At 35.1% G+C, this 144,179-nt stretch overlaps 2 protein-coding genes across 2 annotated transcripts; both read right to left on the reverse strand.

Annotated features, from left to right (window-relative positions):
* Positions 1-14,023: 14,023 nt before the first annotated feature.
* Positions 14,024-105,308, reverse strand: LOC149562519 (defective in cullin neddylation protein). Its single transcript, XM_089825999.1, has 11 exons — positions 105,188-105,308; positions 87,141-87,202; positions 86,694-86,827; positions 86,022-86,080; positions 81,092-81,115; positions 77,341-77,423; positions 77,151-77,215; positions 76,872-76,921; positions 25,195-25,296; positions 23,787-23,846; positions 14,024-14,565 (listed from the first exon to the last, which is right to left on the reverse strand). Exons 1-11 carry the CDS (start codon positions 105,188-105,190, stop codon positions 14,455-14,457), a joined length of 753 nt encoding a protein of 250 aa, XP_089682125.1. The 5' UTR covers positions 105,191-105,308; the 3' UTR covers positions 14,024-14,454.
* On the reverse strand, positions 18,094-20,056 carry LOC149562520 (uncharacterized). The gene is made up of 2 exons (XM_089823893.1): positions 18,700-20,056; positions 18,094-18,593 (listed from the first exon to the last, which is right to left on the reverse strand). The coding sequence occupies exon 1, from the start codon at positions 19,405-19,407 to the stop codon at positions 18,736-18,738; it is 672 nt and encodes a 223-aa protein (XP_089680019.1). The 5' UTR covers positions 19,408-20,056; the 3' UTR covers positions 18,094-18,593; positions 18,700-18,735.
* Positions 105,309-144,179: the final 38,871 nt, after the last annotated feature.

A 144,179-nucleotide genomic window follows, 5' to 3' on the forward strand; every position in this document is an offset into this window, starting at 1 on the left:
TTTATATGCCCATCAATTATGGAGCATTTTAGGCTAGTCACAATTAGGCAAGATGTCAGTTGGGATGTTGAGTCAGGGGATAGAGTGTTGGTTAAATCTTTTCTTCAAGAATATCCTATTCATATTGATGATATGAACATCCTAGAAGATCTATGCATCAAACCTCTTGGTTCATATGGTATAGTACTTGTCATGGATTGGTTTTATCCCCATAGAACCAAGTTATATTGTTGGAAGAAGAGGTTCGAATGTTTAGATTATCATGACACCCCACAGTGATAGCCAAGATTCAGAGACCTCTATCCCTTTGTATGATCTCTGCTATGCATCTTAAGTGGGACATATAGAAAGGGTGTCATGTTTTTTCCATCACTATTAGTGATAGGGGAGAAGAATAAGAAAAGGAAGAATCACTTGATGATCATCCTATTCTTTAGGAATTTGCATGAGTTTTTCCTTTAAAGCTACTTGGTATTCCTCCTCCTAGCACAATGGATTGTTATATTGATATTATGCTTAGAGTTGTTCCAATCTCAAGGGGACCTTATAGAATGACCACTAATGAGCTTAATGAGATTAAGATTCAACTAGAGGATCTTCTTGAGAAGAGACACATTCATCTTAGTGTCTCTCCTTTGGGTCCACCAATTATCTTTGTAATGAAGGATCAATCTCTTGATTATACATATATTATAGGAAGTTGAATAAGTTGACCATTAAGAATAGATATCCCCTCCACAAGATTCATGACCTTTTTGGCCAGCTATAGGTTGCTTGTGTATTGTCCAAGATTTATTTAAAGTCAAGGGACCACCACTTGAGAATTGTGGAGAGAGATATCCACAAAATCACTTTTTGTACAAGGTATGGTCACTACGAGTTTATGATGGTGTCATTTGGCCTCACGAATGTCCCAACCGTGTTTATGAGTCTCATTAATGTGGTGTTCTACAAATTCCTTGATCAATTTTTGATAGTGTATTCCTTGATGATATTTTGGTTTACTCACAAGACGAGCAGGAGCATGAGAAGCACCTGAGGCAGGTTTTGCAGTGTCTTGAGGGAGAATAAGTTGTATGAAAGCTTTCCAAAATGTGTTTTCTTCAAATTGGAGATTAGATATTTAGGCCATGTCATGTTAGGTGATGGGATTTATGTGGATCCATCAATGATCCAAGCAATTTTAGATTAGCCAGCACTAACCACTTTGATCGAGGCTAGGATTTTCATGGCACTAGGGGGCTATTATAGGCACTTTGTTGAAGGTTTTTCTAAGGTGTCACACCCCATTACTTTTCTTCAAAGAAAAGATGAGAAGTTTGAGTGGACAAAAAAGTGTGATCCAGCCTTCTAGGAACTCAAAAAGGCACTCACAAGTGCACCCATCCTTGCAATAATAAATCCTTTTGAAAATTTTTTGATTTGTATAGTTTCTTCACTTGATGGCTTGGGAGAAATACTTGAGTGGCATGGTAGACCTATTGCATATAAGCCTATAAAACTTAAGACTTATGAACTTAATTATGCCACTCATGATCTTGAGCTTGCAGTAGTGGTATATTTACTAGTGAAGTGGAGACACTTACTCTTAAGTCATTGGTTTGAGTTACATACAGATCATCAAAGTTTGCACTACATATTCACTCGATCAAACCTTAATGCTCATTAGAGAATGTGGACGGAATTCCTTTATGAATATGACTTTGATGTCCACTACATTAAAGGGAAAGAGAATGTAGCTGCAAATGCACTCATTAGAAGTCATCATGAGGTATTTTCTATGATCGTAGATATAAGTTTTAGAAATTATATTTTGTTTCATTTGCATGAGGATGAGTTCTATGTAGAGTTTTGTTAGATGGTTCAGTTTTAGGGACCCCTATAATGTAAGTTTTTAGACTATTCATTAGAGTTCAATGTACTTTTTTGTCACAAGGGATGCATTTATGCACCTTCTTTCAGAGGATTGCATGAGTTGATTATGTTAGATGTACAAAGAGAACTATATGCAATGCATCTAAGGGTTAAGAAGATGCATTATGATTTGAGGCAACAATATCACTAATCAAACATGAGACAACACATAGAAGAACTAGTGGCCTAATGTTTGGAGTGTTAAAGGGTGAAGGCAAAGCACCGCAACCCAATTGGACTAATTTAGCCAGACGAGTTATCTGAGTCCAAGTGGGACATTATATCCATGAACATTATTATTATTCTTCCCATGTCTTCTCATCAACATGATTCCATAATGACGATGGTTGATATGCCAACCAAACTTGTCAAACTTTGACTCGTTTATAATACCTTTACAACCTCCATAGTTGCACAGGTATTCTTATGAGATATTTTTAGACTCCATGGAATACCTAAGAAGATCATATCTCATAGGGATTCTCTCTTCACATCCTCCATTTAGAGAGAACTTTAGGCTGCGGTGGGCACCTAGGCTCAATTTCACCCAACCTAGCATCCTAAGACAGATGGGAAGACAAAGAGGGTTAACCAAGTGTTAGATGATATGCTCCACATGTATGTTATGGATCACTAGACGAGATGGGAGGAATACCTACACTTGGTAGAGTTTTCCTATAATAATGGGCATCACTCAATTTTAGGGATGCCACTCTTTTAGGCATTGTATGAAAAACCTTGCAAAACTCCACTGAGTTGGGATCATATTGAGGATAGAGTTTCTATTTGAGTAAGATCTTGTTCAAGATATGGAGAAATACTTGATAATGATTAGATAGTATCTTAGAGAGGCAAGGGATAGGCGAAAGAAGTATGCAAACATGAAGAGGGTAGATTGGAGCTACATGGTTGGTGATAGGGTCTTCTTGAAAGTACAACCTCATAAGAGCCCAATCCATTATGGAAAGTGTTCTAAGCTTGCACCTCATTATTTTGGACCATTTGAAATATTGGAGGGGATAGGACTAGTTTATTACCGCTTAGCTTTTCCACCTAGCCTATTACCCATCCATGATGTGTTTCATGTATTATACGAACAACTAGTATTGGAGCCCAATCATGTCTTAGCATGTCAACCATTGGCACTTTGAGGTCGATATTTGGACTAGGTTAAAGTCTAGTGAGATTTTTATGACAAGGTTGCAACTTCATGGGAGGACACAACATAAATGAGAGCATAGTAACCCAACCTCTTTGATGAACTCTAGGAAGAGTTACATGCTTATGGGGAGGCTGTGAGGCCCCATCCTAAGCCTGTCATAACAATTGATACATATTGTTTTAGAATTAGTACTTGAGACATTGTGATTTGTTTTATAGGTTTAGACTATATTAACAGGGATTGATAACATAGCATGTGATGCCTTTGCGTTATGATTCTCTATTGGACTTATATTGACATTATTATGCATTCATCCTAATTAGATGACTTATTTGATGAATGGTAATTCACTTTATCTTTTAATGACACCAAGAATGGTTACCTTTGAACAAGGGAGAACTTCAATAAGGAATCCTTTATTTGGACTAGACATGCCTACTAAAAGTATTACTCACATGAAAACTCCTAATACGGCTAGTATGTTGAATCTTAACTATGATTAGGGTAGAGATAACTAAAGAAATCAAGAAAAAATAATCACCACTTTGATAGTTATGAGGATCCTATTGAAGAAGACTATCATAGATGTTAAACAAGTAAGACATTCCAAAAGTTACTAGATAGAACCTTAGATGACAGCAAGGAACAATACTTCTTGGACTTGGCATCCATGGGAGTTGAGCTCCCAAATTACTTTGAAGTTAAGCAAATAAAACAAAAAGAAGTTTGTACACCAATATTCATATTGACTAGACAATACCTTTCTATGCTAATAGAATTAAAATTACGAAAGAAAGAGAAGGACAATCCAACAAGACAATACTCATTGGAGAATATGCCCCTTTTTGTTTGATAAAGATCTTTACATGGTTATATTTCCTCCAAATATTTAGATACCTAAATAAGACAAGTCAAATGACAATTCAGACCCTCGCAATCAAGTAAGAGAAGTTTTCACTGACTTATCTTTTGATGACACCAAGAATGATTACCTTAGACCAAGGGGAAATTTCAATAAGGAATCCTTTATTTGGGCTAGACACACCTACTTAAAGTATTACTCACACAAAAACATGGCTAGCATATCAAATCTTAACTATGAATAAGATGGAGATAACTAAAGAAATCAAGCGAAAAATAACCATCACTCTGATAGTTATGAGGATCCTACGGAAGAAGACTATCACAAATTCCAAACAAGTAAGACGTTCCAAAAGTTACTAGAAAGAACCTTGATGACAACAAGGAACAATACTTCTTGACTATGGGGAGTCGAGCTCCCCAAATATTTTGAAGTTAAACAAATAAAACAAAGAGAAGTTTGCACACCAATATTCATATTGACTAGACAATACCTTTCAATGCAAACATAATTGAAATTACTAAAGAAAGAGGAGGACCAACCCGCAAGATAATACTCATTGGAATATGTGACCTTTTCAATTCAATAAAGATCTTTACATGGTAATATTTCCCCTAAATGTTTAAATACCTAAATAAGACAAGTTTAATGACAATTCAAACCCTCAAGATCAAGTAAGAGAAGTTTTCACTAAGTATGGATCTCATGTTAGCATGAATGTTGATGATACTACATTGGGGGAGTATCCTGAGCATTGGAGAGTATTGACTTGTTGCATTCATGACTATGTTTGTCATTGATGTCAACATAGCATGGTTTCTATAAAGACTAGCTAAGTAGCAGAAAGAGATCTTGATGGTACAAACAATGGTTTAATTGTCTGGTGACACACAGTTACAAACATGTTTGGCACAATGTCTTGATTATGTGATTATGTGTGTAGAGTCTAAGTTGAAGATGTATAGAAGATGTACCTGATTTAAAGAGAGCAGTCCAAAGACATAGTATTGGGAAAGTAGTTCTTGATGTTTGTTTTCTAGATTACATCTAAGATGCAGTAAGAAGATATGTAGTCAAGTAGTCACAGAAGACAGATCAGCGAGTGTGCAAGCCCTAGTATCACACATGTGAAGTTTTTTATAGACTGTGAGCCAACAGTGCTATTGTAATTGTAATTATTTATTTATCTATTTATAATTAATTGGGAAAGCCTAAAGTTGACTCAAGGAATTATTATCAAGATATGGTATAAAGGAAAGATGCTTTCCTTATTTGTAAGATATTGATGGGCATATCCATTGTTTTTTATTTGGAAAACAGGTTTTACAGGGATCCTGAAACCCAAAGTTTTACAACAATAAACAACTTAAAAGCATAAAAGTCAGAAAAAACAAAAAGAGCCTCAAAAGGCCAGAAACAAAAAGGCTCGAAACCAGGGAAGCAAAGGCCAGGAACAGAGCCTGGCGGGCAGACTAGTGCCCCTTCTTCTCCATTGCCTGCAGGATTTCTGCAGCGTCACTTTCCTTCTGGATGGCTTCCTCCTCCTGGGTCGCGGGGGGGAAATGCATCTGGTCCCACTGGCTTTCCTGGATTCCAGTCTCTTTCTGAGGATCCTCCCAACTGGTTTCGTTCTCTGTACTCTGCTCTATGTTCCCCACAAGACCGGCATTGGTCAGATAGTCCCCCAGATTAACAATGTTTTCATTCAAGGTATGGAGGGTATCCACAATCTATTTAGTCACAACTTGGTGTACGGAATCCAGTCTTTGGACCTTCTGCTCAAGCCGGGTGATTCTGTTCTCCTAATTGTCACTGGGGTCCTTGCTTTTGTCTTTTTTTTTGGCTGCCCACCTGGTCTTTACTGCCTCTGGCCTCATGATCCTTGACTCCCCCCCTGTTGTTGGTCTGGTTGGACCTGTCCTTCAGAGTCTCAATTTCCTAAAAAAGCCACTTAATGGAGCGGAAATTGTCAATCAGGTTGTTCTTTACATTGTTGAGGAAGTTGAAACATGTTTCACAGGCATTGTCAGAGAGAACCAGAAGGGTCGGGTCAAGGAGCTCGTCATAGTGGGTGCTACAGTTGAGATCCCCCAACACCTGGATTTTAGCAGGTTCTCTTACAATGCCCAAACTAACACTATCCATATTGAAATTTCGCCAAGCTCTTCTCTTATTTTTCCTGATGGCCTCCCCTCCCTTTTCAACCATAATTTCTATCATCTCTTTTGGGGGCGAAATGGGGATCTCCAAGGGGGAGGTGGGCGCAGTGGGGCTGGGGGGCAAATCAGCATTATCGCTGAGATGATCATGGGTAGGGGTTTGGTCCAATTTTCTTTTCTTGGGGTTATCCTAGGTTACCAAGGGGGTCGCCTCCTTCTTGTCATTATCTTTTTCCTTGTCATCTTCCAACTCACTTTCCTTCTCTGCCACTGAATCCGCTTCCTCCGACTCCGTATCCGACTCCTCACTAGACTCCTTAGGATGAGGGGTAGGGGGGTTAGGGGGAGGGCATCTAGGGCTCTTCCTGCTAGGGAAGCGGGGAGAGGGTTTGGCTTTTGGGGTTTCAGACTTGACAGATTTCACAACTCGCACTTCTCCTGATTCAGAGCTAGCAGTGTCCTCTGAAGAGCCACCCGAAGCCCCAATGGGCTTGACTCTTGTTTGGGCATATCCATTGTTGCAAGAAGTGTGAAGTGTGAAAAAAAGCAGAGTGCTTAGTGAATGCATGTAAGTGATCCAAGGGATTATTGGATGTGAGATTTGTGATCTGGTTACAAGATCAGAAGGAACAAAACTCTAGTTAATAGGACAGAGAAAGAGGAAGGAACAATACAGTACAAATCTATTATTCTGCAAGGAATAATACAGAGATCATTTGGACATGGGTTCATTAGTCTTTCCCTTGAAGTTGTTTGGGTAGTGGGTCAGGTTGGCACAACTCCTAACAGGGTTGGAATCTCCTAACAGGGACTCATATGTACTAAATGTATTCATAGACTCCTAATAGGGTAGATCATTTGGACAGTGGGTTCACTGGTCTTGCCCTTGAAGTTGTTTGGGTAGTGGGTCGGGTTGGCACAACTCGTAACAGGGTTGGAATCTCCTAACAAGGACTCATATGTATTGAATGTATTCATAGACTCCTAACAGGGTCCATCCACTAACAAGGAATATTTATATTAGTACATCATCTTGTGGGCACCATCCCCACTAGGGTTTTCCCTCTAATCAAGGGTTTCCCTAGTTAACATATCTGGTGTTATTGTGTATGAGTATCTTGTTGTGGTTTCAGTTTATATCACTTATATGGTTAAGTTTGTTTAAGGTTGATAATTGTGATAATAGTTGGATAACTGATTCACCCTCCCTCCCTCCCCCGCCCGCCCCCCCCCCCCCCCCCCCCCCAGTTATATCAGTGAACTATATATTCTAACATTTCATGCATGAGAAACCTATTTAATTAGATTATTTCCAAGAATCTTGGGTACAAAAGCTATGAAGTGGTTCTCTAAGTTACCTATTAGAATTAAAATATTTGAAGAGCTAGTCAAAAAGCTTATCCAACAATATTCTTACAATATAAAAGATAAAGTGAACATGCTTGATTTATGTAACACAAAACAACGAAGTGGAGAACCTTTCTTTTCATTATTACAAAGACAGAGGAAGATATTTGCAAGGTATCCACGAGAAACCCCTAAGAATGAAAAGATGAATTTCTTCATTAACAACCTAATTCCAAAATTTTGCTACTCAATCCAACTCCAAGGATACAAAATTATTGATGGTGTCATGATTAAAAAGGGTGAAATTATCATCTATAAAGACAACAAAGAAAAGTATAATTACAACTACAACAAAGACAAGTTTTGGAACAAGAACGAGAACGTGGTCAATTATGGAGTTGTAGATACTCCTAACATGAAGTCAAAACTAGAAGTGTTACCACAAGTTTAGAAGCTATCAAGAGTTCCAATAACACAACAATAGCTCCAAAAGATTACAATAACAACATATCAAACAATCAAAATGATCCTTAATTATCTAAACCAAAGCATATTTTTATACTTCAAATCAAAGTGGTCTTAAAATTAGTATTAGACAACAAGATCATCACACTTTCGGATGAAAAACCATGGGAACTAGAAGTATAGCCAAAATGGTGTAATGATTATGACTACTTTAATTTCCATAAAAAATAAAGGACACAAGACCCATAACTATATGAAGTTAAAACATGTCATCCCAGATCTAATTGAAGATGATAAAGAAAAATGGATGGGCATCATATCAACAACAATCACAAACCATTTCAACGAACATTGCCTAATTATGAGAAAGATGAATCATCCAATGCCAAAAGAAACAAGATTAACTATACTTATACAGAAAGGGATAACAAGGTCAATATGGTGGAACCACGTGAACAATATATCAACATGCTCACTCTCAAAGGAGTAAAAGAAAAATTAGAATCCTCTAATGTTGTGACATGGAGTCAAGCTAAGCTTTGCACTTAAAAGAGACTCCACATCAAAACAACTCCAAAAACAACTTCTAAATAACTAACATCGCCTTCAACATCCAAGCATGGTTTGGTGGATCAATTACAACATACCCCATCCAAAATTTCCATTTTTGGAATTGCTAAAAATATGTCATGTTCTACATGGAATAGAGTCAGGTGGGATAAGTGGTATTTTATTGGTAGAATAGTTGTCATATATGGGATTCCAAAAAAGTCCAAAATTAACCAAAAATAAAAATGAAACCTTGGATGAAAAGGAGAAGGAAGGAAGAGAGACCTACTCAGAAATTAAAAATTGCATTAATTGAGAGCACCATTACGACCCACAATCTAACTTAATAGATTTTAGCCAAGCTTATCCTAAGGACTCCAAACCACCCAAAAGGATGATAGTTCTGAAAAATGGATCTCCAGTGTAAATAGCAAGTGTAATTTACTTGTATAAACATTTTGTATTGAAAAAGCATTTTCCATAACTTTGTCAATATGGATTATAACGTGCATTCCCACGTATCCAATTTTCTCTTGCACTTTCTTTTATATCAACTATATTCAATACACTTATTTCTAGAAAATGTAATTTCCAAACCTTCAAATGTTTTTTCCATTTCCTAGACATAAATAATCTAACTATTGACATAACCATTACATCTTATTGGTGCAAATGCTAGTCTTTATCTTTCAAAGGAAAATGAAATGATACATCAACAGATTGAATTGTTAACATGACTCTTACGATTTATTCTTTTAACTATTGATATGTCCATATTCTCTTTTTTGCCTTCATCATGGCCAATATTTTTTGTTAGATTATGCTACTCCTTGGTATAATCTTCCACACTTTGATTTAATAACTACTTTTTTATATTTTATATTTCTAGACTTCAACACATTATGATAAATAGTTTTCATATAGTTAAAATATGCATTAAGCTTTGTTTTTTTTATATTAGAAAATTACACATTAGATTACTAGATCTATGTTATAAACAATATATTATAGTCTATCCTTGTTTGCTAATAGATAATCTAATATCAAACAGTAAACTCCTCAAATTAATGCTTGGCCCTATTGAAACTTTTGCTTGGACATTTATCTCATAGACTTTGTGCCACCAATAGGACAAGGTTCTCATGGCTTTAGCCTAAGTTATTAAGTTATAGATGGTGTCCATAATTTGTAATTGTGGTAGCTAAACATGTTAAAGCCAAAAGTTAGATATCAAATGTTATTTAATCAATTATTTATGTTTTGAGCATATAAACAACAAGCCCTTAAATATAGTACTTCCCAAAAAAAATCATCAATGTTTATAAATCTCAATAGCTTAGATAAGTTTTATTATTGTGTTGTGTTTATTAGCTATAAAGATTGCTTAAATATTTATAATCCACTAAACATGTCTTTTTTTAAATGTACCTATACAAATGTATTTGTATATGTAATGACATAAAGCTTTATATCAAAAGGATGGTTCAATTTTTAATGAAAATGATAGAAAGTGTAAAATTTGCAAAGCTTTAAATCTAGTTTGTAGTCTAGAGCTAGAGTATTATTATTAAGATCTATATCTTTGCTATAACTCTAAATAATCAAATTGAATTTAAAATATTATTTTTGAATCAAGGTAAAAATAGGGGACCTGAAGCCCAAAATTATCAAATTATAAAATATTTTCGATCAAGTCCATAATTAAAACTATGCTAGAAGGTGGATAAAATATTACAAACTCTAGCATCCAAAAAACCTATGACCGTAAACATAAATTTTAAATACTATTAAGAATTAGAATCCCTATAGTTTTATTATTAAAAATAAATAAAACATTTTAGAATATAGAACATTATAAATTACTTTGTTAAATACTTTCTAATTTTGACCTACCATTTGTTTGTGTAGAAAATAAATATCAAATATGAAAAGGATTGCACTATTTAGAAGAGAGTGTTTTTTTGCAATAACTAATACATTATTATAAAACAATAGTAAGAATCATGATGATCTCTATATTATTTTTTTAATGAATATGTACTGTAATGTACAACTGCTATCTATATTACTAAACTCAAAGCTTTAGCAATCATGTTTATTAAATACTCAGTGAATTTATAAAAAGATATCAAATTGCTCAAATCAAATATAAAATAGTTTATATTAGAAAATATTATAATATAAAATGGATATACTAAAAGGCCTTTTCAATGTTATTATTATTTCTATAAAATCTTGTTATTGTCTAAGGAATTCGGATTCTAGAGTTGGAGAAAGAACTTTTTTTATCGATCACATCATTTGAAATATCTATCACATCTCTACATAAAATCATTTGAATTTGAGAAGTATAATCAATTAAATATTTACAAGACAAAATATCTTTTATGAAAATTAATATATATATTGCTTGTAAAAGTTAACATAAACTATCATTCTATATCGTCATAATATTTTCATTAAAATATCTTATAATATTTATTATTTTCATATAAAATAAGAATTTATTTATAAAAATCAATGTTATTCCAAATTATATTAACTCTATTAGGAGTAATAGTTTAATGAAGAATAAAGATCTCTTAAATTCCATTTAGTTTGAAAGAAAAATAAATTTTTAAATATGTTTAAATCTAATTATTATAAAAAATGAATAGACAATGATAATTATTACTTCAAACAAAAATATAGATTGAAAATACAAAATAGAAAATAGATTGAAAGATGCAAGTTCAAAAGAAGGAAGTATAAAGTAAATGTAAGGGAGGTGTCATAAGTAAACTTCAGAAATTTGAGCATCCCAAATAAAAAATACTTTAAAAAAAATATAGATCGAAAATAGAAAATAAAAAATTGATTGAAAGATGTAAGTTCAAAAGAAGTACAAAGTTGATGTAAGAGAGGTGTCATAAGAAACCGTCGGAGGCATGAAAACAAAAGAGGTGATTATAAAATTATAGCCAAGGAAAATGCATCTTAAATAGCCTATGAAGTCATAAACACATTATTAATTACGAGTGATTTTTTTTTTTAAAAAGAGTTCAAAGCATCAAAACGCTCATTAATTATGAGTGACTTTTAAAAAAACAGGGTTCAAAGCATCAACGGGCTAGTGATTAAAAATATATAATTTAAAAATGTCATCAGTTATGGCACTTGGAAACATCAAAAGTGAATTCAATAATTTTATTAAATATTTCATCAAAAAACTAGTGATTGAAAATGTAAAATTTTAAAATGTCATCAATTATGGCCCTCGGAGATATCAAAAATGAGTTCAATAATTTATTAAATTTCTCAAAATTTACATAGAGTGATTTGAGTTATAACCTTTGAAGTCTTACTAGAACCACTATATACCTGAGTATACATTGTTTGTCAATGCATAGAAAAATTAAAGTTAATTAAAAAATAACAATATCAAACATGATTTAAAAATTAAATTTGCATTTAGTGATTTGAGTTATAATCTTTGAAGTCTTGCTAGAACTGTTGTATACTCGAGTATACATTGTTTGGCAATGCATAGAAAAATTAAAATTAATTAAAAAATAACATCAAATGTGGACTAAAAATTAAATATTAGTATTAATTAAAAATCTATTAAAAATTGATGTTATTTAAAATTAAGAAAATTGTCGTAATTAATTGAAGAATGGTTGGTACAACTGTTTTAGATAGTCCAAACATATTTATTTAAGAGCCGTTTTATATTTCATTAATTGTTTATTTGCATATATGTGCAACAATAAATAAATCAAATAATCACTATAATATTTTTTATTTTCTTTTTAAAGAGTAGTAAAGATGAAATGTGTTGCTCATTATTTAGACTGCAGGATATACTACTCCCATGGTAAACATATCCGAACATACAACTATCAAATAAGAATAAAAAATGCAAAATGATGATATAGCATTCATACAATTAATCTTATTACTTTTATAGGACAATTACATAAAGAAAATAAAAAATGATGCTTGCTTAGGATTCAGATTTGGGACTCTAAAGCGTGTCAGACTAAAGTAATCTAGAGAGTCGAGCACCAACTGATACTAATTATGGAGATAATAATTTAAAAAATTAATGCTATTAAATACTATATATAGTATTTTCTTATTCAACAGTCAAATTGAACTAATCTAGAGACACCATTTGGTGCCAGTATTAAATCATTTAATGTTAATCTTGTCTAAACCCATCATCTTTGAAATGCATAGAACTAAGCAATATTATTTGCTTATTGAACAAAGGCCCTCAGTCTACCCCACAATCCCAAAGCGTATCATTTTTCACAGATATCTAATAAAGAACTGAACTTATGAATTTATCCCGGGATTGTATTCTTACACAAACTTTATAAGTTTGAAGCTTGTATGACATTATACCAGCCCCAGTGAGAACTATTTGCAAGACCAAATCACTAGTAATTAGGTAGCACTCACAGAATTTTTTGAGTCTCTCATTAAGATGTAATTTTGGAAGGAATAACGTTATTTGCACATCAAAGCAATCTATGCTGTGAACGCGAGTTCATATTGTAATCAATAGATATCGACCAGAATTTACATAGCAGCCATTTTCAGATTAAAGAATACTGTGACAACATAGTAGTGACCACTCTCCTTATGTAGATACAGTCTAGTTGTCTCACATACTCGAATTCCAACCAATAAAACGTATTAAATGTGAAACTGAAAACAGTCTCTGAGATAGCATGACACGCTCAAATCTTTGTTTCTAACAAAAATCATGGCAACGTATACAGTGAAGCATAACAAGGTCCACAATGCCATGACAAATGAAGTTATACAAGTCACCTTTACACACTAAATTTTTATCTTTAACAAGAATCGTACCAGTTTATAATGTTTAAGAGCAGAAATGTCACAATGTTGTGAGAAATTAATCTACCCCACTTAAGTCACGATATTCTTAGATGTCTTTAGACTTCGTACACAGGCTAAGCTCTTTTGAGACTTGACACTAAGGAAACAATAAAACAATGGTGTTAGGAAGATGTCTTTTACAACGTGTTGCTTGGGAAAACTAACCTCCCCTTCACCAAAGCCTTTACGTACAGACTGATTGAATTTGAAAAAGCTAAATGTACCACACCTAGACCTAAAATATGGGTTCAGGTTGTAGAGTGCGATAAATTCTGTAAAACTTCTTTGCACCCTATCCCATTTCCTATTGTTCCTTCCACTCCTCCAAACCCCATGCCCTCTTTGATCAAATTAATTTTTCTATCCTACTTTTGAATTCTAACCTGACAAATCCAACCACCCTTCAAAGACCACTGCGGTATTCTTACTGAGATTAGAATTAATTGTCCTCTGCATACACAACATAAACTGCAATATATTATAAGGGCAAATGTCAGCGCTGCTATATTCAACATAAATAGCAATATATGATAGGACAAAGGTATCATATTCCAGACTGATTTCATCTTGTAAAACTTTTGTTCAATACCACCAAATAAACACATCATATTTATAGAGGTCCCACAATAAGTTATCTCCTGAAAACCAACAATTAACTCTCTTAAGCAATCCAAAGGATGAAACAATCAGTGGAATAAATATTGATCCTTCAGTAATCTCGGTCAATGGAAGCTTAAGCATATTGTGACAATTTCAGTTAAACTAAGATGCTCAAGTTGAATAGCAGAGATGATCATCAAAACCATCAATGGAAGCTTAAGCATATTGTGACAATTTTAGTTAAATTAAGATGCTCAAGTTGAATAGCAGAGATAATCATCAAAACCAACTAGAAATACACACCAATTGACGTAAACGTTAACTTTTTCACTGAATCATTGATTTCAGATAAACTGGAGAACAGAATCAACAAATATGTATACAAATGGCATTTCCAAGTGGAAAACTTTAAAGTGCACACGTAACTATTTAGTGCACTAGTATACAAGGCAACCCACACCTTAGATTTTATGTAGATGCACCATATTTATGAAACAGTAAATGTGTCAACTGCTTCTATGAATGAGGCCATTTTCGCTCAAGTACTCAACAAACTCATCGATTAGATATGGCCATGCACCCTCTGCATCATAATTGGACAATGAAGGGTCTACCATCTGCAAGGACATTTCAGCACAAAGTAAATATTTAATAACAACTCTAGCAAGTGTTCCTGTGTGAATAACAATAAAAATAATATAAGACAGCTTTGTTCTATTTACATGTCATGAACAGGTATGATTTGAAGTATGACCAAGACTCTTATAGGAAATGAATTTGCGAAGGGAGATAATTTTTTTGTTACTGTGTAAATAATAACAATTACTAGACAGAGATAGATGTCTTTACAAACAAATGGTCATTTAAACAGATAAGGCTCGAAAAAGATGTATCTTATAGATATAAATAGCGATGAAGGATAGGAATGATGATGAAAGTATAGGGAAATATAAATATCTTTGGAAGAGATGGGAATTAAAATATATATCTGGATACTCATCAATGGATCAGAGAATTGGAGCATATATAACAGGCAATCGACAAAAGAAAATAGAGTATCAGTTCATATATATTGTACTAATAGAAGGACTATATATATTAATAGAATTGGCACTCTGATCAATGGGAAGAAAGAGCACACAAAGTGGTAAGGAAATGGAGTATTTACAGTTCTGGTAAGCATTGTGTAACGGCAATAACTGCTGTAGCATTATTATGACTAATGTTGATTTACAGAATGTTATATTTGAGTTCTGGTAGGTCCAATAATTATTATTTAGTCTTGTGTGTATATATATATCTTAAGTATATATTTGAATAATATATCCAAATGTTTGTTACCTTGATATTTTTACCCAAGAAGTTAAAAGAAGGCTAATTCAGGAATGAGAGTAAATTGAAATGTGAAAACATTCTCTCTCCCCGAACTAAAGCCTTCTCTCTACACCAACGTTTCTCTCTCCACGTACTAAAACTTTTCTCTTCCCAAACCTTCACCTTTTGCCCTAATCCTAACCTGAATTTTTGATCCCAAACCCCAACTATGAATAACTACCATATTGAGTTCATCGAAGATGCAGGTGGTGGTGAGAATAGAAATTGCAAAGACCCTCTCCAATCTTCTCTTCAACGCAGCTGTGCAAAGCATATCCTATGTCACAGTTGATAATTCACAGAAATTGAAAACGATCATACCAGTAATAACGATTACTTTTGAGATCATTTGAAGCTGTGCTAACCGGCAGATAGAAAAGGTAGTCAAAATGGAAAAATTATTGCACATCCATCTTAAAAGAGTACTTACTCTGAGTGTGGTGAACACATATAATGTGTTGGCCAAAGATCAAATTTGGTATGGAATTCCTTGGCAAGGCTGCCAGAATAGTGCAAGGTGGCAGCTTGAGACTTCATCTACGAAGCCAGTAATCCCATGAGATGATGCATATTGATGCATTTCAAACTCTATATATCTGCATGAACATCGTTTTTATCACCTTTCATTCATTCAATCAAAGTCTTGTTCATAGACATTATGGAGAATAGTTCATGTGCAAGACATTCAGTCAAAAACTTCCCGCTCATCCTCTTCAAACTTAACTTCCTAAAGCTTATTCATATCTGCAACTTTGCTTACATCATGAGGTGGATAAGGCACACGAATGAGAATTCAGGTAGCGCAGTCTCATCTATGCACAGGCTGGAGGTGTAGCTAAGATCATCGCACATACTCTCCATGACTTCAAACTGCCCCGCCAAATGCTTTAGAGGAAGAGTTGGTCTGAGACCATGGGGGATGACAAAATCATCAGAGATCTGCAGTCCCATAAAATGTTATGATTGTGGAGAAGGTATGAAAACAAGAAAACATAGCATTGTCAAGACAGAACTGTGGCAGAGCCAAATTAAATACACATGGCAGATGTGAAAATGTGAAATCATATGTAGAGTGCCCACGATATGTTTGATCAAATGCCTCATGGATGTGCTGCCTTGCAGAGTACAATGATCAGGTGTGACTTGTGAACCATATGTGTAAACGATTGGTCATAAGTTGCACTCCACTAAATACCCATGGTTCTCATCTGCATATTCCAATATGGATAGCCTTTTCTCGAAAGCACTGGTGATAGGAATGAGTTGGATAACCAAATAGTGAGGCGATGCAAGTCATGGTAATTGAGATGTGTTGCAGTGAGACCAACGACCAGCTTGCCAACAAGCTTCCTATGTAACTCGCAATGCCTTAGTATAGATATCAGTGTGCCATCTCAAAGTGTAAAATCAAGGTACAACACAATGCAACAACCATATTATTTAAAGGGGGTGTGAGTCATCATTAAGCACGGGCAGCTCTCTTGTCAATATGTATGCCAAGCATGGGAGTATATAAGATGCAGCTCGACTATGCCATTGAAACATTTGACTAGATATCATTGTGCCATCTCAAAGTGTAAAATCGAGGTACAACATGATGCAACACCCATATTATTTAAAGGGGGTGTGAGTCATTGTTAAGCGCAAGGACCTCTCTTGTCAATATGTATGCCAAGCATGGGAGTATATAAGATGCAGCTCGACTAAGCCATTGAAACATCTGACTTCATGGAACACCATGATTATTGGAAAGGCATGATTCATCAACCGGACAGAAGAATTTATTTTTGTAATTCGTTGAGATTGGCAAGAAAGATGAAGGAATGGGACTGTGTGCCTAGTACAAGTTTTGTATCAGATAGTGCCAAGTGAGAATCAAAGAAATAAAGGCTTCTCTTTCAGTGGAATCGATAGTCTGAAAATCGTGGAGTTGGAGAGAAGGCACATGAGGTGGATGGATTGAGCATGGTAATCATTTTTAAAAATGCCTCCACATGATTGAGGGAGGATACAAGTATGGAATGTGAAGCCAGAACAAAGGGAACCCAAATTGTTTAACAGTTTGCTTTGAAGGAATGACGACTCATGGAATGCGATCCACAGGCTCTCTCTAAAAATGAGTGTATGAGAAGGTATATGTCTATGCTTTTCATTTTTAAATAATCTGGTAAAAGCAATTGGCTATAGTGAAACCTTACTCGGCCACCTTCACAACTTGATCTAGACAGACTTCATACAAGACAACCAAATGTTTGATTGAATGCTCAAGAAGATGCTTTTTACCATGTCGATCTTAAAAAGTTTTCAAAGATGTATGCACAATATGTGCAAACAAAGAAAGAACAGTGAGCAATTTGACAATATGCCTCAGTATGGGAAGCATGTGATCTACGCATAAGCGATTCATATAATTTTGTAATTCTCTGATCAATTTGTATGCAAGACATGGTAAAACACAAGCTTTCTTCGTATAGCCTAAGTTGCCGGTTCGTGGTTCGGTTCCGGGTTCGGGTTCGAGAACCGGTTCGCTGGTTCGACGAAATTTTGGAAAGGGGTTTGGGTTCGTTTGGGTTCGTTAGTACAAAAACATGTAAAAATTATAAATATATATATATATACATTTTTATGAAGCATGAGTTAAAATTAGAATGTAGCATAGTACCATAAACACATTTAAAACTTTAAAACAGCATAAACAATAACATATCAATGTATCATGGTGAGCATACCATCATATAGTAACATAATTCAATCAACTTCAACATCAAAGATGAAAGATTCAAAACATTTAAAATATCAAGTTCAAGTGTCATTGTTTCACGTTCAATGTTTAACAGTAACTAATAGAATGAAAATCTATTAAAATTCTGAATTTCTAGTTCTAAGTTCTTCATTCTTCATCTTCATCTTCTTCATATTCATCTTCTTCTTCTTCATCTTCTTCTTCATCTCCTCCTTCGCCTACGCTATTACTTGCACCAAGGCCAATGGGATCAGCAGCAGAATCAACAATGGTATTGGCATCAAAGTTATCAAAATCATCAATTGTAAGCGCAGCAGTGGAAGCATCCAAGTCCGCAATCTCTGCATCTACATCCCACTTCTTTGTCTCCCCTTCTTTGTATTCTTGACTCTTGTGTGAAAGAAGGCGCAAGTTGTTATGCACAAATACCAGGTTCTCGGCTTTTTTTTATTGCAACCTATTGCACTTCACCGAGTGGATGAAAGAATAGGTGCTCCAATTTCTTTCTGATGCAGAAGAACTAGCAACCTATAAAGACAACATAGGGTAGGCAATTAAAAAGGAATTAATTCAATCTTATTAAAAAATTCTTTTGAAGATAAAGTGAGCTAATTTAAAAAAAAATAAAACTTACTTGTGATATAACTTTGATTGCAAGGGGCTGCAATGTTCAGAATTTTTGGCCATGGAGGTACCACCAACCATGAGCATGCTTCTTGAACCGATGACGAAGAGCATCATTACTTAGACCTGTAGCATTGACAAATGCTATGAACTCATCCATGATTACATCTCTTATATCATCATCAGGAAATATTCTTCTAAATGTTGCCTGGTACCCGTCAGACACTTCCATATCTCTGTATGGTGGCAACCTTCCTCGTAGATCACAATATTGTGAGCTATAGTATTTGGGGGTCAAGGCATAGGCAAGCAAATATAATGGAGTGGTCATTTTGTTCCATCTTTCATCAATAATTTTTTGCACTTGTTTGAAAAAGGTCTCTCGCGGATCTTGCTCCTGCTCATTTATAACTTGCCTGATCTTCTCAATCATTGAGTCTATGCCATCGTAGATCTCTCCAAGGCAAGGCCTATCCATGTCAGTGTACCTAAGCATGCTCATAATGGGCTCAGTGATCTTAAGGAGATATTCCACACGTTCCCACCATGAGTCAGCCAATAGCCTATCCTTTATTTTGTTTGCCCTTTCAATGTTCTTTTGCTTCCATACACCCCAATTGTTGCTGATTACCATACCTTGAAGTGCATCTTTCACTTGCACAAGTCGTCTTAAGACGATTATATGTGATGCAAAACGGGTCTCAGCAACCTGTGACATAAATTAGAGCAAAAAACAACTATTAGATACATATTTTAGAAAACTAAGAAAAGTATACACATTGGCAATTGCACAAGTAAAATATGAAAAATCATAAATTGTCAAATATTAAAAATTAAATTACTAATTTGAGTTCAAGTTCATTTACCTTCAATAGCTCCAATTTTGAGTAGTTCCTGAAAAGAGATTGAGTCATGTGGTGGTTTGTGACAAACATTTGTATGTCCTCAACCTCTTCATACACTGTTTTGATCCACTCAATTTGGTTCCCAATCTTTTGTAGCATAAGATTGAGTGAATGGACTGCACAAGGTGTCCAAAAGATATGTGGATATCGTGATTCAACCAACAAACCTGCTGCTCTACAATTCTTTGCATTGTCCGTTATGACTTGGACAACGTTTCTTGCACCCACTTGTTCAATGGCCTCAATTAAGATATCAGCAATAAATGGCCCATCTTTTACTTTGCCCTCACAATCCACCGCTTTCAGAAACATTGCCCCTTTAGGGGACACCGCAAGGACATTGATCAAGGGACGGTTCCTAGAATCCTTCTAGCCATCTGAAACAATTGTCACCCCTGTCTCAACCCATGAGTCCCTTATGGGCTTCAATTGATTTTCAACCCGTTGGACCTCATCATCCAACAAGGTGGTGCGCACTTTCTCATAACCGGGGCCACAATACCCTTTTGGAGCTTCATTAGCACCCCTCAACATGTCCTTCCAAAACGAAGAGCGGACAACATTAAAAGACAACCCATTTGCATAGAGGCATCTTCCCACCTTAATGTCAGCAATATCCCGAGCCTTGTTTTGAAAAGAAGTTTCTATTGGCCCCTTTCTTTTGTGTACAATGGGGACAGATTCAATGTCAGTGTCCATTGTAGTATTGAAGAAGGGATGGTCTTGTACAATAACATTTGAGGGGGGCTGCATTCCCTTAGCTTTTTTACTTTTATTGCTACTACTACCGAGTTCTATTGCCCTGTGTCTTTCTCTCTCTTCTGCTGCCTCATGCTCTTCAATATATTTTAACACGGTGTGATTTGGTATAGGGACACCATTTTTGCCAGGGCATTTCTTGACTCCTCTTCCAGTATAACCACATAGATGGCCTACCACACGATAATAAGAACTATTTCTTTCTACATCACATCCTCGACATCTCCAACGGAATGCACCACCTCTTGGAATGGGTTTTATAATGTCTACATACTTCCATAGAGGAGAATCAGAGTTGGTTTCCATTCTTTGTTCGGTGTTGCCTATTGATGAAGAGGTAGATGGCATTACTTTCGAACCTTTCCCTATGACAATAAATTACTAATTAATCTATATGCAAGAAAATGACGAATTTTGAAATAATGGAAAAGATTCAAGAACTTAGAACATATGAAGATTGAAAGAGAAATGAAAAAAAAATGGAAAAACTAGAACAATACAATAGTAAATGGAATAAGATCTTACCTCTAGGTCCTTTTCCAGCCATTGCAAGTTTGCAAATGTGTATAAATGATGCACAAACACTTCAAGAACACCAACAAGTAAATCTTCGAACTCCTCCTTGCACAACCGGATGCTTGCTCAAAAACTTATGTGCTCTCCTTCAAGGCAAAACAACCTATTTAGAAACAACAAATGACTATGAGAGAGCAAAAAACCAATTCATAACACCTTTTTAGCACCTTTTTAGGGTACGTGGACCCCAAAAATTATTAAAAAATGCAAATAAATAACTTTAATTTCGCGTCCGTGGGCGAGTTCTTGGTTGGGTTTGAACCTGGTTCGATTTTCCCAGACTGGTCCGCCCGGGTTTGAACTAGGATTCGAAAATCGAACCCTGGGCGAACCGTGGTCGAACCGGACCCGAATCTCGAACCGGTTCGAACCAATTCAAGGTCCGGAGGGGGGGGAGGGGTACCCGTGTAACTTAGCGTATAGCAATAAGCTCATCCAACTTATCAATAGATTGCTTCATGGGAAATGTGAACTTGCGACATAGTAATAACAAGGTTAAGAGTTGATTCATCAACTTATCTAGTATTCTCCTGCCAGCTTGTAAAGTGAGAACCTCAAAAGGACATGTAGCTTATTGGATCGGTCCATGGTTGGAAGAGAAATCCATCAAATAAGTTGCCACTTCTTAAAGTCATTAGTGTTAACATTGCCACAGTGCCTCGTCCAAAAGTGACTGTATATAAACTTGCAAGACTATAGCCAACATGGATCTATTTGGTTAGCAATGGGAAATTACATTTCAAATGCTTATCATCTTATAAAGTGGATTGAACAGATTCTTATGAGAAGACTAGTGAAGGATATCATGATGATAATGATGAAGCTAGAGAGCATCTACCTAAATAGGTACGTTGATGGATTAACATTGCTCATATTGAGATAAGATGCGATGCATAATTTACCAAAAAAAATCCTTTATCTTTTGCTCACACCGTGTAGGTTTCATGTTATTCATTTCGTAAAAGTGACATACGTTATTGTTATTAGAGTTGGGATCTTAGCTTTCCTTTGGTTAAGGTTAGCTTTAGAAGTCAAATTTTGCATGAGTTAGAGTCAGTTTTCAAATGCATTCCAAATTCAAAACTCTTTAACTTTTTGAGTGGTTATGAACCCGAAAAGTTGATTATGCTAGAATGGCTATAAATTCTTGAATCTCAATTTAATAAGGGACTTTTTGGATTTCAGAATAAGGGAACACTTTATGTAGAATTTTGGTGATAAGACAATTTTTGGAAAGTGACTACAAATTTGGTCTTTGTAATCAAAAGTTCTTCTTATGTTCTTGGTGCAATAAATATAAAAGAATGCGCATTTTGAGTTCCTTTTCTTGAAAATCTGAATTGTTGAAGCGTTGATTCTTTTTACAATGGGTGTTTTCATGGTATTATGTACAATGTTCATGAATCTTGAATCAGCATTTTGCTAATGATTATCTTCAAGCATAGTTCTTGATTGTTCTTATTAGCAGTTTAAGTTGATTTAGGAAGGCTTAGAAGCTGTTTGGTGCATTCGTTTTCAGTAGCTTTGCTCATATCTTTTAAATTTGAATACATCTTTATTTGAAAATAAAAAATTACATCTTACGAGGGAACAGCCCCTCTAAAAGCAGAGGAAGGCCGTATACCAAGGGCCTATCCAACTGTTGGAGAAATTGATTTGCCACACATTCCATTGGACCAAATCACGTACTTCCAAGTGACAAAACTGTTTACCAACAATGTTATAATTTATATATCTGAATAATCTATATTATATTTCTGAATGATCTCATATTCAATTCTAAGATTGATTTAATATGTAGATATATTATATATATTTATTTGTAATCATGAAGTCGGCATTGTATAATAGTTCACATGTAACAAATTGTCATTCCCAAGTGCAACCCAAACGCTGATTGAGAATTTTAGAACAAATTAAGTTCAGTCCTAGTAGGGGAAATTAGATGCATTTTCTCAATTGTTTCATATGACCTTGACCAACAGTCACAGTTTGTTTTTATCCACAGGAGATGATCATGATGAATGGTCAGAAGCCAGCCATACTTGTGATACAATGTGATTGATAGATCTCTCAAGTCCTCACTCTTTAATTTGCTTCTGGACATGAAAACAAGTCTTCTTTGACCATGGACAAATCACTTTGTAGTAGGTGTTAATGTTGTAGCTTCAGTAGGATTGAATTAACGTAGAGACAATTCTTATATGGTTAATGGTCAATCACCAATTAGAAAAACCCTCTTATGTCTGCTTATACATTTATGATATATGTTATTATATATATATATATATATATATATAGACATATATTTATGATATATGTTATTTTATATATATATATATATATATATATATATATATATATATATATATTAATATTAATATTGTCTAATTAATAATTGATTAGTTTATTACCAAAGAGACATGTCTCTTCTATAGATATTTATATATCCTTCAAATCTGCATTTAAAACACACACAAATAAATGGTAGTGCTTAGTACATTTGCAGAGATCCTTAAACTTAACAGTAGGAAGTTCCTTTTGTTTCCAGCAATCTTTGTGATACAATGTGATTGATTGATCTCTCTATTCAAGTCCTCAAGTCCTTTCTTTGATTTTTCTATACACAAAGGATTGCTATGCACATGAAAACAAGCGTTGTTAACCATGGATGGGCTACAGACAAACCAAGGCAAAAGAATAGACTTCGTAGGAAGTTCCTTTTTGTTTAATTTCATGTTTTATCAAATTTTTGTTGAATGTATTCTGCTTCCTCTGTAATTGGTAGGCAAAAGGTGCTTTTGGCTCTAGCAACCAACATCTCAAGCCACTAAAATAAATTCCAAACACTTCATACCTTTGCAAATTCCAAAAGCTGCGACCAGGTGTCCTTTGAAATCGCTTTGTTATGCCGGGCCTGCAAAGCCAAGTAAAACAGTTCTTATAAAACCAATATTAAAAACTCACACTAAGTGGATATCTCATTAATGTGTTAGCTGTAAAGTTTCTAATCACAAGACTGGGGCGCTAGAGACACCATGCATTTAGGAATTTGATTTCTTTAAAAACTAGAGACAATAGTGACATGATAAATCGAGTCCAGATAGTAATTTGGAAAATAATAGAAAGAGGTACAGGCAGAACAATGGGGAATAAACAGCATTGCCCTTGTTTTCAGTCATAGCAATCATCAATCTCAGCTTGGGTGTGTGCGTACAGTTTGCACTCCATTGTATCATGGCGAAATTGTTAAGTATATAACCTGATAACCTTATATATTACGTATGGCCTTATAAATATTATTCCTAGCATGAAACAGCAACTTCCTAGACAGTTATGAGACACTAAAACTAAAATAATCACAATGTGTGTTAGCATTTAATTATAACCATAACTTGTAAGTCGCCGATTGAAGGAAGAGGCATATGTATTGACCTAGGTAAAAGACATGTCCTTTGGAATGTTATGACCTTTAGTCAGGTATATAGGAAGGTTAGTATTGCAGATTGAAGAACACACAATTACAAATAAGTCTGCTTCTTCGAGCAATACAATCCTATCGATTTATTGCAGATAAATATATATAATATTCAGATCAGAAATAAAGGCCACAACTTCTTCTATATTCAGATCAACAAGAAGATCATTCTCAGCACTCTAGAACAGAATTAAATCTTCAAGAAGGAAATATCTTAGGACAGAGTTTGCTGCATATTTTACTGAACATTTCCATCAGAATTTGCAGAAATTTTACAGAAATATCTATTATAATCAAGGGTAAAGATAGATGTGAAACAAGAGGCCAAGCAAGATCAAAACAGCCTGTTTCTAGTATTTGGAAACAAACAAAATCTAGGGCTAAAGAGTTTCGAAGGAAAAATCAGAGACAATATGACTTCCACTGGTGTCACTAAATGTATGAGAGATTATGTTCATGATTGGAAATTTCAAGCAGATGCCTATGAATCCATGCTTATATAGTATGCAGTCCGTCAATAAAATATAAAACAACTGTAAAAAGGGTTTAGCATTTATCACTTTGAAAATTCATTAAGAATTAAATTGTTAATAACTCTATAACTAATTTCTGACATATATGCTGGATTATGAAACAATCATGCACCCAGATTTGTCAATACAAGTCATTACAGTACACAACCATTAACAACCAACATATCATCACTAGCAAATAATTACAGAGTGTTACGACTTGTGAGAGATTGCTATGCATTGCAAAATAAGTTAGAACGATTCTGCTTGGATACCTGCAAGAACTGGCACCAATGATCAACCAATGGCCATTGCTTTTCTGCAAACAATAATTGCCACATGCCTATAGCTGTATCTAGTGCCAAAGACTTTTGACCCTGCACCAACACACAAAATAGAAAAAGAGTAACTTTTGAGTTGAAAAAGAAAAGGACCTGACAAAATTTATTTAAATAAAAAATGCAAGCCTATAGAGGATTCTCTCCTAAAAAATAATTATGTCATCCTAGACTTGTAACCTTAAAATAATAATCAAAGAGACCTTTATTGATCAGTTCAAAAATTTACTATCTAGCTACAGGAATACATTCAACAGTAACTCTTCCTAAATCAGTCACCAAATCAAGACATTAATCAACGATAGGTCATACATACCAAGATATAATTAAGGACAGCAAAAATGTTTTAATTGTCAATGTTGTAGCTTCAGTCGGACTGAATTGATCAAGAATTAATCTCTAATGTTTATTGGTTAAACATTATTGCATTTGATTAATCATTAATTTTATGTCTAATGATTATTAACTCACCATAACCAATATTGATTAACATAGAGACATGTCTTCTACTCCTATATATATGCATTTGGATCTGCACTTGGAACACACAGAAATATAGGCAGTGCTTAGTACATTTGCAGTGATCAGTTAACATGGTATCAGAGCCCAGGCTGCAGATGTATAGGAACAAGAGAGGAGAATAAACATATGATCATAAGGAAAGTAAAAACAATGTTTCTAACAAGGGATAACCTAAATCCTAATTATGGAATATATGTTAAAACACCAGAAAACGTAGATGGGAAACTACAATATCATCACAATTAATAATAGCAATTACTTCTCTTCCACTCATGGACAGATGAAGCATAATATCACTATAGTCTAGAGCAGAAAAGAATAAGGGACACGATGAAGTCTATGGAAGATTCAACCAATTCAATAGCTACCAATAGTATTGCAGACATTCTCCTTCAGATTTACAACTGCACAACAATCATTCGAAATTCTGATAGTCGTGAGCAGACAAAACAAAAGTGGGAGTAAAGTAATAATTGAAGAGCCAGTCAGCAAACATGCATTGGATGATCATATGCGGAGAGGTCTTTGAATCATGATGGATCAAATCATAGTTTGCAAACTCTCTGAGTACTCTCAAGTTTTTTTGCTGGGTGAGTCCTCTCAAATTTAATTCTCGCATATTTATGGATCTTAAAAAACGTAGGTAAAAATGTTGATGCAGGGAAAACATTGGATTAGATGCATTTTTTACATCATTTTAGCGTTATAAAACTATACATTTTCTCTATTGAAATGTCAATTAATAATTTAATACATTTTATAATTGTATTCTACAAAAAAATATATGTTTCTTTAAGAGATTTTAAATTTTAGTACTTTCTGAGTTGCCGAGCTTTCCCCCGAGTTTTTGTTGAGTATATGCCGAGTTTTTTCGGAGTTGAAAATTTTGGGCTTGCCAAGTACTCTCTGAGTTGAAGTCTGCAAACTATGGATCAAATCTTTGTCAGGGAAACATTTGTAGCAACCTCTCCTAGTGGCAATCACAGCAATAACATTTACCATTCCAAACATGCACCTAATTGATATCCTTTGAAAAGGTATTAAATTTGCATAGAACCAAATTCATAATTAGTAGGAAGTGGGTATCGTCTGAGATAGAGATAACATGACAGGAGATATAATGTATAGTTCAAACAACAAACAGACTTCTGGGTACATATTAACCAACAATCCATCTACTGTTTACACAAGGCAGTTTTTTAAGAATATTAAACTAATTACAAAACTAACAAAGGTTCAATCTGTAAAGCTGTGATGGAAAGCCTAGTATTAGGGTTGTATTAGGGTTGATGTTTGATGGCTTATATCGGATAAACATATATATAATTATATGAGATATAATTGAGATATAAACATATGAGAGAAATTAATATAATATATATATGATTAAATATATTATTATATTAATTATCTGATTAATGAATAGGCATGCCCCATGAAGGGACATGTCAATTCATGGCTTATAATCAATATGAATGTAAGTGATTGTTGCATTTGGAAAACACATACCAAATACATCTGGCAGTGCTTAGTACACTTGCAGCCATCCTACCTAGATAAATCAACATGGTATTAGAGCCAGATTCCCTTGAAGAAAGCTTTACCGCTTAAAGGAAAATCTTAAAGACCTGAATACTATAAGGACAGAAATTGCAGAGAGTTTTCTATGCAGATGTAATGAGCAAAGTATAGATGGATGCAATAAAAACTTACTTGATTTTATTTATATAATGTACAATCTGATACAAATGAAATAGCACGACTGGTTACGAAGATTAATATAAAATCTTGCAAGGCAATGGTGCTATGATTTTGATCTGACGAAGGTCCCTGTGACAAGCCTCTTAATAGAAGCATTGATACAAATGACATATAAATCTGAGAGAACAAATTCCTGAAACTTTGCATTGACCCACACCCACATCAAATGCCCGAATAACATACAGTATTCTCACTAAATATATATCTGTAGCCTGATTGACCGCTACTAGTCTCAATGTCTCCATTATTGTGAATGGCAAGTACCTAATACTGGTTGTGATATATCAAAGGGTGCCAAGCGATTATCTTTTCTTCTGTAATCCATTTTCAAATTCCTCTGTGTTTTCATTGTACATTATCTAGCTCATGCTTATACATTGTAAGAGTCACGACCATACTTTCCATGTTGCTGACAGTTCATTCTAATTCGTTATTAACAAAATCAATTATCATGAGCTGTTATTTGTGAGTCTAGTGCTGGTTTTTTATTATTGGCTATAACTAGTCTCGTGTATAATAATTCCGTCGATGGACTCGTTACTGTTGACTACAGTCAACAGAAATGACACTAGTTATATTTCATGGAAAGGGTTATATATGATTACTGCTCAATCCATTTTTACATCAATATGAAAACAATTACAACATCACAAGATGTGATGTGGAGTGGCAAACACATGTACTAAGGTGGTTGACCAAAGTCAACAAAAATTGAATGTGCAACATAAGGGCATACGTTCAACAGAAGTACAACGGGGGTTATTATGACCATAGTTATAAAAAAGGGCGAAATATTGCAGATCTCGCCATATTTCGCGAGCAGATTTCCTTGTTGAATTTAACGCAGCATTTATCAGTGCTGAAATAAATTAAAAAATCGGTGCTTTAATCTGAACATTTTGAAATAAATACAAAAAGTCGCTGGAAAAAACCGTTGAAAAGTCTTCGTTGGCTCTGCATCTAATCTGGACTCCGCATTCGATCTGACCCTGCATTCGATCTGGACTCCTCATAGTCGACCTGGAGTTTTCGTGCTTTCCATCTGACATTTCGTGCAGGCAACTTACCACGTTTGACTTCTACACGGCTGCATTCACAGTTGAAGTTGAATTTGCCAGAATGTTTTTTTCTTTTTTAATTATAATATATTTGATTTTAAATTCAAACTTAAATGTTATGCTTAGAACTTAATTTATTTTGTAAAAATTTAAATATAAAATTAACTATTTTATTGTGATAAAAAATATTAAAATACTACATGTTTACAATTTTAAAAATATACTAATTTTGTTTTTATATTTTATTGTTTAATATTTTTGTAATATTATAAATTTATAATATTTAGTATTAAATGTTTTAGTGTTTTGTTAAGAGATACTTGTAAAAAATGTAAAAAATGTTAATAGATCCCTGTTTGAGAATAAATCATACAATGAAATTTAAAAAAAACCAAGCTTGTGTGTGTTTTAAGAATATTTTAAGAAATTGTATATTTTCAAATGTTTGATAAAAGTGCTGATTTATTGCCAAAATTTTCGCCAAGTTATTTCCGATTTCGAGTTTTTCAAAAAATTTGGGTCGGCCGAGATATTGCCGATATCAAGTTTTTAAACTATGATTATGACAATTGTGAACGATATGGAGGAAGGCACCGAATATGAACAATCAGTTATCACTGCTAACAAAGATGAATTAACCATAGACCTCTCATATTCCAATCCCTATTGATCCATTTAAGTGTTAAGTGGTGGAGGTGACTTTGCAAGCCACATTATGAAGTGGTGCCCAATTCTTGAAAGGTAAGTATGATGTTTAATGTGTTATTAAAATATAATGATGTGATTTAAATTCATTTGATATTATCATCAAATAATATGTTTAAAATATATATATTGAGGATTGAATATATGCATATATATTAAAAGCATATATTTAAATTAGATATTTATCTATATTTTATTGAAATGGCCTTTATATAAATTATGCAAAACAATTTATTATCCTTCAGTATTATTGTAGTCTCTCTCTCTTATTTGTTATTTTTTCAATATGTGCTATAAGAGCTATTTGCCTCGATCTTTTCCTCCTAGATTATTCTTGCAGGAAAACGAGGGAGTCTGACTCTTGTTCTACGGTAAAGGACCTCAGAAGATTGAGATTCAGAGAGAGCTTAACATTTCATTAGAGGCAACCTTGAAAGAGGAGCAGATAGAGGATATGATTGAGTCAACCTTCGGTGATTTTAATCAAATTGATTTAGAGAGAGTAAACCATGTTAAGATAGATTCTCTAGTGATCAATAAATTGTAGCAATCAAGAGGACTGTAATTCATGAACATATCTTGTGACTATTTATGGGCCTATCCCCTGTGTACATCATGAGGAAGTAACGACTTCCAAATGATCATCAGTTGAAATTGTAGAAGTTATTGAAAGGTGACAATCTCATAATAACTTAATTTTCTACTATGATGGATATCTTCCGATGTCTATGCAAATCATGATAGATTATACTTTGCATAGTGGATGTTTATATGGTAATGCGTGTATAAACATTTTTTAGCACATGGTGAATGTTATTGGTATTTTGGAAGGCCATTACACAGAGTACTTGGTGAATATCACACGTCTTGATGTTCTGGGAGGCCATTACTCACAAAGTACTTGGCGTATATCACACGTCCTGATGTTATGGAAGGCCATTACTCACAATATTTGATGAATATCTTGCGTTCTAGAAGGCCATTACTCAAAAAGTAATTGGTGAATATCATTGATATTCTAAGAGGCCAATACTCATGATATCAAATGCGATATTTTATATTTTTGAGTAATTGATGAAAATCATGAATTTTGGGAGACCAATACTCATGATATCGGATGTGATATCAAACCTTATTGAGTACTTGGTGAATATCATATGTTGACATTCTAAGAGACCAATACTCTTGATATCAAATGTGATATCCAAATGATGGATATCTTCTTATCAAAGATATCCTTAATCTTGCTAACTTGATATAACTTTGAGGTAATACGTGTGTTTATCCTCTCTAGCTAAGAGGGGGTGTTGATGTTTGATAGCTTATATCGGACAAACATATATATAATTATATGAGATATAACTGAGATATAAACATATGAGAGAAATTAATATAGTATTATATATATGATTAAATATATTATTATATTAATTATCTGATTAACGAATAGACATGTCCCATGAAGAGACATGTCAATTCATGGCTTATAATCAATATAAATATTGTTGCATTTGGAAAACACATACCAAATACATCTGGCAGTGCTTAATACACTTGCAGCCATCCTCCCTTTATAAATGAACACATCAAATAAAATTACATAATTAGTTATTCATCACCATATCCCAGCATTGAACATTCTTTTCTTCTTTCCACATAGATCTAGATCATTTGGTGGAACAACAAAACACAGCACAAGCAATAAGCATCATATCAATGACAAAGATATAGAACTTCAGATTCTCAGACTAGCTATTCAGCAAAGTCAACACCTGAAGCAGAAAAACCAATGCATGCACAAGTAGATCAAAACAGTAATATTTGAATTGCACATTGCGACGATGACTATACTTCCCTGGAATCATATAAGACCATAGAGATATCAGAATTGATCAAATATTTTTTCATTTTGATCCAAATATGTCTCAGTATAATATATACATTAAATGATTGAAGACAAGTTCCATCCTATACCATTATCAACTAAGAATTAGATATATTGTTGGGCAACATATCCCTTACAAATTAGTTTTCATCAATAGAAAGAGGATGTAATAATCAAGATTCTGTATGTGGGCACAATATCGTTGCAGAGAAGGCAGTGGTGTGAGAAGTTTAAATGTACAGCAAGCAACGTTACAGTAATCTGAATATAATCAAATATCGTGTATGTATCCATAGGATATACAATGATGAGAGGTCCTGTGACAAAAGTTTGACAATAGAAGATACAATGATTAGAGGGATACTTAATATTAATATTGATTATATTAATTATATTTGGAAGTCACATTCCATTACTACCAACACATAAACAAAGCTGTATTATTTCATAATAGAGGGATCAGTTAGACAAATGGGATTACTATTTGAAATGAAAATAAGAAGTCCATTTAATTAGTAGGCTGATCTAGTGCCAACATTATTTGGTCTTAGTGGGAGATTAGGAATGTTCAAACACAAAAGACACCAACACCTTGTGAGAAGAGTATGCTTCTATGAATAAATATGATCTCTGATATCTATAGGAATTTGAGCCTTGATTAGACATACATTTATGGATAGCTTCAGAAGAGACAAATATCATTAAAACACTACTGGAATAAACATATATTTAAATTCTAAAGCATCTGCATGGTTGGAACAATATTCATAATAATATTAAAATTACAGATCAATCACACCGTATGGTAGAGGGGCTACAACTGTATTATGATGGGAAACAACCATCTACCTCAATACTTGTATCATAGATGGAGGCTATAATGGAGTTGGTGAGGTTTATTATCAATCTTGAATGACAGTTACACATTTTCCAGACTTGTTAATCTGAAATGACTTAACACCTCATATTGTTGTTGGAAGTAATTAAAAGTAGAGAAATACTACAGCCAACAAGAATGATTCAATTGGCATAAATTTCTACCATTTAATAATATCAAAAGTAGTAGATAGAAGGAAGGTAAGTACAACGAGGCATAGAGCCTATCATCGCCAAGAAAATTATCTCTCTTCATATTCAATAAGGAGGGAAGACAAATAATTAGAAAAATACGACTTCTCTCTATAAAAAATTGGAAAGAGATGAAGCATAACTATAAACATATTTCAAGTGACGCAAAGTTGTTCAATGATATAAGAGTGGGAATTTTACATTGTGGAGGGGAATAATAACCAGTGTTCCATTTCCATTGTTTGACAAATGATTATATAGTCATTTTCTGACTTGATCGATACGGACCTTCATTAAAGCAACTTGTATCAAGGATGCACATATAAGTATTCATTAACTTTAAGTATTACATTTATCTACTTACTATATTTTCTCTTAATTGTATTCGTACTATAAGTGTTATTTGACTTCATCTTGTTCATTATGTGTAGGGATGTTCTTGCAAGAAAAGGTTGGTACTTACACATGCTACCAAATATTGTTTGGTCTAGAATTCATCAGCCATCTAATGATCTAGCCAGATGAAGTAAGGCTAAAGAAGTGAATATCTTTTGATGATTGAGATTATGAGTATCCTTTCATATCAAGAGGGAGTCTAATACTTCATCAAAGACAACCTTATACGAGGAGCTCAAAAGATTGATATTTAGAGGGAATCTAAAAATACATGTGTATGAATGCATAATTTTGATGGGTAGGTTGATATTTAGAGGGGGTCTAAAAATACATGTGTATGAATGCATAATTTTGATGGGTAGGTTGATATTTAGAGGGGGTCTAAAAATACATGCGTATGAATGCATAATTTTGATGGGCCTACCCCTATGTACATCACGAGGAAATAATGACTTTAACTAGAAAGAAAGAAGATTGATATCAATTTCAGAGGGAGTTCAATAGGCATCCTTAGGCGAAAAGAGCTCTAAGGGAGTAACTAGAGGACGTGAATTCCCAAGATCATTGTTTTGAGGGAGAATTTTGAAGTGTGATCTCTTCTCTATATAAGGGAGAAGTTCGACGTGAAATTCTTTGTAATGTGCTCTCCTTTGTGAGAGAGAAGTCTGAGGTGAAGGCCATTATCAAATCAAGAATGCAATATGGGAACTTATAATGATGCAAATAGGGGAATGCCCCTAAATTATTCATGAACTATGTAAATGGATTAAGAACTCATTGATTAATTAGAGGAACCATGTAATTAATTAATTAAAGGTTTTCGCTTCAGCCTTTTACCAATCAAATTTCAGAACAAAATGTCAGCACTCTGTATCTGCAATCCTATTAAAAAATAAGATGTAAAAACCACATTCAGCTAAACCTTCATAAATAAACCATTGATAGTGGAGTCGAGATAGACAGAGAGAGATTATAGTAATGTCTAGGAATGGCAAAGGAAAGTTAAAGGGATTGGAACACACGTCTATTACAACAGCAATGAAGTGCAAAACAGGGAGATAACCAAAGGTGAACACAAAAAAGCAAGAAAGGACAAAAAGCGCAAAGAAATGCACACAAGGGGATTAACCTAAAATGGTAACACCAAAACAAGTACATGTTAAAATAGATATTTAGGACAACACAAAACAGTGGAAGCAGAAGGTGACCACATAAGCAAGAAAAAATTCTTTAAGTATCTCTATTCTGGGACATATTAGAGGAACCAATAATATTTGCATCAATCACTACAGGAGTACCAATGTAGAGCTTGAGAATGCTTGGAGAGGAAAGCATGGGGCTAAGAGGAGTAGGCTGGACCATTGTTGGAATGCCAAAGTCTAGCAAATTCTCGACAAGCCCAACAAAATGCAACTTGCAAAAACTCAGTAATTTAACAAAATTGCTTAAATTTCATTAGAAATCAATGTAAAACAGGGACGCGTCCCCCTCCTTTTTGCCCCACGTCTTGGAGACTTGGACACACCGGGGACTTGGGGACTCCGTCCTCCTATCCCTAGCAATACCACCAGATTTTGCCATCTCCACCAAGGATGAGGGATGTCCCAATGTTGACTATTTGCTGATTTGACTATTTATGTTCACTATTCGATGTTCCAATTCAATCCAATGTTCAAGTATTTACTCTTTTACATCTTTATATCTTATATTTCAATACATTTTTCATAACTAGCATTTAAAGTACCATATGTACACACACACACACACCCTCCTGTCCCCCACCATCGTCCCCCCACCGACCCCAAATTAAGGCCCCTTTATCCCCCCATCTCGAAAACTTGCCCCCCGTTCCGCCATCCCCCCATCCCCCAAGGTGGTGTAACTATGTTAGTAATGCATGTCGTCGGTAGAAATTGTGTACCGGTCGACGGGTCCCTTCGGGAAGGGAATTGTGTATCAGCAGATGGGTCCCTTCAGGAAGGAAATTGTGTATCAGCCGACGGATCCCTTCGGAAAGGTTTTTATGTAACGACATGTATGTGGCCGACGGACTCCTTCGGGAAAGTTCTTCGAAAAGTATTTATAACCCCTTCGGGAAGCATTGTATTGATCATTATCAGGATATCATATCTTATCATAAGAGCGTAATGTACTGTTGAGATATGCAAATAATAATAAGAGCTTCTGTTTGTTGTTTGGGTTCGTGTCTATTTCCTGTGTGCGTTGCTTAATTAATCCATACGGTAAACATTTGGCGCCGTTGCCCGGTGGATCTGGCACGCAGGCAGGCGGGTATGAATTAAATGCCGAATCAGTTGAACGTTGCGCAGGAAAATTTAATTTTAGCTCAGCAAATAGAGCGTCGAAGGAGGTTTCAGAAGATTTCCGACGGAAACAAGAGCGCGGAAGGATTGTTGAAGGAGACTCGACAACACCTTGATTTGGTGGAAGAAGCGAGGGAGGAGTTTCTGAACTTGTATACGCCACGAGAAGAGAATCCTAACGGAAGGAGATCGACTCGCACGGCTCGGAGTGCCGAAGGAGCATGAGCGTGGAGTGACCTCTTCGTCCGAGATATACTTCCGGAACGGACAGCTTCTGTTGACGAACCCTCTTTTTCACCAAACAGCGCAAAAATCCCAAACAACGCGGGTGTTGAAAACAACGCGGAAGCAGAAAACAGCGTGGGTGTTGAAAACAGCGCGGGTGTGCCGAACAATGCGAGTGTCCAGAACAGCGCGGGTGTTCAAAACAGCACAGGAGCTCAGAACAGCGCGGCTGCTCAAAACAGCGCAGGAGTGCAAAACAGCGCAAGTACATAACAACATCCTCAACATACAGTGATAATGGCTGGTCCGAAGGAAAAATTGCCTAACTTTGATGGTGATGAAGCAGCTGATCCCATTCGACATTGTAAAACATGTGAAACGATCTAGAGGGCAAATGGCATAACGGATACAAACGAATGGATCCGACAATTTCCTGCTACCCTACGGGGTGTTGCGATTGATTGGTTTATTGATGCTGATCCACAGAAATTAAATAGTTGGGATGATATTAAGGAGTTCATCGCGGGATTTCAACTTTTGCGTGATGATAATGAAATTGTCGCAGAGATATTCAATACCAAGCAAAAGAAGAATGAAACAATACGGGTCTTCACCAGGAGATTGAAGGACTTAATCAGTAAAATGGAGAATAAGCCGGTAGATGGACTCCAGAAAAGATGGTTCATTGAAGGCCTTCACCCAAAGCTGCGGAAGAAGATGAAGATCGTGCCACCATCCACATACAATGAAGCGTACAACCGGGCAATGAACCTCGAAAGTGACCAGAAGACAAAGAAGAAGAAGAAGACCAGCTCGTCCGATTCAGATGACGATGCATCCTCAGGAAATGATAGCAGCGATGACGAAGGAAGCAACAAGAAGGTTTGTGCCCTTCAGAAAGACATGATTCGGATGATGAAGGAATTCAAGAACATGAACAAGGAAACTAAGGGCAATGAACTATGGTGCACGAAGTGCAAGAAGGAAGGCCATACGAAGGGATCCTGCCCGAAAGAGCAATTTTGCGAGATCTGCCAGATTATGGGACACTCAGTAAAGGAATGCCCTTTCAATTTGAAAACAAGAACACCGCAGCAAGTGTTCTTGACACAGGAGGCCTCCCCGTCCGGAGGGAACGGGAACACCAGTACGGAAGGTGCCACATCGGGTGGATACAGAAACAATCGGCACGGTCAAAATAACAACAATACCAGCAACAACAATAATGGCAGAAGGAGTCGAATTCAATATGATGCAAATGGTCGGCCGATAGTTCAATGCCACGCATGCAATCTGTGGGGTCACTTTGCCCGAGAGTGTACAACAACGAACACACCGAAGTTGTTATGCAGATGGTGTGGACCTGGTGATCATGAAGATGCTAGGTGTCCGAAGTCGAGAGTAAACTTGATCACCGTCGGGACGAACGAAGAAGAGGTTTTGGCCATCACACGGAAGCAAGCAAAAGTGTACCCCGACCCAGCGGAAGAAAAGAAGAGACTGGAAGAAGCACGAGTAGAGATCCAGAAAGCAACACAAGCAGAAACGGCACACTTGAAGGACACGTCGAGTACTTCCGTACGGAACTGCGCAGAACAGAACATTGTACGGCAAATTTTGTGAGCTGAGATACCTGTCAGGATAAGTGATCTGTTGCTCACTATGCCTCAACTCCGATCGGCACTCACAAACATTGTTCCTGTTACTACCAGGAGAACATGGAAGGAAGCAAGAAACTGGAGCAAGTGCAGCGGACAAAAAGGAGAAGCAAAGTGGCGCAAGTGCAGAAGATCCGATGTTGTTAGCCCTCTCATCTGGACGCCATCCAACAGTCGTCGAAATGGGAATTCTCGAGACTATATTGACGGAAACAATTGTGGACGGAGGGTCTGGTGTCAATGTGTTGCCTGAAGACACTTGGAAAAAATTGGGACAGCAGACATTATGGCCGCCTACATTCCAGCTGCTAACGGCCGATCAACATGGAATCAAGCCATTGAGAGTCCTGACAGCACAACCAGTGATGATTGGAACACGGCCATTCTTGTTGGACTTTGTCGTAATCCCACTGAAGCGAAGAGGATATGATGCCATTCTAGGCCGGGGGTGGCTGATATAAGCCAAGGCAAAGCACGATTGGAAGAAAAATACTTTATCACTCGAAAGCAAAGGCCGGAAGTATGTCATCGATCTGCACACTCAGATGGTTGGAGAAGAAGCTCTATCATCGAATTTTGAAGGAGAAGACGATGACAGGAGGCAGATTATGGAACCCGATCAGGAGGGAGTCCTACGATTGGAAGGAGATGACGATCTGGATTCAGTAAATGGTCTTTACCACTGGCAGATAGAGGATTACGAGCTCTTTCCAAGTTGTAATATGCTAAGGATTGACGAAGGTAAGAAAGAAGCCGACGGAGGAAATGAATGTCTGAAGGAACACGGAGAAGTCGAAGGAAGAAATGAATGTTCGAAGCAACACAAAGAAGCCGAAGAAGGAAACGCAGATATGACTAAAGCTGAAGGACAGAACATACAGTACAAACCCAAAAGAAGGAAAGATTCTACTTTACGACTGCGTAGGAAGAAAGTATTATGTCAAACCACAAATATAGCAGAAAGGTACAGACGGCAAGGAAGACACACGATACGGTCTGCACTGGCAACAAAGAGGAAGGGTTCAATAGAAGTTGTAGCAGTACAGAGTGAAAGTGTTATTGACGGGCAGAAGGGGGAGCTGACGGAGTCCATGGTACGGAGCTTCGGGAACAAACTAGGCGATATGGAGATGACACAGAACAGGCGTAGTAGGTTTTAACCAGGACAGTTGGCGTTGAGGTATGACGGATGGAATGAGATCAACCCAGGCAAGTTCAGAGTTAAGTGGGTCGGACCATATCAAATTCGGGAAGTGGGTGACAATGGAGCAGTAAAACAATGGATGCTAGACGGAAAGGAAGTTGCCGACACAGTGAATAGGTCGAAGTTGAATGTCTGCCATGAAAGAAGTAACACACCTCCATGGACGAACAACTAAGAGAAGAAGACTGTAAGTACTGTACATAGTTCTTATAAAAAAATTTAAAAAAAAAACGACGACAGAATCAAGTTGCTCAGAATGAGTATCAGATGATGCCATAGGGAAGGGGAAGCATCAGCGATTGCCAGAAAAAGTGTAGAATCGGCAAAAAATGACAGAAATGGTGTGTTTCGTGCTTTTTTGTGTGGGTTGCGAAGTGCTAATTTGGTCTTGGCGGCGAGGGGCGTTGCCCCTTGGACCCCCAGTCGTTGCGGATATCAGTCGTGGGAGTCTGACCAGTTGCGAAGACTTGGAGCTACTGCAGGCATGGAGTGTCTGTGTATCAAAGGCACTGAGAGTAGGTGTTGGCCATGAGGCTGTCTTGGTGGATGCGTAGAGAGCTCGAGAGGAGCTGATCATCCAGTTGGAGGCAGTGCAGTGACACTTGGCTCAAGGTATCGAGGAGTTGGAAGCAGAGGAAGCAGCACAGGTGGCTATCAAGGTCAGCTTGAGGAGTCAGTATTGTGTTAGCAAAGGCTATAGATGCAACGGGATGAATGTGAAAGTAATATGGCAAATCAATATTGTTGTATTAGTTGTTTGAGTTTTGTTCTGCAGTCGTCGGGAGACGACTTTTCTTTTTTGGGGGGGATGATGTCGTCGGTAGAAATTGTGTATCGGCCGACGGGTCCCTTCGAGAAGGAAATTGTGTATCAGCCGATGGGTCCCTTCGGGAAGGAAATTGTGTATCAGCCGACGGATCCCTTCGGAAAGGTTTTTATGTAACGACATGTATGTGGCCGACAGACTCCTTCGGGAAAGTTCTTCGAAAAGTATTTATAACCCTTCGGGAAGCATTGTATTGATCATTATCAGGATATCATATCTTATCATAAGAGCGTAATGTACTGTTGGGATATGCGAATAATAATAAGAGCTTCTGTTTGCTCTTCGGGTTCGTGTCTATTTCCTGTGTGTGTTGCTTAATTAATCCATACGGTAAACAATATTTTTTTTTTTTGCAAAATTCACTAACAAGATCTATCCAAGAGTCCATAAATGAGTATAAAAGTGTTTTTTTATTATAGCTGATTCATTTGGGATGCAAATTATCTACAAAATCACATCCTCATGTGGAGCCTAATATAATAGTTAGCTGACAACTATTATGAATTTATGATTAGTGCTTTTGGATATTGATGGTATAATATTGCATCATTGATCAATGATATTATGATAGTAATTAGTTGTCCAAGTCCTTGATTTTTGGTCTCTACTCCCACTACCTAATCGTAATCAAATTTCTTAAATGACAAGAGATCCCAATAACTAGTGGCGGTTTGGGCGTGGAGACCCAAATGGGCTTGAGGGGGTAGCAATGGAAAGTTGCACAAGATGTTATATGTGAACAAAACTCATTGATAGAGGGGGGACCTTAGGCTTTTTTTTATTAAGCCGAGTTTTTGCCACAGAATCACCAAGCCAAAAACTAGAGATATGAGCTTCTCATGAAAGGTCTTCGTCCTCGAGAACAGATACAACTAATACCTTTAGAATACAAGTTGGACTGATGAGTAATGTCTCAGCAGTCTACCTCCCATCCTTACATAAATCTAAACTATTCAAAGGATATTTAATGTCAACAAGGAAGTAATCAATTTGTTGGATCTTGGACTTGCACAAAGAAATCTATCTATAATCTATGGGGATGCCTCCCTTGGACTTTTGAACCTACTCATGTCTCAAGCCCAGTATAGGGGCGAATTTTTGCTACCCCTAATCGCGTTTCAAAATGAGCCAATCTGGTATTGTTGTCAAAACACCACTTTGAGAGCAGTAGGGTACAAGGGTATGACAAGAAGTCCTTGAGATAGCTAGGGGAAGCCTAGAACTCCCCTACCAATCCCAAGGACTTTTGGTCATCTCCAATGGCCCAAGTCATTTTTTGATTGCCGGTGTTAAAAAATAATGGCATGTTTAAATTTGAAAAAAAGGTTGGCTGGCCCACAAAAAAACCCAAACCACATTTAACAATACCAAAACCTAATCCAAGCATAAAATAACCAAGAAAACATAAAAGAAATTCATTTTCACATTCATTTTTTTTATTAATGAAATTGGAAGAAACATAAAGGGTAAGGGAGAAGAAGATTTCTATTGAAATTAGTTGAATGAATCCACTCAAAACAATGGCACATTTGATCCTATAAAGTACAACCATCACTAACACAAATGGCACTGCCCATGTATGTTTAAAAATGATGCAAATTTAAATGATACTAAGATCTATCCCATTAGAAGTGAACATGTGAAGAGGAGATCTAGCATAACTATAAGTGAAGATGAGCAATTGGTCAATTCAAGTCCAATGCTACATATTAAGCTTATAAATGTCTGATGAATGCTTTATATTTGAAATTTCTCTCCATATACAAAGATTCCCCCTTTTTTAATAGTCATCCCCTTGCATGTCCCCTAAAAATTGGCCCTAAACCGTACCCATATCGAAAACATGTCCTTGTCCCCCACAACTCCATTCAACATGGGGATCTATGTCTAAAAGTGATGATCTCACAAAGAAAAAGGGACAAGTACCTCTAATTAAGATAAAGAAAATGGAAGATGAATCACAAGAATATTTGTATTAAGTTTGAAGAATGGTTTCCTGATTCTCTTCCAAGAATTTCTTAGTGAATGAAGCACTAAAAAATAAAATCTTTCTTGGTCTCCAATTCTAAGAGAAAACAAAAGCAATTCACCCTTTCCTTCGTAGGATAGGTGGTCAATCTCAACTTGAGTTTCAGTGAAGCACACATGCAACTAGCCAAGGACAATCCTCAAACCATGTGAGCAATACATTGAAGATAATTGGTCAAATAATAATCCCATCCACAAGGAGGTTCAAATGTAGGAAGATAAACTGGGGCTGAAAGAAATCAAATTTAAGGCCCAAGATAACCTAGAAATGTCAATGAATCATTTGTGCACCTCTTTCTTAAGAAGTTTGTAAGAGTTACATAAGTAACTAAAAACAAGTACACATCCATAGAGTAGACACAATAGATTACAAAGAACCAACGATGATGTCATCCAAAGTGATCCCAAAGGATATTAAAGTGCCAAAAAAGGTGCCTCGCCAATGGATCTAAGCTTCTATATAAATCAAGTCCAAATGTAGACTCAAAAAAAGGGGTTGGGCAGAAAATCTAGATTAAACAATACTATGACAAGATATCTACTTTCGATGTAGCGTCGCCTAAATCTTCTCAACCCAATTCCTTTAGAAGACCCTAAAGCTAAGGCCTTAAACTATGAAGCATCCTAAAAATTTACTTAAAAGCATTAGCATTCAAGGATAGTATCCACAAAGAAAGAAAATTGACAAGTGAACTAAACTACTAGATACGTATAAGAAGTGTTGACCCTCATCTGCCCCATTTGAAGGATAAATAGAACCTCAAAAGAGCATGCATGGTTGCTTTTGAAGTCCATAACTAGAGGTTTGCTAAATTTGGCCATAGGTTGCTGAAATCAACTACACTTGACAAAGTCATCAACATGTTTTTGTAGGTCATTATCAAAACAAGAGAGAAAGAAAATATCATTAGAGAGGAGCAATTTACAAATCAAAACATAGTAAAGCAAGCAATCATCATTTGTAAGAATATCTTATCCTATAAAATTCTCAAGTTCATTAATGTACAACCCAAAATGGATGGGGAGAGAGGGAAACCTTTCTTAACTCCAATAATACTCCCAATAAAATCAAAAAAGCCACAAGAAGTCCACAATAATCCAACAACTATCTAGTACTAATATCATCAAATGCCTTGGGATGAAGTCAAAAGTCTTCTTAAGTCCCAAAACAGAAAACTTTAGTAGACTAATGATGAGCCTCTTAGGGTCTGTTTGGCAACGGGAATATGAGTGGAATAGGCATACGTAAATTCTTAAAATTTCAAATTCTTTGTTTGGGTGCACCAAATCGGAATTGTGAATAGGAATACGTATTCCAATTTTGGCCTAAAAACGAGCATTTGCAATTGTGAATTGAAATACGTATTACTATTCCAGTTTTATTTATTTTAGAAAACATAAACTTTTTGGTCCGTGAATTCCCCATCCAATTCCAATTGAACCAAACAAGAATAGGAATACATATTCTTATTTTCTATTCTAGAATACATATTCCTATTAACATATTCTTATTCCCACAACCAAACTGACCCTTATTTAAGGCACAAAGCTTGACTATGGTTAATTATTACGAAACCTCTCCTAAAGTCAGCATTCTTGGTTCCTTTTGTCATCTAACATCTAAGTCACTGCACAAACTTCTTAACATATTGCTGCAATTGTGGCCAATAATAATGCTCACTAATCATAGACATCGTCTTATCTCAACTATGCTTCAATGTGATTAAGTTCACCCTAATGGAACTCTTTGGAATGCACAATTGGCTTCCTCTAAATAACATCCCATCTTGCAATATAAAATTTAACCATCTAATCCTACCTATGTAATAGGTCTTTGACAACATCTCTAGGCCTCACCAAAATTAATATCTTCTTGTATATGTTGTTCTAGGTCCATTTGTATCCTCATTCAGCCTCAAATTGCTGCTGCTCGATCTTGACTCCCAATCTTTGCAGTAGTAAACCCATTTTCTCACTATTTTACCCTTGTGTGTGTGTGTGCGTGTATATGTGCGTGTGCACATACATGAATGCGCGTGTGGGTGTGTGTGAGTGAGAGAGAGAGAGAGAGAGAGAGAGAGAGAGATTTTACGTTTTTTTGTACTTTGACATTAGATACCAAATATAACAATACCCCAATTGTAAGCAAGATTTAAAGAGGTTGTATACAAGCAATTATAAGACAATATACCAGGATGGATGGTTACTATTTCCTTTCACATCCATATTATTACCCATATATGTGGCATATTTTAATACAACTCATGGTAATACATAATAAATATCACTAATCCAAACCTTTCAATGGGATTCAAAAATTATATATCGCTAGGATTCAAACATTATATATCATTTCCTGACATGGTAAAAAGATATACAATCAAAGCGGTTGGATTTCCAATACTCTCAATCGCTTGCTAAATCTTCCATTGGGTTTCTTGACCTTATGATCATCTAATAGCATCTAAACTAGATTTGTTTTTCCTTCTTGAAGCCAGCTGCTTAATTCCTTTTGTCATTTGATACATTCTACAACTCCACATAAAATTCTTAACATCATGCTGCAATTGTGGCCAATGATAAAGCTCACTAACCAGAGAAACGGTCTTATCTCAACCAAAGCATCTAGCCAATCCTCCACTATGCTTCTCTTTGATTACGTTCTCCCTAATGAAACTCTTTGTAATGTATAAATAACTTCCTTTGCATAACACCCCAACTTGGATTATATAATTAAACCGTCTGGTCCTATCGAATGTAACCGGCTCCAAGCAGGCTCTCCAAACCTCACCAAAAGCAAGATCCTCTAGACCCATGTGTATCCTCATTCAGCCTCAAACTGCTGCTGCTCAGTTTTGACTCTCAATTTTCGTAGTAGGGAGCCCATTTTCCTCCAATTCTTTTTCTCACTACACTAACCTACTATATATATGGTAATGTGATTTTTGGCAAGCACCAATTCACAACTTTTTGTTCTTCCACATTAGATCCCAAAAATAACAGTACCCAACTTGTAAGCAAGGTTCTCACCATGTGCTGTTCCAAACTTTCTGTTATGCAATCTCAGACAAGGCTGTTTATAAACAATTATGTGGCAGTAACTGGGATGGATGGTTATTTTTCCTTTCACATTCATATTATAAAACCCATATATACAAATATGGCTTCTCTAAACACAATTCACGGTAGTACATATCACTAATCGAGGCCTTCCAATGGGCTTCAAACATTATATATCATTTCCTTACAAGGTAAAAAGATATAAAATCAACAATGGTTAAGTTTCCCATATTCTAAAGTGCTTGCCAAACCTTCCCTTGGGTTTTTTCAACTTATGATCATGTAATAGCATCTAAACTATAGTTTTACATATGACCTCGTATCTGAGCTTCTTAATGTTTTAAATTAAAAGCATGTCAAAGTACTTTTTCTAAGGGAATGGATTACACCATATTACTGGATACTTTAGCTAGATAAATTCAAAGCCAAAGCAATGACCTTCCCTTGGAATCCTTGATACTGCAACTGACCAAGCTTTAATAGTTCATAGGTTGTTTAAATTCTTGATGGGCGTAGATCTTATAGCTGTACCGTCATCATGAAACACCATTAGAAATGATTGATTGTGTAAGCTGGAAATTTATTATTAAAGGTCAAATTAATATTCCAAGTGATCACAAGAGGACGAGGAGAGATGAGGCAAAAAACCCAAAAAGGAAGTCGAAGGGTCACTGTTGCAAGAATAAAAGGAGAAGAGACCCCTTCCTTTTGGTATGTTTGATTTATTATTCTGATTTTCAATTCTCTCTTGTAAGAGTCATTCAGAAAGCTTCAACTTTCAGCCAGTGTGAGGACATAGCCCCTCGTGCAGATAGGTAGTGGACACAAACCCATTGTTCGTCAAGTTATCATTTCAGGTGTCTCATTTGTGCTTACAGCTTCTTTTCTTGTTTCCCAATCTGACTGTAGAATCTGTGTATAAGATTGGATTGTGGTTAGCTAGTTATTGTATTGTTGTTGTATAGTACAATAACATTTTAGAAGTTATCTAAAAGTTGTTGGTTATTGTATTGCTGTTGTATAATGCAATAACGTTGTTTAAGGAATTTTAAGAGCTTGCTGGTTTTATCTTACCGGTTTGTAACTCATGGCTGTATGTTCGACATTTTGAATGTTATTGGGAAATAACGGGTTATATACTTATGAAGAACTTTTTGGTTTTATTATAACATTGTATTCCTTTTACCCAAATCTAAGTTTGAATGTTAGATTCAAGAAAAAGTTAGTCAAATATCTATTGGGGTTTCTGCTCGATTCCATTGTTCTGAAATGCATTTGCAATGTTATATTTCTGATTATATTATTAAAAGAGAAATCAGTAAATATCCGGCTCAGAATATTACAGTGGTATCAAAGCTGGTCTGCCAGCCTGTGAAGTTTAATTCAAATACAGTAACAAAGAGATGGGAGATGCACCCTACTGCTGCTACCTATGCAGTTACTAACCAGTTGGTAGCTTGGGTTCGTATTCGACTTGACTGGGCTGTAGTGTTTATTTTTCTGAAGGGTGCTGACAGAGAATACTGTGCCTACAGAGAAGTATATTGGGAGTGTTAGATACAGTAACAAGAAGAGAGCAGAATCCGTATGTCACAATATAGGAGGAATACGTGAAGGAAGGTCTTAGGGACATATATAAGATCGAAAAGCAGGTTCTGTATGTCGTGTGGAGGATTATTTGAATCAAGAAAGAAATGTCACAGGCCAAACATCAATGTATTAGGGAAAATATTACAAGGAACCTGATATAAATACAAGCTTCATCAACAGATATCATTTCTAAAGCATATGATGAAAGGGTCTTTTGGGGACAACCAGCTAGTTATTTTCTCGTAAGAATAGTGGCAGACCATATCAAATTTTGTTTTATAAAACTCCACCTGAGTTTTGGCTAACATTTTTATCGAACTTCATACTTGGATTCGACAATACTCTAAGAGCAAACTCTGCCGCTGGTATCCATTCTTCATTTCCGAGGATGGACAAAACGATGTATTGTTAGTACATGGAGATTATCACAGCCACCGTGAAAGAAACAGACACTCGCTCAAGTCCTATGGTATGTTGGCCTAGACGTCATACAACTATTCCGAGAGCTATTTTGGGGTACCAGAAATCGAAGTCGAAGTTTCAGGGAAGTTTATCGAATTGTGTTTGTTGAAAAGATAGAATAAACGAATGACCCAGCCAGATACAGAAGCATACACAAAAATTAAGAATCTTCTTTCTAATACACGGTTCAAATTCCCAAAGTTTGAAATTACTTGGGGTGTCCAAACAATACAGACAGAATTTGCAGTTCCTATTCCACAGTAATCACTGTCAGATTACAACAAGGATGATGTGGAAGTAAAGAATCAACAGGGCCAAACATTAATATGCAACAAGATGACATGCAATTATGATTAGCGAGTTCGTGAATCAAAGAAGGGCTATTCAGGAAGGTTCTTGTAAAGTTTACGGCATCTCTTCTGAGAATGAGCTGGCATGATTTGGTCAAGACGAGAACATCCGGAACTATTGGTTCCATTATCGGGTTGAAGAAGTATAGAGAGACATAGCCTCTGGAAAACATTTTTATAACGCCTTCATATTTCCAGAAACAAGGGGATTAATTTAAACATTGAAAGTTTAATATTCACTCGGAAATTTGTCGGGCCCCATCAAGCAAGTTATTGATTTGTTTTAAATGAAATACGTGACAGCATTGAATTATTAACTACAGTAGAATGTGAGTGCAAGGTAACGTGTGGGTTTCTAATGAAAGATGTTACTCACAGATTTAACTATCATTTCAAACCAAGAAGTCGGGCGTTGAGTTTTAGTTTGATTAAAAACGCCAAGGGATACCCATGCAAAACAAAAAATTTGGACTGTAGCAAAACACCAATTGGGACGTAACAACTGGCAACGTATTGTTATAAAGACTACAGTTTAGATGTCAGGAGGTTCTGATTTATTTTAAATAGTGCAAGCACAATAATTAATATTAAAGGCGACTTCCTGTTTCCATGAGCAAGAAGATACTTTATGATAGTTTTAATATTCATCCAGGGAGTTACCAAAACCAATCAAGCACTCTATTATTTTTTTGATAAATGTCTGGCTTAGATAACGTGGTTTTCATTTATATATTCGGAAACTAAGCAAAAATTGAAATTGTGAGTTGTCGAGTTGAATTATAGGCACATCTCCTTGGTTGCCACAAGACGACTTGAAGTTGCATACGCTGGGCAATGTCCAAATATCAAACCTGATATGTGTAAAACACCTGGAGGTTATCGGCAACACTTGAGCGGTCATCTATACTTGAATAGCGGTTACTCTTATCATCAACTGGGTGTTTGAGTGCATGAAGAAGAACGTCATTGGCAAGAGCTATTAAAGTTAGAAGATTTTCCAGCACAAAGATATTGATATTTTAGATGTTTTCAGCCTCCTCAACTAGGTGACCTTTACTGGTTAATAAGGAAGAGGTACCTACTCTTAAGGATGGATTGGAGGAGACTATTGCACGGCTATAACCACAATGTGTATTTGGTGAAATTGTTGTATTTTGCAAGATTCCACAACCATACGCAGTTCATGTCCATGAGCTGTGGCGACTAGAAAGACAAGCTTTTATTAATAATATTCAACTTTATTTCAAAGATGGGCGACAAGTCCTAACGAATCTCTGAGGGAAAGGAAACAGATTTGAGAGTCAAGCAGCTGGAGTCAAATATCACTTTTCTAATTGCAAAACTAGCTTTACAAGTAAATAGTGTTGCTTACCATAGTGATTTATATCATCTAAAAAAATTTAATTAGGACTGGTGAAGATCCAATTTGGGCTGACTATGATGGTAAGACAAAGGATACAAAGAGATCATAATATTTCTCATACAAGTAGGAACAGATGTTAATTCTATAGAAAATCTAGAAATTTGCAAACTGGTGAGCAAGCAATCTTAAGAGGAATAAGTTCAACAGGAGAAGCAAACACGACTCACAAAGCACTAATTGACGAGCTTGAAATTGCTGGTCACTACTTTAAGAAGTTGTAAGTCTGTAAGAGCACAGTGGTAATTTTGATTTTGTTTACTCCTACAGCTGCAAGCAATCTACAACATTCAATACCACTCAATTACTGAACTTAGGTATCAAAAACTACGAGACAAATATGTCAAGCTCCCTCTATACCAAAGCAAGTAGTCTAGTTATGGGAAAAATGCTTGGCCTAGACAATATCGAAAAAGGTACTATGAAACTACAAGAACACTTAATCCAGAATTCAGATTCCTTTATGAGAGCAAAAATACTCAAAATTTATGGAGAGTATAAAGAACTTCCCACCCGAATTCAGAATGATTTATCATTCAATGATTACTTAGATCTTCATCTACAGCAGCAAAATAAGTTTGATACAGCAAAAAGGAAGTATTTGGAAATGGTTTAGGATCTCCTTGAAAAGGACCAGTGCAAAGCTATGTATGATGAATGTCCAGCAGACCAAGGTCATCTAATAGGGGACCTTGGAAAAGATGAGAAGTCAACCCCCATTGATTTGCAACTTTCTAATGATCATGCAAAAGAGGTGACACAAGGTGCAAGTTTCTACGTTGGTGATTTGAAAATTAGCTTTGACAAGCAGGTTGATGATATCGATTGCTCACAAAGTAATAGCAGGTTGGGGTCTTTGTGTGATGAACCATATATTACCTACAAAAACTTAGAACATCAGTCCAAGGTGACACTACGAGACGATGAGATGTAGCAACATGATAACGAAATCCATGCATTTAGAAACCAGCTAAAGGTTAACGAAGAAATGGTTGTGGCATCCTTGGTGCAGTATGACAGTACCCACGACTTGCTTGAGGAGCTCTACAGGAAGGTCCCAAGGGAAGGGGAAGGTGACTAGCATGCAGCCAATTTACAGGAAGTCAAAACAGCCCTCGAGTCTATGAAATCAAATTACTTATATCTATTGTCCGACAGGGATTATATTCTTAAGGTTGCTAAGATTTATGCAGCATGGTCAAATGGGGAGAAGGATGAGATTGAGGATCTCAACAGGACGCTTAAGTATGTTCGAGAGGCATTGAGTGAAACTCAATTTTCTCTACAGGGCGCAGAAAATCAGATCAAGCTCATGGAACACTCTTGGGAACATGAGAATAGAATGAGGCAGGAGTTCTTCCAGGAAGTCATCGACGAACTTGAGAGCATTCATCAGATGAATGACTTGGATAGCTGCCCCAAACGGTTAAGTAGCAAAACTTCAGAACACTTTCAGGTTGTTGACAACCCTTTGTTTGAAGTTGTTGTTGATTGGACATCCGACATTCCTCTTTTTGTGTTAAATGAGGGATCATCTCTTGTTTTCCATGAAGAGGAAGAGTTTGATTTCAAACTTTGGAATCCTAGCTCAAAACCTAGCAGTGAATCTGGATCTTAGCATGGAATGATGAATCAACTTCTGTTGCTTATCATTTGATCAGTCCCAACATATTTTCCAATTTCACCCCATTCAAGAGTTGGGTAGATTTTCTTCATCAGCCTCTGAACAGTTCTTGGTGGAGTATTTATGTGAGGTTTGTGGTTAGATTCTCAGCAGCTCTCATATTCATAGCACCTATGCACTTGGGAATTCTTCAAGTCTATGCCGACGGTATGAATTTTGATGTCCATGGGATGGTGGTTTCAGCTTTTGAGCAGCTCATTTTATACATCATCCATTTAGGTCAGGTATTCACATTCTATTGGATTATACATGGACCCTAGATATATTTCTATCTCATTATAGCAGCGAGGCAGCGTAACAGAGTTTGGGATCCAGGTGTTGGCCAATTGTATCTATGGTTGGACAAGGACTTTATTGTGATCCTATTCAGTTTGAGGTTGAATATGGTGATGATCAGTGTTGCTCAGTTCACAAGCGCAGCGTTTCTTCATGAAGTAATATGGGATCCAAGGATTTGGTGGACAGGTGGTTTGTAGAGTGGTACTATGTTTCACAGTTTGGTCGGGTTTGTTGTCAGTTTAGGCTACTAGCTTAACTACAAATTTATATGGGATCCTGGTACATATTGCTTGAGGGCAAGCAATCTCGATGGGAGATTTGTAATGTTCCTTCTTTTTGGGGACATTAGAAATATTAAGAAGGGACGTATTTACAATATTAAGTTTGATTATGTGAGCTAATAATTTATTATTAAAGGTCAAATTAATATTTCAAGTGGTCACAAGAGGACGAGGAGAGATGAGACGAAAACCCCAGAAAGGAAGTTGACGGGTCACTGTTGCAAGAATACAAGGCGAAGAGACCCCTTCCTTTTGGTATGCTTGATTCATTATTCTGATGTTCAGTTCTCTCTTGTGAGAGTCATTCAGAAAGCTTCAGCTTTCAACTGGTGTGAGGACATAGCCCCTTGTGCAAGGAGACAGTGGACACAAACCCATTGTCTGAGGAGATATCATTTCAGGTGTCTCGTTTGTGCTTACAAGTTCTTCTCTTGTTTTCCAATCTGAATGTTAAATCTGTATATAAGATTGGATTGTGGTTAGCTGATTATGGTATTGCTGTTGTATAGTACAATAACGTTTTAGAAGTTATCTGGAAGTTGTTGGTTATTGTATTGCTGTTGTATGATGCAATAAGGTTGTTTAAGGAATTTTAAGAGTTTGCTGCTTTTATCTTACCGGTTTGTAACTCATGGTTGTATGTTCAACATTTTGAATGTTATTGGGAAATAACGGGTTATATACTTGTGGATAACTTTTTGGTTTTATTATAGCATTGTAATCCTTTTAACCAAATCTGAGTTTGAACGTTAGATTCAAGAAAAAGTTAGTCAAATATCCATTGGGCTTTCTGCTGGATTCCATTGTTCCGAAATACATCTGCAATGTTATATTTCTGATTATATTGTTAAAAGAGAAATCAGTAAATATCCGGCTCGGATCGGAATATTACATTCTGCACTCAGAAAATAACCAAATTGGCAAACTGAAATGTTAATGAAAACAGCAGTCTTCTGAGTATTTTTACCTGTAAAGAAAATCTGTTGAAAGTAACAAGAACCAACGAATAAGATAAAATAAGAAATATATAGCTGACTGTTTGAGTTCTCGTCTTATTCTAAATTTTCTTGTGTATTACAAAAGCGAGTACCCATGGCGTTAAAATGACATGCTGACTTGGTGCACCCAAAAACAGAACTAAAGCACTAATTATGATGAAGCTTTATCCCTTTTTTTTTATCACTAAGAATGCCTTTATAAAATGGGAAAGCTAAATGGCTCTGTGCCCAGACAATCTTAAAATTGTCAAAAGGTTGACTGGACATTTGGAATAAATATATATATAGGTTACCAGTAAATATTGTGTCCTACAGTTAGTAAAGCTATCACTAAATAGAAGTGTCCGTCTGTAGCAGTTTTATTCATTATATATAGAATGTATATACACTCAACTACACTCCTCCTGCAAAAGCTCGAAAAGAATAGAATTGTAGAGCAACTAATTAACAGAAGACCTTCCATCATATTACACACATCTTTGGGTGATCATTGATTTATATATAATAAATTACTGCAAACTAATCCATTTACTCCTGTACACTGATAGAAAATGCCATCACTATAACCATCCCTGTACCTCGGTTTCTCAAGATGATAGTTATATGACTGATGGTATCATTGTGAAGAGCAAATGGAGTAAATTATGTGAGGAATTTCATTGAGCTAATGAATGTAATAGGACTTGCAACATACTGAGCGGAGCATTAGGAAATAACAAACTCTAGTTTGACCAGTGAGATAATTGATGTTTTGAAAGATTTAGCGTGGCTTAACAACATGAAATATGTATCTTCATTTAAAGTTCTAAACCCGTGTAGATAATCCTGGTTGGCTTTGATCGAAGTTCAAAAAGTTAAGTCAAGTTTGGTCTGTAGTGTACAAAGACTGACTGCTACAGCTTTGAAGAACTTAACTATCCACGCGATTTGCTACGGCTTTGAAGAGCTTGACGATCCACAATATTTTATCAAAGTATGAGAATTTCATATGTTAATATCAACAGTGAATATTGAAGGTGGTCCTGACCAACAATTGTCACAATTAAGATGACAGGGGCGGTACAAGTAATAATATTTTTCTCAATTTTTGTCATTGTGTGCAAATTGATACAAAGCCCAGTGCAGTTCAAGCTATATATGTATCTTCATTTAAAGCTCTAAACCTTTGTAGATAATCCTGGTTGGCTTTGCCAACTTTGAAAAGTAACAATCCACGCAATTTCTGATCGTAAGTATGAGAATTTGATCTGTTAATATCAACAGTGAGTATTGAAAGTGGTCCTGACCAACAGATGTTAGGGGCAGTAAAAGTGATAATATTTTTCTCAATGTGTCATTGTGTGCAAATTGATCCAAACCCTGGTGCAGTTCAAGATATATAGATTATCATAGTAAAGCTCAATCTCCAAAGTGTGTTAGCACAGTTCATTTCCTCATCGTATTGATTGAAAATAATTGTCAGAGTTGATCACGGTGAACAAGATTGTTGTCAGAAGAGCGGAAAATTATCTGTATTCTGAATGGTGCTACTGTGCATAAAATTTGTGGTGCTTCACCATCAAATCAAAGCCTGTTATGTCTAAAATTTCAATTAATGTGATGTATAGATAACTGGAGCCATCCCTCTCATGCTAGTATCAGCTGATTTCATTGTTTCTGCACATTTAAAAACTGAAAAAGCAAAGGAAGATGCTGTACCTGTTCAGTGTCCTTCAGATTACATACATTTTTATCTCAGATGAAGAGAAGATCTTGGCCCTGATGTAGCATTTCATAGGGTGGGCCATACAACTGATTTTACAATTTTTATAAGCCTTACTAGTAACAGTCAGACTATTTAGTGCCAATGATGTGAACAAAGGCTTATTTTAAGATCCATTTTGGTGTCCATTCTTAATTATTAGATTCTTTAAATTACCATGATGCATTCACCACTACGGGGAAAAGAAACAAAAAGTCTAATCCTTGGACTCCTCCCATGGAATGGGTTAAATAAAAACTTGGCAGGGCTGCTAAGTTAAATCCTAGTCTTTCACATGTGGGAGTTCTTCTAAAAAGGCAAAACGGAGTAGTTCTAACCCTAGCACCCCCGCTTCACCATAATCAACACTAACAATGCAGAAGTAAAAGTGATGGTAATGGATCTCAGTTGGAAATAAATTTTGTTAAGAAATTCAAGTAAAACTATTAACAGTCTGAAAGGCAAATATATTACTCATTGGAGGCTCCAAAATATTCTAAAAGAGATTGTATCTCTGCTTGAAAAGTTTGAAAACTTCCATCTTAACCATGCATCTCACTAGCTAGTGAATCCCAATCTTAAGAGAGGTTTCCAATCCTTATCATTAGATGGCAAATGACATTATTTGTTTTACATTTTTTTTTGGCGGAAGTGGCAAGCCACACTATTAATAAGGAAGATTTTTAGTATCTTTTATAAAATCACTAAGGAGGATAATATTGAAAAGGTTTTGTCTTCCCCAATTAGCTCCATTTCAATATTTTCCTTTTGGGCAAATAGAGTTTTACCTACTTTTCAGCTATATTGCCATTTCAGAACTTTTTCCCTAACCCTCCCCTCCCCTTATTCTTTCAGACACATTCCTTGTTTATCCATGTTTACTGGGTTCCGTCCCCTTCTCTATCACTACTAATGGGCTTCCATCTTGAGCGAGTGTTTCATGGTGGTTCATTTATTGTCTTCAATTGTTCAACAACCTCGTATCATAGTTCCTTCTCTCCACCAACTTTATATTTCTCTATTGCTCAATTATGGTTGTGTTCTTGTTTTCTATATTGTTCTTTATAGTAAAGTGGTATCTCTCTTCCTCTTGTGGTGCTCATGTTTGGGTTCATAAACCTTTCATGTGTTTATTGGGCTGCCTTCAGCGATTCTTAGAGGAATATTTGGAAGTTCCTCAATTGTCTGGTACCCCCAACCCTCCTTATTTTGTCACCACAAGGTGCACTTTTTCTATCTTGCGCCTTCTTGGCTCTCTCAAAAGGTCTAAAAACCAATATGACACATCAACAAACTATAGATGTTTCTAAGGTCTCTACTTCTCATTTCAATTACACCTGCACCCATAACATTAGCTCCTTCCAGATCTATTTTATAATGTGGCCTTGTTGATAATGACAAGAGGTCTATCAGCAAGAGTTGTGAGCAACCCTCTCTGTCTCCTACTTTGGCAATTATTCTTGTTGTTCCCCACCTCCCTCTCACTCTTGTCGGGAAGGTATGTGAAAAGTGATCTGCTTAGATTCTTCACCAATCACAAAAAGCCCCACGCTTCCTACAAACCAATATTGGTCTCAAGAGAACCAGAAAGCAATGTCTCTTAACCAAACCTCTCCAAATAATACTCAATAGAATCTTTCCATAAATACCATTTCTTTTATCCAAAGCTACATGACAAGAGAATGACTTTCTTCCCAACATACTATTATTGGAACAAGTCTTCAACAACTTCATTCTTCAATCAAGGACCTCTTGAACATTAATAACCAGCCACCTCAGCTAAAGCCAAAAGGAAGCAAATTGTGCGAGCCACTTCTTGGAAGACCAGATTGATACTCTTAATGACTAAACTACGATGGGTGTGTTGCCCAAGTTTTAGTTCATATCTTTTTTCTTTAGGGTTTTAAGTCAAGTCAAGTGTCAATGTCAATCTCTTGAGTCATCATTCCTTTGAGCTAACTTTATGTGGGAAATGTTAATTTCGTAACTTTGATGGATCACACTAATTTGATTACAAATCGAATAAACCTGTTCTTGCATGATATAGAGGCCTATATTTCATGGCACTTATTCTATTAGTAATCGGCTTTCCTACATGCATTATCGAGAGTTAAATCATTGTCACTTTAGTTAGTTTGTTAACTAATTAAAGTCCTCTCCTTAATCGCCGATATTTAGAATAGGGACATGCCCTTTGGGTGCATATTAATATAAGGTATATTTGTGGATAAACAACAAACAATGAATATATAGTCTGCTCCTTAGAAAATCTGCCCTATACGAATTATTGTAGAGACAGACAAGTTTTCAAAATAGCATTTAATATTCTGAAGATTACCTCCTACATTCTGAAGAAGAAGAAGATCAAAACAGCAACAGTAAAGAAAGGTGTTATCTCAGATCTGAAACTTAGAATTTGCAAAAACTTTACATGGTATCAGAGCTCTGGTAATCGAACCTAGGCTCTGCAAATTAAATAATCAAACTTGGCATATATCTAGCATCATTCTCCTATCTTCAATGGCATACACAATCAAACCCGAGGACACGTTTGATGGGAAAGAACACTTTGATGCTTGGAAATTCAGAATCATGATGATCCTTGAAGAAAATGATGTAAAACAATTTGTTGATTCAGCATCCAGACAACCTATCGTTGAACCTCAAAAAAATTCTGGAGTAAAGGAAATAGGAAAGCCATTCAGATCATATTAGATGGAGTGAAAAATGATATAGCACCCATGCTAACGAAACATCAAACAACATTTGATACGATGAATGCATTACTAAATGCATATGAGGTTAACAATGCAACTAAAATTCTCGCACTAAAAAGGCAACTAAATTACATACAAATAACAAAGGAAGAATCAATAAATTCTTACTTCCTAAGGGTTGCCAGCCTAAGAGATGAACTCGCAAGTATAGGAACCATCATTAATGACACGGAACTAACACTGATGACTATAGATGGATTACCAGATTCATGGGAAACATTCGCACAAGGAGTAAATGCCAAAGATAATCTTCCTGACTTTAATAGACTTAAGCAAGATTGTCTTCAGGAAGAATCCTAAAAACTTAAGACAGGAGGAAAATTGAAAACAAAAGATGAAGAACTTCATATTCTTAATTAAAATTCCTATAAAGGCAAGAAGAAGCATTTCAAGAAGAAAAGGGGTAATCAAAAGAATGACAAACCTAAGAAAGATCTATCCAAAATAAAATGCTTCAGATGCGAAAAGTTTGGACACTACAAATCAAATTGCCATGAGAATTCTAAACAGCAAGTGAACTATACAACATTACTAGGGAAGAAGATAGCTATGATCCTGAGAATCGTGTATTGTATTCGGCACTATCAAATAAGTCTCAAGTAAAGCATAGGTGATTGATAGTGGATCATCTCGACATATTACAAGATACAAAGAAGCACTAGACTCTACATCAGAAAAGGTTAATGGCGAAGTCTCCACCCGTGATAATTCAGCACATTTTGTCAAAAGAATTGAAAATAGCACGATGAAACTAAAGTTGGGTAGTTCTCTTCTTCTCAAAGGAGTACTCTATGTACCAAGAATAAAAAGGAATCTAATCTCGATTACAGCATTTCAAGATGATGGACATAATGTTGCATTCATGGATGGTAAAGTCATAACCTGGGCTAAGAACTTCTCATTTAAGAAAGCAAAATTAATTGGTCAAAAAAAAGGGTATTTGTATGAATTAAATTCAGAACCTAGTCAACCTATTCAAGCCTTAATTCATGAAGCTGTTGATATAAACGAAATATGGCACAGAAGGTTGGGACATCTAAATTTCAAAACCTTACAACTATGGAAAAGATGGTTATTGGTTTACCTAAATTGAATAAAGATCACTCAAGCATATGCAAAGGATGCGCTCTGGGTAAGAACACCAAAAGTCCATTTCATGATAGCACTAGAAAAACTAACAATGTTTTGAAATTAATCCACTCAAATTTATGTGGACCTATGGTTATTCCTTCTCTTGAAGGATTTCGGTACTATATACTTTTTATAGATGACTTCTCTAGGAAAACTTGGATTTACTTCTTCAAATGCAAAGAATCAGAAGAAATCCTGAAGAGATTTAGAGAATTTAAAACTTTAACTGAAAACTTACCATGACATAAAATTAAAACTCTTAGGATTGATAATGGAGGGGAATACACCTCAGATTTGTTTAAAAGGTTTTGTAAAGAAACAGAAATTAAGCACGACTATATCGTTCCTTATAAACTGCAACAAAATGGTAGCAGAAAGGAAGAATAGAACAATTATAGAAGCTACAAGAGCTATGATATTTGATCAAAATCTAGAATATTATCTTTGGGCAGAATCCTCTTGTACAGTTGTCTATATTCAAAACAGAAGTCCTCATTCCTACCTTAGAGATAAAACTCCTAAAGAAGTCTTTACTAAGGTTAAACCCAATATAAGTCATCTTAAAATTTTTGAGTGCCCAGTATATATACATGTTCCAAAAGAAAAGAGAACTAAGAACCCTCCGGGAGGAAAGGTATTTTTGTAGGGTATAGTGAAACATCTAAAGCATATACGATTTTCATACCTCGTCAAAAAAATATTGAACTCAGTAGGGATGTAACTTTTGAAGAAGATTTAGCATTCAAAAAAGCCCTAAGTTCTGAAGAACCCTCTCCATTACCTAGTTCTGAAAGAAAAACTAAATATAAGTCTCAGAGGGAGAACATTGAAGAAATTGAAGATGAAATTCAAAATCTTAATCTTGAAAAAACTCAAAATTCTAAGAAAAGACCACTTTGGGTCATCATGACAATAGAGGAAGCACAAGACTTCAGTGCACCATCTAGAACAATTAGAGAAAGCAAAAAACTTAAAAGGTTTTCTAGTTATACAACAAACATGAATGATTTGAAATCAAAACCAACCAATGTTTCAGATGCTATATAACATACAGCTTGGAAAGATGCTATGACAGAAGAATACCAATCCATTATGAAGAATGATGTTTGAAAAATTGTTCCAAGACTCGAAGGAAAATCTATTGTTTCTTCCAAGTGGATATTTAAAATAAAGCATGATGCTGACGGTAGCATTGAAAAGTATAAAGCTAGATTTGTAGCCAGGGGATTCTCTCAGAAAGAGGGGATTGATTATCAAGAAACCTTTGCTCCTGTTGCCAGATACACCTCTATAAGAGCAGTCGTAGACATTGCAGCATCGACGGGATGGAAAATACATCAAATGGATGTAAAAACAACATTTCTAAATGGAAAGATTACAGAAGAGGTATATTTGGAGCAACTTGAAGGATTTGAAACTTATGATCCTAAAGTTTTTGTTTGCAACTCAAGAAAGCTCTCTATGTGCTTAAACAGGCTCCAAGAGCTTGGTACAAAAGAATTGATAAGTATCTCATTCGATCAAGATTCTCCAAGAATGAAGCTAATCCAAATCTATACTATAAAAAGGATAAAGATGATATGGTAATTTTGATACTGTATGTTGATGATTTACTAATAACAGGTGTTGATCATCTCATAGATCAATGCAAGAAAGATCTAATCAGAATATTTGAGATGAAAGATTTGGGACTCTTTCATTACTTCCTAGTATTGGGTACGGCAAAATTCTGACAGCATTAAACTTAATCAAGGAAAGTATACATTAGATATCTTGAAGAGATTTGGAATGTGGAATTGCAAGTCTATGTCTTCTCCAATGGAGACTAATCTACATAAACTTAAAGAAAGCAACAGCAGAATCACCTTCCATAGAAAAAGTACTTCAAGATGCTATTTCAGTTTAGGATCAGCAATGATATCATGGATATGCAGAAAGCAGTCTTTAGTAGCTCAAAGTTCCACAGGAGTCGAATACACTGTAGCAACGATGGCCTCTCGAGAAGCAATTTTCCTTAGAAAGTTACTTGTGAGATTATTTGGTCAAGCCATGAATCCTACGATTATTCATTGTGATAATCAGAGTTCCATCAAGCTTTCTGTGAATCCAGTTTACCATGACAAGTCCAAGCATATTGAAATTCCTTACCATTATGTAAGAGATATGGTAGACAAGAATACTATAAAGTTAGAATACATTTGTACTGCAGATCAAACATCAGATATTCTTACCAAACCTCTCTCTTGAGTGAAGATAGATCACTTCAGAAAAGACTTGGTGTGGTTGAATTATAAAAATTTTGTATTCTTTAAATTATTAATAAAAAACAATTATTGTCAGGCTATTGACTGTTATGGGCTCCACCATTTGTATTCATTATTTAAGAGGTGACGATCTCTGAGATAATGAATACTTGCATGAAAGACATTATGAGAGATGATGATCTCTTAGATAATGTGTTGAACAATAGAGATCTATTGTTAGATCTAGATGAGTTCAAGATCACATTGTGATGTAGACATTGTTATGCCTATAAGTCACAATTTGGATAAAGGGAGAATTGTATTATTCTCCGAAGTTTATCCTGTATTTTGGTAGATCTTAACTTAGTATCATGTTGTGATATAGGAATACCAATACCTATGAGACACAACATGGATAAAGTAAGGATTTTCTAGTTTTGTCCTATATTGCAATATCATTATCACTAGAATAAGTGATAGATCATATCACAAGTATAGTAATATGACTCAATATCATGTGTTTGATGATACCACATGCTAAGAAGATTCGGTTAGATATATAGTATCAATCTATGCTTATTCATCTTAATTGATGATGCTAGATATGTTATCTCTCAATATGATTATCAAGTTAAGAGGGAGTGTTAATTCCGTAACTTTGATAGATCACATTGATCTGATTACAAATCGAATAAACCTGTTCTTGCATGATTTAGAGGCCTATATTTAATGGCGCTTATTCTATTAGTAATCGGCTTCCCTACAAGCATTAACGAGAGTTAAATCATTGTCACTTTAGTTAGTTTGTTAACTAATTAAAGTCCTCTCCTTAGTAGCTAATTTTTAGAATTAGTCAGAGGCCAACCTAGGAAAGGACATGTCCCTTCTAGGGACATGCCCTTTAGGTGCATATTAATATAGAGTATATTTGTGGATAAAGAACACACAATGAATATACAAACTGCTCCTCAGCAAATCTGCCCTATACGAATTATTGCAGAGACAAAAAAGTTTTCAGAATATCATTTAATATTCTAAAGATTACCTCCTACATTCCAAAGAAGAAGAAGATCAGAACAGAAACAATAAAGAAAGGTATTATCTCAGATCTGAAACTTAGAATTTGCAGAAACTTTACAAGAAATCATATGAGCTATGAACTAGTCCAATGGCTAGGTGATTAGTTTTTGGAGGGTTTGTTATGTGTTTCCCAGATGAGAAGAAAGTTGTTTTGAAACCCCAACTCTATGATCAAGTGTTTCAATGAAGGCATAATACAGGTAGAATGGAGAAATTGCAGACATATTCAGAACAAATGGCAGCAAAGAATATGACTATCAAGGTTAAAGGCAATATGCAGATCGTGAGAATGAGCTACAAAATAATCAGTTAAATTCAAATGTGCAAGAAGCAAATAAATTATCAGAGATGGTGAAAGAACAAAGTAAAAGGTGGTATGACTCGTTATAAACAGTTTATATTTAATCTGCACGCTTACGTAGCTAAGTTGACAAGTCAAATGGCTCAAGGATTAAATTTAGATCGTCAAATATTTAAGATGAAATTATAAGTACTCAACGATGCATCTCCTCAGCTGTCAAATTTAACAAAGATCCATGGTCGTTGTTATGTCACTATGGAAAGTTGCACGAAGAATAACTAAAGCGACATAACGACGATGTGACACGTGGAACAGATGGACCCACACTGCAAAGGAAATCAGTGAGTTAAGTTTTTAAAATTATTGTCATCAGATCATAAGAACATCTACGGCCATCGCTATATCGTTATAAAAAGTTGCTTGATCAATAATCATGTCGACATAGCAACGAGTCGACACCTATCCGTAGGACCCAACTGAGGGTAAGATCTTGAAGAAATCATTGTAGATCAAGCATGAAATCAATGGTTGTTGTGATGTCACTATGGAGAGTTGCACGAAAAATAACCAAAGCAACATAACGATAACGTGACACGTGGAGATAGTGGGACCTAACTCAACTATAGGCCGCAAAAAGGAATGCAGCATATTAACTTGTCCAGATGGCACGCTCAGGTTGGTTAGAATGTCTGACTATCAGAAAAGATTACCTCTGTGAACTGTCAAATCAAAAGATCCATGATTATTGTTATGTCGCTTTTGAAAGTTGCTTGATTGTTAATCCTAGCAACATAGCGACAAAACGACATGTGTCCCTGTGGGCCATTTCCTTTTGCTGCTGATACAATTGTCAGATGAAGCACCAAGTCTCTGCATTTGATCGGTTTAATACAAAACAGAGCCAAGTTCTTAGGAAAGTCTTTTCACCATTTATCTCCAAACTAATCGATGGTTGTTGCTATGTCGTTATAAAAAATTGTACGATTAAAAATCATGGCGACATAGCAACAAAGCAACACGTGTCCTATTGGGCCCATCACATTCCATGAGACACAGTCAAAACCTAGTTACAAAGTGACACGAAGCAAGGAAGGTCAATGTGGGATTCTGCAAGCAATGAAATTGTGCCACCTGTTTGCCACGGTGTGCATAGCTGGAAAGTGGACCCACATCCCAAAGTAAACAAAGGGTTAACATCTTCTATCGCTACCGTCAGACCAAAAGGAGATCAACGCTCGTCGTTATGTCACTATAAAAAGTTGTAAGGAAAATAATCTTAGCGACATAACGACGATTCAACACGTGTACCTAGATGGACCCATAGAGAAAGACATAAAGGAAATGCTTGAGTTTTAATCGTGATCGTTGGTTTAAGATCGACGGCCTGAATTCAAAACTATAGTCCGTAGATCGAAAATCATCAATAGAAATGATGCCACGTGTTCATATCATTGGATAATTTCATATTTTATTTCCTTATCTATTTTCTAACTGTTGCTCTACTACAATTGAGGGATGATAGAAAACTATAAATGTAATCTTATTTGACAATACACAGGTCAGCAAACTTGATGGTGAATTGGTCTATAATTCCATTTACCCTATTCGCTTGTCATGTTTTGTGGCCCATGCATAGAGCAGTTTTGCATTAAGAGTTGATAGACAATCATGTATGACTATGAATAATCAGATGAATTTCATTTCACTTTGATGTTTGCAGTAGTGATTCCATTTACTTTCTTCATATGGTTTTGTTTCTTCTCTTGTTAGTTTTATAATATATTACATAGTTTCGTTGGGAAATGAAAGATAAATATGTATGAATCTATTAGTTATTGGTTGGATTCCACATCATTCAAGGTTGGTAGTGAAAGCAATTCCACTTGCCCTTATGTGCATATCTTCTTCATTCCTCTTCTACATTTAGTTGGTTATAGAAGTAAGGGTTAGAAATCTCAAGATAATCTACTAAAGTCATTCCATTGGGTGTGATAGGTTATTCAAATCCATCTTGCCTGAATTGTTTGTGCCTACAAACAATTTGGTTACCCTTTACTGCTCTCGGGTTAAGAGCTTATAATGTCAAAACTTCTGATCTCATAAAAACATATTCATTGCATATCATTGCAAATCATAAGGGAGTTGTACCTAGTAATTCAGAGGGCAATGATAGAATACATACACTGATCAATTTGCTGGTAAACATCCTTTTGTTTCTCCGAACATTGGGTATCAAAGAGATAGGTTATAAAATCTAATAGGAGGACAAATTGTTAACCAACATGGTGATATCAAGAGCATCCACAAAATTCATCGTATTTATGAGTTCCATGGATTGTCTTTTCAAATTCATCTTGTCCTAACACTTGCAAACCAAAGAAGTGATAATGACTTTTAAGAAGATAGTTTTGACTCTACTCTCTAATTTTAAAAGAAAAATATCAAGGAGGAAGCAAGGTATGCAAAAATGCTTCCTACACTAAAATTTCAATCTTCAAAAAAATATCACCTATAAACAGGAGCGAAAAACCATTTCAAGCTAAGTTGTCGGTTTGGGTTCGAAGATATCTGGTTTGTTGCTATAGCAAAATGTTGAAACGAAGTTTGGGTCCGTTAGTGCAAAAACACGCAATTGTGTGTGTGGGTGTCAGTTGGGGGGAGGGGGAGGGTAGCCTAGAAGCATTAGTTAATATTAAAATGTCACATATTATCACAAAAACAACAAGAAGACTATAAAATTGTAATTAGTGATCTAAACTCACCATGAGTTTGCGAGCAGATTTCTACCGAGTAATGCCAACTTGGCTGCTCGGCTCACCAAGTTATAGCTCATATCCTTGTGAGATGGCAAAACTTGTCAAGTCATGTGCCTCTTGACTCTGTCATGCGGCTAGGAAATTTGGCAAGTCAAAAACATTTTTTATTGTCTTTTTTTAACATTTCTAATTTCTTGGTGTAGGAAGAAGACCACAAATCAATTTAGGGAGGCCATAGCTTGCATTGGAAGCATTAAGGAGTCGATAGCAATACTTTTAACTTATTTGCAAGAGGTAAGTGTTGATTTTGTTTTGTAGGTTAAGATATTTTTCATTGTTTGTTAAAAAAAAATTAATTGTAGGGTTTGCTTAGTTTTTTATCAGTTTATAACTTTGTAAAATTTTGAATTTTCCTATTGTGGAAGCCTTAAGATCGCCTCCAAAGTATCTAGCTTAGAAATATAACGAGGATTTCCCTTGGCAAAAAAATAATCAAACAAATGTTTTTTTTGGTAAAGATATATATTTTGGTGCATCAGTAGATTCAAATACCATATTGCTACCATATCTAGGCATGATATTACTATATGCAAAAACAAATTGTTGAGGCGAAACATTTTTGTTGTGTCTTCTTAGAGACAAATGAACAAGAAGAGTTAACTAGGAAGAGGCAGCTTGATGAGTTAAGTATTATTGGTTACCATATTCCCACATTTGCATCGGCATTCCACATTTGCAAGTTGTGTTGGTGACGGTTCCACTCAACCTCCCTTCCATCCTAGTGCTAGTGCACTATTACTTTCATCCTAGTGTGCGAAACTCGAGATTGGATAGTCATCTAATCATTATCTATTTGTGGCAGGTCTCCTTATTGGCAAGGCATGACAGATGTCGTAACTATTTACAATGTGAGATTTAAGCCCCTATTGATGTTGAGTTTAGTGGCCCCCTCTTTAGATAAAATGATTAAGGCTATGAAACTTGAGCTAGATGACAATCTAAAGTCATGGACCCAAAAGGGTTGCACCATCATGACAGATGATTAGATGAATAGAAGAAATTGAACACTCCTAAGAAATTTAATTTCCCCTTGAAGTGATTGATTATTCTACTTCGCTACATGCATTGTGATTGAATAATTTAAATTTTGATTTGTTGACTGATCCACGATAATTAATTATTTTGCTCTATATAAATTTCGTAGGATCCACCATGGTATTAAAACCTATTAACACTTCCTCACGTCTTAAAAACGCCACATACTTATGTGAGGTTATTGAGGAAGTCATACAAGAGGTGGGGAAGAAAATGTAGCACAAGTGGTGACAAATAATGCAGCAAGTTATATTGTTGCAAGTAAACTTTTAAACTTTTTAAGTTTTGAAAATTTGATGGAGAGACATCTATAGATTTATTCGAACTTTTCTTAATATGTCTAAATTTTTAATTAATTTAAAATTGTTAGAGGCAAACTTTTGATGGAGAGGCACCCCAAAAACATTTGGTCTCCATGTGCGGCCCATTGCCTTGATCTCATGTTGGAGGATATTGGTAAGCTTGAATGAGTGAAATCATCTGTTGAAAGGGCCAAGAATATCTACAAATTTATCTATAATCATGCCTTAGTCCTTAGCATAATGAGACAATACATGGGGCAAAAGGAGTTGGCTCACCCTAGAATCACGAGGTTTGACTCAAATTTCCTCACTAAAGTCCTTGGTAACATCAAGGGAGATTTGAGGCAAATGTTTGTTGGGCTGGAGTGGACTTCCTCTTCCTTTTCTACGACCACTAGATAGATATGGCAAATTGCATTTTTGATGAGGTTGGTTTTTGGACCCCATCTCAAGAAATTTTGGAGGTAAACTTATTACAATTTAACATTTAGTACTTATTTATTTAATAATTTAGTTTTACTTTTAATTTATATGCATATTTTTATTTGTTTTACAACTTTGCAATTTTGCCTATTTTTTATTTAATTTATGCCTTATCTGTTTTTTACATTATATGTAGGTCACTAAGCCCTTCATAGTTCTCCTACAAGTTGTTGATGGGGAGAAGCCCTCTATGGGCTACATATATGAGGGCATGGATAGCGCCAAGGAGACCATTGGATCCAAGTATGCAAGAGTGGAGGAGAAGTGTGGCCCAATTTGGGAGATCGTTGATAGGTGACGGCAAAAACCAGCTTCACAAACACATCCATGCAGTGGCTTATTACCTAAATCCAGCATTTCATTTTCATCCTAACATCAAGGTGCAAAACCAGCTTCACATGTCGATCAATACAACAGCTTATTTACCTTAATCTGGTATTTCATTTTCGTCTTGACTTCAAGGCAGATGAAGAGGTTCTCAAAGGCCTATATACAGTAATACAGAAGATGTGCAGTGATGCAACAGCCACAACTACAACCATTGACCTGGACAAATATAATAATCAAGGGGTGATTTTCTCAAGGAAGATGTGCATAGACACTCAAACAAAATGTATGTTAATTTCCATTTGAAGATGCTTTACTGTCTAAGTTTTATTCAATAAAGGGTGCATGAAACACGTTTTAAATCGTTAAAATCTCTAAATTTCAAGGGTAATTGCATTTTGTCGAGAAGTTGATGTGTCATAGACAAGTCATGAGTCAAGTCGGTCTTGTTGAGTCCGAGTTTTAGAACTCTAGAGTTCCCTAGGTAATCATAGCATCATATCAACATCAAAATATTAAAATTATAATATTGAGATCAAATATCATTGTTTTGACTTTCAACAATTAGATCTTTAGACTAAGTTTCCATCATCTAGTGGATTATTCAAATCTTCATCTTCTTCTTCTTCAGCAAAGGCATTAGTTGATTCACAAACAGTGTCAATGCCAATGGGATCAGCTACACCAGTAACATTCTTGTTTTTCAAGTTCTCAAAAGCTTATTTCTTTTTCACTGTGCCGGGAACTTGCTTGTTTGAGATTAACATCCTACATGAAAAAAATTAAAAATATAGCTTGCAACTCCTTCACCTATTGAAGATATTGTTTAATGTTTTAAATATGACTTATTGCTAGGGAGCTTCCAATTATTCTGGTAGGGGTCATTATCAACATTTGGATATATATATTCCGCTAGAAGAAATCTTGCGGGCTAATTTAATTTGATGTAATAAACATCTGAACTTAACAAGTTTTGTAATGTTAATGATCTTATTCAAATTCTGCAATAATTGTTTTCCGCACTAAATTATAGAACATTTCTTAGTGGAAATGTACCTGGTTCGCACTTGGTCTGCCTGGGTCTGCCCTTTTGACCCTGGTTCAACTTGTATTCAGCCCCGACGAACCAGCATGTCTGAATTTGAACCCTATTTGAACCCACAAACAAACTAGAACCAAACCAATAACTGGTTTGAACCCTGGCCAAACTAGAGTAGGCAAGCAAACCATACTTCACAATTTTCAATAGAAAACCCCCACACTCCAACGAAGCAAATATATTTTTCAGTAAATAACACAATTACAATACAGTCATAGAGAAAGCCTTCACTGGAGTATCACCAACTAGAGATCTAAAAGAATTCTAACAGATTAACAATACCGACAAAGCTCCCACATAATCTCTATCTCAAGTGCCTAATATATAGGAGATACAATACATAAATCCATCAAAACGTGATTAAAAGACCATTGGTAGCACCCAAAACCTAAATCTCAAGATGAGTCTTCAAGTGAAAAATAGTGTATTCCTTCCATTTCCCATGATCTCACTTCCATCAATTCCATCGTCACCAATCAGAAATGCCTTGTGATGCATCATAACAAGCATCACAAGTTGGAAATGTAAATCCCCTTTACAACGCTTGTATGTGTCCAACATGGTTTTACATTTCCTCTGCAAAATTTCAAATGTCATACAGTTGATTCAAGAGGCTGATTTGGGCCGTTATAGCAAAGCCTGAAAAGACCTGCATGACTTAAAATCTTGTGGCACACCTTTCCTAGCATGTGGCATCCAGATTTAAGAGAATATGACATCTACAATTTGAAGCCACAAAAACTAAACTAAAATGTACTAAAATCATTACCAAAACCAAGAACTATATGCACGGATGGGTCCATGATGCCAAAATTTTCATGGCTTGCATCATAATCTGAAACCAGGAAAAAAATCCTTGGCTTCCAATGACTAAACTTCAATATGGCAATAGCCTCACTTTTAAACAAGATCTGGTTTTCGAGATAAATAGATCAAAGCTTTTTACAGAACAATTACTTGTTAACCACAAACTTTTCCATGTTCAGGCTTCAACACACATTGACCCCAATAAATTAAAGAAATTGCATACAGAATTATTCTCGAATATAAATAACAGGATATAAAAGCTCACTTTGGTTTAGTTAAACAACCAAGGGTCAAATCAAACCAAATTGGCAATAAATAAGCCTTGAAATTGGTGAAGTTCAGGGCTGAGATACATTAAACACAAGAACAGAAGACTACTAACAATTATATGCCAGATAAAGTTTGTTCACAAAGAATTTAAAAATCCATTATATCTTCAAAGCGTCCAGATTTACTTTTACAAAGTACCACAAACGACTTTCGGATTGAATATTAATTACTCAATCTGTATATCAGCAATTTTTTTGATGCTTATGAGTTAAGATACCCGTGCATCCTGAAAATCACCGGATGCTGCTTCTGATTCTTTCGGATGCATCGATGCATTTGGATGTTGCACCGGTGCTCACAGGAACCTCATCCAAATACTTGCGGATGCACCTGAGAGGTGTTTGAAGGCATCCAGAGAGAATCCAGACAGCATCCAAGCTCATCTAGAGAGCATCAACTAATCTTTTTCTAATTTGTATTTTCAATTGTAGTTGTCTAATCCCCTAGTTAGAGTTCTACATGTGGTAGATAGGGATCAAACCCCATGGATAGAACCAAGGAGTCTATAAAAAATAACTACATGGGGATACACTCAAATTTAATCCCATTTGATAAAATTATTGATAGGACGTGAAACAATCAGCTCCACCAACCCATTCATTCACAGGATGATACCTAAGGTCGAGGAAAGATACCTTGTTGTTGCAATAACTCCAAACTATGTGAAGCAGAAGGTAATTTATTCTCTGAAGCGTTGCTAAAGCGAGGAAGAGCTACTCAAACCCCAAGTATACTCTAATTTTGAGGCCTAAGATAAGATAAATTTATTAATGTCCAACAAGAGACCGCGAAGGGGGTCTAAGGGACTACTAAAGCACAACAAAACAAACCAGTCAACACAAGAGCACCAAATGGTGTCCAAGGAAAAGCTAAGAAAAGAGCAACAAGAGGTAGAAGCAACAGCCAAACCTAGGCTAACTACTACCCACCATAGAGAAGAACCCCATAATCCAAGGGTACGACCAAGGAAGAGATGAAGTCAAGTGACATCTCTAAGAGCCACTTGAAGTGGATGGTGTTGCTTGTAACCCCAACGAGGCCTCACGAACCTAGTGTGACTAGAGGAAGGGAAACCACTGGAAGGCTTAGTACACTGGGTAGTGGGACCAACAAGAAGGTGACGCGTTGATCTATGGTTTGTCTCGAGGGACTAAACCTATAATGTGTGGTCCCAAACCCTCATAATCTCCTGAAGATAAAGAGCAAGACACCGTTGGTCAATGTACCTGAAGAAGGAAGAAAGGGACTAGCAACCCTTGAAGACAATATAACCTCCCTCTAATCTCATAATAAATGGAGCAACTAAAAATGAAGTGTCTTTGTCTCAATCTGACCGATGTCGCAAAGACAACAGATCTAGTCCTCTTTGTCAATCTGATAGTCAATCCATATACAGAACCAAAGTGAACCCACACTAATAGAGCCCACGGAGATGTAGAGCATGTATGTGCATCCAAGTAATTAACAAATAATAAATTGATAAGTTGCATTTTTGCTTTTCTCACTTTCTAACTTTTCAATATTTTATTTTGAAGATGCTTGACAACAAAGTTAGGGTAAAAATACCCCAAATTTTAAAAAAAATGCCCTCAAAATCCTATGCCAGCCTTCTAGTCCATCTAATTTTGAGCACAATTGGAGCTTGTTTAAGGCCATCCACACAAAGAAAAGGAACAAGTTAGCTCAAAAATACTTCAATGACCTTGTATGTATGCAATATATCCTTCGATTGCACAAAACACACAAGAAGTAGCAATTGGTCCACTTGATTTCGATGCTATAGATCCTTAAAGTGATTGGACACCGCAAAAGTAGCGTCCATTGTTTACAGAGGATGACATCACTAATTTGGAGAGGTAGGCTATGGAGGAGGTGGGTGGAATTGGTTTCACACTGGATGACATTGAGGAGGATGAGTTCGCAGGAGTCGTTGCCACTACTAGGAGGAGCTATATCAATGGTGGAGGACAAGCCACGCTATTGATTAGAGATATTGAGAGTAGACCCACAGTCGCACACAGTGCAGGCTATTAAGAAAATAGATAGTTTTTATCATCTTTGTTTAATATCTAATGGTTATCTATAGTAGTCTTCTATAAATATTAGAATGTTTCCAATATTTGGTTTTCTATTTCTAGAATAGAAAGTTTCTATTCTTTATGATTGTTTCTTAAGGAAACATCATTCAATCTCTTGTATAAATAGTTCTCTTGATCACTGTTAATAACAAAAAAATATTTTCCAATTACTTCGTAATATGGTATCAAAGCCAATATTCTAAAAAAATTCGAAAATTATTATAATTTATTGGTTAAAATTATTATAATTTATTGGTTGAAATTATCTACCTTCAATTTTCAAAATTATTCACATGCATATTTGCTTCCAACTCTCTCTATAATCTGACTAGGGTTTCCGTTCAAAGAGATTTGAATCCGTCGACTTCTCGTTTGGTTCGACAACCCATTTCTATCCATCCGTCTATTTATTCAGCACATTTCCGCCATTTTTTGTGGGTTTTTGTTTTTGCAGCAAGATCGTTTTATTCAAAACCCAAATTTTCAGTACCAAATCAAAAATATATATACAGATTCTTGGTGGGTTTTTTTGAGATCTCAAATGGGTTGTCGTTTGTTTTTTCAAATTTTTTGGGTCTCTACTTTTTGAGGGTTGCATGTAGTTTGCATGTGTTGTTTTACCATGCAAAGTCTCGTGTTTTGCCTCCATTGCGAATTCTGGTGGGTTTTCATTAAAAAAATTCTCAAAAAAAAAAAAGAATCTGATATATTTTCCTTTTTTCCCTTAAAAAAAATTCTTATGGATTTCTACAAATTTTCCCTTAAAAATTTATGATTCTGTAATTCGCAAAGTTGTCTAAGATTCCTCTGTTGGGTTTGTAATTTTTTCCTCAAAAATTATATGTTGGGTTATACCGTTTTTCCTATAATAAAAATCGTAGCTTCATATTGTCAGGTTTTGATTGATTTTTCACCACAAAAAATCATATTGGGTTTTGATAGATTTTCACCTCAAAAATCATGTTGAGTTTTGATTGATTTTTCACTCCAAAAATTGTGTTCGATTTTTTCAACTTTCTCCTAAAAAGCATGGCTTTTGTGGTTTGTTTTGGAGCATTATGTTCCTCCACAAAGTTTTGGAGCATTATCCAAAGTAGCATCACCAGTCTTCTCAGCAGACATCCTCTGCTCCAAATTTAGAAGGCTCCTCTCGGAAGAAAAACATTCAATGCAACTATTGCCACAAGAATGGGCACATGAAGGTTGAAGGTTGAATGTCGGAATCACTTAGCTGCCCTATCTAAGCAATCTGGTTCACAAACCCCAACGAACAGTGCGAAGCACCTTGAGCAAATAGAATCTGTCTTTTACGCTTTTTGACAGCTTCATGCTCTGGACAAATTAACCATTAAGGAAGGGTATTACGATAATAGAGAGTTTCTATTATCTCTATTTAATATCTAATGGTTATCTATTGTAATCTTTTGTAAATATTAGAATGTTTTTAATATTTAGTTTTCGATTTCTAAAATAGAATGTTTCTATTCTTTACGATTGTTTCTTAAGAAAACATCGTTCAGTCACTTGTATAAATTGATCTCTTGATCACTGTTAATAACAAACAAATATTTTCTAATTACTTCGCAATACAAGCTACTAGAACTAGACCCTCTAGTTCTACCTCTCCCCCATTTTTTACTAGAGCTGGTTAGATGAAGATGTAATTGTAATGATGTATTTACTTTTAGTTTTATAAAAACTATTTAGTATTTTGCTTCTAGTAATCAACATTTGTCATGAGAATGCAATTTTGTACCGACTCTCTGTTTAGATATATCTAGACTGCTTAATTTTGTGTTTTCAATAATTGACTCATTGGATGCATCTTAACATTGAATTTTGTAAATTAAAAAAAAATGATTTCTAATGAAATTTAAGTTGTTTTCTAACTTCTCAAGTTTTTTGCTGAGTTTCCCCAATAAAATTATTGAGGCTCTCCTGAGTTTTTGCCAAGTTTTCCTTAAAAACTAGGCGAGGATTTCCTAAAAAAATTTCAAGTCCGGGCGAGTTTTTGCTGTTGCCAAGTTTTCCAATTATGGTTCCCATAATAGCATGTGTTTCCAATACATGTCTTATTATGCATTTGCTTAACTTGAAAGATTAGTGTTAGTGTAATTAGATATTCACTAATTACACTTTACTTGAGCTTCCTTTGGATAATGCATTACGTAGTAGTTTGTCATTGAGACACCTAGGAGTTTGCATCTAAATTATGCACATGGTGCAGGAGAATTCCACTTTGCGTGGTGATAGTTGTTATCATTGTCAACCTTTAATGCACATAACACATGATCATCCTAATCATTACACATACTTCATTGCATAATAGAGGATGATCCTAATCATAATAGAGGATGATCATTATCTCTTATCACCTTTCCTATATAAGGAGGCCTATTATGCACATTTCAATCATGTCCATGTAATCCGTAGATGTTCATTATCAATAATATCATTCTTGCATCTTAATGCAATTGTCTTCCCAATCTCTTGTGGAAGATTTTTTGGTCTTTCATTTTATCCTGGGGGTATTATAGAGTCACCTAACTCTAACATGGCATCAAAGCTCTCAAAGTGTGAAGACCTCTTCTCAAGAAGTGCAATCTTGGCTTGATTTCATTGTGGGTGCAGAATTTTACAATTTGGACATCACAATTGCATCTAGGAGACTATTTCAATTAAAATTGACTATAAACATGCCTATATTCGACAAAAGTCAAAATCAAGGCAAAAAAAGTTTGCAAACCAAACCCAACAGCTTGTGTTAAATATAATTGTTACTCTGATAATCATTCTGATCTGACTTCTTTGATCTAACAGATCTAGTAAAGCATGAAGATCCTTAAGTGGATTGACCTCTTAAATACTTTAAGTTATTACCCTGATCGGCACCTTCCCTGGGAGCATTTAATAATGTTTTATTGCATAGTTATAGTTAGTGTAATTACTAACTAATTGCAAACCCTTAGATATGCTGATCTTGGGAAAATACATTTTAGTTTATATAGGGCTGACCTAGAAAGGGTCGTGTCCTTTCTACGGACATGCCTCTTCAGTGCTTTATAAGTAAGAGGTAAGAATGTGGATAAAGGACACACTCAACACAATAAGTTTGTTCCTCTAGCAATGCTGCATTATGTGATTTATAGTAGGGATAAAAACATTTTCAGAATAATACATCATACTCCAAGAACACTAAATATTCTGTCCTGAATATATATAAGGACCATCTCCAACAAGGCTATAAGCATTATATCAGTATTGTTTCATCAGAATTTGCAGAAAACTTACATGGTATCAGATCTTTGGTAGTCAAACCTTGGCTCTGCAAATTGATAATTAGATTTAAAACATATCTAGCAAACATCCTAATACCTTCAATGGCCAGTGCAATCAGACCCCAAGACAGGTTTGATGGAAAAGAACACTTCGTTGCTTGGAAATTCAGAATTATGATGGCTCTTGAAAACAATGATCTAATACAATTTGTTGATAAGGAATCCAAGCAACTTGATGTTGATCCTCATTGAACTATCTGGATTAAAGGAAACAACAAAGCCATGAAAATCATATTAGATGGAGTTAAAAATGAAATAGTACCAATGCCATGAAACATCAGACAACATTTAATATGATGAGTGCATTCTTAAATGCATACGAGGTTAACAATGCAACTCGAACCCTTGCACTAAAAAGGCAACTAAATCATATAAAGATAAGGAAGGGAGAATCTATGAATTCATACTTCTAAAGGGTGGCTAGTCTAAGAGATGAACTTGCAAGTATAGGGACCATAATTGAAGACAAAGAGCTATCACTTACATCTATAGATGGGTTACCGGATTCATGGGAAATATTCTCACAAGAAGTTTTGGAGACAAGCTTCTAGACTTCAATAGACTTCAAGGAAATTGTCTTCAAGAAGAATCTAGGCAACTCAAGAAACGAAGAAAATTGAAAACTGAAGATGAAGAACTTCATGTTCTCAACACAAATTCCTATAAAGGTAAGAAGAAGCACTTCAAGAAGAAGAGTAATCAAAGAAATGACAAACTTAAGAGAGATTTTTGCAAAGTAAAATGCTTCAAATGTGAAAAATTTGGACACTATATATCTAATTGCCCTAAGAATACAAAGCAGCAAGTAAACTGTACAAACATTACCAGAAAAGAGAAAAACTATGATCTTGAGAAACGTGTATTGTATTCAGCACTATCAAATGAAGTATCAAGCAAAGCATGGGTAATTGATATAGGATACAAAGAAGTACTAGACTCAATATCAAATGAAATTAATGACAAAGTTACCATAGGTAATAATTCCACTCATCCTGTCAAAGGAATTGGGAACTGCACCTTGAAACTGAAATCAGGTATTTCTCTCCATCTCAAAAGAGTACTCTATGTACCAGGAATCAAGAGGAATCTAATCTAAGTTACAGCACTTGAAGATGATGGACATAAGGTTGCATTCATGGACGGTAAAGTAATGACCTAATCTAAGAACTCTTCATTTAAGAAATCAAAGTTGATTGATCAAAGAAAGGGATACTTGTATGAATTAAATATAGAACTTATTCAAGCCTTAATTCATGAAGCTGCTGATATAAACGAAATGTTGTAGAGTCACCTCATGCTAAATTGTTCTAGAATTAGGTGTAAATTTGTGATAGCATCATTGTCTAACCAACCATAGATAATGGCTGAAATTGCCTTTTTTATGAGTAATTTACTCTAATTTACTGAATACAATATGGCCACCAATATAGAAGATGTCAAATAATGATTGATTTGTATTAAATCATGGCTGTACAGAATTATTGTAATCACCATTTTAGAGTTAGACTGTGAAACATCAATTTTGTAATGAGTTGAAAAGTTGTATTAGAACTTGAGTTGAAAAGAGTGTATTAGAACTTCAGAATTAAAAGAAATCTCTATCTCTCTCTCCACATCAATTTTGTAATGAGTTGAAAAGAGCATATTAGAACTTGAGAATTGAAAAAAAACTCTCTCTCTCTCTCTCTCTCTCTCTCTCTCTCTCATAGATGGATTATAATAATGAAGCCTAGCAAATTGATACAAAATCAATATTTTTATAGTTATCAAACACTAAACCAATAAGATAGTGATGTGAGATACAAACATATAAAAATAGGAAGGTAACTTCATAAAGACGAAAATGCTTCTCATTATTAATGTACAATTACCAATCTTTAATATTTAGTTATAATAAAGAATACTTCCCTCGCTTAAAATTAAAACTCCTTCAAATAAACTACATTAATTGCTTAAGGTGATTTGATGTAAGGCATGCTCATGCATTAAATACTAGGTGTCAATCCATTTTAAAACATGTGATGAGTACCTCTTTGGTAACTTTTATGTTTGTCAAGCATCGAATCTTTCATGACTAGAAAAATTGTGTAATTGTATATTGTTGATAAAAATGGAAAGTTCCCTAGGAGAACTACATGCAATGATTATTTGGATTGAATATGTAATGAACCCATGGCAGTGGACTAAGTAAATAGGTAATGTGAAGAGTTATTTTATCATCTTCTGAGCTTATATTAATAAACTGTAGCATAATTTTTCAAGTGTTAATGTTAATGAACCAAGTGTGCTAAATCACAAGCACCCTTGAATTTTGGTAGGTTAAACTTGATAATGCTTGTTTGTTAATTCTCAAAGGGTTCAAGTCACCAATGTTCACATGTGAAGTGTTTATGTAGTCTGCCCCTCAGATGCTACTGGCAGTGGTAAATAAACAATTAATCATGAAGTCAGTTGAAATGTAGACATCGCTTGCATGACGGAATAGCTGAATTTACCCTATTGTCACTTTCATTTCTCTTTACTCATATCAGAAGGGACTCAATTCTAGGTTCTTATGGGACAGCATGGAGCTGAGTCAAAATGCTCCTAAAATCTCTGCAAGATAAGAAGATGGACCAGCAAAGAGTTCGACACTTTACAGGCCTGGGGTCCATTGAGGCAGAGGTGTTGAATGCCAGCACATAATTGGATCAGTGCTCAGATAAGCAGCCCTCCACCTACAGAATGAGCTGCCAAGAAAATCCAAATGGAATGTAGCCAATGTTGTCACACTCAAGTTTCTCCAGGATTTTTTTGCTCGGGCATAAAAAGGGATATGCCCTGTGATTTTGCAGTCATTGAGGAGCAGTTCAGCAGAATGGCAGGGTGAGAGGTTCTACGGGATATTGTGTCCCCGGATTTCTGCAAGATATTCAAAAGTGCGGGAGAACCGAATACGAAGGAAGTTGTTTATCCCGGGCAGCTGAAGGAGAGAGCAGTATAAGGTAACATACCACAGAGGAGCAAGGCGAAGTGTTGGAAGCATGTGATATGAAAAGGACCCTGTAGTTCCGCTCGGTGTTTTCAAATGATAAAAAACGCCAGCAACAGAGTGCAGTGACAGTTATGTAGTTAGAGCAACTACATTTATCTTCTCCTTCATATGCATGTACTCTTTTCATTAAAAATACATTGAGGTATTTACCTTGTTTTTCAGTTTCAACTTTAAAAGTTAATTTAACAGACACATATTACACATGGATTAGCTTAAAATTTGATAAAGTATGAATGCATCATCCATGTTTGATTTGCCAACTCATTACCATTTAAGGGTCTTGATCTTCCATCTTTCCTCTTGCCCAAGGGTCATTCTGAAACAGACATTGCATCAAGGTCATTCTACCAAGTAAAGGTTATTAACTGGATTGCCTTCTTGAGTAGATTTCAACACATCCTTCCATACATTGTGAACACTAGGTTGCATTGTATATGGCAATGATACCTATGTGTGCATGCCTCAAAATACTAATTTCTGAATATGCTTGTACAGACATTGGCTGTCTTGGTAGCATTTGTCCATATTTAAAAATGGGCATGCAACGGATGTAAAGAGCTAGATTATTTGATCAAAACAAAGCAACATTCATAGTTTTGCCATCAGCTCAGCATCATATGTTATGCTGTGATGGTAATGTTCTCCATTCCGCCATCTAATAGTGGACAATAACCATCTTAAAACCATAACAATTTGTTAAGTGCAATCTAAACCAAATAAAAATGAGACCCCTAATTTCTGACAATAAGATGGCATTTCAAGCTTTATTTATCTTGAATGCCCAAGAGGAAAGCCTATCAGCCAATAAGTGATAGCAATAAACATAAGACTTTTGTGTGAATCAATGCTTTTCTCCATTTCATTAAAACATATAAAATGAAGTGAAACAAAGTGTTCATTTTGAATACCTTTTCTTTTGCCCAATTAAATGCAAAGTTGTAGATCTCACGAAACTTCTCTGCATAACAAAAAGCAGATATTGTTACCAATGCTGAATGCCTAAAGTAATCTTACATTTTGATCACTTTAAACACTCAAAATTTGCTGAATTACAAAACCACTCATTAGCATATTATACTTTCTCAACTTACAATAGAATTTTCTGAAATATATTGTAGGTATCAAGAATTGAAAGAGATTACTAAATTTTTACATACAAGAAAAATGTAAAACATTGGGGTACATACGCTCATCCTTTAGTTCAGTACGTAGGTATGGGATTCTTTCCCTCAACTTATCAATTGAGTCTACCCTGCAAAATCACAGTTTTACTTGTAATTGCTAGATGTTTAATATAGTCAATATATCCATTCAATAATGTAATTATGATGGTTAATAAGAAATTTCACTGGAGTATCATGCTGCCTTGAAACCTACCCCAATGTTTGCAGACCTAAAAAAAACTCCTGCTTTGAAAATTCACACATTGTTGCTGCTTTCATGTGCCAAGAAAGGACCAACTGAATGAAATGAAAACAGATTTCAGAAAAATATTAATAACATAAAAATTTAAGTATTCAGAAATTATGCTGAAATCAGAGAGCATAGGTAACTTCAATAACTACTGAGATCTGAATGTATCAAATACGCATGTTATTTGAATGTCTGAAAAGTTAAAGATTGGGATATGGACGGAATATTTCAGTGATATTAAAATTGGTACAATGGAAGCATTTAATAAGATTGTTCCCATTCTAGCCTGAATTTATCTGGAGATTTGTTACCCCAGAACTATTACAAGGCCCCATGTTACAGGAACATTTTGTTGACAAACTCTAGCTCAGAGAACTTCTGCCTTGTGTTACATTGACTTACTCTCGAATTAAGATAGAAAATGAAATAAAGTATTGTCAAGATATTGCCAATTTGTAAGATGACCTGTTAATGATAGTGTAGCTGCAAAAGAGTTCATACCATCAATTGATTTATGCAGACATCTACGTGCACACCATTCTTCACCGCTTGAAGTGTGACATGGCTTCATGTGTGCATTGTCTTGGCTTAATGGCTCCTTTGACTGAGGTGGCTCATTGTTATGAGCAAGGTGGACACATCAATTTTATGACAGTTATCAATGCTTAATGAAACATGAATTTCCAACTTTCCCAGGATAATAATTGTGTCATCTATTATTGTATTTTTTATTATTGCGTTCTTATATTCCAGTTTGAAAGCTTAACATGCTATCAGAGCTACTCTACTAAAGATCCTGAATCAGAATAAGAAATTTGGAGATTTCAGAAATGTGTGAATTAAGGGATTCTTTTGAGATCGTGTATAGGCAGATGTGTCGGTGTTCAATTTTTCTGTCTGCACTATAATTTGGTAATTCAGACAAAAAAAGGTATTTTTATAATTTTATCTTTGAAAATGAATCATAACTTTTATGTAGCAATTATTAATTCATGTTGTTTCACTGGGAATAGTGGATGCTTTTAGCACTAATCTGGAAATTTCTCTTCATGATAGATTGATTTTATAAATTATTATTGATCTCTCTTGGTTGCAGGATGGATCGAGATGCAACAAGATGAAAAGGAATTTCATGCAAAGTCATGCAAGCTGAAGAAATGAACAAACAAAAGGACTTTGTTTGCACTCATGAGACTTAGTTGATGGCACATAACCCTACTGAAGAGGGAGAATCTACACCAATTGCCATTACAATCAGCTCCTTCAAGAGGAAGGATGCATTCACTGGTAGACTATACAACTGCAAAAATCAGATCCAGAGGGAGCGTGAATGGCAGGTATAGAATGCCATGTCCTTTGCAAAGGATCAGCAAGCTCGTGGAGCAATGTGACTGCAAAATCCCTTTGTTGGACAAACATTGGAGTCAATTTACTGGTCTTGTGATAATCAAAACTATAATAATGTTGCCCCTGTTGAGAGGGAGTCTCAGCATTCTCATGATATTTTATGTGTTAACAAGTTCTTCTCTGTGAGAGAAGTTCGAGGTGAAATCCCTTGTTAATGAGTTCTTTCTAAGAGAAGTTCAAGGTGAAATCTCTTGATGATGAGTTCTTCTCTGCAAAGGGAGTTCGAGGTGAAATCCCTTGTTGATGAGTTCTTTGCATGAGAGATTTGAGGTGAAAACCATTTTTCCACTCTCTTGGGAGTAGCTATGATAGATCCACCCTCTAGGAGCAGCCATGGTGGACGTCAATGTGTGATTCACTGACTTCATTTTCTGTTCTTTCGATTCACCCTCTAGGAGTAACTATGGTGAATATTGTTATGATGAGATAACAATATTTATTGAGAAAAATCTGTGACGCGATTGTTATTGACATTTATTTTGGTTGCAGCTCCATTGTGTTTGTCAGGATGAGACAAACTATGACATATTTCATTATATGATGTTTCTCTTGCTAAAAGGAAGTGTTAATTATAGCGTAGCTGCAAGAGAGTTCATACCATCAATTTATTTATGCAGACGTCTATGTGCACACCATTCCTCACTACTTGACGTGTGACATGGCTTCATATGTGGATTGTCTTGGCTTTATGGCTCTTTTGTCTAAGGTGACTCAAAGTTATGAGCAATGTGGACACATCAAATTTATGTCAGTTATTGCTGCTAAATGAAACATCTATGGCTTACATATGAGCTTCACCGGTTCTTACCTTGCCAGCATCGACTCTTGGTTATCATTGAGCCTTATCACCGTCAATTCATTTTGGAGAGTCGGTTTCATATTTGTGGTATCATGTTGTTCCATAATGGCATGTGATTGGTCTTTATCGAGACTCGAAAGAGCCTTCTGTTTTTTGGTGGAGCTTCTTTGTTTTCTATTTTATTGTTTTTCATATATACAGATATCATTTTTCGATGTTCCACTGGTCATGATTTTTCATGAGAAAAGAACTTCCAATATGTATGATGTTCTGATATTTCCGTATCTGAACAAGATTATCTTCTATAATATATGCAATATTTTCTACAGCATCATTCTGTATACGATTGATGAGCATTACATTTGTGTGTGCGAGTCATTCTCTTTGCTAATTGTATCTGGAAGATCCTTAGGTAACTATGAAGAAGGCTAATTTATTTTACTGTTGAGAGTTATTAATCATAAGTATGAGAATACAGTAATCATGTTGAGCATGTAATAAACGAACTACTTTGCGGGTGTGGCTGGGTCTTTTCATCGAGGAGGGTTTTCTGAGGATAACAATTGTGACATCTATTATTGTATTTCTGATTATTGCATTCTTATATTCTGGTTTGAAAATTTAACATGACCATCTTAGTTAGCTATTTTCCATTATCTTACATAGATTATCATACTCCATTTTTGTGAAGGGTTGGCATTTTGAAAACATAAAGACCAACTCAGATAACTAAGTTTTCATGATAATTATTTACATTAATTAGTTTATGGGTTCCACTCTTGTTTGTTTAATGTATAACATTACTTTGAAGAAAATAGTGAAGAATTATTACAATAATAATTTGACATAACTAAATTTTTTTTATTTTCTTTGTAAAGTTAAAATATTTGTCTAACAATCTAGACCTAAGATTTATTAACACAGTTCCTTTAACAGTAGCAATACATCAAAATGCCAAACCTCTTGGGCTTGTCAGCATAACCATCAAGCTTGTGTGCTGTCACAAAGATAGCAGTTGATGGTCTAAAATGAATTCGTGCTGAGTAAGCTTCTAGCAACAAATAATGGAAGATAGCTCTGAAGTCACGCAAGCCACTAACAATAATATCAGATATCAGCTTTTATATAAATTGATATAATTGCAGGATGCTGCCATTTGCATACAAATCAAATGCAAGCAATCTGATGAATAGTTTCCTTCATTGAACAAAAGTAAGCCATAAATTTGCTACTGTCAGATACACAGAGGAGAAGAGAATAGTGGATGGACAGTACCAGAACATTATTTAGAATTTGTTTTCTTAGGTCTCATATTGCACTTTGTACAAGACACACTATGCTAAACATGTAGCTCATTCTCACTCTTTAGTAAATTACATGCCCATTTTGAACTACAACTATAAATTAGTTTCAGAATAGAAGACGATTATGACATAATACCATTATGTAAACAATGTAAGGATGAGAAATAAGATAGAAATTTATATAGCCTCAGATATAAGAACATACCATCACTATATCACCTGGATCGACCTGCCAAATATCAAATGAGGATGTTACAATATGTAATTCTGCAGTAGAATATAAGAGAAATAAATGCAAAACATTCAAAAGAAAACTGATACACCAAGCACAGAATAATGACAGAAATTCAAAAACATTGAACACCCAATGGTTCTAGGATGAAGTGTATATATTTATGTATGTATACAACTATGAAGTGCACGTGTATGATTATGTGTATATATAAATATGTTTGTATATAAATAATTGCATAAAAATCATTGTACGGGCATAATTATTCATTTTAGCATGACCCTAGTATATGGAATAACATATTGTAATAGTCCCTCCCCGAGTTACATATCAGGAAAAGGAACAATGTCAAATTTTTTTCACTTTTACTAAATACAACCAATTACTTTACCAACCATCACTCAAATAAATCTCTATATTTTCCTTGGATAGTATATTCTAAAATACATCACAAATTGTGTTGTGCTCAAAACAGAAAAGAAAATTGGAGAACACCTTCTGGTGTAGTGGTACAACAAAGGTTCAAATCCCCGCCTAGCCCAAATACAAGTGTTAATGCTGGTTTCGGGCCCATCTTGGTGGTTGCGCAGGTGGTTGTTGGTGGGTATAACATTGGGGACCATGCTAGAGATTGTATGTGGCAGGAAGGAGAGCTTCCCTTTAGTGATTAAAAAGAGGTGTGAATGCTCAGTTCATTCTTGGGGATGAGATCCCCCATTGTGATCCCACTGGTTCAAAGCTCTAGTCAAAGGTGGTTATCACCGATTTAAAGAAAACTAGATGAGAAAATTAATAATTTAATAATAGCTGTACATCTTATATTTACTGAAGTACTTAGTAGGACCAAATATCCATACAGTGTGCATCCCAATAGATTGGATCATGTCATAATCCTAGTTGGCTTCCATTTGCCTCACGTTGTAATCACAAGTAGTTGTTTCGAGAATCTGTAATAAAGGAGCTTACCATGAACATCTCTTCCCTTTATGGGCAAAGGAGCAGATGCTTCCTGTGATCTCAAAATTTCCTAGCATTGAGCATGGGCTATCATGGATCAATTTTGCTAATATTAGTTCCAACAGTTTTCCAATCTGTTAGACGATGAGAAAACCCAGCCCACACTCTAAGGCTAGGAAAGAGCGATCCTTGAAGCTGAAAATTCCCCAATGCCAAAGAAACAAACCAAGTGTCAACTCCTTGCCAAAAAGGAAATTCTCTAAAGCTCTTATGCAGTTTACAGGATCCATATCAATCTTTACTTAGGGAAAACCATAAAGATTTTAAATTAGTATGCTGAAGTTTCTGGAAAAGATTGTGTAAGAGTTTTTGCATCAATGTTTCACTCTATGCTCCATCATCAAGATAAGAAGAGAGTTGAAGAGAGCTTATGTCAAAATTTTCAAGTCACACCTACTATTGCCATATTTTAAAGATTTTAAAGTCACAACTACTATTACCATATTTTAGTCAGAGAGATTCTATTGCCATATTTTAGTCAGAGAGATTTTGTCTACCCAGCAAGGTGCTTGTTACCCAAAACTCAATCTCCATTTTTGCAAAAATAAAGTAACATCCAGAAGTTCCATACATTTTCAAGAAAGTTGTGTTTACTTACCTATCTCTACGTGTAACATATGCTACAATTGTCACCACAATTAAACTTGAACCCCATTTTTAAAATGCTAAGAATTTAATTTTAACAAACTTGCATCTAATTCAAAAGGAAAGCTTGTTTCTAGAATAATTATGCAGTTATCTTAACAATAATCTATGAGGGGATCCTTTATTTAAGCAGTACTACATCTATTGTCTATTTCCAACTTGATCATACTGTAGAAGTTGAAGTTGGGCTGACTTATTAAAATAATGTAACGTTTTTTTAAATGTGATCGAGTTAGTTCAGGTAATTGCCTGTATATTGCAAACTTTGTTTACATTATTGAATATACAATTACCATTACATGGTTTAAGAGAAAGTCAATGGGATTTTATAAGATTTGTGAATTTTTAATAAAAATTGAGACCTTCCTAGAATTCTCTCCAGAGTTTTTTTACAAAATCAATGGAATTTATTTTGGCAAAAAATTTAGTGACAAATTTGTGGGGTGGATTTTCTTCTGCAATTTTTGAGGGTTTTAACAACTATTTTTGTTCCAATATGCCGCATTGTAGGGTTTTTCTCTATGTTTTTGCCTCCCACACATTGAATAATCTTCATCAAGTGTCATTTTTATCCAATTTCGTTGCTTTTTTCTTCTCAAACAGAGTCTCCTATTTCGCTCTATGTACAATGAATTTCAAGAGTCTAAGTGTGCCTTCAAATGCGCATGCTCACATTTTCTTTGTGTGTAACGTCCCCATTTTTAGCAAGTTCCTGCAGTTGGCTTGGTCAATTCAACATCGCAACCCTAATGAGCTGATAATGGGATTTGAGGGTCTTAGTTTGTGGGGTTATAGGCTTTCAAGCAGCCTATGGTGTTTTGGCTCTGTTTGAGGGTCTTACTATTTAGAGTAACTCAACTATTGGTTCCCATGAGCTCAACTGAGTTAGAGAAATTGAGTGATGCTCTCAATTTTTTTTTTTGGCTTCTAGTTTGGGCTCCAAGAATGTTGGAGAGAGCATCTATTTATAGTAAGTCACCCAATCAAGTTCATTCATTATTTTTTTCATCAAGATCACTCTCGAATTGTCAGATTTTGATTCTAATGCTTCTTCAATTGTTTTTCGCAAGACGAGTGAATTATTATTATTAATCATCTAAATATGTTGAGATTGTTATTTTTGTTGTTGTACGTTGGTCACCTTAGTACCATATCTCATTGGAACTAGGTTGAAAAGTTTTAAATCGTGGGCACAAAAAACAATGGCCTTGTTTGTCAAAATATTATGTTATGGTGGAAAGAGTCATTTTTGGGAGCCAAAAGTAATTAATAAATTATATTATAATGACATTTTATTATATTTTAATGTTGTATTGAGGAATCTTCTTAAATGGAGTTCATTTGGGAAACTTGTGCCATTTAGAGATTTTAAATATGTGCCCATTTGACGAGAAAGGCATTTGATTAATTATTCGCTTTTGTTGCATGTAAAGAGTTTCTGAGTTTGATGAATTATGTGCTCTTGCTGAAGTATAAGGGTTTGTTCGTGAGAAGTTCATAGTAATTCACAACTAAGGTATTGTAAACTAGTTATCTGAGAAATGTTCTTTACCTCCATTGCTGTATAAACTGTGGTTGAGAGATACTGTGGTATTTGGAATTTGGATTTTAGCGTCTTCTCGTACTGTTATTTTTGTTGTTGAGAAACAGTTGTGTGCTAGTTAATTTAGAGTTGGTTGAGTGCCCATTTATATCTGTTGTTGGGTGTTACTTTCTATTTGCACTTTGGGAGCAGCGTTTTCCATATTTGCACTCGCATTAGTTTGTTGAAAAATTCTTTTGCTGTTGCTAGTCTTCATTTCAGAGGGTTTCAAGGAATGTCTTGCTTGTAAGTTCATGGATTGTAACTTCTAATTTTTCTAGGTATTGTTGATTTATATAATAGGGGATATTTTATCAACTGGGTTATTGGTATTTTGTGAAAATACTCAGTACCTAAGTTGATATTAAAATCTAAAATTTTCAGCTGTATATTCCCTATGTAATATCCAAATATTTGAGTTGAAATTATTATTGCAATATCTTCTATTTTGCTGCTATAGTGTTGTATCAAAAAATTGCAAAACGTCAAAAACAAAAACAAAAAATCAATTCTTCAACATAAATTGTTTGAGAGCCAGCAGGGCTCATTACATTGTGGCCCTAGGTTTTTCCTTCTTCATGCCACGTCTCCACATGATGGCCTCTAGTTTTTTAAAATTTCCACAAAACACAAGACTACCTTGTGTCCGTGTTTTTTCCAACGGACCATAAGACCTTGACCGACCTTGACTGCATGTGTTCTGGCAAATGATGGCTCATTCGTGTGCCTTGGTTCCTCCGCATGTAACGGCCAAGCTAGTGCGATGCACTTTTTAGCAAAGCTGAGTGGTTCTCTTCTCTGTTCAAACTGACGGCTTTGAGATTTTATTATTTAATCTTCAGCCATCTCTGTTCTGGCATTTTCCAATTGCAACCTAAGGTTTCAATTTTCTGCTCATTTTCCCATGGCTAGAATTTCATGGGTTTTTGGTTTCTTGAGTTGTTACTACCTAGGATTTTTAGACGACCAAGGGTGATCAACTTGGGTCTTGCACATTTTTCCCAGAGAGAATGTGGTTTTTTTCATGGGTTTTGTAAGATTTTCCCAAATAAAATCGTGATTTTGTACAAGGGTTTTGCTCGATTTTTGGGAAAATCAAGGTCTAAGGGTTTTGTGGTCATCTTGGTCATATCTAGAAGTTGTGCAGGATCAGGGGGGTCTCAACAACAAGCTCATTTTGTCGAATGGTCATTCAATTCACGACCAGAAGGAGGCAGCCTTCTATGCATTTCTGACGATAAGACCTCGGATCATAACTTTTGAAGGGTAGTTTTGGTATGATGACCATTAAGAAAGGTTATTAAAATAATGTTATGTTTCTTTAATGATCATCTTACTTCACTTATAGATAGTTTATATTTCCGACTTCTGTTTATGTTTGTTTCTTTTAGAAACATAATAATGAGATTGCCTATAGATTGCAAACTTCACTTTCATTATTGAATATACAATTACCAATACATAACTTACCAATTAATTACACATCATTATAGGTAGCCTTGAGATCAAAAACACTTGATGAGAAGCAAAGTCAATATTTCACAAGTTCCCACATACAGAAGTAATTTCATATGAAACTGCATCTCAATAATAACAAATTTGTGCAATAAACTTATAACTAAAGTGCAAAACAACCATGGAGAAAGCAACAGGTTTTACCTGTAGATCACTGCAAAGCAAAGTAATACCATCTGCCATAATCATATCGGTGTATTGATCTACACAGAAGTCATAAATGAATTTATATTTCCAAGCAAATTTTAGAAAAGAGTGAAGAAATCTAAAAACATATAGCATAACACGGATCACAATGCAAACTAGCAACATCTACTCTACACAAGCTGTTCCCTATGGTCTGAATTCATGCGTACAAAACATTTTTATAGAGTTACGCCCAACAAGATTCCACATAACTATGAACATTATTTATAATGAACCATCATAAAAATTTACATTTCCATTTAAGCTTGGGAGAAATAAATTATTTGTCGAGAAACGTAAAACCCAAATTTCAATTTATTATAGAAATTCACCAAACATGCATTCACAATTAATGTATTTTACAGAATCACAATATACAAACTTATTAAATTTAAATTAACCAAATTAAACAAAACATTTAATATTCATTAAATGGATACACTGGCAGCATCCATTTATCTGTTGATATTTAGAAATGGCAATGATCTAGTAAGCATAAAATAGGTTCCCTTTCCCTGTTTCATGGTTTTAGGTCATTACACATAGCCATGATCCTCTAGAATTGTATGTATTCTTGAATAAAGTGCAACTTTAGTAGTAATTAGAAATTATATTGAAATGAGAATTCACCCTTATATCGCTGATAAAGCTCTTCAAGATAACGTAAATCTGGCATGGATCTTATTTGCTGGTTATAGAACAGATCAATAGCCCCTTCAGGGATCCAATCACTTGCTTTTAATGCCTGAATAGCAATTTTTTCACTACACATAAGGAAACAAAGAACACAAATAAATTTCCTGGAGTGAAAAAACACCAGCTATAAATAGTTCATGCACCTTAGTTGCAACTACAAACCTCTGATTTAATCTTACAGAAGGGTGAAGAAGTAATATTAGGATAGAAACAAGAAACTTGGAAGTCATACAAAATATGATTAAAAAGATTCAGATTAATTATGAAAAGCCAGAAAACTATTAACCAGCAACACTACAGTAATATATATCTATCCTCTGTAAAGCTTTTGCTTAGTTGCTAAATGAAAGGGGATTCAAATGAGAAAATTCTCTACAAAACCTTGATCCAGTAATCGCCATGAATTGCTGGACTTTGTCACGGTGTCCTCTACCCAGCTTATGCTGTCAAGGAAACCCACACGTGTGAGAAAAGCTAATGCTAAAAGCAAAAAAGCTTTGGAATAGAAAAATAAAACAGGTATGTATAAAATGAATTAATACATAACATTGAATGAAGCCACAATGGACAAAACATGTCATATTCAAGGCTCAGATAAGGGTAGAGACTTATCATATAGACCAAGGACACATTTGCATTACAGATAATACTTCTTGTGCACGGTAGTGATGTATTTATTGTACAAAAGATTTCAACCTTGACAAAACCAGGATTTATTGAGTATGCCATTTTACATTCAATCAGATCTCAAATTGACCTCCCTAGTATCTAAAAACTCTCCAATGCTGTCTAAAAACTAATTTGTAATGCCATTAATTTTTCATGGCAATTATTTTTCTAGAAAACCCTAACATACAACTACATTTAACTTAAATGTGTTTAAATAATGTCTACCATGTGACCACATTTATGTGCATTTTTGCATTAAAAATATTTTCTCAAATTGTGATAGGATTGTGAGAGAGTAAAGTTGTAAGCAAAATCAAAGATGTTCCTTAGGATTAATTAGACCCCTCAAAGGATTAATCTAGGCCATTTGGTTCATCCAAGGGATACCTACAATCTTGGATATCTCATCAATCCTCAAGGACCAAGATGCATATGGGTAAGCTAACTTAGACCGGTATCTCATTTGGTAGGTTGCATTTGCATTAATAATTGTAGTTGTACTTTACTTCTTTGGTGGAAACGTGTACTCTCCTTTGTCCCACATTGGTAGTCCATTCACATCTCAGTGTGGTTTATCCTATATATACCCAAATCTTGATCCCGTGTGAGCAATCAATATATACCTAAATCTTTCTCACATGTGAGCAATCAATATCTCTCTTCTATATGTGCATGTTACATCCTTTTGAAAAATAGCTTTAACCTGCCATACCAGTCTCCTTTGTTATCCAAGACTAGCTTGAATGCTTAATTGATCTTGAGCACCTACCTACAAAACCAAATCTTACATCTTTAGAGCTTCGACATCTTACTCTCCTTTGTCCCACATTGGTAATCCATTCACATCTCAGGGTGGTTTCTCCTATATATACCCAAATCTTGCTCCCATGTGAGCAATCAATATATACCCAAATGTTGCTCACATGTCAGCAATCAATATCTCTCTTCTATATTTGCACATTACATCCTTATGAAAAATAGCATTAATCTGCCGTATCAGTCTCCTGTGTTATCCAAGACTAGCTTGTAGACTTAATTGATCTTAAGCACCTACCAGCAAAACCAAATCTTACATTTTTTGAGCTTTAAAATCTAATCCTGGAATTATTGGTTGTATTGGCAATGTGTATAGTTTGAATGAAATAGTCTTCAAATGTGCTGCTGGCCTGGGTTTTCCTTCTAAAAGACTGCTGAAGCCCAAGCACTAAAAATTGACCTTGCAACTTACTTTCTAAAGAATACAACAAATCACCATAAAGGGCAATTCTCAGCTTCTTTGACGCAATTCTCTCATCACATAAATATCCACTTGCAATACAGCCAAGTTTGTAGACTGGATTGGGTGAACATTTCTTCTATTGGCTACCAGTACATTCAAAGAGCCAGAAATGACATTGCTGATTCTAATGCCAATAGTGGTGCTAATCTTCCCACTGGCATTCTCTAAATATGGCAAAATCATGAAAAGCTGTAGTGTTTCTCTCGTTCTGATCTCCTCTCTCATCTCCTTGTAGATTTTGTGCAGTAATAATAAAATCCCTTGTTTTCAAAAAAGGAAAAAAAAAGTTTTTCATATTTTATGTTGATCAATTGTACCACCCTGCTAGATAATTAGCATTTTATGTAAACTAATTTCATACTTTTTTCCTTCATAGACAACGGCATTTGAAACAATGAAAGAAATTATCTTAATGTCCATAAATGACCAGCAGTAGGTTAATGGGGCTACAAAAGTTTATCAATTTTAATTGAGAAATATTACAGTAATGGAGCTCTAGAATACAAGAAAGTATAACTAAATACAAGGCATTAAAGGAACATAAACATAAAGCTAGCTGCATGTATTCCTATTAAGGGAAATAAATTAGAGAATTCACTTCAAGATATCATTAAGCCAGAAGTTACAATTCAAAGCTTTGGCTGGAAGTATGTTTGTTGTTTTAACTAAGTGTTTCCTTTTAAGTGGTAAAGCGTTTCCTTTTAAGTGGTAATGGGTATTACTATTATACATGCTGTCTCTAACAATTATAGCATCTAAAGAAATAAAATTGTGATTCCCGCCATATGGAATTAGACTGCCTATAGATTAGCAGCCATGAATCTTCAATAAGATTAACCTTTTGGCATTTATAAAAGAGGAAGTCTTCAGGAAAACCCAAGATGACCTTGTGACAAAACATGAAATGTGCGCTATCATCTGACAATATATAGGGTAGAAAACTATTTAGCTGTTCTTCCATTTTCCTTCTAATGCTAATGACTTGAGTTCCAAGAATCATTAGTTTCCAATGTTTTCATTAATATACATGTCCCAGAATCCTTGGTATACCATAAACTGTGGCTAATTTTTATTGGCCATGAGCAAAACAAACCGGCCAGAGTACTTTGAAAAAATTAAAAAGTGACTAGCTATGAAACAAATGCAAGCTTAGGGAGCAGACAATAGGTATCCAGCTTTTATACCAAGTAACATACACGTAGAATGCTATCAATTCTACATAACTGTAATGTGCCCTTTCTGAAAAAAGGATTGAATAAGAAATAACAATAACAGAATTCTAATAAAAATAAATTTAAAACATATATAAAATATAATTACGAATTAATTAAGTTCAACAAAAAGTTAGGAGGCATGCAATGAAGAGTTGGGACTCCCTCAAGATAAGATATAAAAGGGGGGACAGTTCATTAGAAAACAGATATGGAAGAAACACGAAAAAGGGGAGCATAGGAGTTAAAGAAGAAAGGAAAGAAATAATAAGATAATATAAGATAAATTTATTAATGTCCAGCAAGAGATCATGAGGGTCTAAGGAACTGAAAGCGTACAACAATACAACAGCCAACAGTGGGAACACCAAGTGTCGTCCATGAAAAGAACAAGCAAGAAGCAAAAGAAGCGAAAACAAAGAAGGAAAGACTAAATACTCCTCATAAACGAGTAGTCCAAAATAGAAGGATAAGGCCCAGGGCGAGAGTTAGCCCCAAAGTGTCTAAGGGAGCCACTGGAGGCAAGTAGATGCTGCTGAGTGAGGGCCCTACGAGGCTTCACAGATCTGGCATGCTCAAAGGAAGGGCCAAGCGACCACTTTGTCCCCCAGGCAAGGGACACAGACATGAAGAAAGAGGTGATGAGCTCGTCAAAGGTATATCTTGTCAAAAACTGGAGCTGCAAACTGTGATCACGAAGTCGTGTGGCCTCCTGGAAGCAAAGAGCAAGGCACCACTAATCAATGTATCTGAAGAAAGAAGAAATAGGCGTGCACTCTCTAAACAAGCAGTAGAACCTCCCCCTAATCTCATAGTATATAGGGCAACAGAAAACAACATGGGTCTATGATTTTGCCTTCCCAAGGGGAGCAAAGGTGGCAAGTCATTTCTTCTTCGTCAATCTAGTAATCAGTTTAGATATATAACCGATGGGAGCCCACTCTAAAGGATCCCAAAGAAATGCAGACAGCATTAGTCTAGCAGTGAGTGAGGTGTAGGGGTGCATTAGTCCATGTAGTGCTTAGCATAACTCACCATCCTTGGGCAGAGTCACCACGAAGGGTTACTTCATGTCATGACAATGTATTACCTGTAGATGTTGACTCTTACGTGCTAATTCAACTCCTACTAGGAGGGAAGGAGGTGAGTGGAGGCATCGATAGAGTACTGAAGGGGGGGGAGGCAATAATCGAAATCCCAATGGAACCAAGGAACAAAAGCCTAGACAAACCAGCAACAAGCCCTGCTAGTGGGATCGGCGCTTAGCACCAGTTGTAAGCTAGGTAAGAATATATGTGACAACCCTCTATAGAGTCTACAAAACTTCAAAGCCAATGGAGGAACCAAACCAAATTTGAGATGGTCCTAAGCCTGAAAGGACGAGCCCCAAACTTGGTGAAAATGATACTGTGTGGGGTGGACCAATGACATCTGATAATGTGTCAAAAGAGGAGGATTTAGTCTCTCTAGACCGAAGCCCAATCAGAATCCAGGAGAGAGAGTCACCACACAATAGAGCCATTTAGGAGCATCAATTAGACCAAATAGTCCAGGAAAGACATCTTGATCACAGTATCCTGGAAGTGATGTCTAAAGCACTATCTCTCAAGCATAGCTAGGGAGTAAAGCTCCCTATTAACCCTAGGCTACATGCCAGGTCTCATATTGAAGCAGGGTCCAGAGTACTTTACCCCAGGTGAGTGTAGAAAGATGTGATCTCAACCTCCTCGCCCTAGAGGTAGAAATGGAGACATGAGGTCTTCAAGCAGTTGGACACCATTACCTAAGTCTTGTCCAGATTCACAACTACCAAGAGTCATAGATGGAGGCCAACCAATCAAGAAGAAGTCATTAGAATCCCTCCACGAATGAGGTCAACAACACATCACTCACAAACAATAAAATAGATATCAAAGCTTGGTGTAAATAACAGCTATCATCACGAAGTGAGACATCACCAAGAAAAGTCTAGAGCTCGTCAATATATATCCCAAAAAGTGTAGGGTAAAGAGGGTAACCCCACTTCACTCTAATAGCGTTTTGGATAGGATCAGAAAAACCATAGGGGTCCTAAACCTGCCCACAACAATCATATAATCTCATGATGACCGTCAAGAGTGTCTCTGAAATCCCAATGTCCCCAAGCCTCTAAAAGAGACTCATCTGAGGAACAAAATCAAAGGCTTTGCAAAAGTCTACAAAGCAGCAATAGACTTTCACTAAACAGTGTCAAGTCTCTTTAATGATAGTTCACAGAGTCAAAATGTGGTCCATGATTTAAAAATTAGCACAAAAGTCAACATGCCCCCTAGTCCAACACTGTCACCAATCAAGCTCTTTGGATAAGATAGTGTTCAACACAATGGCATAGAGTTTGGCAAATGTGTGCCTAGTCATGATGGTTTTGTAGTTATTAGGCTACGAGATCAACCCAGTGTTATAGATTAGATAGATAATATGTCATGACCAAGAGTCGAAAAAACTTGTGCAAACCACCCTTTTAAAGAGTGCTATGAGAAAAAAGCCCAAGATTGTTACACCAAACTTGAAGAGCTCTACTTTGAACCCTTCCTCATCCATTGTCCTGCTACTGTGCATTTATCTAACAATCTCATCGATGTTGGAGAAAGTGAAGTGATGGCAATGGGGTTGGGGGTGAGGTGGAGAAGAAGTTGGTCAAGGATGTTTTAGAGAGTGGAGAGACAAGGGATTTGTAGTCAAAAGTGGAGGGGGGAGGAGGGTGGAGAGAGAACCTGATGCATCAAAAGAACGTTGGGACTACAGGAGAGAGGCACTAAGGGATCTACACTACATCAAGACAAACAACCGCTTCTTGAGGTAGCAACGATTGGCAAACCTCAACTAGGCAAATGAGTGGGGTAGAGTGGAGGAGGCCAAATGAATCAAGCAGTAAAAGGACTTGCAATCCTCGTCAAACCACTAATTCAAGGAGCACGAACTCCTACACAAGGGGCGACGGAAAAGGGGGCAAGTGCAAATGGGGAATGGAGAGGAGGGAAGACTCCCACAAGGCGGTAGCAAGCAAGCCAAACATGGAGGAAACATCACCAGGATAGGTGAAAGAGTCATGAGAACGGAGGGAAGAAAATAGGGAAGGAACTCCTTCAAAGGGCAGCAATGATGAAGGGTTGTAACTCACTCAAAAGTTTGTAACTTTGAAAGATTGTGACTCTCACATGTCAAAAATGATGAAGGTTGTGACTCTCTCAAAGCATGGTAGTCATAAAAGGTTGCAACTCTCAAAGGCAGAAATAATGAAGGGTTATGGCTCTCAAAAGGTGGTATTATAAAAGGTCATGACCATTTCAAAGGGGCAAACATGATAAAGAGGTGTGACTATACCTCACATTGGAAGATATAAGGGGGAGAAGGGTCCATTTGAGGAAGACATCCAAGCGAGATCAATTTGGCAAATAATTTATTACTATAAAAGGAAACATTGAAAGTGGCTTATGAAAGGTTCTAACCCTTTCACCAAGTATAAGGAGATATCATTCCAAGCATTGAAGGAGTACTTATCAATCATCACTCGTCCATCAATTAGCAATCCCTTAAGAAATCAAGCAAACAATTAATCACCTTGATCAAAAAAACAATCATCAAATCCATATCAATCATCACTTCATCTTGGGATCAAGAAAACACAAATCAGCAATCAAGCATCACTCGATCAAGTCAACATTCATTCCATCATCAACCAACAATATATCAAACTACCATTGATTATATCGTCTCTTTTCATTCATCTAATCAAGAATTACTCTATCACTCAATCAATACTTTGAATCATCAAATCAAAGGAATTCATTAAATTAATCAATCATTCATAGAAATATGACTCTTTTAACAACAATCAAATCAAGCCAAACAGATCTTAAACACAACAATCTCACTTAAGCATAACAAACTACCATTGATCATATCGTCTCTTTTCATTCATCTAATCAAGAATTACTTTATCACTCAACCAATACCTTGAATCATCAAATCAAAGGAATTCATTCAATCAATCAATCATTCATACAAATATGACTCATTGAACAACAATCAAATCAAGCCAAACAAATCTTAAACACAACAATCTCACTCAAACATAACATATCTAAATACTACTTATAAAATGTTATGAAGTATCAATTTTACAAAAGCAGCATAATGAGTTTTCTATATGATTTCTTGCTTATTAATTAAGGCCCTATTTATAACTTCTTGCTTATGCATGATGTGTATGAATATGGTATCATTATTATGTGATTTCTGATTTAAATGATGCATGCAATATTGTGTTACTCTTCATTGTTTGCTGAAATCGATAATGCTAAAGATAATAAGGGAATATAAGGAGGAGAAACTATTATGAGGTCCTCTTATAAGCACGCTAGCTCATGGTGGTGGTAAATTGTCCCATGAGGCCAAGGGGATGCAAGGAGTGCCAGCACTTGGGCTTAGAAGGGAGGATGCTTTGAACACTCGGCTAGAGTTTCCTCAAGTGTATGCCATGGTTGTTCATTATATTAAGGGATTCTAATCATTAGAAGGGGGACACAAGTGGCAATGCAAGAGTGGAACAGCTATGGAATCCCTCATAAGGAGAGCAAAAAGCCACACAATGGCCAACAGGGATAGCATCCACTATCAAGACTAAGGTAGAGGATTATCGGATATGGATTCCTCACTAGGTACACATCCTTGTATGGACAGGAAACAAACTCATGAAGACCAAGAGAGATAGCATCCACTCTTGGGCCAAAGGTAGAGGATTGGTCAGATATGTATTCCTCCCTAGGTAAACCCCCTCATATGGATGGCAAGGGTCACATGATGACCAAGAGGGATAGCATTTGCTCATGAGTCTAGCATATATGATTGATTGAGGCACCCTAATATGCCCCTTATCCTAGCTCTCTTATGGTTGAACTCCATCGATAAATCAAATATATCTTATGATTACCATAGCTGAAATAATATATGCTTTTGTTACAAGCTAGGGTTGTTGTTGCGCTAAAAGATCAACCTGTCAATGCCCAAAACAACCACTGGACTTATTGAGCACGAGAGAAGTAAACCATTAAACGAATCCTAAGGGGGAACATTGGTAGTTAGTCCAACAATCCCCCCCTCAGCGTTACCCAAGAAAATTTGAACTTGTGACCAAGCTCTAATACCACTTGTTACAAGCTAGGGTTTTCGTTTTACCAAACTATCAACCTGTCAATGCCCGATACAACCACTGGACTTATATAGGAGGTGGTTAAACCATGTCACAAATCCCAAAGGGGAACGTTGGTGGTTAGTCCAATAGCTTCTAATGTCTCTAATGAGTAAGGTTTGTTTTGTGGAATAGATTTCCTAATACATTGCAGGATCTAAAGCAAATACATGATGTTATTAATCCCTCTACCCATGATCCTCTCGCAGCGGGACGCTCTTTCCTCTGCGATCAGCTTGGTCTTACCGAGATTACGTTGGATAGTTGCTGGTTTGGACATGGGGATGTCCTTTTTATCAAATTCTTTTCACTTGCAAACAGGCTTCAGGCTCTTCGTGCTAAGAGGAAGTTGTTTTCCCTTCCTTCGAAGATCTTCTTGGATGAAGATCTCACGAAGTCACAGCTTGCAGAGCTCAAACATGATCGTGGTATTGTTGCTAAAGCAAGGTAGGATGGTAAATGGGCAATTATCAGAAATCTGAGAGCTGTTATTAGAGATTCTCCCCCAAGTGGTTGGGAAGAGGGGTAGGCCCCCAAGGCCAAATGACAGTCCCACCAGCAGTCAAACAAGAGGGAGGCCCCCACTTGCTCCCTTCTTGTAAACTGCTGGAATGGTAATTGATCTTTATGGTCCTTACCTAGTCTTCTTCTTGATGCTGTGGGTTCTGCCGATATTCTTGTCATATCGAAGACTCACGAGAGTCCTGTGTGTCCTCTGCCAGGTGTCACAGGTTTTCAGTGGTTCTCTGTTTTTAGGGAGGAGGTTTGTGTTTTGGGTGGTGTGCGGGGCTCAGGGGGTGTGGCCTATTTGATTAAGGATGATATTTTCAGTAGCACTTCTATCGTTCACTCAAATTTGTTTGCCAGATTTATGTGGGTCCGTATTGATTGTAAGTGTTATCGTCAGAGGGATATCTACTTGGTTGCTTGCTACTTTCCACCGGCTGCATCTCACTATGCTATTCATGGTACCAATGACGGTGATCCTTATATTGATCTTTGCGAGACTATCTCTCAGTTTGCTGCTTTAGGGGACATTATTATTCTCAGGGATTTCAATGCGAGAACCAAAGCACTACAGACTCCACTTTATGATCGTCACTCTAACTCCATATGCTCTACCAAGATTGATCCTACTTCTTTAGGGCTTCATAGACTTTCTGAGGATGCCCTTGGGCCATTATCCATGTATGGTAGACAGTTGTTGCGGTTTTGTGAGTCTTCTGGTTTGGTGATCCTGAATGGCCTCTCTTGCTTCCCTGGTTCTGAGATCTTCACTTGTTGGCCTCATTGTGGTGGTGCTCATGTCGTGGATTATGTTCTTGCCTATCCCTCCTTCATCCCTTGTATTCGCAGTTTCACCATCTTGCGCCTTCCTCTTGCAAATCACTCTCTCCTTAGCATTCATTATAGCCTCTCCCCTTTTTCTGCACCCTCACTCATGTCACCTCATCATTCTTCTATTACCACTCACTTGTCCATTCGTTTTCATTTCATTAATGGTGACTGTGAGCTCTTCTCCGCTCATCTTTCCAAACTCCTCAGCCTTTCGGAGTTCTCTGACTCGTTCGAGGCCACCTCCATGTTTGACTTACTCATGTCGGCTATTCTTAAGTTTGCCACCCTTTCCATCCCTCACAGCCCTTCCTTGCTCCTTCGCAACAAACATCGTAATACCTGCCCCATGAACCAGTGATTTGATTCAGATTGCAAATCCTTTCATCATGCTATGCGCTCTGCTTTTGAGGCTCACTCCACTGACTTCGCCAGTATTCACTCATCTTATCTCCACTTGCTTCGTAATAAGAAGCGTAACTTCACTGCCTCAAAATGTAAGTCACTTTGCTCCACACTGGTTCGCAATCCCCAGCTCTTTTGGCGTACTCTTTTCCCCCATCATCCCCCTCCGCCTTCCACCCTTGACTTTCACTCCCTTACGTCGCATACCATGGCTCTTTATGATATTCCTAGGCAGCCTTCCACCTAACCTATCTCTCCTAGATGCTCATGTTCGACTGACTGTTCTTTATGGTTCTGTGGTTTGGGGTCCTTCTCTACTTAGCTCTGATTGGGCCTTGATTGAGCGGGTTCAGACTTTGTTCTTGCAACGCATTATCAGATGTCATAGATCTACTCCTCATGGTATCATTCTTGCTGAGTTCGGGGCTCATCCTTTCAGACTCATGGCCATTTTTGACTTAGTTTGGTTTCTTCATCGCCTTCGCGGGTTTGTTGATATGGCTGGAGACCGTGATTGCTACTCCTATTTAGCTTACTGCTCTTCAGTTTCCACGGCGGCTGCTGAGTCTGGTGCTCTTGCGCAGTGTTGGTATGCATAGGTCTCTTCTTTGCTGAGTTTGATTGGGATTGATATTAATCGTCTCCCCTGTTTCATTTTTCTTTGGATGCCCCTGCTCATCTTCTCCCTTCTCTACAGGAGTTGAATGAGCATGTTCGTCTTGATATTTATAGACGTTACATTACTGCTACCTGGGTTAACCCTCCTGGTGGGTTAAGCCCACGAATGTCATTTTATGCGACACACTTTTTGGAGATCTCAGATGGGATTATTGCCCGGCCTAGCTATCTCTCACGGCGTTGGTCTCATGCCCTACGGATCTCTTTAGATTCTTTCAGAGTTGGTTCTCACCATCTTCGGGCTCAATTGGATCATCGTATTGACAGGGAGGAGTGGACCTTTTCATTTTGTACTTTAGGGGAGGTGAAGAATGAGGCTCAATTTCTTTTTCGATGCCCTATTTATTATGAGATCAGAGGGAGGTTCTTTTGTTTGTTCAGAGAGAGTGCTTCTCTCTAATTTCTTCAACTATTATGATCAGAGATGTCTTGCACTATATCTACATGAGGCCACTATGCTCCGAGATAGCATGATTCAGACTCTACTTCCACACCGGCACTCATCTACTCAACTCATTACTGCCTTTTTTACACAATTATCCCCCTTATGTGGTGTGAAAAGGCCCTCTAGCTCTATTCGGCCTAATGAGCTTTCTAGATTCGTCAAATCCCGTTCTGCTTATATACACTAGCGACACTCTTCTGGGACAGGTCGGAGACAGTGTAGTACCTCTACGCATTGACACATGTATCATTCTGTGACTGATTTCTTTTCGCCCAAGAAAGCCTCCTAGTGCTTTCTATTGCTTGTCTTTGTTTGTTGTTATTGCTTTTCTTCGGACACCTTTGTGTGCTCCTGCTGGTTTCAATCCTGCTTTGATGTAATCTTTCAGTCCCATAGACCTCTTTTTGGTCTTTTGTTGAACATTAATATCATTATCTTATCTTATCTATTTTGTCTACTTGGAATTTCTGATTTAGGGCAAAAAGATAGGGCATCTACAATAGGGTACATAACAATAATGACAACTATTAAATATAATAGATGTTTAATTTCCACCAGTTTGTTCTAGATTTGAACTTTTCATTATTTAAGCAGCTAGATTTTTGTTCGACTTTTCCAGTCATAGAGAACTCAAATAGATCGCGTTTTAAAGCATTCCAAATTTCTTCAGTTCATATTTGACTTTCCAAGGCCTTTCCACCAGATGTTTAATTTCCACCAGTTTGTTCTAGATTTGAACTTTTCATTATTTAAGCAGCTAGATTTTTGTTCGACTTTTCCAGTCATAGAGAACTCAAATAGATCGCATTTTAAAGCATTCCAAATTTCTTCAGTTCATATTTGACTTTCCAAGGCCTACAACTGGGCCATAGGATTTTACAGAACTTTTTAAGGTTTTACAATGAGTACAGATACAGATATTACTTAGTTCAGAGATCTGATTACAAATCGAAGTTTTGTTCAATTTCGAACTTTCAAGAATCTGTCAGCTGTGCAACAGCTCCCAATAGTTTTTTATTGAGCATGCTTGCTTAAAGTTAATGTAAGAAATTGATTTCTCTTCTCTAATCTTTATAGCAGCTGCAGATAGACTAGGGCTCACACAAACTTGCTTCAATTTATAGTGAAGCAACTCTTTGTAAGCTTTGCAGCAGCCAAATTTAGTGTATGTAGTTTAGGGTTGCCCATAGAAGCTTTATTCAATTTATTGTATAGCAGCTATATTACTAAGTCAGGAACACCTGTCTGTGCATATGAGCTCTTAAATCAGTTGATTTTAAATAGTTATTGAGGGCTGATTTTGATAGAAGTTCTCTTTATCGCATATCTATTATCAACTATCCTTAATACCATCCCCAGTATCCCAGGGACAGCACCACAGGAGCCCTGACATATCAGTACATTTGACCATCCCAATGACAACCAGAGACATCTGAGATGTCCCTTGACTGTCCCAGGGACAACCAGACATCACTCCGTCTTTGATTTTTTCAATTAGAAAGAAAACCTGTGAATATAAAAAAATAAAAATAAAATATTTTTACGTAAGCAATGTTAAAACATAAATCCAAAAGGAAAACAAAATGACTCAATTACATATTTGATAATGATGATATAACTGTATAGAGCAGGCAAAAAAGAGCTTTATTAAAGCTGACTTATTTTGATGATAATGTGGATATTTACACATTGGAGGTCAAAACTGCCTGATGAGAAACTCAAATTAAGGTGTCAATGGACTACCTTCCCATAGTGCAAAAGTGTGCAGTCAACTAGTTTACAAGACCATCTGAAGAGATTCCACTAAAAACTGATATCAAACTAATTCTATCGATTAGAAAACAAAAGCCAGAAACAACACTAAATCTTCTCACCCAATTATAACCATTCACAATTTCAAATGTCTTTGGTATGCTACCCTATTATGCATAAGTATTTTTATTCCTTTTTCTTAATATGTCCCAAAATATTAGTTGTTACCAACAACCAAAAAGACTATAACAGTTCTAAAAGATCTCTGCAATTTTTGAAATACTTCATCTATTTTGCAACATTTATAAGATAAATTGGCGAAGAAATAAAATTTGTGAATAACTTTATATTCAGAGAAGTGACACTGTTAGGATTGTAAAGAATGGGAATAGGCTAACATATCTCAGCTGGGCATCACATTCAGATTTTATTCAAACCTTTTTTACCTATATCCTTCCCTATGAGACACAAAGGCAACCTGCCATTGCAGTTAAATATATTGTGTGTGTCCCATTGACCTATATTTGATTACTTTAGAAAATCAACATAATTTCTTTCTTCCTTTCTATCTTAATACATTATCAGTTTGCATCTTCTATCTTTCATAGAAATGTCTGCAGCAACAGCCTCAGAAGTGTGTTTGTGGGTACTGAAGAGCTCAACAGTACAGTTCTTTTAATGATATCCTATTTAGATTATCATAATTAATGGGAAATTACATGTGTTATTCAACCCCTTGTGAACTGGCACGGACCACCTTAAATTCCATTCCTAACATACTATTAGAAACAATCTGAACAAATTTTAGGGCAGCCCTTCAAAACCTAAGCCCATATGTAAGAGGGACATCTCCAATGTGCCAATATGACCTATTGCAGATAACTTTCTAATCTTCTCCTGAAAAAAAGACGTCAAAATCCTGCACAACTACTCAGTAATCCTATATACAAAGCCATTAACATTAATGACACAACGATCATTGAATCGTGGTTTGTAAATCTGAGATAGCATTTATACACCAAATCCTGTAAGATAAGCTCCTTGATCCAATATGCTGACCACCAATTTATCTACACTTGAGAGCAATAAACAATTTAGATGGTATGTTTAATGGTAAATTCTTTTTAACACTATATTCCTTATGAACTGATGGGTGAACTTCAGAATTAAATTCCCAGCAAATTATCAGGCACAAACCTTGGCATTTTTAAAGCCAGGTCTGGAAACCTGAGTCAAAATGTTCATGTAGGAATTGTCCAGTTTTATCAATCTACCCCTAAGTTGCCAGTTCGGATTCTAATACAGATGTGTGATCGAGATTCGAGTTCGAAATTCATCCAAATTTTTTTGGGGTTGTGTTCAGATTCATTTTGGGTTCATCCATACAAAAACATATGTTTTTTAAAAAGTATGTATGTGTGTGTATATATATGCAACAACAAATAAGTCCATACATCACTATGCAAATAGTAGCGCAACATAGTGAAATACACAACCATATCTATGTTTCAGTTCAATAGGATATTAATTGCATCATTTAGCCATACATACAACATGATACACTTGCTTAGTCACATGTATGGAGCATATTTCCATATCAAGGGGCAGTTTGAGAATGAAAAGAACTGTCAAAAGATAAGTGCAGTTATCTGAATTTTTATTTTGCATTGGCTAGAGGATTTCTAACCAAGCTAGATCAAAAGTTGAATTCAAATTTTAAGCCATGGATTCAAAGATATTAAATATTTTTTTTAAAAAATTCCTCTATAATCATAAATTTGGATTTCACCTATTATCAATTTGGATTTCCTCTATAAGCAAGTGTTCATTTTCATTCACAAATGTATAAATGACATATAGACCATCTTTTTTGGTCTTTTTAGTGGTCACTTTAGGGTTGGGAAGGATTGAATAGACTAAATTGGGCAAAAACAACACTTCAAAAAAGTCTAAATAAATGTTATGAGACCAAATTCAACCCAGGTTTGGCCGCTGGATAGCAAATTCTGCCTGGGTTCCTCTGCCAGAATTTGCAGCAAATTCGTAGTTTTGCAAGAGAATTTGGGGAGAATATGAGAAGGACCAGACTTTGAGGGTTGCTGGAAAGAATCTAGTACCATAGATCTACCCCATACCAGGTGACCTTCTACCCTTCTCTTCACTAGTGAAAGTCAAAAAAATGTTCTCCAGCATTGATAATCCAATTAAAGAATTAGCTCGGTTATACACTGTCAACTAAAAGACTGCTGCATGTTCACACAAAATAGCAGTCAGAATAGCACACAGATCACAAACACCTGTAGCAGTCTCCCAGTGCCTGTACCATACTGTTAAATATCTATAGCAGCCTCCAAGATGCTTGTAGAACACCGTCAATCGCCTGCAGCAACTTTCCATACATTTGTTGTGAACCTGTGATACTGCATCAATTTTCACATATAATTGAAGGTTGGCTGATGCCCGCTACTGACAGCTGGTTTCTTTTTAGTTTAGTTTTTGACATGTCATGGCTACTTTTCAGGTGTGAGGAATCGATCGCAACACTCAATTCACCTATTAAAAAGAACAAGTGAAGGTTTATAAGTTCACAGGTTTCACCAATGTTTCTAATAATCAAAACCTAAATACCTAACAGTTTTGGATTAGACTTGCCAGTCTTCAAAATTCCAACACTGTGTTATTTAATTAGGTCTCATATTAAGCATGCATCAGCCCATGATAACATTCATTGATTTGAATGTGCTAATGGCTTAAGGAAAAATGGTGCTACCCTCTTTGATTGTCAAGGTCCAATTTTTTGTTCTCCAAAGGATTGTTTTTTTGTAAGTGAGAGATCAAGGCATTTGTGAGAAAAGGACTCATTTTAACTTCTGATCTGCATCTCATAAAACAAAGGAATGAAGAAGACTTCAATCAAGAAAGATGTGGATCCATATCAGTCTGGTCACTCAATTTATTTGTTCTGGTATGGCATTGATAAGATCTGACTAAATTTTGAAATCTAGTGCAAAAAAGTCATAATAGATCCATTTCTTGTTCAACGATAAACTACTCTGTTTAGGCCCACAAATCTATCAGATAGGTGACTTCAATGAACATGATGAGCAGCAGAAATGGCCACAAAGAAATCGCAAAGTGGCATCTTTAAAGGGCATGAAGGTGGTGCGAAGGACCACAAAGTTTACATCAGCAATCAAAAAGTGACATCGGTTCTAGCAAAAGGTATCATCAACAGCCAGAAAAGGTAACAACAGCCTTAAGAAAGAGACATCTGTAGTTAGGGAAGTAGTGCCAGCATTCAAGACAATGATATCAGCAGGTCTACAACAGCACACATACAGCTTGCCTGCAAATGAGACCTGGACACATTGATATCTTCTCTCCCTCTCTCAAAGCTCTGAACCTTTTCCATGTGATTAAATTCGATGGCTATACAATTTTTATCTAGTGCTAGCTGAACATATAATTTTCAACAATAAGAAATCAGATAAGATTCAAAAAGATGAAAGTACTAAATTAAGTACCCTTGTCTGGATTGCATGACTATCTTAATATTACCAACAGTTAAATTTATTTATTTCTTACTTAAGTAGAGCTTGATAGCTTTCTTGTAAATATCATGGAAATCCGGATTCACAATCTTAATATATCTTTTGAATCACAAAAAAAATAAACTACCCATTCCACCTTGCACTTCCCGCAAGCAAACAACAGAGAAACCATTAATAGGTTCTCAAGTGATTGAAAGCACTGAATTATATTTTATTACATAGAACCAAAAACTGTTAATATGAACACAGTAGATTTTTGAATTGATAGAGTCGATAAAGCTTCCACTCAAAAAGAAAATGAAGAAAACCACCCTCAGAAAATTCAAAGGCTTCATTGACATTGAATAGAGAGACCCTTCGTTTTGTTCATCTGAATATTTATGTACGTATCCACCAATAGAAAATTCAGAGGCTTCATTGACATTGAATGGAGAGACCTTTCCTTATGTTCATCTGAATAGTATGTCTCATATTTATGTATGGATGGATATATGTACTGATTGAGACAAATATACAAAATTGAACAGTCAGACCCTTCCTTTTGTTCATCTAAATAATATGTCTCCATATTTATGTATGTATGGATGTATGTACTGATTTTAGATAATCACAAAGAGAAATTGATATTCACAGTATTTCTGATCCCTGTCATCTGAGTTTAATTCATAGATGAATTTCTAATTTCTATATTATACGAGCCTAAACCTAATCATTGAATGAATTTCAAATTAGGTTTATATTAAAGATGCTTCATTATCATAAATAAAATTAAGGCAACATTATCATCAGCTTTCTTAGTTATTATTTACAAATGGACGCAGTCCATTAAACATTACGACACAAGGGTGTCTTCAAGTCAAACAAATAAAACACGGAATGTTTTGGATTCTCGGCAGATTTTACACAATTTTGCAATGCAATCACAGATGATAATATTGACACAATGGTTTTTGGTTCCTTGTGTTTACGAATTTAATTTAGCTGAATCATAACCTCCCCAAACTTTGCCTTTAATAGTATACTATACTTAATACTCCCAAGGCAGCGACTTTGTTAGTTGTACAACAGAAACCCAGATTCAAACTCCCAGCGTCCTAAATTTAAAAATTTCAAGCTTTTGAAACACAAAATCTGAAGGGTTTAACAGCAAAAAGAAATTAAATTGTAGTAAAAAAAAACATTGTAAACGGGCAGAGTCCACCAAGGAGTAAAAAAACATTGATAGCTGGTCTCAGTGAAGTTTTATGGACCACCATTTCCATAGTGCAAAGTTTAACAAAGTGCAACCGCAACAGTCATATCATTACAGTTTCTTTGCTTCCGCACATTAGTGAATTTTGGTTCACCCACAACTCTTATCTCTATAAACTTAAAATATAGCCGTACTTAAATTGTAAATGAGTTTCGTTATAAGCAATTTACTCTTACAAACAAAACACAAGCTAGGCCGCAAAGTTAATCGATTATATCTCAGGATCCCAGTCCTTCACGAAACGTGCTAAATCTACTCATTCTAGCCTCGCAATCCTCTCGAGCAGTCCCATTAAGCCAACCAGAAAAATAGAAAAAAAGTTTTTTTTCTCCCTTGTCATTTTGTTGAACACTTTCACTCAGGCAAGAATAAAAAATCAAATCAAAAAATAGCAGTCTGATCTGTTCGAATTGTGAATCGTCATATTAGAAAACAAAATCCACCAAAGGTACTCCATATAACTCCTCCTCGTCTTTAATAATGAAATTAACCTTTTCGATACCAGCCTTTTAAACCCTAGCTTGAAATATTTGTACTAAAACTAAAATAGGCATAAGTGCCGATGAAAAGCGTAGAATTCCTGCTGTGTTGCCGATAAAACTTCAGATGAAATCTACGAACCATTTTGGCGGCAGACGAAATGCAGAGGCCTTCACGGCTAAATGGAGAGCAAAAATTTGAATTTTTGCAGACAAGCAAGCTCGATCCGTGGGCGTTCCTGCAACCTTCTCTCCGCTGGCTTAAGAAGACGTGGTTTGCAAGTGAGCGGTTTAAGAGGCCAAACGAAGAGGAAGTTATTGTGTGTATATACAATGTATATCTCTCTGGATGGATATATATACATAGGCTGTTTCCATATGGTTAATTTTTCTAAATTTTAATATATTATATTTAAAGCAGAGAGCGCCCGCTCCTTTGCATATATTCTGGAAACATTTTTACATCTCGACATGATGAACGAGAATCCCGTATTTGGTTTAGTGTAATTCAGATTGATTATCCACTTGCTTAAAAATAGAGCGGAACTTTTTTAGTAACATTTAAAGGGGAGCGGTCTTATGGGCAAATCTGCTTTAAAAAATTAGCTCCTAAATTGAAAGAAATATTAAAAATATTAAAAATATAAATTGTTGTTTTTAAAATTTTTGGCTCCTAAATTGAAGGAAATATTAAAAATATAAATTGTTGTTTTTAAAATTTTTCGCAAGATGATTTCAATTTGGAGGGAAAATGAAGGGTAGGTTCTTGCCAAGTGGCAGAATTCTTCCCTAAACAGTAGAGGCTATTTCTAGCCCCCCCTCCCCCACCTTTTGCATTCGCTCAACTAAAAAGTAGGGGCTCCTAGTTAATAAGAAAATATTTCAAATTAAGCTTTAGCCCCCTCAAAATATTATCATGGGACCTCCAGCTCCTTAAATATAAAGACCAAGCCCCCTCATGGGACCCAAGGGTTATACTCCTTACCAGAAAAACACAATTAGGAGGATCCTTTAATTTTCCTTATTAAGGGATGCGAAAAAATATATGTCGTTATTGCTCCAACTCATTTCTATTAGGGGCTAAAGGAGAGATTAGTTGCTTTTTCCACTATCATTTCAAACAAGGAAAAGTTTTTAGTGAAAATGTTAGGTAATAAGGAGGAAAGTAAGAAATGTAATAGGAGGGGGTGGGTATATGGTAATTTTTTTTTGTTTTTGGTTTTGGTTAATGTTAAATTTGGTGGTTATATTGTTGTATCTAAATATTTTATGTTAAAAAAAGGTTGTATAATTTAAAAGGAGAGATTTTTAGTATGATATGGAATTGTTCATGAAATTGTATGTGTAAGAAATATAAGTATGTTATTTTTAAAGAGAATGTAGAATAATATTTTAAAGGCAACCTTTTAAGAATAAAAGTTTTTTAAATAAGAGTTGGCATAAGTCTCTCTTAAAGTACCTCTTAAGGCGGGAGAGTAGGAAAAAATGTGTTTGAAGAGTATGCATCTTCATTGTTTCAATAACCACTTCTTTACTTTTAAAAAATAACTTGCTATGCATCTTCATTGTTTCAATAACCACTTCTTTACTTTTAAAAAATAACTTGCTTGACGATTTGTTTTGACAATTTATTTACTTTTGTTTCTTGTAAAAAATAACTTGCTTAACAATTTATTTTGACAATCTATTTAGTTTGGTTTTTGGACATAACAAGAAATCATATAATTTGTAAAAGGGACTAAAAAAATCAATACACTCATAATTATCTTAATCTAATGCACAATTATCACTCATATTAATTAAACTCATAATTATGTTTTTCCAAAAAGTCACAATTTCCACATGTTCTAGCATTGGTGGATGATATTATTTAGGAACATAGATTTAATAGATTTTGCACCATTTTAAACCAGAGACACAATGTGTCATAGTTCCTGCCTAACACATAATGGTTGTAGAGGTGTAGATGAGTGAGAATCTAAATTAACATTATGAATGTATTAATTTTTGCCTAGAAATGCACTTGTGATCTGATAGGATTGCTCATATTTTGTTGTTAAATTCTAGTTCTAAAAATGCGCTTGTGATCTGATAGGATGGCTCATATTTTGTTGTTAAGTTCTTGTGCAATATTATTATATCTTTGGGCATTTAAGCCCAAGAATAAGAGGCCAAAGTCCCCAATATGGTACTACGTACTTAATATCATACTATGATCAATACATATGCTTTAGACAAATTTGCACTTTCTACATTGACAACTTAAATTATGTGCAATGAGGAAAGATATTCATACCAATATTTGAAATATAGAACTTGAAGAAGTGATGAAGCATTTGGAGTATTGCATTATATGTTTAAGCATACCATGCATGCTACTAGACAACCATGAGTAGTTGGAATAACTCCCCCAATTATGTATTATTCTCATCTTGATTATCAAATGGAACTCACTATTTTTAATCATTAGCATTGGACAAAAATTAAGATAGAAATATAGATAGAGATAAATAGTAGTATACAACAATAACAACCTAAACATATATGCAGAGGGAAAAAGGATAGATAATATAGAGGAGGAAGAGGAAGAGACATAAAATAGTAAGATAGAGTGATACCAACATAAGTTGTGTGTGTGTGTGTGTGTGAGAGAGAGAGAGAGAGAGAGAGATAGAATTAAATATAATTATTTTTCTTAATAAAATAAATAGTCAAAATAAAATCATGGTTATAATAAAAAATTAAAATATATTATATTTTAATTAATGAAACTAAGAATTTAATTTTTGTATTAAAACTCACATTTTTAAAAGAAAAAATGAAATGTATTGAAATATAAAAATATTTTATAAGTAAAACTAATTGTTTAATTTTACACAATTAGAGAAGGTTTACTATTTAATATTTTGTATTTCCATAATTTTCATAAAATTAAGTAATTTTTAATTATGAAATAATATCTATATAATTTAATATGTACATTTGTAAATAATAAATAGATGTAATACATATAAATTTGATGTTGATGAATAAATATGATGTAATAAATAAGAAATAAAATATAACTATTTAATTTTAATACATAGTTTATAAAAATCTAATAATAATTTATATATCTTTTAGAATTGAATTATTTATATTTTGTGGTTGTTTCTTTAATATGTTTTTTGATATAAAATATAATTATTAATTTAATATTAAAATATATATTTAAGTTTTAAATGTATTTAAACTAAATGATAAATTGTTTAAATAAATAATATTAATAATAAATAATAATATAATTTAAAAATTGTAACACTTATCAATTATACATATTACAAACACTACTATAAAATATAATTAAGAATTAATATTGTTTAATTTATTTTTATTAAAGTAAAATAATAGTAATAATTTAACTACTTTTATTAAAAAAACAAAGTTTTAAAAAAATTAGAAATTCAAATACAAAGATATAACATATTGAAATTATATTAAAAAGACATATTTATTAGTTATATATATATATATAAAAGTATAATTTGAACTTATATTAAAAAGACATATTTATTAGTTATATATATATATATAAAAGTATAATTTGAACTTATGCATTACATGAAGTTTTAGGAACAAGTTATATCAAATAGTCAAAAATAAACATCAATGTAAAACTAATGATAAATATATTTAAAATAAGAAATTAAAAATATTTAATAGATTGTGATAATTAATGTTGATTAGACATGTGGTGTGAAGTGAAAGATAAAATGATTGAAAAAATAAAATCTTATCAACTTGTCACAAATGTGGAAAAGATAAAGTTATAATTAATACACTCATTAATGCAAGATGAGGTTGTTAGAAAATAGTTATATTTTTTGTTGAAGAAAATTAATTTTCTCCCCCACCAAAAATTGTATGGACCAATAGAATAGATGAAAAATGTGATTTATAAAATAATAAAAAATCAAAAAAAATATAAACATTTGAAATCTCATATAATTTTTTAAATTCTTGGATTTGATTGGTTAGTGTTAATGTCATATTTGGATTGACATGAATGCATAAGTATTCCTGCCTATAATTTGAACTTATGCATTACATGAAGTTTTAAGAACAAGTTATATCAAATAGTCAAAAATAAACATCAATGTAAAACTAATGATAAATATATTTAAAATTAAAAATTAAAAATATTTAATAGATTGTGATAATTAATGTTAATTAGACATGTGGTGTGAGGTGAAAGATAAAATGATTGAAAAAATAAAATCTTATCAACTTGTCACAAATGTGGAAAAGATAAAGTTATAATTAATACACTCATTAATGCAAGATGAGGTTGTTAGAAAATAGTTATATTTTTTGTTAAAGAAAATTAATTTTCTCCCCCACCAAAAATTGTATGGACCAATAGAATAGATGAAAAATGTGATTTATAAAATAATAAAAAATCAAAAAAAATATAAACATTTGAAATCTCATATAATTTTTTAAATTCTTGGATTTGATTGGTTAGTGTTAATGTCATATTTGGATTGACATGAATGCATAAGTATTCCTGCCTTGGCAGGAACTAAAAACAATCTAATGCTAGGATTGCTTTTTGTATGAAGCATCAATATAAGAGAGATGTAGATAGCCCTAAAACAATAGTTTGTAGTGAAAGATAAGGCAAGTGAACAAAATGTTGGGAGGTCAGATGTATCATAAAGAATAGACATACATGCAATTTTGAAATGAAAATCTATTTGTAGTGTTGAATTATCTACTTTCCTATTTGGCATTGCCTACTGGCATTGAGAAAGCCCTAAGAAAATAGACAAGGATATTCTAGCAATGACCAAAGAAGAAGAGAAAAAAAATATTTGATATTCTAGGTTTCAAATCATAAGGGATGAACTCGAATTTTTGGTGGTCACTTCCATAATCCTCCTTCCATGTCTTAATGCAAAAAAGAAATATTGGAGGATTCCTAAACCCAAATTTTAAATAAAATGAAAAAAGAATGTGACCTAAAATCTCTCACCTAGGACTCTTATATTTCACCCATGTAAAATAACCCCCCAACTTTATCATGATTACTAGCTACAACCCACAATAGATTAAGCCTTCAACCATATGGAGGATGCCTTGATGAGGAAAAAATCTATATGTGAGTAAGTGATCATTAGACTTCTTTATTGGTTTGATGAATAATTTAGTTTACACACATATTCAAACTAGAGAAACACAATTATAGAATGTTTATAAAGGATTACCTTATTTGTGTAAATTTTTGGCTTGTTTCATTACAACGCTCAAAGGGACATTGTGAGATCTAAGGAAGGAACAAGATCCATTTGTCACTGCAATAAAAAAAATATTTGGGCTTGTAAACATTTGTGTCTTTCGTGGTGGTTTGTTCCAAGTAACCTGAGAAACTTACCCTAGACTTGATCAATAATCTCAGTCAATTTATAGTTCTTGTTCTCATCTACAAAATCCTCCAAAAGCCTTCACTTAACATCTATGTTTGATGGCTATATACTATTATGTTTGTCAAATGTAATATTTTGTAAGAATTAAGGCAAAGAAGAATATTATGGAAAATTACTCATTTCTTTTCTTTAGAGACATTGCATAAATGAAGATATTCTCTACATTGCTAATATGAATTTTGGAAATCTATTATCTTTGATATTAGATAACTATTTAGAAATATACATTAAGATGTGGACAAGCAAGTAAGACATGTAAAAGCAAGCTATAGAAAAAAAAAAAATCTAAAATTTAAACAATAGCACTGTTACATCCTTTGAAAGTTATTATCTAGACATGATTACAAATTCTTACTTGTAAACCACCCTAGGCCTTTTTAGTTGTCAAAATATTAATTTTATCCATGTCCCAAAGTTTAATTAGAAATTCATCTCCAGCTGCCAAAAAGTGATTCTTTGTTGTATTGAATTGTACAACACCCAAGGAATGCTTTCAGAAATCATAATAAGTTCCATTGATTGCTCCCTCACTTTCATTCCACTCAATAGGGAACAATTCACCATCTTTACTTATTTTTCTAGAGAAAAGCCTAACAAAAAAATAAAATTGAATGAATCTCAGAAACATAGTCATCAACATAAAATGAAAATAGAGAATTGATGTAGGAGCATCTTGGGTTTTCTCAATGACTACTTTGGAGTTCATGGGAGGAGGCTCAGCAGTTGCTTTGGAGGGTGCTTGGACTGGTACTCGATTGAAGAAGGAGTGGTGCTCAGCATGCTCTTGGAGCTCAGCATGGTCTAGGAGCTCGGCATGGTCTGGGAGCTTGGCATGCTTATGGGAGCTCAGCGATGCTTGGGGGTTTGTTGACACTCAACAATATGTTGGTGCCGACTGGAGTTCTTGGTGCATTTAATGCATGTAGCGTGTGATCGTGACATGGATCGATTTGGGAGTTTGTGTGGACCTATTTGTGGTCTTGGTTATCTCTCTTATTTGCATTTAATCTTGGTTGTAAAATTGGGGCTTGTCTTAAGTATTTCATGTGGTTATCATGTGTTAACTATGGGTTAATGTGAGAACATTTTTTATTTAATGTTTGCTGTGAGCCAATTTGTGGCTTAAATATGCATTTAATGCAAGGGCTTTTATTTAATTTGTAATTGTTAGGTTAACTTTTGGCTTAGTTGGATATAAGTAAGGGGTCTTGTGGAGTCTTTAGACATTTTTCCATTTTCATTCATGGAGTGATTCATTCATTCAAAGGGAGTGGATCCTAAGTTTAACATGGTAGCTAAAGGGCGACTTTTTTTAAGTCTATGGATAGAGCGTCGAATGTGAAATAGTTTACAATAGGATTGTGGTAGATTTGTGAGAAGGGCAAGTGGTTGCGGTTTAGAAACAAGGAGGTTGTTTGGTGTCTTGCAAGCACAAGTTGAGATCTTGGAGGTTTCTACCAGATTGTTATTATGTTATAAATCGGGGCTAGCTAGGTTTGGATTGGATCTTAAGGGATCTTGGAGAGCTGTCATTAGAATTGTTGTTGTATTTGGCCCTGACCCAGAAGGCCTTATAGCTGGGCAGATTGCATGTAAATAGTTATTTTATGAATAAAGAGTTGTGATTTGGTATCAAATCTTGCATTTGTCTTTCTTTTTTGTCGTGTGGTTATTTTTTGGGGGCTAGGACATCTCTTTTGGGGATTCTCCTGCCTTGCACTACGTCGAGAATTTTAAAAATTTAAAACAAATGTCTTTGTTACTGTGTTCCATCAACACTATAAGCCATTGTTTTTGCATAGCCCAAGGGCATCATAATCCACCCTAGATCCCAAAAGATCATACAACCAAGCTATGATCTTTCATCAATGATTGTAGAGAAAATGAATTATATGCAAAGAAAAGAATTGCAATTATGTTACCTTCTAAGGTGAGAAATTGCAATATCATTTACACATCCAACATGTGCATTAATCTAAAGGTATTTAATGAAAATAAATCAACACTTCTAATATCACAAACAAACAAGTTATGCATACAATTCTTTAAGCATGTAAACAAACCCCTAGATGTTGCCTCAAATCATTTTACTTGTGATAAAAATATATATGGACAATATGCTTGGAAAAGGCAACACCTACAAGACAAATGTGGGTGCACAAATCAACAGAAAGAATCATGACCCAAGAAAATACACACAATAACTTTGCAAAGGGTATTTAGCGGTAATGTACTAAGGTCAAATTATTTATGCACTTTCCTTGAGAATATAGATAACACTCACTCACCAAGTACCTATTCACTTGGGCTTGAGATACAATGGTTGACTGATGTAGCTAGATCTTTTAATAGGGTTGCCTAAGATGACATAACGAAAATAATATATAAAAGTATTGCCTAAATTCAAGCCTACTAATCTATGCCTACCTACACTAGAATTGAGAAAGCAAAAATGTCTCAAACTTTAATGTCCTTTGGGATAATGTTTCCGAAGATGTCACCTCCCAAATTGAAAAGTCATGAACATTTAACTGACAATTCAAATCTAAAATCAAAATCTCCAAAAAGAACTAATAAAATTATGAACTTCAGGCCTAGGCGTTCGTGTATAGTCATCAGAGATAACATTCAATTTTTTAGAGAGTGGTCGAGGATGGAAGCAAGCATCAACTTCTTGCTGAGATGGAGAGGAATTATTGAGGACCCAGGTAGAGACTGGCTCCTGAATTATCTGCGGGCCTATGATGCATACTGTAATGCCCCGCTCGGAGATCCTTGGAAACAAGGATTCAAATTAAGCCAAGATTTTTTTTTTTACAAGTATGAATGCACATGACAACATCATACAGGGATCACAATGATCGCAATAGAAGACTTCACCACAATCCCGACAACCAATGAATTTCCAAATGCCACTACCAAACTGACACACCCAAATAAAGCCAATGTCGATAACGCACATGATGAGGGCATAAGAAACAACCACTCATCAACAAAACACCAAGCTAGGGTAAAATGCAGAAACTTGAAATTTAGCTAAGCCTGAAATCCTGAAGCCCTGAAAATTGGCTAAGTCTAGATTTCTAAAGCCTTGAAATTTCCTAGAATCCTTAACTTATCTCCGAGAGGTCTGAAACCTATCTCAAAAGATTCGTCGCATTTATTAAAATATATATTAAGTATAAGAAATTACTTAAATGATGTATTTTAAACCCCAAGAGACAAAAACAGAAACACGAAAATTGGATAACAAGAAAAATCGACAGAATTCAAAATGCAACAACATAGGGTTGAAGAACACCCAAAAGTGTATCCAAAACAACTCTCAGAAAGTTTAGATCACGAAGAAAAGTGCCCGCTAATGGCACGTGTAGGTTTTTTACAAAAATCGTGCGACACTTTTTACTAAGGGAGGGCGACACTTCTCCTTAAGGCGTGCGACACTCTTCCAGTGTCGTACGACACTTCTCAAGAAGGCGTGTGACACTCTTCCAGTGTCGTACAACACTTCTCAAGAAGGCATGCAACACTCTTCCAGTATCGTACAACATTTCTCAAGAAGGCGTGGGACACTTTACAGTATCGTATGACATAGTTTGCATGGGCGTGCGATACATTTTTAATGTCGCACCATGCTGAACAAATGTCACCCAAAGAACACGAAAACACTCCCAGAATCATAAATGACCAAAAAAGAGCAAATAACCTCCACACCAAGGAGTACCAGATCCACAAAGGCTCGAGGAATGAACACTCGAGTGCAAGAACAACACAGAATGAAGAACATCTATCCATCTAAACTATAGCAGCAAAGAACACACTGAAATAAACATCGCAGTGAACTGAACAACCAAACTAAGTGTGTGGTTCCTCCCATCCGTCAATAGCATCATAAGACCATTGTGGGTCCTAGCCATCCCCCGCGTGTAACATCCCAAGCCACCGACTAGATCGTCGGCACTGTCGTAACAGGGACGTCACTACTAAAAACATGCAACACAATAAGCATAAGGAAATCTAACATGCTAGTAGAAAAGTATAAGATAATCCTACAGTAGATAACATCACCTATCACATGCTAAACAACATTAAGCAACAGATATACTACTAAATCAAATAACATCATCTAATAATTTGCTAAACATCATGATAAGGGAATGCAACAAATAAACTAGCATCATCTAAACATGATATACAAGCATCCCAATGAAAGCACAAATCACAACAAAGCATACTCTGAAACCCGAAGTATCAAGTGGAGACATCCAGCAATGGTTGCACTAGGACAAAGATCGTCTCTGTACATCGATCCCTAGCAATGGTGAAGGTAGCTATGCCTCCCAACCACGTGGCACCCATAGGTCCACACCCGCTGTGCTGATGGAGATAATGATCCAACCACAACCACACATAAAGAACAACATCCAAGGCTAACACTCACACTAGATAGTATGATGGTTAAACCAAGATCCTAAGACAATGCAAGGAGTACAGGTCCTGGTCAGACACTCAAAAGGCTGCTAAGTAGGGACTAACATCATGGAGAGTCACTTGGCATCGAAAAGCCCAAGCTCGGATCTGTGTAGCTCAACTCCCTCAATGGAAGGCCAATACACAAAAGTACCATTTTATTATCTTAAGTTTTATTACCAGTCACACATTTTGTTTAGTTATCACTTATTTATTTAAAACTTCATATCCTCCGCCAACCCTATGGGACTAAGGTCACCAGGCTATGAGATAGAAGCCCCCTCCATATGCTACCCTACCCTACCCATGCTCATCCTATGACAAGTGCCCATAGGCATGCATACTCCCATCCCAACCCCAAAGATCATAACTTCTGGAAGTACCACAGAAGATCGAGCCTCGCAAGTCACTCGACAAATGTACGCGGACGTACTCGTGTGTGGCACACCACAATCACAAAGATCATAACACAAGGACAGGAATGAGAACACAATGCAAAGAAAACACCCAACTAAAAGCAACATGGGAAGGATGGATTCTACATGAATCTCAAAGCCAATAAAACCATACATCATAAAATCACTCAACCGACCTCAATCCGAGAGTATGGATTCTACACGAATCCCAATGATGCGACAAGACCAAACATCATGAACTCACTCAACCAGCTTCAATCCGAGAGTATGGATTCTACACGAATCTTAGCGCTCATGAAACAAAAGCAAAGGTCCAAAAGAAACCATAACAGGTAACAAATCACTCAACCAAACACAAAGTCGGGAGTACGGGTGTGACACGCATCCCAATGCAAAAAAAGGTGCAAAAGTGGTCTGACTAATATCCAAACGGATCATCCAAGTCCACGACCCACATTGTGCCAAAAAAACCCAAAAAATAGGGTGGCACGCAAAACAAGGTAAAAAACTCCAAATTTTAGAAAAAAATCTAAAATTAAAACCCATTTGGCCTTTGGGTTCAAAAACCCCAAAAATCCAAAAATAAATGAAAACGGACACCGTATGCAAAAATGGCCTGCATAACAGTGCAAAATCCCAAACCCTCATCTTGAAAAATAGGGAAATGTTCATACCTGCCCAACCGAGTAGAACTAACATACAGAAACAGAGGGGAATACTAGTTCTCAGCCTCCAAACAAATGGCTACCAAAAATAGAAGCTGAAATGGAGCAGAAACAACAAAACAGGAAAGCCCTACCTCACAACTAAAAGGACAAAATGAAAAACTGAACCAGAAAATAAAACACCAGTAGAAGTGGCTGAAAATCACGGCAATCCAAGGTTTCCCCGAGCTAGATCCAACGAGCTTAATCTCGCGACGATCCCATGCCCGTAGCTCCCACAACGAATAAAACAGTAAATCCTCATGAAGAGGATTTTGGGTTTTACTCTCCAACTTTCCAATTTGGAAGTGAGAAGTGAGGAATTAAATTCCTCTTTGGATACTTATTCACTTTTCGAGTGAATAATCAATTAGGGCAATTAACCAACCAACCTAGTTAAACTCCGAATCGACCCAAACGAAAATAGGCTATTCCTATAAATAGGAATTCATTTATGGCAAAGCTGCCAGAAATTAAAATAAAATAATTAAAAGCCCGAAAACCCAAAAACACAGAATTTCCTTAATGACTTTCACGACAATGCGAACCTCTAAATGCATAGACACGCTTACTGGTCTAATCACATAATGCAAATGAGTTCGAATTTAATAATCACCGAAAGGTTTAATTTAAACACTTTAATTAAGGATACGTCGACCATACCAGAACAACATTGGTAAAATATGAAAGGCTAAATCACTAACTCCATGTGCCATTGCTAGGGATATAAATCCTGTACACTAAACAACACGATCAAGTGCAATTGCATATAATAACATAGCCGAAGCAATAATGCGTTAAATCACCTAATTTAACCATTTATTTAATTATATTCAAATAATCTATTTACATCACTCACATTCACATAAGGCATAACAACGCAGGAATGAAGTAAATAACCGTAGCATTAAATCCATCACATAACATAATCAGAGGAATGTCCAAAAACCAGATAACTAGATATCATCATAAAACACACTGTCATCTCAAAATGGCATCATCATGCAATATGATTAATTGAATAACATAGTAGTCTAATATCTATGATACTGGAATCAAAGTGTAACATCTGACCCTCAGGTCCTCTCAAATGTAAACATAACATGACTAACAAATATCTCTCTAATCAGAAATATAACAAGGTAAATGTCCATAGCACATAACCAAAGAATCCAACATGAACAATCCATTTTAATTACTTAAACATTTAATAATGATTGTTAAACAACATTAAATAGGCACTTAAAACACATAATCAAACACAGTCATAAACATGACTAACCACTGCTACAGGAACCTAGTCCAGTGTAGCATGGTAAAAGAACATAGTGCAATCTCTACACACATCTCAAGGTAATCACGAAACAACCTCATGATACCACATCGATCCTAGTAACCACTAGCACAAACCTCAATGAACCAAAAATAACATCATAACCTCAAAGATCAGTCAAAAGCATAAACAAAGCAACTGATACAGAAACATAAATCCAAACACCTCGATGGTGTAGACCACTCAGGGTCACAATCATGATCCCATCACAACAAAAGATCAGAAAGGTTGCATCCATCAGGATGACTAACAAAAGTCAAATGGGAGAGGCACTACACATACATCCATCCGGATGTGGACCTCTCAAACTTGGAAGACGTGGAATTTTGTCTCCCAAACTATGAAATTCAAGTAGAGGTAGGTCTACCTATGAGTTTCCATTGGGTTCAAAGGCCAAGAATCTACATGAAGCCTCAAAGATTATAATGGTCTTTACGAAACAAAATTGACAACTATAGTTGTAGTTCTGGGCCAATTTTGTTGTATTAACCCAACCCAGTTAAGTATAAAGTATAGAATTTGTATCTAGGTTTAGTTTTCATACCTTAAGCTGGTTGTTTTCCCTTTGCACACATGAAATCTTGTATAAGTTTGTTATAAGGCTGTATTTTATAAGTAGTCTTTCCCGTTGGTTCGTAACTAAACTCTCATAAAGTTTTGCTTTGTAAATATCATTTTATGGAATATATTATGATCGTTACTCATTATCATCTCTCTCATATTCATGAGCTATTTTTGATGGCTTTTGTGATTTCGGCGTGAGGATCTCTTTCTGGTCTATTATTTTGGATTTGCCCTCATTTTTACGCGTGTCACTCTTTCCTTTTCAACTTGACATTTGCCATGTATGGTATATGATACCTTAATATCTTAATTAAACACGTTTCATCTTTAGTGGATTGTTTTCCCTTAAATATTTTTGAATATACTTTTTATGATATAGCTTACACTCTAATCTTTGGTCTCATGAAGTGTTTCGAGTTCTAACCTCCGACTGTCATTTTGATGGGTTATGCTCCCTTTGGATTCTTTAATGCACAAACACATTATGCTATATGTTAAATCATGTTTTTACTAACCATTAACATAATTTGATGTTTAATCTGTGATGTCTTATAGATATCAAGACGAATAACTTAACTCATATTATGCAGCATCCGAAATTCAGATGGATTAAAAGATCAAATCTTTCAAGATTATTCTTTTATCATGTCATCCTGTCTAATTATTGTACACTGGGGTATGCCCCTTTTTACTTATGTAATAATATAGGACTTCGGTCCCGGGCAAGACTGGAGGTTTTCTTGCTTCATTCTTTCCTACTAGTGCCCATCAGAATGGAGAAATTCTTATAACCATTTTAATTTTATTAATATAATATAATAAAAGGCTTTGGCCATTTACCGATCCAAAAAATATATTATGAACTTATAAAACTGAAGACACATCTTCATAATTGAAGGAAGAAGTGTACTCCATGTGGAATTGCTACATAAGATTGTTTCATGTTGAGGATGAAAATCCATGCCCGTGACATTTGAGCACTAATTGAGGGCTTTTTTCCAGCATTTTGGGAAGATCATCTCGTGAATATGTGGTATGAGGACCCAAATAGCTCACCTTAAAAGATATCACTAATGCTAAGTTTCAATATTTAGAAGAGAAATTGTTTGCATTACTACTTGTGAACATGCTAGAGCAAAAACAAAGCTGGAAAGGGTACTTTAAACACACCTCATTAGATTGTCAAAACATTGGAACAAGATTTGGCTCACACTTTACAAAGTTCATATATGTAATAGGACATTTGTTAGAGTTTTTTTAAACAAAATCTAACACAACCAAAGCTCATGAAAATAATCAACATTACAACCTTTAAAAATATAATAACATTAACAAAATTTCTATTGCAAAGACTAGATTTTTGATTCCTGAAACTATGAAACAAGCTTCTAAAAAGATCCAACATTTCTTAATATCTCTGTTGCTTAATGGGAATCAATTTGAGATGGGATATTAATTTTGTTTCTTCTTCTTTTTCTGAGTAAAAACCCCCAATTGAAGGGAAAATTTACAAAAAAAAAATATGACAAACTTAAAACCTTGTAACAATTCTTTTCTTTTTCTTTTTTTTTTTCAAATTTTATCATTAACTATTAAGGAGAGGAATCTTAACATGGCATCTTTTTTTGGCAGAACTACAACTATGAAATATGAATATTTGAAATTTTCAAACCCCCAAAGACCAAAACTTTGATCTAATGCTTATGGTTGTCTAGATGGGACAAATGTTTTTGACCAAAAAGAGTAAAAGACTTACAACTTAACAACTGGAATACAACACAATTGGTAATACATAATAAGTGTTTTTGCTTTGGGATATTTAACGATGTTGAATTTTCCTTGATGAATCCTTTATTTTTGGTGAAGCAAAATCTACTACATTATATTTAGAGGGGAATTGTAAAAATTACAAGTAGCCTACTCTTATATCATATCAACAAAATCCTTCTATTGGGGTCAATTACCAAATGAAGAAATCTAATCTAAGATTTTTTTGGCATACAATTATCCATGGTATGGAGGAACAAAAGAAATAAATCTCAACAAGCCATGGGCAATGCAATCAATGCAATTTTTACTTGAGTAAATTTCTTGATGTCAAAAAATTCCATAACCATAATCTACCCACGTCATCCAAAAAAATGAAAACAAGAACCATAAGTATTGTTCTGAAATCTCATAATCTTGTATTGCAAAGAAACTCTCAATGCCTTTTCCCCATCAATGAGAAGGAGGCCAATTATGACAATGTTATAAAAAAGAGTGATCAGAGAAAATATATTATGAGAGCATGAAACTATCTCCTATGTTTGAATCATACCCTTAATATTTACTAAATCCCTAGTTCTTCATGGGCCCTAGATCTAGTAGGACACATAGCCGATGAGATCAATATCTACAATTTGTTGTGGCCTTTATGAAATTATTGGAGGCTTCAAGCTTTTTTGAGAAATTTACAGAAATAAGAAAAACCCTAAATTTATTCAAGATTTTAAAAAGATGAAACTTACATGAGAATAATTAAGGAGAAATCAGAGAAAATTTACATTATTGAGAGTTTTAGATGGTGTGGAGAAACCGAGAGTAAATAGATGCCAAGAAAACTTGGAGAATTGAGAGTTCAAAGAATGCCAAGATGCAATAATTGCTTGTGATTGCACTAAAATATACTTTTGAATGCATAAAAGAATTGATAGATTTCAAGCCAATATCAAGCCCCATGTAGATCAAAGAGACACAAATCAAAGGTATGTAGGAGTTTGGATGCCATCAAATCTCCAACAATAAAAAGATGAAGATAAATATCTTAACCATTGTTTGTAGTAGTCATCTAAACCTCCACCTACTCCTCCCCATACGAATGGTGCAACACGCTCAAAGAACATACATCTGTACATTGCTTAGTGTTCCAACCTTTCAAGACATGTTCCATTTATATGATTTCTTTAATTTCTCCATAAAGAAGGAAAAAAAAAACTAGCAAAAATGAACTTAACCAATGAAAAGATAGAAATAAAATAATCAAAATCCACTTTAATAGGAAAATGTAGAAGAAACTTAGGTTAAATAGTTGTTGCACAATTTCCAAAGCCTAAAATAATACACAAAATGCAATTGAAAACTTAAATCTCCTACATTGGCCTAAGCAAGATTAACCATCAAATTTGAGTCCTACCTATAATTTTGGTAGATGATTAAAATAAGAAATATTTACTTAAATTTAGGCAAGAGCCTACAACATAATAGTAAATTGTGGGCCTCTCTTATCTGGGAGGTCTTGGGTTTGAGTCTACTCGAAATTAATAAATAATAATAATAAATCACAACATATAATAATAATTAATCTTGGCTTCGACCTCTTACAGATAAAAATCAAGAGTATTTACTCAAATTTAATTTTTTTCATTATCTATATGAATGTCAGGTAACATATAAAATATGGTTTGCATATGAATAATTATTACTCCATGCCTTCTAATGGTGGGGTTTATTATTTTTGACTTGCTATTTGGTATTAGGCCATTGCTCAAATTGTGCAAGCTCAATAAATTGCACTTATCTTATGGTCACTATAATTTTTTCTATTAAAATAGAATTTTCTATAGTTTTTTATTATTTTTTATTAATTTTTTATTGGTTGTTTCAAAATTTGTTAGTGGTTTTTACTATTTATGTGGAGGAAAATAGACATAATTTATAAAATCTTGTTTGCAACTTCCTATCTCTAACATGTGTTTGCATGTACCACTAGTAGGAAACCCTCACACAAGCCATGTATCATGAATACAATCTTCTTCATATTACTTTTCTCATTCTAGCTAGTCTCAATTTTCTCAATTGATGCATTTTTTGTGCGACTTTCTTACTTTACATCGAACATGCAAGATCAATAGTGAACCCTATGAATTTGAGGATTTTCCTTATGATCGTAGGATTTTCTACATTGTCAATAACATTAAGTGTGGGGACATCTATGATATGTGTTCATTTTCTTTGCTTTACTTCCAACATTTGTAGGCGCATGCAACTCTTGCAGAGCTCGCATAAGGTATCCATTAGCGGGGTTGTCAATTTGATTCATTTAACCCTAGAGCCTCATTCTTCTGATGGCAACTTTTATTTCCATCATGTCTGCAAGAATACAATTTGTGGCATTATTAGGGTTTTCTCTATTAAGGTTTTCTTGGTCATGCAATCATGTGGGAGTTGAGCCCAACCACTTGGACTATTGCTCTTACATCAGATATGCTTAATTAATTAATTTTGTTGTCCCAATCATAGGGTATAGAAGAATATAATATCTCATTTTCTTTGTTCTTTCTTATACATCATTGGTTTGTATGAGCTTAATAGCTCATTTGAAATGTAATGTATATTATATTGACACTTCAATTCATAGTAAAAAAAATTCTTGTAATGTTAGTGATTCCCTACATTTTTTTGGCATGAGGAAATTGATTATTTCATCTTCAATAAATTGGCACCAACATTCTCCATAATGCCTAGCTTATGATGTTAGGAACATGATTAATTTAATGAGTTGCCTAGGTTTATGTAGATTTTTAGCAAAGCAGATTGATATTTGCATTTGGGTTTGCTTTAGTTCTAAGAATTAGTCCAATTCAATTAGACCTTAACTTAGTAGATCTAGACTCTGGTCTAAACTATATATTTTTTAGTTTTAGATTGATGTGATTGAATAGAGGGCTTAGATCTCATGCAGGGGTCTTGAAGCTCAAGGTGTATATGGCATTGAGCTTGCCAGAAGGCTATCTATGCATTCTTTTTTTTGAAATAATTCTAAACATGAATCCACGTGATGTTTATGGGTGATTTTTAATTTTATACATGATTCTAAACATTTGTAACTTTTACATAGGAGATACAACAATGCTTTGATGCTACTAGAATGGTTTCATTCCAATAGGCCCTAGAAGTAGAACATGTATTATCATCAAGCATTTTGAAATATAGAATAATACTCTATGTGTATGACTTTTAACCATACACAAATGTTATTCTTATTTAATTCAATTTTTTTTGTTATGGATACATTAGATGATGTTTTCCTATTTTCCATAGTAATTGTTCATTTGAATAAAATGCATATGCTTAAGTTGAATAAATGTTGATTTCCTCATGCATTGGAAATTTTAGCCTCATATATCTTTACCATCAGCAATGAACCAGGTGAACTTTCTTAAGTTGAAGATTTGGCATTTGTTCATTTTATATTTCAGAACAAGCATTGTTTAATGGTAGACAACCTTGTTAATTTTCTAAAAATCAATTCTTAAAACTAGTATAATGTATCATTTAAGGAATCTACATGTAAACTTTTATCTCTTATAAAAACATTATACACAAAAATTGTACAGGTTGAACCACTAATCTTGGGATTTTGTTGTAATCCTTCTAACACATAAATATTAGATCTAATTCTTTTATCAAGAAACTGCTTTCTTTTAAATTTTAGAACAAGACATGACTAAATTTACATGACTTACATTTCCAAGTTGTCTGTTGAATGGACATTCTAAGCTTTAAGTGTCATGTTAGAGTTAAAAGACCACTAGATAGTCAATAAATTATAAAATGCTTTACATCATTTTCTAGATAGAATCTTTTTTAAGCCATTAGATATCTATAATTTTTGAGACGCTTGTCATAGTTTTTGAATTTAATTATGTGGTATATTTTAACATTAATGTTTTATATCTCATTGTGTAGCTCATCATCCACATATTAGAGAACTCAAAGGAGATAAACACTCTTTAACAACCTGATGACAGATCATAAAATTGATATTAAAAAATCTTGCACAATCAAATCCAGAACCAATAGCGACAATAAGAAATGTTATTTTTGTCAAATAATTAAAGCATACTTCATTTCCATAAAAGGTGATTACAAATTTTTGACATAAAAACTTAATTATTTATGCACAAAGTGCTGCAAACATTTGAACCATACATATTGGTGTAAAACAACATCTAGGATTCTAGATAGTCAAAGTCACTTTATTCTTCTTTACAAAGGATATGGTTTGTTGACAAATGTAATTTTGGGGGAAGAACATTCAATACTTTTTAGTTTGGTTCAACACTTGAATCAGATGTTGACATTATCTATCATATCTTCAATTACATTAGTGATTTGCCCTAGTATAAAGTTGTAATTAATAAGCATAATTTGGAAGCAAGAGCGATTAAAATATGGAGAGATACCTTAGATAAAATATAAGTTCTTACTAGAAATCCTTATGGATGTAGATTCACAAAGAATGAAATTTAAGGGAATTAAAGTTGGCATCATAACCAATGGGCATCCAAATGTGTGATAAAATATCCACCTTGATAGCTCTAACTTTGGAGTGTATTATATTTACTTTTCCTTTGATGCTTTAATATTTTTCCCTCATTGTATCTATGAAGACTTCTACTGAGTATAAAGAGAGAGCTTTAAATGTCAAATCAAATGATTTTGACAATTTTTGGATTTGGCATTGAGCATGTGTTATCCTTATATGATTAGTTTGGATTGCAATGAAGAACTTTGGCATTACTTAAGTGCCATGGAATTGAGTGAGTGTGATTATAGATATTTTTTCTTATGCATTATCTTAATTTTGAGATTGCTAACTTGAAGGATTAAATTGTGTATTACATGAGTGGGTTGAAAGACATCTCTAATACTAAAGTTTAAGCCTTGTGAAATTTCTAATGGCACAATCTTCTAGGCAACTAAGTTTGTTAGTGTCAAGCTACAACTGATTGGTGAGAAAATTGATGACGTTGTTCAAGGATTTTCATTAGTACTACACATTGTAATCCTAATAAAAAGCTTATGGACACACACACACACACACACACACACACACACACACACACACACACACACACACACACACACACACACACACACACACACACACACACACACACACACACACACACAATACATTTGAGCTCTTTAGTTTCTTACACTCATGCACATATTTTTTTATTTCATTTTGTCTTTTATTGCAGGAAAAAATTAAAAAAATTATGTAATATTAAAATGATACATTTTGATTTATTCTCAATAAAATATTTGATCTCCATGAACTATAAATTATATGCTATTAGCCAATTCTTATCAAATTCATTTTAGATATACCAAAGAGAACAATTTAAGAGCCCATAGAAATGCATAAACTATAGACTATATGATGTTCCCTAATTTTTCACCCAAGCCATTTCTCAAATACCAAATAAAAGTTAAACATTTAGAACCAAGCTAAAAATTATGTAATAGTAGTTTTAAATAAAAGTGGTACCACTTTGAGGCAAGAGCCTACAATGCATCAGTAAGTTGTGAGCCTCTCATCGGGGAGGTCTTGGGTTCAAATCTACTTGAGATTAATACACAATAATAATTAATATTAACAATAATAATAAATAATCTAAGCTTCAACTGCTTACCTATCCAAAAAAAAAAGTGGTACTAGTTTGTGCTGCCTCTTATAATTTATGTGAGCTTCCGTCATTTTATAACAATAAAAAGTATTTTAAAAATTAGATAAATATATGCCTTAAAAACCTTCCAAGGTGTTCATAAATAATCATTTTACTCTTCTTATTATTATATACTGTTGAATCTTTTGCTATAGTTATATATTTCTTACAACTACTCTACACTCTAGGTACAACAACGACATGTCTTTAAGGGCACAATATATTATTAACAGTTTACCTTTCTAAGTTTCTATGTAACACATATTGTATCAAATTTATTACCCAATGGGTAATGCACCAATCTATTCTTCTTGGAAATTGTTTCTAATTTGAAAAAAAAAAATGTTGTTAGATCTAGATTCATATCACCTTGACCCAAGACTTGAACCTAGCTTGAGGTGTACCATGGTGGATATGAGGATCCCACATTATTGTGAGGCACAACTCTTATCATCAGAATGTGACATAAGTTTGATATAATATAAGGGTTCTTACAATAGTTAAACATGTATATAAGAGGAATATAAGAAAAACTTGGACATATAGGTAGATGAGGTTCAATTTTTTAGTCCTCAATGATTAGATGGACCAACGAACAAATAAAAATTGGGAGTTTGATCCTTATGGCATACTTGTGAAGACGAGCATGCAAACCTACATTATTCACGATGAGGACCTATTAATCATTCCAAAAATCATATTACATAAAGAAGACCTATCTATGGAAACTATTATTTTATAGCACTAAATGCAGGCAAGGAGTTGGAGCAGGTGTGTGTTTGATCTCACTAAGTGGTAAGAAGAATTGGTAGTTATATATACTACAATTAAAATTTTCTAATAATGTCACTAAGTATGACTTGGTCCATCGCCTATGATTGGAAAAGAATAATAAAAGTGTACTACTTAGTTGATGGAAGCTACCGAATCATATAAGTAAGGTGCAACAAGGGGATGAGTAATTGACAAAAAAATGTGAACTAAGTGAGCAATACTATCCTCTATAAGTTGTGCCATATGTTTGAATTTATTGTACAATAATATTGATATTTTTTATATCTCATGTGCCTAACTTGTTTTTTCTCAAGAATGAGAATCCTAATGTGTATCACTTGGCCAATGAACATCTCCTCCTACTCCACTGCATAAGGCACAAACTCTACCTACATGCAACCCTTGTTGTTTAAATCATCTTAGAACATAAAATGCTTGTACTTGAATTTATAATTGTAATCATATACTTGAACACTAAATAGCATGAAAATTATGGTTTAAACATCATCTAACCATTCATCAAACATCTTTAGAAACTAAACTATATATACACATAGTGATAATAGATATTTATGATATAAATTTGAGAGAAAATGATATGAGATTTGTGTAAAATATAATTTTTTTTTTTGCTATTAGAAGATCCTAGAAAGAGGTTTATAAGATTATATTTGATATCTAAATTGAGACTAAAAATAGTCTTAGAGAAACATGCATTAGTACACACGTACACAGTAAATGATTCTCCTTTATAGACATACTGAATCAACTACAAAATTTAGGAGCCTTTCTTCAACATTTATGGGTATGTACATACATACATACATACATAGTTTAAGGATATACTGTATTAACTAAGCTCATAGTATAAACTGAGTTATCAATGTACCAGTGTGAGTCAAGTTCCCAGTGTGAACTGGGTTCATAGTTCTCATCGAGTTCTCAGTATGAACCGAGCTACCAGTTCAAGTCAGTATGCTCCAGTATCACCTGAGTGCCAAAGTGTTACCCAAGTATCCAGTGTTACTTGGGTGCCAGAGTATCACTCGATTTCATTGTGTTGCCCAAGCATCAACAATTGGCTGACCTGGAGGTATAATTTGGTTATTCTAAAGCTATCTCTTGTGTGAGCTAACTTGGTATGAAGTTATTGTTTGATGGATATGTAAGGAAGGCAATTAGTTTGTCTACTATATAATATGTGGAATACATGGAAGATGAATCATTGAAGTAGATTCATGCAAATAAAGAATATGAAAGAGAAGTTTGATTATAAGGCTACCTAGTATTATAAAGGGAAAAGTAGAGACTCAACCATCATAGCCAGGTGATTATATTATTCAAAGGATCTATTTCATCAATTAGAGTTGCAAAGCAAAGATCAACCTGTTGATTCATCCTAACAAGTGCATCAATCAAATCCTCTAACCAAGTGGACCTAATAGTCCTTTGCTAAATCTCTTAACTGAGTAAATACTTCATTGTATTGTAAAATCCTTTCACAAGGTGGACCTAACAATCCTTCATACTCCTAAATAGAATAGATCACCAGAAGTGATCATTTGTAAGCCCTAACATGCCAACTTTATTACCATATTAATGAAGCATCATGGATGTCATCCCCACCCCAATTTTACCTTCTCCTTGGGGGGTTTCTGGGTTACCAAATATTGTGTCAAAGTGTTAGGCTATTGATTTCTTTATTAATTAATATTCGTGTATGAAAGTAGATTAGACAATCTAAAGAAGTAAAGAAGAAGTATTCTAAGGGTAAAAGCACAAATTTGTGTCACCATTTATGATACCAAAACCTGTTTTGGTCAAATCTCATTTCTCTATCAAAACTCAATCTTGTTCAAAAACTAAAAGTACCCTTTTATAGATCTCATATTCAATATCATTATTATATAAAAAATTTAGTGTTTTGATTAGTTATAATATGTTGTAATATCAAAATATTATAAGTCGATATTTTAACATTTCAAAAAATGCTCCCTCAAAAAAGGAAAAAAAATAGTAAATCATCTCAAAAAAATTTAAAAATTATATTTATCTCTAGAGGAGAGAATCCTCTTCACGGATATGTAATTTTTTTTCAAGAAGGTATAGAATTGATAGGGAAGTTTTCACGGAAGGAAAAACTTGTTGGATTCTGATAAGGTCAAACTTGAGCACTTATAACAAAGAAAATATACATCAAAAATAATTATTTCTTTTTTTGTTCACTAGCTATACATGTCATCTATCAGATATTTTCAAATTAAAACAAAAAAATATGATTTACATATACTTGTTTGATAGGAACTACACCCTATACTTTTTACAATTAGAAAAGGGACTTCAAAATAAAATTAAACAAATAAATTCTTACTCAAAAAATTTATAAAAATTACAGGAATAAAATTCATCCAACTCTACACATTTCATCAGTTTACATCATCTTCATATTTAAACACAAATACCATTTTTTTGTCATTAATGTTGAACTGTCACATTCTGATATCCTGTTTCTTTATAAAAGGCGAGACAGGTTTGTGTTTTTACCCCTAAGTGTGAAAAGTTTAAGTGGTTACTGATTCACCCCCCCCCTTTCAGTCACTTGTTTGTCATTGCATTTCCAATAATTGGTAGCAAAGCAAGGTTCTCTTATTAGAGGCTTAACAAATTGAAGTACATATAGGAGGAAGCAAAAGTGTACAAGTTAGAGAAAGCTAATGAGAATGAAAAACTTGATCTACATATGACTATGGAGCAAGTCAAGAAGCTCAAGGAGCAACTCACTCTTTGAAGAGAAGAAAAAAATTGGCTATATAGATGAATGGAAATCTATACATAGAAGAAAGAATAGAAGACCTATCGAGAGAAAGAAGTTTAGAAGAAGTGGATGTAGTCATAGAAGATTTACTTGTAAGGAATGCTACTCTACAAGAAGAAGTAAGAAAATTGAAAAGAGAATATGAAAGTCACCCAGTCAGGCTATGTGAAGTCGTGGAACAAAAGAATAAAAAAGTAAATGAAAAATAAATGGTAGATGAAGACAAAAGATTACTTGCAACAAGATTAGAAGAAAAGATCAGTGAAGTCTAACAACTATCACAACATCAGGCAGACATCACAAATCAATTAGATGATGCAAATCATGGGATCACCAATATAAGAGCAGAAAATGACAGACTCCAAATTGAAGTAAGAACTGAAAAGGAACTCAATGAAAGAAAATTTGTTGGAATTCTTTAGAATATTTGAGAGGGGGAGGGGGGTGAATCATTTATCCAAGGTCCAGATGTACAAATAAAACTTTTCAATACTGACCAGATCCATATCCATAAAACCTTAAGACACATACATCCATTAGATCATACAATACCTTAACTTAGTAGGCTACTATCCTAGGTCAAAATAACTTTGCAAAAATGTAAATATTAAATACCATAAGAACATTCACACAATTTGATACAAGGATTTTACATGGAAACTAGTAACATTACACCAATTCTCACTCTTCTGAAGTGATGCTCTATGAAAGGCCAACCTTGTTAAAGGTTACAATACACACTATTAAATGTGACTTCGTTAAAGGGTTTCAATCACCCTGTTAGAAGTGAGCCTTGTTAGAGGACTTTAGAACATTCCATTAGAATATCACCCAGTTAAAGGATTTACAAATGATTGGTAGGTCAACCTTAATCCAAAGGATTTTACCCACACTGGTATAATTGTTAGAAAGAAACAATAGGACTTGATCTAATAAAAACTTACAACTCACATGCAGATTATAGATCTTTGGTTTAGTCCTTCATTTTGATTAGCATTCATACACTTCAATTCTGGTAGCTTGTTCACCCTTCAAGCATTCATCCCCTTAATCCTTCTTGCTTTGTATGCCAATGCTAGTCTCCTCTATTTAGCCACTAGATGAAGCAATACCCTAGACTCCTTGTCTTCCTTAGGTTCTCACACATGACAACCAATTTCTTCTGGCCAACTATCTCTATAAATAGAGAATTTGGATCTTTTGTCACTTAACCATAATCGTCCATTTTAGGGTTAAGTAGGATTCAATGAATCTACCCACTTTTCCATTTTGGTTCCTCTAGAAACTTCCTCTGCAATCTTTCTTGAATTCACTTCAAAATGATTTATCCCTTGATTTCTGTGCCACCAACTCATCATAGTTATCTTCCACATGCTTCACATAATTCAAGAAATCAAATTAGTTAGCTTAGATTTGTCAAATCTTTGATTTAATAGTGTTTGTTGTCACTTGGCATCTATACTGCTCTGTCACTCGGCCAACACTGGTTCACTCGGCAAACACTAAAGTTTACTGATGCTCGACACCAACTAAACTTTACTTGGCATATACTAACATTCACTTGGCTTGCACTGCTTGTCATCTTTGCTTGGCACCTATTGAGTTTCACTCAGCTTCTACTGATTTATGCTCAGCTTGTACTAATTGCTCAGCAAGGCTTGGGAGACACTTTTCTTACTTGATATTCTTCTAAACTTTGCTTGAGTAATCCTTCATTTCAAACATTAAGTAGATAAAAAATACACTATAGTATGAATATCTTACTTGGTCTTAGTGCTTCTTTTTTTAGATTGGTAAATAGTCAAAGCCTTGTATTATATATACTATTAAATATAGAGGTCTCCATTCAAACAAGCACTAGTGGGAAAGAACGGAGTAAGAAAACCTCCAGCCTTGACCAAGATCAAGGTCTTATATTATAAAAATTTAAAAGGGCATACCCTAGTACAAGTTTTCATAAACATTTCTTCCAAAGTTATACATAGTTTGTAGTATTATTCCATCTTGATTAATCATGTGTGATTTGTGAGACTAGAGAGCTTAAGAGAAAACAAGATTTCCAACTCCAAGCTTCAAATGATCTATAAAGGGTTAGATCTAAAAATCTGCATGACAAACTTAACACCACCCTTTGGTTATTAGTCAAAACAAATATAAGGGAGAAAAAATCTAGTAGTCAAACCAAGCGTCCAACATAGACACCAACTATAATGAGCTACCTGTGCAGATCTAAAGATGCTAAATATTGGAACCATGTCTCTTTATCCACATTTCTTGCTTCTTAATGCACATTATTATTTGTTTGAGCCATATTTATTTAAATACCTTATTTTTTGACAAGATGTTTTTATTTTTTGTGTGTTACAATATATAAATTGTTGGGAATCATGTTTACTTTATTACATAAATGGTCATCTTAATTATTGTCTGCAATCTTTTGCTCATATTTATTCATTACTTGCCATAGCTTTATTTTCTTGTTTCAATATTTTTTGTTTAATCAAAACTCTCTACCAAGATTAATAAATTTGTTCTCACTTATGGATTTTAAATTCCAATTATTAATCTTATTGATCTATGAGGGGTGATTTCAAAGGCCAAAACCTAATACATAATTATACATGCTTGATTCCAATTACTTCCTTCTTATTTACTCATGTCTAAGCCTTCTATATTTATAAACCATCCTTTGTTTCATAAAACCCAGAATGATCATGATCCAAAGTCTGTGAATGGAATCAACCATGAAATGTCCATAATGGATACACCATAAAATAAAATGATCAAAAGAAATCATAGTTGAATATTTCTTCTCCTAAGATTCTACTAACTACTACCCTTGATAGATCATCCATAGGATTCAAAATTCTATTCCACCTTTCAGGTTTGACGTTCCCCCTAAAAGCCATAGTCCTAGCTTTTGAAGCATGGAAAATGACAACAGGGTCCATACTAAAACCTACATAGGAGCTATAAACATAAACGACACATGATGATCCATCGGGGAGACACCCCATTTATAGGGAGAAGGAGCCAAATGCTCTAGAAGGTTGATCAAATAATGATGCCAATCTTCTTACTTAATTACTGATTTATAATGTTTTCACATTCATTACAAAGTAATGTCTAAATGTTTATTTGATAAGCAATTTTAATATTAGGTAATTATTATATTATAATCTTTAATGTTGAATTATATTTTATTGATTATTAAAAATTAATATTTCTTCACCATCTGCCCCTATATTTGCTAGATCATCAACTTTTTGGTTTCCTTCTTGAAATATATGTTGAATTCTAGTTTATTCAATGTGATCAAATAACTTTAAAACTTCTTCTAATTTGGAGTAGTCCTCTTCCTTAAGGCATTAAGCACAATTTGTGAATCTCTTTCTATTATAAGTCTTTTAATTCCTATGTTAAGGCATAATTGGAGTCCTTCTTGAAGGGCTTCAAATTCTTCTAAATTGTTCGTCATATTTCCCATAAATCTTGCTCTTTTGATGATCCATTCCCTAATATCCTTGTTTATGAAACATCCTATACTTGATTTACCTAGATTGCCTCTTGATGCCCCATCAAATTTTAATTTTGTCCATCCATATGGGGGCGGTTCCCATTTACACTTATCCCTTGCCTCTTGCTTATTTTTCTTATAAATAAGTAGTGGATTGATCAAGTTGTTCTGATTTCTTTTCATTATTCTATCCCATTCTAAGAATTCACCTTCTTCTTTTATCATTTTACTTAGATGAATGTTCATGACTTCTATTATGCATGCTTCAATTTTGTTATATAGCATGGAACTAATCAAATTCTTTTCACTAGAAATCCATTTGTTTCTTTCTTTCCAGATTTCCCACATAAGGACAGAAGGACAAATGTTCTAAAGTTTATCATAAATATTGAAAGGTTTCGCTTTAGGCCAACCTTTCTAATTACTCTCCAGATTATTTGGTAAGGGCGAGGTCTAGACAAGCTTTTGCCTAAGCCATTCCCAACATTTTTTAGCATATAAGCATTGGAATAATAAATGATTTATAGTTTCATTATCTCTTTTAACATAATACACATCTTGATGGACCCTCAAACTTGATTTTCTTAAGCCTATTGGCTGTCAAGATCCTCTTTTGGAAGACTGCCCAGAGGAATATTCCTACTTTTGGAAGGCAAGTGGAATCCCAACATAGTTTAAGAGGCATATCTACCTCTTCCCATCTTTGTGATTGAATAATAAGGTTGTAACCTCTTTTGACACTATATCTTCTATCTTTGGAGGCTCCCCAAATAATTTTATCTCCTCTTTCCATTTGATTTACTTTTCTCGTTTGGAGAATACTTTCAAATGAATCCTTTTCTATAGTTTCCAGATATATACCTTCTAGGGTTTTCCATGTCCATACTTCTTTTCCATTTTCCTCTTTCTTGTATTTATAATTGCTAACATGTATCCCCCATTTGTTTACCAGAGTATTCTTTACATTTTCTGGAATGCCTAAGCTATCCACGGGGGGATGACCATCCCATGAGTCCTCCTAGAAGAGTGCTTCTTCTCCCCTTCCTTTTTATGCTTGGTATGAAAAGAACATCTTTGAATTTTAGTGTAACGCTAGTTCTTAGTTGTACAGAACAGGTCCCAATTCCTTTTATTGGATAGGTGGAGTTATCTCCATTGGTGACTCCTTCTATGAGATAATTTCCAAAAGTTTCAAACTTATGTTGAAAATGATTGAAAAAGATCATGAATGAAGAATAATGGAACTGGTAAAGAATGTTTTCAATCATTGTTTTGTCATTGATGTCAAACCTACTTCTTGCAAGAATGATAATTGCTTAAGTGATCCAAATACTATCAATTGGTTGATTGAGAAGGAGGCAATCAATAAGATGTAACTAGAGCACCTAGAGAATGGTTGAAGTTATGATGTTGTAATGAAGTATAAGGATAAGCTAATCCATTGATGAAATAATGTATTGATGCCATACTCTAAGAGGATGGACACACTAAGACACATCAAAGATGTAAGGATTAACTAAGTCATTTGTAAAGCCTAACTAAGTTCATTTGAGAAAGCAGAGCAAGCTAGTTAGAGCAGAGCAGATTCTTAGTTGAAGCCAAGCAAGTTCAACTTCAGTGTGAGCCGAGTGATTATTCAGGTGCCGAGTATTAGAAAAAGGTGATGGATGTGGAGTAAATTTCTTCAGGTGTTGAGCATCAGTAAATATAGTAGGAGCCAAGTAACATAAAAGGTGTCGAGCATCAGTAAACCAATGATGCCGAGTTGTTGCATTATTTGTTAAGTCAAAGATTCACCATATCAATAATGATAAGTTTGTTACATTGAATTTTGTGAATTAGTTGGATGATAAGGATGATGAGTAGATGTCACAAAATTTTATGTAAACCATGCAAACCAATTCAAGGCGAATGCTGGTGGATTTATCATGAAGTTTCTAGAAGAAGCAATTTGGAGGGAAAACAATATTGTTTTCTTAGATCAAATCAAGATTTGAGCGGGAAATGAAGAAAAAAACTTATTTATAAGGAGTTATAGGTTAGAGATCAAGAGAGAGTGCGAGAGGGAGTTGTTCATAAGTGTGGTCATGCGGAGAAGCCAAGAGAAGGCTAGTGTAAAGTGTCAAGAAGAGGACATAGTGAGGAGTAAGGACAGAGCATCAAGACTCTGAGTTGATCAAGTGACCATAGAGTGAATTGGCATTACGAGTGGAAGAACTCTAGGAGATAGATCTTGAAGGGTGAACAAGCTATCAGCACTACAAGGGAGAAAAGCCAAGCAAAGAAAGGAACTAAAGAGTGATATGAAATCTACATGGTTAAAGTTGCAATCTTTATTAGGTCAAAACCTTTCTAATACTTTCTTACTATTGTATTAGATATTGAAATCCTACATTGCTAGGTTAGCTTAATAGCTAGGTGGATAAGCCTTAGGAAAAGGATAGAAGATCCCTAGGAGAAGGATAAGAGATCCTTAAGAGAAGGATAAAGAGATCCTCAAGAGAAGGATAAAGAGATCCTTAGAGAGGGATAAAAGATTCTTTTAAGAAGGTGACTGTAAATCCCATGGACTTGGGTGAGCCTAAAAGCTCTATGTAAATCCCTTAATAGGGTGGCATTCTAAGTTGAATGTTCTTAAGTCCTCTAACAGGGTGTAGAAATCCTTTAACAGGGTCACATTTAATAGTGCGTAAAGCCTTTAACAGGGCAGGCCTTTAACATGGCAAACGATAAGAAGTGGTTGAAATCAATTACGCAATTATTTTGTGGGTATCATCCCACCCTAGTTTTACCTTCTTATTCCTGGAGGGTTTCTGGGTCATCAAAATCCTTTGTGTTATGGTGTGATGCATGTTTACTTTTCATGTTTAATTGTATGCTTGTTAAGAAAGTAAAAAGGATAATACTTCTAATTCACTCTTGTTTTACTAGAAAGTTTAAATTGGACATTACAAGACCTTGAATAACCGATTCACCCCCCCTCTCAGTTATTCTAAAGAATTCTAACAATTGATATCAAAGCTCACTGCTGATTTGTTTCAAGGTACTAGCAGCAGGAAGATCAAGATGTCCAAGAGAGAAGTTCCCAAGCTAAACAAAGAAAACTTTGTTGCATGGCAAAGTCTGATAAAGTTACACCTCAGATCAATAGGTGACTATGCATAGACCTCAATCAAAGTAGATCACGTAGACCCTGTAGGACCTCTCACTGTAGATGACATGAGCAAGAAGAAGGAGCACAATCAAGAAATGTTAGATATTGCTTCAGCATTAAACTATGCCGAGTATGATGACATCAAAGAATGTGGTACTGCACATCAGATGTGGGAAACATTATCAAGAATCTATGGAGGAGATGATAATGTCAAGAGAGCCAAAAGAGAGAGCCTAAGAGGAAAGTTTGATGACATGGAAATGGAAGAAGGAGAGAATGTTGCTCAATATGGTGCAAGGATGAAAGAAGTGGTAAGTGCCATAAGAAGCCTAGGAGGACAGTTAGCAGAAGAAATAGTATGTAGCAAATACTTGAGAACTTTGCTTCCTATCTATGCTATAAGAGTATCAACCATCCAAGAGCTAAGGTGTGTACCAGGCAACACATTGTCATTTGAAGGAATAATTGGAAGACTCACTACCTTTGAGCTATCCAACTTTGACAACTACAAGCCAGAAAAATTTGAATCTGCATTTAAAGCCAAGATGACAATAAAAGACAATGAAGAGGTGAAAACAAAGAAAAAGAGTGGAAAAGGAAAGTATGTATCTAGTGACAGCAACACTAATGAAGATGATGTAGACCAATTGGAGGCATTACTAGCAAGAATATTTCACAGAGGAAGAGGCAAATTCAAAGGTAAGTTGCCAATCATTTGTTTCAATTGTAATGAAGTTGGTCACATTGTAGCCAGATGCACACAAAAGAAAAATTACAAGGATGGAGGCAACTTCAAGAACAAAAAGGAGGACAAAAAGGACTATAAAGGTAAAGGAAAAAGATGCTACATTTTTGAAGAAGACTATGACGAGAATGATGATGAAGTAGTCTATGTGGCTATGAAAGATGAATCGGATGAAGATGAAGCAACTGCCCTGGTAACCTGCATGAACAAGAATGATAAATGGATCATAGACAACGAATGCTCTCATCACATGACTGGAGATAAAAGTAAGTTCATTTCCTTTACTCATTATGAAGGAAATAGTGTTAGATTTGGTAACAATGCAGCATGTCAGATCAAAGAGAAAGGTAGTATCAAGCTTACTGAAAAGTTATCATGTGATAATGCATACTATGTTGAAGACTTGAATTACAACTTGTTAAGTGTCTCACAGTTAGGCAACATAGGATGCAAGGTTGAATTTGAAAATAGAATTGCCAAGATCTATGATTCTCAAGGAAGTCTAATAGGAAAAGGTGACTAGACTAAAAGTAATTTCTTTTACCTAGACATGGAAGATGCTTCTTGTCTCATTGTTAAAACTAATGATGTATGGTTATGGCACAAGAGGGTATGTCATGTAAATTTTGACAATCTGATAAGCATCAGCAAAATGAAGAAAGTTAGAGGTCTACCAAAGTTGAAGAAGCTTGATAACACCATGTGCAAACAATGCCAACTAGGGAAGATGACCAATTCAACTTTCAAAAGAAAAGCTTATACTTCTAATGAAGTATTAAAGCTAGTTTATATTGACTTGTGTGGTCTCATTGAAGTGTAAAGCTACAAAGGTGACAGATACATAATGCTATTTGTAGATGACTATTCAAGGATGATGACAATCATGTTCTTGAAACAAAAATCAGATGCATTCCAAATGTTCAAATAGTACTTGGCCAGAGTTGAGAAAGAGACTGGGAAGAGCCTAAAATGTCTTAGATCTGATAGAGGAGGTGAATTCACATCGACAGAATTTGAAGAATTCCAATGAAAGAGGAATCAAAAGGCAGACATCAGTACCTAGGACTCCAACTCAGAATGGTATAGCAGAAAGAAGGAATAGATCAGTCATTGACTATGCCAAGACCTTAATGATGGAGAAAAATGTTGCACTCAAGTACTGGAGAGAAGCTGTAAGTACTGTAGTCTACACACTCAATAGAGTTCAAGTCAAGAAAGGTACAAATGCCACACCTTTTCAATTATGGTATGGGCATTCTCCTAATGTAAAACATTTCAAAATATTTGGATGCAAATGCTATATATATAAAGATTCTAGAAATGGAAAGTTTGATGCAAAGAGTGAGGAAGACACATTTCTTGGTTATTCTACTAAAAGCAAAGCTTATAAGTGCTTGAATGTTAATACTAGCAAAGTAGTAGAAAGCACAAATGTGAAATTTGATGAACTTGCAGAAGTTCTAAGTGTTGAGAACACAAGGAAAGCAGAAGAATACAAGACCTTTGTATAATTTTATGAAGGTATACCTAATAATGGTGAAGTTGCAACTCAGAATGATAATCAGCAACAAAATCCACCATCTGTCGAGTCACAGACAGTGAATGTTGAGCAGCAGACACATTCAAAAGTCGAGCTGCAAAATACAGAGAATGTTCATTCAGATTCTGAGAATAGCCAACATGAAAGAAATGAACAAATACTTGATGAAAATATGCATGAGGATTCAAATTTTGAAAGAGACAACATGCAAACAAGGAAAGAACCATTATTGGCAAAGTATGTAAGAAGAAATCATCCTACAGATCAAATTATTGGAAACAAAGAGGCAGGACCAATGACAAGGAATAGACTCAGAAGTGAGACATGTCTGCTCAGCAAAATGGAACCAAAAATAGTAAGTGAAGCTATAAAAGATGATGACTGGGACAATGCTATGAAAGAAGAAATAGAACAAATTGAGAAGAACAAGACATGGACCTTAGTCTCAAGACCAGCTAACAAGAATGTAATTGGAACCAAGTGGGTGTTTAGAAACAAGTTAGATGAGAATGGTGAAATCATAAGGAACAAGGCAAGACTAGTCTATAAAGGGTATGCACAAGAAGAAGGACTAGACTATGGAGAAACTTTTGCTCCAATTGCCAAAATGGAAGGAGTAAGGACTTTACTGGCATATGCAACCTTCAAAGGATTTAAAGTCTATCAAATGGATGTAAAGTCCACATTTCTAAATGGTATACTTGAAGAGGAAGTCTACATAGAGCAACCAGAAGGTTTTGTTGATGAAAAGAACAAAAACAAGGTATGCAAATTACATAAGGCTCTATATGGATTAAAGCAAGCCCCTAGAGCTTGGTAGGAGAGACTTCACAAGTATCTAGTGCAAATAGGATTTGAAAGAACTAATGATAACAACAACATGTACATCAAATCAGAAGAAGGTAAGGATATCCTTGTATCTAAAATCTTTGTGGATGACATAGTTTTTGGAGTAAAGGAAGCACTTTGTAAAAGTTTTGTTGACAAAATGAAACATGAGGTTGAAATGTCTATGTTTGGAGAAATCAAGTTTTTTGTTGGATTGCAAGTACATTAACTAAAACATGGCATATTCATGACACAATCAAAGTACATCAAAGAGATACTCAGGACGTTTGGATTGGAAGACTCCAAACCAGTTAGCACACCAATGGCAATAGGACATAAGCTATTCAAAAATGATGAATCAGCTGAAGTCAATCAAACAATGTACAGATCCATGATTGGAAAACTACAATATGTTGTACATAGCAGACCAGACATAGCATTAGTAGTTGGAATAGTGGCTAGATTCTCTGCTAATCCTAAAGAAAATCATCTCATGAAAGTAAAAATGATAATGAGGTATCTCAAAGGAACTGATGATTTTGGCCTATATTACAAAAAGAATGAGAAGTTTGAGCTCAATGCATACACAAACATAGATTGGGGAGGCAACATTGATGACAGGAAAAGTACAAGTGGAGGAGCATTATTCTTAGGTAAAAAGCTAGTTAATTGGACTAGCAAGAAACAAACATGCACATCTCAGTCTACTGCAGAAGCAGAATATGTGGCAGCAACAATCAATTGCACAAACATTGTATGGCTTAAACATCTATTGAAAGGAATGAAAGAAGAGGTAACCAAACCTGTGATACTATATTGTGATAATACAAGTGCTATAAATATATCCAAGAATCCAGTAATGCATGCAAAAACCAAGCATATTGCAATCAAGTATCACTGTGTCAGAGAATTGGTAGAAGACAAACAAGTGAAGATGGAGTACATTCACACAAAAGAACAAATTGTAGATATCTTCACCAAACCATTACCCAAGGATACTTATGAATATCTTAGAGGTAAGTTGGGGGTAATGCCCCTAACTCAAGCAGTCTAAAGCAACAAAAAAAGCTGCCCTACATCAACAGGAGTAGATCCTTGCAATATCAGAAGAATGATGCAGAGGATGACAATAGGAACAGAAATTTTAGATCAGTCACAAGCATGGTGACAGAGGGAGAAAACATGAGATGCAAAGCTTATATTTAGCATGTTGAAGATGCTACATCTTTGGCATTTATGTCAAAGAGGGAGATTTATGAGAAAATGATCAAAGAAAGGTAAAGATATGGAGATGTATGAGATCAGTAGTAAGGATGCAACAGTCAAGAGGGAGAAGCAGAACAAAGGAATCAGTTTGTATCAGCAAAAGAGGGAGACATGATACAAAGAGGAAGATATGTAATGACAACAAGTTTTTTTTTTGGTATATAATTTTGGTGGTAACTAAGTTGATAAGCTCAATCAATTGATCAGTTTGGTTTGCCATTAATGCCAAAGAGGGAGATTGTTGAAAATGATTGAAAAAGATCATGAATGAAGAATAATGGAATTGGTAAAGAATGTTTTCAATCATTGTTTTGTCATTGATGTCAAACTTGCTACTTGCAGGAATGACAATTGCTTAAGTGATCCAAATACTATCAATTGGTTGATTGACAAGGAGGAGGCAATCAATAAGATGTAACTAGAGCACTTAGAGAAAGGTTGAAGTTATGATGTTGTAATGAAGTATAAGGATTAGCTAAGCCATTGATGAAATAGTGTATTGATGACATACTCTAAGAGGATGGACACACTAAGACAAATCAAAGATGTAAGGATTAACTAAGTCATTTGTAAAGCCTAACTAAGTTCATTTGAGAAAGCAAAGCAAGTTAGTTAGAGCCGAGCAGATTCTTAGTTGAATTCAATTAAGTTCAACTTTAGTGTGAGCCAAGTGATTATTCAGGTGTCGAGTATCAGAAAAAGGTAATGGATGCAGAGCAAATTTCTTTAGGTGCCGAGCATTAGTAAATATAGTAGGAGCCAAGTAACACAAAAGGTGCCAAGCATCAGTAAACCAATGATGCTGAGTTGCTGCATTATTTGTTAAGTCAAAGATTCACCAAATCAGTAACAATAAGTTTGTTACATTGAATTTTGTGAATTAGTTGGATGATAAGGATGATGAGTAGATGTCACAGAATTTTATGTAAACCATGCAAACCAATTCAAGGCGAATGCTAGTGGATTTATCATGAAGTTTCTAGAAGAAGCAATTTGGAGGGAAAACAATATCATTCTCTCAAATCAAATCAAGATTTAAGCAGGAAATGAAGAACAAAACTTCTTTATAAGGAGTTAAAGGTTAGAGATCAAGAGAGAGTGGGAGAGGGAGTTGGTCATAAGTGTGGTCATGCGGAGAAGCCAAGAGAAGGCTAGTGTAAAGTGTCAAGAAAAGGATACAGTGAGGAGTAAGGATAGAGCATCAAGACTCTGAGTTGATCAAGTGACCGTAGAGTGCATTGGCATTATGAGTGGAAGAACTCCAGGAGATAGATCTTGAAGGGTGAACAAGTTGTCAGCACTGCAAGGGAGAAAAGCCAAGCAAAGAAAGGAACTGAAGAGTGATCTGAAATCTACAAGGTTAAAGTTGCAATGTTTATCAGGTCAAAACCTTTCTAATACTTTCTTACCATTGTATTAGATATTGAAATCCTACATTGCTAGGTTAGTTTAATAGCTAGGTGGATAAGCCTTAGGAAAAGGATAGAAGATCCCCAGGAGAAGGATAAGAGATCCTTAGGAGAAGGATAAAGAGATCCTCAGGAGAAGGATAAAGAGATCCTTAGAGAGGGGTAAAAGATTCTTTTGAGAAGGTGACTATAAATCCCATGGACTTGGGTGAGCCTAATAGCTCTATGTAAATCCCTTAATAGGGTGGTATTTTAAGTTGAATGTTCTTAAGTCCTGTAACAAGGCACACTCCTAACAGGGTGTAGAAATCCTTTAACAAGGTCACATTTAACAGTGTGTAAAGCCTTTAATAGAGCATGCCTTTAACAAGGCAAACCATTAGAAGTGGTTGAAATCAATTGTGTAGTTATTTTGTGGGTATCATCCCCCCCCCCCCAATTTTACCTTCTTATTCCTAGAGGGTTTCTGGGTCATCAAAATCCTTTGTGTTATGGTGTGATGCATGTTTACTTTTCATGTTTAATTGTATGCATGTTAATAAAGTAAAAAGGATAGTACTTCTGATTCACTCCTATTTTACTAGAAAGTTTGAATTGGACATTACCAAACCTTGAATAACTGATTCACCCCCCCTCTCAGTTATTCTAAAGAATTCTAACAACTTATCTTTGAAACCTATTATGTGATAAGGCACCACTGTCTATTATCCACACATTTTCATTTGATTTTGTCTCACTTGATAGGGCTGAGTAGAATAATAGATTTTCATCCTTTTTTGTTTTGGCCAAAGAAGCTAGGATTTTTTCCCTTTCAAACAAAATTTTTGAACGTGTGTCAGAATTTCTCACACTTATAACATTGAACTATGGAGAAATCATTTCTTTTGAAATTATTGTTACTTTTCCTTTTATCATTTTTCTTTCATTTGAATTTCATCCTCTTCCCTCTTTTATTAGAGACTAAGAAGAGGGCTTGATTTTCTCCCTCTATATTTGAAATGATTCCTCTAGAAATTTGTCTCAATTCTTCTGATGTGCAATCATTTTTTAGTTGGTCAAAAGTTGGCATTGAGGGTCTACTGACAACTTGGATGAATGCTTCCCAAGATATAGGAAATCCTCTAAGTGTTATTATAGATAGTTCTTGATCTTCTACTTTATTGTCAATAGAAGATAAATGATTCTTTATTTCAGAAATTCTTCCAAAGTAGGATGAAATTGAATCTCCTTTATTCAATTTTGTATTCATTAGTTGATTTTTTAATGTAATCAATCTACTTAAGTTGTTGATCTTAAATGTATCCTTAATTGTTTTAAATACCTCAAATGCCTTTTTCAAATTTGAGATGGATGGAAGAATATGATCTTTTACTTAATCAACAAAGATTTTCCTGGCTTTATTATTGTGCCTTTTCCAAGTGGCATTTTCTGCCTCATCTTTAGACATTGAGATGTTTGATTCAATGAACAATTCTAGTTCTAATTCTTTGATAATTTTTATAATTTGAATTTTTCATGGGAAGAAATTTGTTGCTCCTTTAAGCCTATCTTCTACTTTGACATGGTTTTTCATGATGTCACTTTTATTTTTAATAATTTAGTTTGGAAGTCTCTCTACCAATTAGGCTCTAATTGTTGGAAATATAAGAGGAGTAACTGAGAGGGGAGGGATGAATAGATTACCACAAAAATAAATCTTAGATCCCTTAGATGTCAATACAAAATATAAACTCTGATGAAATTGTTGTTACTCGGTTAACAGATAGGCACTCAGTTAACACTAACAATATGTTGAAACTTGGTAATCATTGAAATAAAAACTATTACTTGGAAAATATTAAACATGCAAGACTTAAGATATTGTCTATGATTAATCTTAATTAACTTAGTTACATACACATGAAAGAAATAACATGAACACAACGGTCACCAAGATTTAATGTGAAAACTCAATTTGGGAAAAACCACCAATTGCAACTAGTTATTGATTTTCACTCTTCTAAAGTGAGTTGTGTTAGGAGCCAACCCTATTAAAGGTTACAAAACATGCTATTAGGTGTGACCCTATTAGAAGATTTAATCACCCTGTTAGGAGTGGCCTTGTTAGAGGTCTTTAGACACTTCAATCTAGAAATGCCACCTTGTTAGAGAATTTACAAATAGCTATTAAGCCAACTCTATTATGAGATTTAGTTTGTTGCTACAATGGTTAGAGAGTAACAATGATATGACCTGATTTCTAATGCAACTGTATTGCTGATTTCAGATCTAAATTCTAGCTCGAATACTTGATCCTTTCTGATCAAATATATATTTTCACCTCCTCAAGCATATTCTACTTATCCTTCTAATTCACTTCCTCTAAGCATCTTCTTTTCTTCCATACATTCACACATTCAATCCTCAACTCGACCTTATACTTATATCATGGACATTGTCAAGTTGGCTTGAATACATCTTAGAATAATTAATATTCATCTCCTTAGTTTTCTAAAACCAACAAATAGATCCTTCAAACTCAATATGTAGAAACAAGAAAATCCTTCGTTAGCCGACCCTTCTTGGTAGACACTAACTCACAAATGATTTTCCCGTGTTAACCAAGTGAACTCAATTAACACTACATCTTTACAGATTT

Source organism: Cupressus sempervirens, chromosome 4 (genome assembly GCF_028749045.1).
Source record: "Cupressus sempervirens isolate cs-2001-9-10 chromosome 4, ASM2874904v1, whole genome shotgun sequence".
NCBI classification, from domain to species: domain Eukaryota; kingdom Viridiplantae; phylum Streptophyta; class Pinopsida; order Cupressales; family Cupressaceae; genus Cupressus; species Cupressus sempervirens.

Excerpts from the sequence above, each read along its gene's own strand:
- LOC149562520 (XM_089823893.1), bottom strand. The coding sequence starts at position 19,407 with ATGTCACAGGTTGCTGAGACCCGTTTTGCATCACATATAATCGTCTTA.
- LOC149562519 (XM_089825999.1), bottom strand. Across the intron at positions 23,847-25,194 it reads ATTGGTGCCAGTTCTTGCAG|GCCCGGCATAACAAAGCGAT; the intron begins GTATCCAAGCAG and ends TTGGCTTTGCAG. Across the intron at positions 14,566-23,786 it reads AGCTTTTGGAATTTGCAAAG|ATGGTAGACCCTTCATTGTC; the intron begins GTATGAAGTGTT and ends ATGTCCTTGCAG.